The sequence below is a fragment of the Lissotriton helveticus genome, chromosome 5_1 (genome assembly GCF_964261635.1).
Source record: "Lissotriton helveticus chromosome 5_1, aLisHel1.1, whole genome shotgun sequence".
Classification (NCBI taxonomy): domain Eukaryota; kingdom Metazoa; phylum Chordata; class Amphibia; order Caudata; family Salamandridae; genus Lissotriton; species Lissotriton helveticus.
Window position 1 is genome coordinate 1,947,169,485 of NC_136065.1, and position 121,896 is coordinate 1,947,291,380.

Below are 121,896 nucleotides of genomic sequence, written 5' to 3' on the forward strand. Positions count from 1 at the left end.
CCTCCTCCCCCCAGGATGGGCTGAGTCCACGAAGAAGAAGCTTCAAAGGCCTGCGGCCTTTATTGACTGTCCATGCCTTTTGCTGTCCCAGCAACTGGCTCCCACCAGTTCAGGCCCCCACTTTGGGCAGGGGAATCAGCAGGGAAACCGAGCTAGGAGGAGAGATGTGCCCACCTTTGCCAGCCCCACCATTCAGGTGGGGGAGACGAGGTCCCCTCCATCTTAAAGATGATGAGACCCAGCCAATTTGGAAGAGGCTCATGCCCCCTCCCACTGGAGGGTGGCATATTAGGGGGTGTACTCACCCCAAGGAAGGGACCCATTGGTCCTGACCTGCAACCCCTTTAAATGCCCCTAAGTTGTACTATTTAGGGGTGACCCTGAACCTTGCCTCCTCTGATTTGAGGAAGAAAAAAGAAAGACTGAAGAGCAGTGCTGACCCAGGAAGCAGAGGACACCAACTGCTTTGGCCCCCAGCCCTATCAGCCTGTTCCGACTCTGACCTGACTACAGCTAAACCCCCGGCTGTCCAGCAGCCAACAGCCCCCACAGCCTGGAAGATCTGCCCTGAATCCCTCCTTAAGACTTTGTTCCCTGCGAGCACTGGATTTGCTCAATCAAGACTCACTTACAGAATCTGGATCCAGGTGCCTCTGTCATTTTGCATTGTTCTGCACCTGACGCCCACGGCCCAAGTTTGAGTGGCCCAACACTACAAGGTGCTCTCCCTAGCGATCCTGACTTTGGATATGGTGATCTCTGACATCCCTTAAGCTTCCAGCCGATGCCTGCAGCCTCAACCTAAGGAGTCCCCTGACCTTGACCGGAGCTGCTAAGAAGAACCCGATGCCAAAAGACACCCCTGCTCCTGACGCCCTTGGGTGGACGTACTGACGGTTTCCAGACATGCCCCAAGATCCCAACTTACTCCCCTCACTGCTGGTTGCCTACAGAAAGCCTCCCTACCCGCCTACCCGAGCCTGCAGCATCTTTACTGAACCAGAGATCCTCATTGAAATCCATAGGGCCCCCGACGTTGCCTTGGCACACTGCACCCGGCCTCCCTGGGCCACTGGTGGCGCAGCTCCTGTGCTGATTGTTGGCCCCTAAAGTGCTGAGCTCTACCCCAGGAGGTTTGCTTACCCAGCAAAGTGTCCTACTCATAAGCAGTGCCTGTTAGCCCCATTGGCTAACTTTGGGCCCCTGCACTCTGCGTCCAGCCTCCCCAGTGCCGCTGGTGGTGCAACTTGAGTGCCTACCTAGGCCTTGGGGAACCTTGGTCCTAACCCCCAAAACTCCCACTCGTAAGATGTTTACTTACCTGTGAAACCGATAACCATTTTTCTCCCATAGGAACCAATGTTATGGGTTTTTGTTCCAAAAATGTTCTGTGTTGAACTGACTTTGTATGAAAGAAAAAGTAACTAAACTGCTAAGCCTAAAACGTCTTGTATTGTGAGATCCCCGGTGTGGTATCTAGGCATACCACTGCGAGTAGTTGATGTAATCCAAAAGAAATCTAAAGTATTGCAAAAGTACTTACTGTGTAATTTAAACTGCTTTTTCAACCAATAAAAACCTGCAACTATTGCAAATCCATTCCCAATTGCACTTCTTGAAATATTCTATGATTTAAAGTATATTTTACTTAGTCGTATCAAGTCCTGCTTGGTTCTGGAAATAAAGCACAAGTATACCTTTTTTGTATGTACCCAATTGTTCTGGATTCAGTCTCTGAGTGTGTGCGTTCAGTCTTGATTGAATGAATAAAACAAATCCTTAACACGCCCGCTGGATAAGCCTAACTGCTCACCCACACTACCACAGTGAGAGCTGTTAGTACTTACCTAATTTAGCCTCTGCTATACTTTTGGGGACTCCCTAGACTCTGTGCTACTATAACTTCCTTTGGTATTATATATACAGAGCCAGCTTCCTACACTTACCGGTAATCTTCATTAGTCCTTGTCCCATTCCTTACTTATGGAAAAGACCATCTCCCTGACAGAAAAAAAGAACAGGGGAATGCTGGGACCCATACCATCCCAACCCACCCCTCCACTGGGAGTACATAACCAGTACCTACTCAGCATTCTGCCAAAGCTACCAAGTCGCCAACAGGAAGGTCGGGCATCGCGGAGGCAGAGAGGGGCGTTAGGAATGGAACAAGGGCAACAGGACCAGAAGTAATAAAGATTACCACTAAGTAATAGGATATTGTCCCCAGGTCCCTCCAGTCCTATTCCCATTCCTTACTTATGGAGCATACCAAATCCAGATGCCCGGCCTTCCAAACTCCCAAGGACACCCAGGACCCCACACCGAAAAGCAGCATCCCGAGCAAAGCAAATGGGAGAACCACAGGAAAACACAAAGCAGGAGCACACAGCCTGCAACGCTCCCAACCCAACAACAACCGCCCAGAACATGCAGGAGACGACTAAGGTGAACAAAGAAAGTTGCCAACCCAGAGGGAAGCCAACCCACCCTGGAACACCCCCGAACCAATAACAGAGGAGGAGGTCCCGCCAAGGAAGCACCAGAGGACAGCAAAGAGGCCACACACTGGAGAAGACCCATGGCAACCAAACACATCAGCAAACCAGGGCCAGGCTAACAAGGACACAACCAAGGACCAGACGAACCAGTACCCCTGTAGCAGAAGTCACCAACGGCACCAAAGAGGCAGCCAACCACAGAAAAAAAGGACAAGCAGGGCACCCATGCACTACCCTACCAACACCAACACCAAAACTGCCAAGTGGAAGGGAGCCAGCCCCGAAGGCGACAAGGCACAGGCAAACAAGCCATATCTGGAAAAGAGGCAAACCACAGAGACCCCAAGACCAAAGGCGAAGCCCCAGAGGGTCTGAAGCAACCAATCCACCAGAAACAATCAGCACACGGAGGACCAGAGCAGCAGAAGCAGCCCACAGGCATGAAAAGCTCGGTCGGGCTCCCGCTGGGCCAAAGGCCGCCAAGTCCAGTAACACCAAGCAGCCCCATGGACCCAGCAGAAGAACTGGCAGAGAGGGATTCCAAGCAGACATAAGAAAAGACCCACAACGAACCCCACAAGAGAGCCGAGGGGAAGCAAGGAATGACCCAACAGGCCCAGCCCTAACCACGAGACAATGGGTGACACAGCCTACTACAGGACCAACCCCAACACCACCGGGGAATCCCACAGCAGACCAGTCCAGAAAAAAGAGAACATGGCCAGCCAACAGGGCCAAGGCACAGACCCAGAAGACCAACCAAGAGCAGGCACACACAAAACAAACCAAGAAGGGAGAAGGCAGCGACCATGACCCCCTAACCCAAGACCCCACCTGCAGAGAGCCCAGAGGACACAGCCTCTGAAAACCCCCAGAGAAGGACCAGGACCCAGGGCAGGAACATCCAGCACAAACCACCAGCACCAACATAGGATGACTGCCAAGCACCCAAACCAGGAGAAGGAGCCTGGGCACAGGGACAGGCCAAGACCGAGGCACTCACAAAGAACGCAGGGGACACAACCCCAGAACCCCTCCCAAGAAAGGCCCGCCATTACTAGAAGGCAGTAGGTCAACAAGCACCCTAACACCAGCAGCCGGAAGACCAACCAGAAGGACTAGGTAGCCAGAAACACACCCCTAACCGAACAGGAAAAGGCAGGGGGAGAGCCAGAAGCTAGATCCCAGCGAGCCGCCACACCCCAACAGGAACGAGTCCAACAATAGGGCCCCCCCCAAGAAAATCCAAGCACAGAGAACCAAAAGCAGGGCGAGGCAAAACTCCAAGGCCACAGAGACCTGGGGAACCCAAAGACCATATATACAGACAAAATCTTGGGGTTATCCATGGGAGGGAACTAGAGGCCATGAGGTTTTCAGGGTGAGCTGGCCTCCAAACCTATCGAATGCATACACAGTAGAAGCTAGTCTGAAAAATTGGCCACTTAGATTATTAGAGCTGCCTCCCTCTCTTCAGGTGTAGGCCCGCTCTCTATCAAATGTGGTTTTTGGAGAGCGAGGATTGCCATTGCTGAAGAATGACACCTGGTGATGTGTGAGGACAGTCCTTTACATTTTTTTAGATGTCCAGCACTTTACTGTCTTAGTGCTTTATAAGGATATGGTAAAATTATGTCAATGACCAATTTTTCAGGGTAGCTTCTATTAAGTGTGCATTCGAACCCAAAGACTAACCAGGCACAACAGGGAAAACCATGCCCCAAACAACACACACCAAAGACGACCCCCAATCACAAACCCGGGGGGCCAACAAAAAGCAGGGGAAAAAAAGACAACACCTTCGGAGAAGACCAACTACTGGTCACCGGAGATGAGCCAGACTCCAAGAACACAAGCCAGGGAACAGGCCACTGTGGACCCCAGAACACAAGCCAGAAACCCTCTAACAAGCAAAGGCAGAGAGAAAGCTGCCGGAACCCGCCACAACCAGGCCAAAGAGGCGACAAAAAGCATCCAGCAAGCCACAGTGGAAGCCAAGCCGCCCACACAGGCACACCAACGCCACAGCCGGGCTCACACTCGGGGAAGGCAGGCGCAGAGTAGAGGCCAAGGACAGGGCAGGAAGGCCAACCTGGACCCTAGGCCATGCCAGGCACAGGACAGCCGGACCACCAGGGGGCCCGGAAGATCCACACACAAGCAAGGCACCAGGAAGAGAAGCCAGAAAGGGCCACAGACACCCAAAAGGTGACCTCGAAGGCCCTAACAGCCAGAACTGGACCCCATCCAGAGGCAAGCGGCCACGAACCAGGAAGCACCCAACCAGGAGAAACGGGCACAGAACACATCACCAACCCAACCGGCATAGAACAAGGTCATACCAGAAGAGGTACAGCGAGGCCACAATAAACAGAGGCAGAAGCCAAGGCGCACAACAGACTGGAAGAACCGCTGCAACAGCAGAAACACATCAAATGGAAACCCGGCAATGAAAAAGAGAGGTCCGTGCAATGGAAACCAGGGACACCAAGTCCGACCAAACCCCACAGGACTGGACCCAAAGCAGCACAACGCAGAAAAGAAGAGTGAAAAAACATCAAGCGGGACACACCCCGGGACCGGCAGACTCCCAACAGCACCGCCTGCCAAATAAACAGCCCCACCTGCCAATCCCGGGGCACCCCCCAAACCGGAGCACCAGGGCAAAAGCAAAAACCCGGCCACCGGTAACCGGGCATCCTAGGGCATCCCAAGCACAGCCCCCTGAGCCGCCAGCCACCTTAGGCCATCCGCAATTCAAGGCCAGAGTAGAGGCACAGCATGGTGAAAGGGAATAAATACAGCCCACAAGCGTGAACCAAATCCCTACAAAATCAACCAAAAAACGGAGGCAACCACCACGCTGCACTCACCTCCAGCGCTGGCAGATTCCAGACAGCCCCGTCTGCCATAAAAAATGGCCCCAACAGCCAGCCCAACAAGTCAACAGTCAAAACTGGACCACCGGCAACCAGACCCACGAGGGGTATCCCCCATTCAGCCCTCGATACGCCAGCCACCCAAGGGCCGCTGCAAGCAAGCAAGGCCAGGGATGAGGTACCGCACAGGGGAATTAGAACACACTGAGGGCCCACATGCGCACAAGAAAACCAAGAACGCAGAAGAAAATCACCACGTGGAACTCCTCCCAGGGCTGGCAGACAGGAGACCACCCCTGCTGCGACATCAGAACCCCCAACAGCCAGTCCAGGCATGCACCACTAGCCATAGTGCCGGGCAACTGGCAACGACCCAACCGGCCACCAGTACCACGGAAGAACATATAGGAGGCACAACACTGGGGAAAAAACAGGCCCCAAATGCATGGGAAACAAATAGCGCAACATGGTCCAGTCAGCAACAGTGGAGAAATATAGGTGCCGGAGAGGCAGATGCGAAAGGATGACCCACAACACATAGCCCCATTGGCACCAAACGGCCCCGCAGTAGGGAAGCTGGGGACTCCAAAATGGCCCAGGTACCCAGAAAAGCAACGAAAAGAGGAGAGAAAAAACGCTACATGGTACTCTCCCCCGGGTCAGGCATACTCCATATGACATAGTCTAACCCCACCAGCCATCCCAGGCGCACTCCACAACCTCAGCGCAGGGCAAGAGGCAATCCGCTACTCCAGCCACCAGGCACACCAGGGCAGCCACGGCCCATGCAGGTAAGAGCGGTGGGGCAGTGAGGCCGGGTGGAGGGGGGATTTCAGCAGACGTTGATGAGGGAAAATGAATTATTTATTTAATTCTCCCTCGTCATCGTCTGTCGAAACCCCCCCACCCGCCCCCACTGCTCTTACCTGCATGGGCCGCGGCTGCTCCTGGGGCACATCCAGCTCAACCCACGAGCTGTCAGCCACCCAAGCACAGCTGCCATGCCAGGCCATTTAGAAAGCCACGCAGGACGAAAAGGGAAAACCAATGGCCCAAGGCGTGGGAGACAACCTCGTGCATCACGTGCCAGAAACCGATCAAGGGGAAAAATAAGGCGCTGGAGATACAGAAGTGAAAGGACGACCACATAACACAAAGCCCCCTCTGGCGGTAATGGAACTCAATGTAGCAGGAAGACCGGGGACTCCAAATTGCCCAGACCCTGCTTGGATGAAATGTGCCTGACACCTAGAAAGGCAATGAAAAGAGTTGAGGGAAACCGCTATGCAGTACTCACCCCCGGGGCAAGAAGACCCCATACCCCACCATCTGCCCCCACCAGCCAGCCCAGGTGCACTCCATTACCCCAGTGCTGGGCCACAGCCAATCCGCCACAACTGCCCTCACAATACGAAATTCAAGCATATACCTAGGCACACATAGATTAGGTGTAACAGCGTGTTAGTGTAAACACATATAGTACAATATGCCAGCCAACAAATACGGAAATGATCTCTTGTAGAGTTAGAAAATGTTCAGTCTTTAATTGTCAAGCAAACCAGCCGACACGTGTTTCGTTGCATGTGGAACAATCTTTCCGCGACTTCCTCAGGGCTGGGAAAAGGATACAAGGGAAATGGATGGTACATATACCATGATGTAGACAATTGTTGTTAAAAAATTATGATGTGACTCTTATCATATTTTAAGTGACTGAACATATGATAAGAGTCACATCATATTTTTTAACAACAATCGTCTACATCATTGGTTTATGGTCCTGAGTAGGCATAGGTTGGAGGAAGCACAGGTCAGAAATCTGCTGGGATGGACTTTTGTTTCTATCATCCCATATCTGATTGTCATTGTGAGATGCAGAACCCAGTCACAGTATGTAGGTAGGTGGGACCCGCAATGGTGGACTGAATGAAAGTCCTCCATTTGAACAGCAGCACATGGCAGATTGTTTAGTTATTCCATCCCTATTCAGTTGGTGATGGGTGGTTTATTGCTATGAACTGGTACACTTCTGGGTGATGGACATGACCTGGAGCAGTTCATCATGGTGCCTCCCCCCTTTTAAGTCAGACGCCACCGAAGTCATCTGCGGAGTCCCGCAAGGATCATCACTCAGCCCCACCCTCTTCAACGTCTACATGAGCCCCCTCGCAACCATCGTACGTCAACACAACCTCAACATCATCTCCTACGCTGATGACACTCAGCTGATCCTCTCACTCACCAAAGACCCAACCACCGCCAAAACCAACCTACACGAAGGGATGAAAGAAGTAGCCGAGTGGATGAAGCACAGCCGTCTGAAACTGAACTCGGACAAAACGGAAGTCCTCATCTTAGGCTCATCCCCTTCCGCCTGGGACGACTCTTGGTGGCCAACGGCCCTTGGAAATGCCCCCATACCGACGGACCACGCACGGAACCTGGGCATCATCCTGGACTCCTCACTCTCGATGACCAGACAAGTCAACGCCGTCTCATCTTCATGCTTCAACATCCTACGCATGCTCAAAAAAACATTTCACTGGATCCCCACCGAAACAAGAAAAACGGTCACCCACGCACTGTTCACAAGCCGTCTGGACTACGGAAACACCCTTTACGCCGGTTCCACCGCGAAACTACAGAAAAAACTCCAACGCATCCAAAATGCTTCAGCCAGACTCATACTAGATATCCCCCGCACAGACCATATTTCCGCTCACCTGAAAGATCTTCACTGGCTCCCCGTCAACAAGAGAATAACGTTCCGTCTCCTCACCCACGCACACAAAGCCCTATACGAACTTGAACCCGATTGTCTCAACACACGCCTTTCCTTTTACACCCCCACCCGCCAGCTGCGTTCGTCCAACCAAGCCCTCGCCGCTGTTCCGCGCATCCACAAAGCCACCATGGGAGGAAGATCCTTCTCCTACTTAGCGGCCAAGACCTGGAATTCCCTTCCCACCCACCTCCGCCTTACTCAAAATCACCTAGCCTTCAGAAAACAACTTAAAACATGGATATTCGATAAGTAATGCTCCCCCCCCTTCCTCAAGCGCCTTGAGACCCTATGGGTATGTAGTGCGCTATATAAATTCTGACTTGACTTGACCTTCTGACTTCTGGTTTGTATTTCATCCGTCGCACACAGAGAGGACTGTTCAGTTGGAGATGGGTGGTTTATTGCTATGAACTGGTACGCAACTGGGTGAGGGACATGAACCGGAGCAGTTTTGTCTTGTGAGAATGTGACAGTGTCAAGTAATATATGGACATTTTTATGCTGTTTGTATAATCAACTACACAACCACAGAGTGTTATGGTATTAGTGTGGGTTATCTATTGTATTGTATTGCAATTGCATTTATATAGCACTTACTACCCCTGAAGAGTTATTGTTGCAATTTATGCCAGGCAGCACACTGCTCCAGAAAACCAGAGTTATTTGTTTTTTTTGTGGGGGTGGGGTTTGTCTAGCACTCTTGAGGAAACTGTGCCATGCATTTTGTCCAGTTTGTAAATGGTAGATTAAATTAATGATAGTTAGCTGTGATCTCTAGTGAGAGAGAGGATAGGTGAATTCAGATATTGGTAGGCTGTATTAATAGATAAGTTACAAAGTAGATATTGTTAGTTTGCAGGAGTATGACTTTTAAAGGAGATGTTGTGATCTTTGATATAAGATGTGGGCAGTTTGCAGAGATGCAATAATAGGGATTAAGGCAGATATGCATGTGACTTAGAGTAGGCTGTTCCCAGGGTGAGGGGGCATGCAGAGGATGTGAAGGAAAGACAGAGAAGCATTTGAAAGAAAAAGGATAGTTGAAAATCAGAAGTATTTAGCTAAAGTCATTTTTCATACACGTGTTTTTAGGAATTTTGTGGAGGCTTTTTGAGATAGCAAGTAAACCTGTAGAAGAAATAACATTATTTGCATGTGTTGCAATATCTTTGTAGGGCATGAGATCACCACTGTGCACACACACCACCATCATCCCTGGGTAAACAGAATTAAGATAAAAAGGTTTCATCATCCCATAAAATCAGTCGGAAGCTAATGCAAAACATGAATGGCATACTGTAAATGTTTGCGCTCGAGATGCTATTCCCCTTTCCCTCTGGTGATCATCAAGCGGGATGAAGGAGAACAGAGTAAATTTGCAGCATGGTAATAATCCTTTTATGTATCTGGTTGTTCTTCAGTTGGAGCGGAAGGACACACTAAAACCTACAGAGGATGCTTGATAGTCGTAGGGGAACAAAATTGCGAAATCACAAAATGAGCTAAATGTGCCCTTTTTTAAATCCACTTTTCTTTCAATCCATTTAACGAGCAAAACTGGGTTGCAAAATGCTCAAATCTGCGAGCCAGGAGAACCAGGGAAATGAGATGCTCTCTTGCGTTTCGTGCGGTGATGGAGTTTGTCTCATTCTCCCTGGCAGAACACAGCCCGGCGTGATCTATACACACCATCCACGATTCGCGAACTATCTACAGTCAGTATCAGCGTAAGGATTTTTTGGGGGCCTGGGAAAGACATATTTTGGGGAACTCTGTTCTGAGCAATTATGAATTTTATTTTCTATCCATTTTCTATTAATTCAAGCCCCCATGATGTCAAATGAACTTTCAAAAATGGAGTCACTGAAAAACAGTTGACATGTGCCTAGTTTGGGGTCTCAAAAATCCTTGAGAGGACCCTGTGCAGAGGATGAGATACAGAAATAGACAAGAGTCCACAATGCCTACTCAAGGAGTCCAGTCCTATTTAAAACGTTTTCTTTCTAAAAAGCCTTCCAAGAATAGTGCAATGCAGTCATTTGGTTTAGAAGGAAACTAACTCGAGGACAGGATGAAGATGTCCAGGGTCTGGCGATGGTGCATAGGTCGCTATGAAGGCGGGAAGTGTGTACGGTCAATGCTCTGGAACCCGGTGCAGAGCAATTGACGGGGTGAAAACACCCTGTATATTTGTCTGTGTGTATAGTATTGAAATAGCACCAACCTAGCAATAAAGTAGTGGAACCATTTGCAACAGAAGGTAGCACAAAGACATGGACAACAAGACTTGATTGCAAATAAGAGGTTTTTTTTGTTGACCTTCATGTCCTTCGAAATAGTTTCTTCTTGAAGAGGTGGTTGATTGGAAGGGAGGATCTTCAGCTTCTTCCTGAAGCAGACAAGTGATGGTGGGAGTTGGATATGTGTTGTGATAGAATAATAGATCATTGGTACTTAGTTAGAGGAGGCTTTTAATCTAGTCATATCCTTTATATTTCATTGTTTCAAGTCTGCGATCTCACTGCTGGATGTAGACCCTGCTCTTGTCTGCTAGGTAGGGTGGAGTGTTGGAGGTCCCACTTTTTTTTGTTTTGTTGGAGTTTTATATAGCGCAAACTAGACCAGAAGGTATCAAAGCGCTTTACATGAGCACCAGTTGCATTACATATGGACAAATTCATTTTTATTACGCACTGAAAGGTTAAGTGATTTACCCAGAATCACAGGATGTTGAGCGTCCCTGCTGAGACTTGAACCCGGGTCCCAGCTACGAGGTCGACCAATCTAGCCTTTACTTAAATGATGAGTGCGACTGGGCTAAATTCTGCGCACAACCGTATGGTTTGTGATGACCCAATGACAAAATACGTGTTGGCTACATCTATCATCTGGCTGCGATTGCATTAACCATTGTGCCAACTAAACTGTAACGATGTACTACTGGATTTGATTTTCATGAAATACATAGTGAATACTTGGAATTAAAGAAGACGATTTCCAACAACTCTACGCTTATGAACTCTTGGACATTAATGTTTCTGCTCGGGATAAAGACTGATCGTTCTAGCCATTAGGCCACCACATCCTCTCATGTATGTATCTTGCATGTAGTGCATGTAGTGCAGTCACCACCAAAGCCCATGCTCTTGTCTGCTAGGTAGGTTGGTGTGTTGGCAGTCCCACAGCTGCATGTAATGCAGTCGCCACCGAAGACCTTGTTCTTCTCTGCTAGCTAGGTTGGTGTGTTGGCGGTCCCACGGCTGCATGTAATGCAGTCGCCACCGAAGACCTTGTTCTTCTCTGCTAGGTAGGGTGGTGTGTTGGAGGTCCCACTGCTGTATGTAGGGCAGTTGCCACCACAGACCCTGCTCTTGTCTGCTAGTTAGGGTGGTGTGTTGGAGATCCCACGGCTGAGTGTAGGGCAGCCACCACCACAGAACCTGCTCTTGTCTGCTGTGTAGGGTGGTGTGTTAGAGCTCAAAACCTTGTACATGATGGAGGCAATTTAACTTTTGGAGTGTGGGATGATCAAGAAGGGGGTTCTATCACTGTCGCCCCTGCACTAGACTTTGCTGCTTGGGGGAAGAGGTGCGAAATTGCTATTGTCTGCAGAATTGTTAACTGCCAATGAGCGCTCTTAGAATACCCATCACAGAGTCATTGAGAGGCTGAAAAAATCCAATCAGGCTCTCAAAAAAGACCAAACATTCATTAAAAAAGTGCCTAAAAATGTGTACGTTAGAAGAAAAGAATATGCATTAGTAGTAATTTTGTTTTCCTCAGTGCTTTGGCCATTGATGACAGGTAAACGCTAAACGATCTATGCAAAAGTAGCTGCGAGATCAAGTCACTGGGTTAAACCAGGAGGTAATATCAACCCTGGTTTCAGAATGCATTTGATATGGACATGTACTTAGAGAGGCAAGTACATGCACACACTACTGGCATAAGGGGCTCCGGCCAGGGCTGCTGACCTGGACCCCACTCTAACCAGGGCCCTGCACCTCACCTGTTCATAACAAAGGAGCTGAAGTTTATTGACTCACAATACAAGAAGACCTTGAAGGGAAGTTGAGTTCAGCAGTAAGAAAGGAATGTTTTGCAGCGCCCGAGGAAGCGCCTTTTGGGGCTCTTCCCTCCTGGGAGCGTGCTGCAGAATACGAATTACAGATTTGCAGAATGCAAATTTTCCAAGTAATTTTAATGATGGAAAGCCCTAATTGTAATTAAGACATGAAAGTAAGTAGTTTGTTATCTTTCGTGTCCTTTTATTCAACACCAGCCAAACGAATTAACATGGGCATATATACCTCTGTTTAAAACAAAAACTAAAAACCTCATGAGGCATATGGCTAAGGTCTACCAAATAAGGCTATATTACAGGAGAGAGTTATGAATCTCTTCGGTATAAATCCACTTTGTGATGTTAATTCCTCCTCTTTCTTGATATGAAACCATACATTACAGTCTATGCGGAAATAGGGACTTGTATAAACTTCACAGCGGAAGCAGAAATATTTGTACGGATCTATCCAGACACAAGCCCAAGAAACTATTATAGCTAAGAATAATGGACAGAACAAGACAGGATTGTTAAGTTTTTTATTTTACTTATTATCATTATTTTGGTCACTCACATATGCTCTCTTTGAGGAAATTCTCTGGTAAGGACACCTTGAGCATCTTCCACCACTCATCACCAACCTAAAGTAAAGGAGCAAAGAAGTTTGTTATAATCTGATTACCCTCTAAAGAAAGATTAATTTATAAGTAAACTACTTCAATCACACCAAAAGAGGTAATACAATTCTGAAATTCTCTTTAACACTCTGCGTACTGTTGTGTCATTCCAACTCACTCGACCGAACTAAAACATGGATTTGTAATTATTCAGCACTTGAAGGGCTACATAGCGACTACTTTTTTCAGCTAATCTTCAATGTGTGTTCTACTACTTATGTACAAGGTTAACAAGTTGTTCATGTTCCATAATTTCTGGAGTATATGCATTGCACCACAGGGCTGTTATGCTGAACCACTGGACATATATATTTCTGGAACTGAGAAGTAAAAGTAACTCGAAAGGCTTCAGTGCTGCTACGCAATACTGTTGATGAACAAAACTTGGACAAGAATAACACACAAGGTTTTAGTGCTACTCCCATGCTCTTAGTGAATCCACACACCAAGAATGAAATGAATGCTTGGTACAGAACTCTCAGTAATTTCTCAATAGTTTTAGATGGTGAAAAGTATTACATCAATCAATCAATCAGTATTTGCAGAGCACAACTAATCACCCGTAAGGGTATTCAGGCGCTAGATTCTTCCTGGGCTCAGTCGAGAATCTGGGTTGAGTCCCTCTTTGAATTCCTGGAGTGAGGACGCTGTTTGGAGGTGGAGGGGCAGCTCATTCCAGAACTTGTCAGCAAGGTAGGAGAAGGAGAATCCTCCACTGTAACTTCGGCAGATGCGGGGAGTGCGTGCAAGGGCGTGGGAGTTGGAGCGCAGGTGTCTGGAGGGTTGGTGAAAGTACAGATGTTGGTAGACTAATGCAGGTCAATGGTCATGGAGGGCCTTGTAAGCATGTATCAGTATCTTAAATTGGCATCTTTTCTGAATAAGGAGCCAGTAGAGGTTCCTGATGTGGGTCCATTTGGGGAGGTCAAGGATGAGTCTGGCAGCACAGTTCGGAATCTCTTCAAGAGTTGGGTTGTGATTTCTGCGTAGAACGCTTTGCTGTAGTCCAACCAGCTAGTAACTAGGGCTTAAGTGATGGTTTTCCTGGTGTTGACGGGAGACATCTGAAGACCTTTCAGAGCATGGGGAGGGTATGGAAGCTGGCAGGGGAGACCACGTTGATCTGGTGTTTCAGGGTGAGTTTGCTATCCAGGATGATGCCAAGATTGCGTGGCATGGTCTGTTGGGCGATCAATAAATACATCAGGATTTATAAAGCATGGCAAATCACCTGTGATGGTCTCAAGGCGCTGGAGCCTCTAGCTCGTTTGTGGTGCTCTGTTTATTTGTACAGCCAGGTCTTGATTCCTTTCTTGTATTCCTGAAGCGAAATGGCGGTTCTGAGGTATAGGGGAAGGCCGCTTTAACAACTAGTGAGAGAAGGAGCGTTCTCCGCTGTTACTTTGCCGGATCCGGGGGGGATGTTTGCGAGGAAGAGGAAGGAGAATCATAGGTGTGTGGTAGGTTGGTGAAAGGACACGCGTTTTTTGATGTATGCTAGTCCTTCATTGTGCAGGGCTTTGTAAGCGTGGGTCAGTATCTTGAACTGGCATCTTTTCTAGATTGGTAGCCAGTGTTGCTTCTTGAGCTGCGGTGTAATGTGAGTCCATCTGGGGAGGTTGAGGATGAGTCTTGCCGCAGAGTTTTGTATTGTCTGTAGTCTCTTCTGAAGGTGTGCAGTGATTCCTATGTAGAGTATGTTTCCGTAGTCCGGCCTGCTGGTGACAAGGGCCTGCATGACGGTTCTTCTGGTGTTGACTGGGAGTCACCTGAAGATCTTGCAGAGCATGCATAGGGCATGGAAGCAGGCAGATAAGACTGAGTTTACCTGTTTCTTCATAGATAGCTTACAGTCAAAGATGATGCTGAGGTTGCGGGCGTGGTCTGTTGAGGCGGGGGATGGGCTGAGTTCGGCTGGCCACCATGCGCCGTTCCATATCAACGTGTTGTTCCCAAAGATGAGCACTTCCACCTTTTCTGAGTTGAGCTTGAGACAGCTGTCCTTCAAAAAGTCCTTCATCCAGTCAGTGACGTTCATCATACATCTGTGGAAGTTGGCTCTTGTGGTGGAGGGCGTCCTCTAAAAGCAAGTGGATGAGCTGGGTGCAGTTGGCATAGGTGATGATATTGAGTTTGTGTGACCTGACGGTGTTGGCTCGGGCCGTCATGTACATGTTGAAAAGTGTGGGGCTGAGGGAGGGACCTTGAGGGACACCACATATGATCTTCTTGGGTTCTGAGGTGAATAGTGGGAAATGGATACTTTGGGTTCTTGGTGAGGTATAAGGCGATCCATTTCAAGGCGTCTGCCTGAATTTGGAGGTGGTGGAGTCTGTTTATCAGGATGTGATGGGAGACAGTGTTGAAGGCTACTGACAGGTCCAGGTGGCTGAGGGCTGTCATTTCGCCGGGATCCAGGAGGGCACGGATGTCATCAGTGGCTGCAATCAGGGCAGTCTCGGTGCTGTTGTTGGCTGGGAATCTGTATTGAGATGGGTCCAGGAGGTTGCTGTTTTTCAGGTGTTCAGTGAGTTGCTGGTTGATGGCCTTCGCAAGAAAAGTCACTGGAAAGGGGAGCAGGGAGATGGGCCAGTAGTTCTTCGGTGGATGGTTTCTTCACAAGGGGCCACACTTTGACATGTTTTTCAGTCCTCAAGGAAAGGAGGCTGAGGTGATAGAGGTAGACTTTCTTGAGCTCCTCGTCAATCTTCTTGCTTTTGAGCTTGAAAATGTGGTGGGGCAGATGTCCATGGGTGCTCCAAAGTGCACAGAGTTCATGATGGAGATTGTCGCTTTAGTTGTGAGAGGGTCCCGATGGGTGAGAAGGTGTTCGGGGGTGTGAGCAGGCTGATGCTGTCGGTGGTGGTGGGTTGGGGTTTGAGGTTTTTGTAGATGACTGAGATCTTGTCATGGAAGAAGTCTGCCAGGGTGTCACACAATCCTTGGGAGGGGGAGTTGTTGTTTTTGGGGCTGTGGAGTTGGAGAGCTTCTTCAAAATGACAAAAAGCTCCTTGCTGTAGTTTGTGCTAGCTTCTATGTGGTCTGCTAGGGCGTTCTTCTTTGTTTTTTTCATTAGGCAGTGGTACGTGTTGAGTGCGGTCTTGAGGTTGGTATGGTCTTCTGTTTCTTTGCTGGGGTGCCACTTCCTTTCAAATTGCCAGCAGTAGTATTTGGTGGATCTCAGCTCCATGGTGAACCAGGTGGCTCTTATGGCAAGTCCTTTGGATTTAGCTGGCTTGGCAGGGGCAATAGTGTTGGTACATTCTGTGATCAACTAGGAGAAGTTCTTCGCAGCCTGTTCTAGGTTGGTCATTGTTTCTAGGCAGTGGGGGCTGAGAGCGTTGTTCCACTGGTCTTCTGATATCTTTTTGCAGTTTCTGCACTTGTAGCTGGGGGGCGTGGTTCCAGGGTTGGTAGGTCCTGAGATGGTGAAGTAGATGCTGTGTGGGCGGGCCAGTTGAGCTGTGAGATGTGGTTGTACTTGTCGCTGGATGTGAAAATGGGGTTGCAGGTGTGTCCTGCAATGTGGGTAGGGTCGGTAACAAGTTACTTGAGGCCGATGTTCCTCAAGTTTTCCAGGAGGTCGGTTGTGTTGGTGTTGCTGGGGTCATCAATGTGGAAGTTGAGATACATCTAGGAAGTTGTAGTACTTGAAGTCGATGGCGATCGGGCGATGAAGTCCGGGATGGGGACCGAAGCTGGGGAGCGGGCGTGGCGGTCTGTAGGCGAGGGTGCCTTTGATGGTGCTCCTTCCGTCTAGGTGTGGGTCTGAGTTTGGCTGGCCACCAGGTGTCAATCCATGGTTTGATGGGAACAAGGGTGTGGGTGGTTCAATATCCTGGCCCTTCCCCTCTGCTCACACATCATGAGACATGTTTTTCTTTTCTTTGCAGGCTACCTGGGACACCTGTCCCTTTAATATTGCGGTGACTACGGAACAGCCCTACGACAAGAAGTGGCAAACTCGATTACAGCAGTGAGCGATGGATATACAGAGGGATGCAAGGCGCTCTTTTCCAGAAAATTCCAGCAAGCAGAAAGTCTTTAAAGTAGACAAGAGAATAAAGGGAGCCACCACTACTGTGAGCAGCCCCACCACGTTCCTCGATGAGCGTGACCAGCTGAGGTACGTGGGTGTATATTGGGGAAAGGTAAGGTTTGGGAAATGGCACAGGGCAAGAGTGTGAGGGCTGTAGATATAGAGAAGTCAACTGTAAGAAACCCTCAGTGCTTTCATTTGAAAGAGTAATAATTATCATTATAATATATTATAATTAGGAGTTATTAAAAGTGATTGCATGTGCATGATTTCAATTTAATCTTCTTCTGAAACATGTCGACCACTTTTAACCTCACAAGTTTAGTGCGCTAGAATTCCTAAATAATTCCATAGCGACACGCCTTAACCTTCTACCCGAATCCAGAAATATTAAAGTTGAACCTCTAGCTGTCCGGGTATTTTAGAACACCTTTATAGCACTATTTCACTTATTCACCATCACTACTGTTTTAACCAATGGTACAACCTCCTGGCGGAGGGTGCAAACAAAAACTGACCCAAGGATTACGCACGGACACGTGTTACAAGAAGCGGGGACACATCATATACCGCTACACGACTCTGAAAAAACACGTGTATGAGGGTCTTTTATTTGGGAGACACCTACCGATCCACCTGCAGACCTTGGTTATGCAGGACCAGTGATCCTTTCCACATTGATTTATAATTATTAAAAGGAGATTGAAAGGATCTCTACTCTCTCTCCCTCCACCAATTGATGATACGTGAAAAGCAGCGTGCAGCTGTGGGAGTTTAAGAAATCAAAAACACGAGTCCTCTGAACAACAGCCCCTGTGATAATTGATCATGGCTGGGAGTTTTGGACTCAGTTATACTAGTGAAGAAATAGAAACAATACTTGCCAGACCACCACTACTCATGGAAGGCGACCTTTCTCAAACTCTTTCTTCTACCGAAGAATGGGACGAGTTGAGTGAAATGAAAAAGGAACAAGTCAGAACGGCTGTGCACGGCATTATAATGACCGAGTACCTTCGGGTCAATGCGGCACCAAGAGGACTGTGGGTGACTAATGCCCCCCGGATATTCCTCAAAGATCTAGCCTTCCGGAAAGATTGGTCGTCCATCTCATGGAAGTGCACCAGAGACTACTTGTTACTAATAATAAAAACTGCCACCAGACTAACAGAAGAATTGATGGTAAAAATAGAAATCCTTGAAACCAAACTGAACAATACGGTAAATATAACCATCTACAAGACCAGACTGGAAGAAATCAATAAAGAAATGAAAGATAGTCAAGAATACCTTACACAAACGAAACTGCAAAAACTAGCCAAAGAACTAAAAAGGTTCTCACTAGAACGCATACATCCATATAGCAGTAAGGATTACAAACCTAATGACAATTCATCCAACAATGATTCAAATAGCATATCCTCAAATGACAGTTCAGACCAAAGTGGGGATGATTCCACAAAGCGTGGGAGAGGAAACTACCACAATAGGAGGGGGAATAGGAGAGGACAGAATAACTTCTGGAGACCACCATACTTTCAAAATGGAGGCCCGAATATGCCTTTCCTCCCTTTTAACCCACAATTCCAAGGATGGCCTAATCCTTATTTTGAAGTACCCATGAACCATCAAATGCAGCAAGGGGGCCATTAACTACCAACAAGGACATCCTTTTTTAAGGAATGGCCAGTTCAACCGCCCGTCCCGACAAAAAGGGATAACCTGGTCCGACCACACAAGACAAGTCGAAACCAGGAGTGTAACGAATGCCAAGACGGGATCGGGCGCAACAACCTCGTCGTCAACTTGACTGACAGAATCCTAACTAAGGATCAACTCAGCGTCCTGAATAAAGGACTTGGGTATGTCCCCACTCCAAGAACTGACATCTTCAAAACAAAGTGCGAGCTCGCAGCCTTTTGCCGTACCCTGAAACTGAAAGCTTTTTTTAAAGACAACCAACAATTGACACAAGAAGGAGATACAACACTGAGGAATAAATCGACATTCTGCCCCCTCAACTCACAGGTCCCAATTGAAATATGCACCTTTGAACAGGCAATTATGAAGGAAGTTGACCTATTGCATAATCAACCACAGAAACCTTTTCAAAATATCACCAAGGCGGAACAACTGGCTCTCACTGAACTCAAGAACGATAGAGAAATCGTAATCAAACCGGCGGACAAAGGGGGAGGAGTAGTCTTATTAACAACAGCTGGATATGACAAACAGTGTATGGACCTCCTTGCAGATACAACATTTTATGAGGTTCTAATAATAGACCCAACTGCCCGTCTACAAAGAACAATATCCATGATGGTGGAAGAAGCGGAAGCCAATAATTGGGTGTCCAAAAAGGAGGCAGAATATCTGGAAGTAAAAACACCAGTAACACCATACTTCTACTCCTTACCAAAAACGCATAAAGGCAAAATGCCACCACCAGGGAGACCAATTGTGTCCGGAATCAATTCAATTTTGGAACCACTGTCAGAATTTGCAGACCAATATTTAAGACCACTGGTCCAAAAGACACCCACCTATCTGAAGGACACAAGAGACCTCCTAAACATGTTACAAAACTTTGAGTACTCGGAAGGAACAATGCTCTTAGTGGGCTTAGATGTAGAGAGTCTCTACACTAGTTTGCCACAACAAAAAACACTAGACACTCTTGAAACAATTCTCTTTAACATTGACTGGCCAAATAAAACCCCCAGACATTTTGTTTTGGAGTGCTGTAGATTAGCTCTAATGGAAAATTTCTTCAAGTACAAAGACACCCTCTTCCTTCAACGCCGTGGAGTATCAATGGGCAGTACATTTGCCCCAAGTGTGGCGGGGTTGTACGTTGGCACCTTTGAACGCACCTTCGTTCAGAATGAGAACAATCCCTTTCTTCATCATATTCTCTTTTGGAAGAGATATATAGATGATATCTTTTTAATTTGGAAGGGCGATAAGGAAACCTTGACGGACTTTCATCGCTGGCTTAATACCCAAGATGAATGCTTGAAATTTACATACACTGCTAATGAAAGTACTTTAGATTTTTTAGACATTACCATCTTTTCTAAAGACAATACTTTGCACACCCGTACTTTCTTTAAACCGACGGCCAAGAATAGCCTGCTATCTTTTCAAAGCTTTCATCCAAGACCCTTACGGGAAAATCTCCCGTACAGCCAATTCCTTCGCTTGAGGAGAAATTGCAGCTCAATTACTGACTACAAAAGTCAAGCGAATGACCTATGTGACAAACTACTGGTTCGTCAATATCCAAAGAAGGTGATCAACACATGCAAGAAACGTGCACGCAACCAACCAAGAGAAACACTCCTAGAGACGTGTGCTAAATTGAAGGAAGATAGGATCACATGCGTAACTACTTATAGCCCAGTCACCAACCAAGTGAAGAAAATAATCAACAGAAACTGGAGAATAGTAACATCTCACAATCTGAATTGGCCTAAACCGATGTTTGCCAACAAGAGAAGCCGCAACCTCAAGGACTTGCTGGTGCACACGAGACCCCCACCTAAGAAAAAGAAAGACACACCTGGACTGTGGAATAACAGTCCAGTAACAGGCCATTACCCATGTGGAAACTGCACAGTTTGTGACACTACAAAACCCACAAAGGAATTACAGCTGCTTCCCAACTTCAATTGGAAATTAAAAAGACATACGAACTGCAACACAAGCCATGTCATTTACATGATAACTTGCCCGTGTCAAATGAGATATATTGGCATGACCTGTCGTAAAGCAAAACAAAGACTTTGCGAACACCGCAGCAATGTGAACTGTAAAAAAACAACCACAAAAATGTCAACTCACTACAAAGAATCTGGGCACTCTGTGAATTACCTAAAGTGGTTCATTCCTGAAAACCCTCGAAACTGTGGACAGGAATGCAGCTAAAATTTTATTTGAAAAAGAGCAACGTTGGGTGCACAGACTTAAGACAGACAGTGAGGGCCTGAATGATGCCGTTCCGTGGTTATGTCTTAACAAATAATTGATATTTTGCCTGAATTACGAATTTTCTAACGTTCTTTAACTATGAGAAAATTCAGAATGAGCGCCTAAAGAGTACCTTCTCATAAACTCCATTTGTCATCTATTTCCAAGCTAGCAATGATTACAATTCTCATCTGAAAATTAGGTATAACAATTTAGTACAACTAATAAGTACAAACACTCGAGTAACTCTTCCGTTTCCATCACTATGCAATAAAAGAAGACAGGTTACACACTGGCGATTGATTCCGGGTCACCAAGGGCAGAGACAGCACAAGCTGCTAGACGGGTGTTTGAAGGCTAGAGGTATCGAGGAGCATTGTCCTTTTCGTTATGGAGTAAACCGCAAGTATTAAAACCCCTTTACTAAACTCCTTTTTTCCTCACTCCAAAACAGTGAAGCCTCCCCCTAACTGCCGTGGTTCCCGAGGAGACAAGTCTTACATAATGTAGAGGTACATTCCATAAGGTCCAGTTACGCATAAGCGCATGTGAAGACCCTGCTCTGTACTGAGTTTTGCTTAGTTTTAGACTTTTGTTAGAAGTGCCTACTTTTCGAATAGAATCTCTTTCTGAATAGGCTTTCCTGAGTGCGCATTTAAAGATACTATAGCGGCAGTATGCACATGTTCGATTTTCAGAATACATGTAGAACGAGTGCTTGGTACCGTCTAATAATGAATGCATGTACTTTGAAATAATAGTAAGAGTCTATACTCGAACAGGTATTACATCGTTATACCAATGTCTAAGATAATCGTGATGACACAGTAAAATTGATTAGCGCCTTTGACGTCATGGTAATGTAACAATGAAATTGCGCCTTAAAGTAAATAGCGCTTTTAATATCAGGGCACTGTAAAGAAATGATTTCATGACGCCTAAATACGACTTTGGGATTTATACATCACAATATTCTGCATAGAATTTTGAGAATGAGTAAGTTGACGCTTAATATGAATGTGACTCTGAGTCTAGTATTGCACAACTCGCTTTTAATTATATGTTTTTTTAATAATATGCTTCATAATTCTCAACTGTGTCTCTATGTCATTGTACATTGCTGAAGTGTCTTTTCCCACTTATTCGCTACAAATGTGGTTGCACTATCTCCCTTCTCTCTTATTACAGGTACAATGTGACCTACTACCACAAAACGAATCAGGTTACAAATGTACCTTTTCCTTTTTTTCACTTAATCACTTTATGGTCCTGAGGAAAGCCGACTGACCAACAGGCAGATAAGGCTGAAACATGTCGACCACTTTTAACCTCACAAGTTTAGTGCGCTAGAATTCCTAAATAATTCCATAGCGACACGCCTTAACCTTCTACCCGAATCCAGAAATATTAAAGTTGAACCTCTGGCTGTTCGGGTATTTTAGAACACCTTTATAGCACTATTTCACTTATTCACCATCACTACTGTTTTAACCAATGGTACAACCTCCTGGCGGAGGGTGCAAACAAAAACTGACCCAAGGATTACGCACGGACACGTGTTACAAGAAGCGGGGACACATCATATACCGCTACACGACTCTGAAAAAACACGTGTATGAGGGTCTTTTATTTGGGAGACACCTACCGATCCACCTGCAGACCTTGGTTATGCAGGACCAGTGATCCTTTCCACATTGATTTATAATTCTTTTACCCACTTCAGTTATCTAACTTTACTGAGATATTGTGTGTTTTGTCTGAACCTAGTGAGGCATAACTAGGTTAAGTAAACGGTATTACAAGAAGAATAAAACACACATGGTGGTGGGACAGGACCACTAAATATCAGGTGTTATTTTTCCTCACAAGCCCATTCATCTTATACCGAGACCTAAACTAGAAACAAACACTTACTTGTGGCTTTCCTCTTCCATCCGAGGGGCGTGCTTCATCCATGGTGGGCTTGCTGCCCGGGCCCTGAAAAGAAGACGATAAGAAGTGATATTTCAGGTTTCATTTTTGTAAACATATCCACAAAAAAAAAACAATACATTGGAAGTTTATGATTTCCAGCCGGTTTATTTAAGCAAACCTACAGTCACACATGGTGAGATGTTGTTCCTGAAAACCAGTACTTTCGTCTTGTTCGTGGTGAGTTTCAGACAGTTAGTCTTCACCCAGTCGGCGACACTGATCATGCAGTTGTGGAAGTTTCTCCTAGTGGTGGTGAGGTTTTCTGAGAGTGAGAGAATGAGCTGGGTGTTGTTTGCATAGGATATGATGTTGAGACCATGGGTTCTGACAAAGTTAGCCAGGAGCGTCATGTAAGTATTGAACAGGGTGGGGCTGAGGGATGAACCTTGAGGGACGCCGCAGATGATGCTCTTCGGTTCTGAGGTGAAGGGTGGTAGGTGGATTCTCTGGGTACGTCCTGTGAGGAAGGAAGTGATTCATCTGAGGGCATCTCCCTGGATCCCGATGTGGTGGAGTATCTTGATGAGGGTGTGGTGGGATACGGTATTGAACGCTGCTAAGAACGCTAGGAGGTCGAAGAGGATCAGGGCTGCTGTGTCTGCCCAGTCGAGAAGAGTTCTGATGTCATCGGTGGCAGCGATCAGGATAGTCTCATTGCTGTGGTTGGTGTGGAAGCCATGAGAGGGGTCCATCAGGTTGTTCCTGTCCCGGTGTTCGGTGAGTTGGGTGTTGCCCTTCTTGATAACTTTGGCGGGGAAGGGGAGCAGAGAGATGGGCGGTAGTTTTTGAGTTTGCTGGGGTCAGTGGAGAGTTTCTTGGGGAGGTGGTCTGACCTCTGCATGTTTGCATGCGTTGGGGAGGGCAGCTGTGTTAATGAACATTTTGAGAATGGAGGAGAGTATGCTGCTGATTTCCTTGCTCCTGATGTTGAAGAAATGGTGGGGGCAGGGGTTTGAGGGTACTCCAGAGTGGATGGAGCTCATGATGGCTGCAGTGTTCTGTGGTGAGCTGTTCTCATGTGGTGGTCTGGTGGTTGTGGGTGGCGTCCGTTGATGAGAGGAGATTGAGGAGGTCAGTGGGTTGGAGTTCAAAGTTTCTATAGATTACGAATATCTTGGTGTGGAAATGGGTTGCAGAGTCCCGGGAAGGGGAGAACGTGTTCTTGGAGTCTGACGAGCAGGAGGACTCTCTGACGATGCTGAAGAGTTCCTTACTGTGGTTGGAGTTGGCATTGATGTAGTCTGCCAAGCCGCCTCTTTTTGTGTTCTTAAGGTGTCGGTGGTATTTGTTGAGGGTTGCCTAAAAGGTGGCTCAGTCTGGGATCATGTGCCATCTTATCTTTAGCCATTTGAAGTTGCGCTTCATTGTACTGAATGCTGGTGTATACCAACGAGCTTGTTTGGCAGATCTGTTAGGCTTGCTGGGCTCGATAGCGGCGACTGTGTTGGCACAGTTGGTGATGCAGGTGTAGACATTTTTTATGGACTGTTCAAGGTTGGTTGCCGGGTCGAGATGGGGTCTTCTAAGAGCTTCCACCCATTGAGTCTTTGTCACTTTATTCCAGGTGCAGTGGGAGGAACTGGGAAGCTTGCTGGTGGTGCAAGGGGATCCTGCAGCGGTGAAGTGGTTGATGGTGTGGTCGGACCAGGTGGGTTTGGTGACATGGCTGTACTTGATTTTGTCGCTGGCCATGAAGATCAGGTTGAACGTGTGTCCTGCGGTGTGTGCAGTTGGTGATCAGTTGGGTGAGGCCAATGTTGCTCATGCTTTCTAGGTTGGCAGTGATTGTGTCTTTAAGGGTTGTGGAAGTTGAGATCACCAAGGAATACGTAGTGCTTGAAGTCAAAGGCGAGTTGGGCTGTGAAATCAAGGATGGCATTGCACAGTCAGGGGGTCTGTAGGCGAGGGTGCCTCTGATGGTTGTTCTTCCGTCTGTTTGAGTTGGTAGTTGAGGTTGCTCGAATTCGAGTTTACCTTCAATACATAAACAAATGAAAAGACAAGAGACCTATGCAGGAGTGTGGGGCTACGAATGATGGACATAACTAGCTGGATGGTAGTTACCGGCAAAGACCACATGCTGTTTATAGATCCTTTATATATATATATATCATCGGGCCGTGCCCGGCCGGAAGTAAGTGCATTAAATCCGGGTAAAAGAATTCCTGCCGAGCAAAGTTTCTTATATTACACTTTCATATATTAAGATCTCAAAGTTTATATATTGTCCATAAATCAGTGAGACACTCGAATCCTAATACTAGAGAATCCTTATTTATTCTCAACTTAATTTCACACGATGTAATAGATTCACAATGGTCTTTATATTCAGATCAATCTTGTGAGTAGAACATCCAGCTTAATTTCGCACAATGCAGATTATTTGTCAACCAATTCACAATAGTCTTTATATTCAAACAGCCTTATGAAAAGTTCAGTATAGATCAGCCAACACGTGTTTCGTTGTAACAACAACTTCATCAGGGCTGCAATCCAAAAGAGACAAAGTATAAACTAACGGTATAATTGCAAACATATAACGTTATGTTGAAAATATTAATATTATTCAATCTAGCACCTCCTAAGTGAGAGTAAAGCACAAAGTTCCCAATGCATCAGTGAATATAAAATAAATCTGATGTGGATCCCAGTGTCAAGTAACATTACACATCATAGACATTTGAGTCTGTCGCCTATAACACAAGTCCCTATATTACAATTCTAGAAGGATAATTAAAATCAATTCAATAAACTGTTGAGATATCAGAAATGATATAAGGAGACCTTTCACTCCGTCCTGACAATCACCGCTAATTCAAATTAGTATAAGTACTAGTAAACCTTAATATCCGAATATGCACTAGTTCATTCTATGGTCGTTTTCTGTAAGTTGATTACCTTTATGTAACACACGTTTTCCAAATAATAATCGAATCTTCCTTGGTCTTATTAACCAGTATTTATGCAAATTCTGAAAGAGAAGATGAACGTATCTATGTGACTATATCTTTGGTCACTAATGATAATAATACTAGTCCTCCCGAGAGTGTCGCTTACCAATCAGACGGCTGGGTCTATTAATCATATATTTGAAGTTGACTTATATCTTGATATAAGCGCGAAGTCTTGGTTTTCTGGTTACAATCTATAAAATCAAGATTCAGAAATCCAATATGTAAAACTTAGCTCCCCGTGGCTATTATTGCAGTACAAGCGTATCCTCAATTATAAGTGCGAATATGCTCACCTTAAAAGACGTTCTGTTTTAAGTCTCATTAGTCGATTACCATTCTTTAGTGTCTATATATATTTCGATTTCTAAAAGTAAAAAAGAACCGTATTTAAGGTCTATACTCTATATTTAGTTTGTCCATTTACAGCTAAAGGAGGTTTAAAGCGATGGTTACGCTTACCTCGCCAGAGTTACTATCTCCTCCAACATCTTTCCGTATTCCGTATTACCGGCGTTTGTTCTAAGCGCCATCTTAAGTAAGGGCTAAAAGTTCCATCTGTATCGCGTGTTGATTCAGGTGGCGGCCATATTGTGTAGGTTGGTACCACATATTGATCTTAAGGGCGGCCATCTTATGTGAGTAGTGCCGCCTGCAATGCATCGCAACGGGGACTGTCATAAAACTATTATAAACTCAAATTGTTATTTATTCGCAATTCACTACACTAACTTATTTTATTATTTATATTGCATATTGATATTCCCACTGATTGCAAATATTAATTTCGTATTTTATTATTTTCGAAGTTAGTTCCGAACTAACTTTATTGGCGTTTAAGCATTTGAAATTATATACGTATACCATGTTTTGAAAATAGCGTGTTATCAATACGCTAGGTTAGGTTTTACACTCTCAGTGGCTACAACTAGCTTAGCTAGATACCTTTTGTTATGTCGCCATATTCAAGATACAGATCTCTCCTTATTCATTGATTATCCTATGTGCATAATGATGTATATAAAATTCTGGAATTTAATTTAGTGATGACCGTCAGTGTCAGGGTTGCCGGTGCCTCACATCATTTCATTACAATTTCGAGTTACAGTATAACATTATACATAACAGAAGGAGGGTTTGGAAAGCAAGTACAGAAACATCATCAGAACTCAGCGAAAATCATAATATGTAACTTGAAAATTAATATATAATATAATTACAATTTGATAAGTTAGTTTATTTTCGCTGATACTTTTATCTCTACTACTTAATGTTCACCCAGGTAATATTGAAGCTCAGAATCTATGTTAAGCCCGTCTTCAACTGCTCTAAGGACCATAATCCATCTTGCCTCTTTCCTTCTCAAATTAAGTAACCTGTTTCCTCCACGCCTATCTGGTGCCACTTGTTCTATACCATGGTATAGGAATTTATGCCTTTCTGTGTCATTACCATTTTGTATCAGGTGTGAGGAGATAGGATACCTGGTGTCGCCATTCTTAAGTGCTCTATAATGCTCTATCATACGCTCTTTAAGTTTCCTCACTGTGCTGCCTACATAAATTTTACCACATAGGCAAGCAATAACATAAATAACATATGATGTTTCACAGTTTATGAATGTTTCTATATGAAATGTCCCAGTGTTGTTATATTCAAAAGTTTGTACTTTCTTCTTTGCCCATCTGCATGAGCTACAATTACCACAATGAAAAAATCCTTTCGGGCATGTTCGAAGCCAATCACTTTGGCTCACTGGTACTGGTATTTTAGGATAACTGGGACTCACAATATTGGCAAGAGACGTTCCTTTTCTGTATGTTATACTCGGACGCTCTGTCAAGAAGGGTTTCAGATCTTTATCAGAGGTGAGCATTTGCCAATATTTATTCATGATAGTGAATAGTTTATGACTTCCTATACCAAAGTTAGTTATCATTCGAATTTTCTGATTGGTCTTTGAAGCTTCCGATTTACTCTTGGGTTTCAAAGTATCATTTCTCTGTAAATTGTTCGCTTTGCGAACAGCTTCGGTAATAACAGTATTAGGATATCCTCTATTTTTAAATCTTTTCATCATGTCTTTAACATTAAATTGAAAATCTACATCTTTAGAGCAGTTTCTTCTCGCTCTAATCATTTCCCCATAGGGGATTGAGTTAATTTGGCTTTTGGGGTGACAACTATCTGCTCTAAGTAAAGCATTGCAACTGGTCTCTTTGCGAAACATTCGGCTTCCCAGTTTGTTATTTTCCACAAAGAGCTCTATATCTAAAAAGGTCAATTTGTCTTTACTGTAGTAGGTGGTGAATGACATGTTCATATCATTCACATTCAAATATTGGAAAAATAGGTCTAATTCTTCTGATGTACCTCTCCAAAATAATAAGCAATCATCAATGAATCTACCCCAATAGTATATGTGGTCGATCCATCGGCTGCCCTTTGGGCCCCAAATAAGCTCCGCCTCCAGTCTCCCCATTAAGAGGTTCGCGAAGGACGGAGCAAATTTGGAACCCATCGCAGTCCCGATCTTTTGTTTATACCAGGTAGATTCAAAAAGAAAGTAGTTATTCTCTAACACTATTTTAGTCATCTCAAGTAGCATGGATGTATGATTCAAATATTCCACTGGTCTGTTATTTAAAAAGCTCTCAATTGCTCTTATTCCTTTCTCATGGTCTATGTTGGAATAGAGAGATACTACATCAAGAGTAGCTAAGATCATGTCATTTTCCCACACTATGTCATTCATAATGTTAAGAACATGCTTCGTATCATCAATGTGAGAGGGCAAATTCTGCACATATGGCCGTAGGTATGAGTCTATAAATTGTGAGAGTTTCTCAGTTGGTCCCCCTATCCCTGAGATTATTGGTCTCCCCGGAGGTTTTTCTTTATTCTTGTGTATCTTTGGAAGACAGTACATACATGGGGCTTTGGGGGAATCAATTTTTAAAAATAAATACTCGTCATGGTCAATAAGACAATCCTCATACCATCCCTTAAGTTTCTTATTTATTTGGGTCTTAATCATTTCTAAGGGATTAGATTTAATTTTCTCATAATATCTGCTATCTCTCAGTTGTGATAGAACTTCTTCATTGTAATATTTCCGATTCATAACAACAATGTTGCCTCCTTTATCAGCTCTACGAATCATAAGTTGTGGGTGGTCTGTAAGTTCACGTAATGCTTCCCTTTCATCCATTTTTAAGTTGTCTAAGAAGTACCTTTTGTGTTGATGTTCCCTTCTAATCAGATTATCTATCTCTAGATTAACAGATTTATAAAAGGCATCTACCACATTACCCGTAGATAGTTGGGGTGTCCACTTGGATTTCTCTTTAAAACCACTTTTAGATGATAAACTAGGATTTATTTCAAGATCATGTAAAAGAGAATTCATAGTAATAGGATCTTCTTCTGACTCCGTTAGAGATAACAGGAGTTTCGTATCATGGAGTTCTTGAATGGTGAGTTCACTAAAAACTGGTTTACTCAAAGTTTTAACTGCAATATCATCTCTATTAGAGAAGAATTTTTTAAGTTTCAGCAAGCGAACAAATTTATACAGATCAATCTTAGTAGTATACCAATCTGTATTTTTAGTGGGACAAAATCCAAAACCTTTTCTAAGTATACTATTCATGCTTTCAGACAACTGTATAGATGAAAGGTTGATTACCTCAATTTCATTGGTACCTGTAGTCACTTCCTCCATGATCTCAGTCTCTCTTTCATCCCTGGGGCTACTTCTCCTGCGTTTGCCCCGTCTCCCCCTTCTTGTCTTCCTGTTTGATTGATACCAAATCTCTCTCCTATGTTCCGGTTGCTTTTTCTTATTCTTTGAACTTCCACTAAAAAATTATTATTGGAAGTGAGAGTTTCTCCAGTGGGGACAGTGGGAGTCTCAGTATTATCATCGTTGGTAGACAAGCTACTCGTAGAAGTATTAGCTACCGAACTTAAAGGAGTAGTTGTTCTAGTTTTTCCTTGCCCTTTAGGGAATAGATAATCATATTTACGGGCAAAGGTAAATACCCTACCCGCCAAATAATCTTGTTCGTCTCTTTTAATTTTGCGTGCTTTCCTTCTCTTAATATCTGCCTGTAAATTTGCCAATATCTCGTCCAGTTTATTATAATTTTTAATGGTAGCTTCTGGGAGATTTAGTTGTTTAATTTCATCTTCAACAGTTTGTATTTCTATCAATAATTTCGCAATTTTGCGTTCAGCATTATCTATAAGAATTCTAATCAAATTACTCGAACTAGTCGTTAGTTCGTGCTCCCACTTGTCAAGTAAATCTGGTTCCAAGTCTTCATATGCTGGTAGAATAGATGATCTTAATCCTCTCGGAATTCGGTTAAGGGTAAGGTACTGCTTAAGTGTTACTGCATCCCACCATTTATTAAGTTCCACTATTTTCAGCCTTTCAAGTTTTACAAATTTGGCTCTCAGACCCTCTTGTTTGGTGTGTGAAGTAGAGGCTACTGCTACATTTATAGAGGAGCCTATGCTAAGAGGAAACAGGTTACTTAATTTGAGAAGGAAAGAGGCAAGATGGATTATGGTCCTTAGAGCAGTTGAAGACGGGCTTAACATAGATTCTGAGCTTCAATATTACCTGGGTGAACATTAAGTAGTAGAGATAAAAGTATCAGCGAAAATAAACTAACTTATCAAATTGTAATTATATTATATATTAATTTTCAAGTTACATATTATGATTTTCGCTGAGTTCTGATGATGTTTCTGTACTTGCTTTCCAAACCCTCCTTCTGTTATGTATAATGTTATACTGTAACTCGAAATTGTAATTAAATGATGTGAGGCACCGGCAACCCTGACACTGACGGTCATCACTAAATTAAATTCCAGAATTTTATATACATCATTATGCACATAGGATAATCAATGAATAAGGAGAGATCTGTATCTTGAATATGGCGACATAACAAAAGGTATCTAGCTAAGCTAGTTGTAGCCACTGAGAGTGTAAAACCTAACCTAGCGTATTCATAACACGCTATTTTCAAAACATGGTATACGTATATAATTTCAAATGCTTAAACGCCAATAAAGTTAGTTCGGAACTAACTTCGAAAATAATAAAATACGAAATTAATATTTGCAATCAGTGGGAATATCAATATGCAATATAAATAATAAAATAAGTTAGTGTAGTGAATTGCGAATAAATAACAATTTGAGTTTATAATAGTTTTATGACAGTCCCCGTTGCGATGCATTGCAGGCGGCACTACTCACATAAGATGGCCGCCCTTAAGATCAATATGTGGTACCAACCTACACAATATGGCCGCCACCTGAATCAACACGCGATACAGATGGAACTTTTAGCCCTTACTTAAGATGGCGCTTAGAACAAACGCCGGTAATACGGAATACGGAAAGATGTTGGAGGAGATAGTAACTCTGGCGAGGTAAGCGTAACCATCGCTTTAAACCTCCTTTAGCTGTAAATGGACAAACTAAATATAGAGTATAGACCTTAAATACGGTTCTTTTTTACTTTTAGAAATCGAAATATATATAGACACTAAAGAATGGTAATCGACTAATGAGACTTAAAACAGAACGTCTTTTAAGGTGAGCATATTCGCACTTATAATTGAGGATACGCTTGTACTGCAATAATAGCCACCGGGAGCTAAGTTTTACATATTGGATTTCTGAATCTTGATTTTATAGATTGTAACCAGAAAACCAAGACTTCGCGCTTATATCAAGATATAAGTCAACTTCAAATATATGATTAATAGACCCAGCCGTCTGATTGGTAAGCGACACTCTCGGGAGGACTAGTATTATTATCATTAGTGACCAAAGATATAGTCACATAGATACGTTCATCTTCTCTTTCAGAATTTGCATAAATACTGGTTAATAAGACCAAGGAAGATTCGATTATTATTTGGAAAACGTGTGTTACATAAAGGTAATCAACTTACAGAAAACGACCATAGAATGAACTAGTGCATATTCGGATATTAAGGTTTACTAGTACTTATACTAATTTGAATTAGCGGTGATTGTCAGGACGGAGTGAAAGGTCTCCTTATATCATTTCTGATATCTCAACAGTTTATTGAATTGATTTTAATTATCCTTCTAGAATTGTAATATAGGGACTTGTGTTATAGGCGACAGACCCAAATGTCTATGATGTGTAATGTTACTTGACACTGGGATCCACATCAGATTTATTTTATATTCACTGATGCATTGGGAACTTTGTGCTTTACTCTCACTTAGGAGGTGCTAGATTGAATAATATTAATATTTTCAACATAACGTTATATGTTTGCAATTATACCGTTAGTTTATACTTTGTCTCTTTTGGATTGCAGCCCTGATGAAGTTGTTGTTACAACGAAACACGTGTTGGCTGATCTAGACTGAACTTTTCATAAGGCTGTTTGAATATAAAGACTATTGTGAATTGGTTGACAAATAATCTGCATTGTGCGAAATTAAGCTGGATGTTCTACTCACAAGATTGATCTGAATATAAAGACCATTGTGAATCTATTACATCGTGTGAAATTAAGTTGAGAATAAATAAGGATTCTCTAGTATTAGGATTCGAGTGTCTCACTGATTTATGGACAATATATAAACTTTGAGATCTTAATATATGAAAGTGTAATATAAGAAACTTTGCTCGGCAGGAATTCTTTTGTTTTGGATCTCCTGGAACCAGGAGATTAGTGAGGGAGTGAGGTAACCTCCCTACTCTGCCTAGTAGCAAAAGGAGTAAACTTAGAATCTAACAGAGCCAAAATCATTTGCAGAGCGCCCATCTGCCTGTTACCTACTTCTTGCATAATTAAAAATTTGCAAACATTCGTGACAAGAATTTTCAATTCTATTAAGGACACGGAGGCGAGGATTATGCTATCTCGATTTCTTTACTACAAAACAGCAGCCAATAGGAACAAGTAAAGAAAAACAGGCACTACAACTCCCATGAGCCCTTAGGCAACCATAGAGACTATAAGCTATATAAGGCACCATAGAGGACAACACTTCCTCTTTCTTTGTCCAGGAAATTCAAACAGTCAAAAGTCATTGAAGGAAAATACCGCCGACCATCCGGAAGGAAAAGTCTGAAGGTAAACCGCACAAGAGGCCAACAGGAACAGGCAACCATCCACAGCGAAGAAGATGCAGCTGGAGAAATAACAAATCCAGTGTCCAAGGAACGGAAACATCGCAGAAGACCAAGACGAAGGATTACTTCTGGTCCGAACCTGAAAGAAAAACAGAGCCGTAACACATATCCCCAAACCTGAAAAGGTAACAGCACATAGGGAGGGGAAGAAAGCAATGCAATAAACAATGCAGATCATATGAGAGCAGAGAAGCAATATAACAATGCAGTAAAAGACAAATGGGTGGGATAATCCTCGCCTCCGTGTCCTTAATAGAATTGAAAATTCTTGTCACGAATGTTTGCAAATTTTTAATTCTATGGCAGGACAGGAGGCTCAGATTATGCTTGTTCAAAGCTGGTCCACCACAACAGAGGCAAGAGTCATTACAGGTTTGAAATAAAATGTTTTAAACACAGTGTCAGAAGACCAATCAGCCGTCTTCACAATGTCCTGCAAACTCACACCAACATGAAAAGCCTTAGAGGCCATGGCACCTCTCGCGGAATGAGCTCCAAAAATGGAGACATCAATGCCAGCCTCAGACATAAGCCAGCGCACCCAACGAGCCAAAGTAGCTGGCGCAACAGGCTTGAAAGGCTTTTGCAAAGCAATTAATAACTGTCCAGATAAATCCTGACGAAAAGGAGCAGTACTCACCTCATAAGCCTTTATGCAGCGGACCACACACAATTGCGGATTGTGAGGAAACGCCGGGTAAGTGACAGTGGACAGATTAGTCTTGGTACGTCTGGAAACCGTAAAGGTAACTCCTTCGGGGGAAAAAGAACGACCCGCGAGATCCAAAGCGCGGACATCCGAAACACGCTTACAAGAGACTAAGCATAACAGCATGGTCAATTTCGCAGACAATTGCTTACGAGACAGAGAAGCGTTGGGAGGCCAAGCTTCTAGAAAACGTAACACTACTGAGACGTCCCATAAAGCGACATATTTAGGACATGGCGGTTTAGCCAACCGAACCCCACGCAGTAATGTAGAGATGAGAGGATGTTCTCCAATAGGCTTACCATCGACTAAAGCATGGCCCGCAGAGAGAGCGGAGCGAAAAGAATTAACGGTCCTGTAAGCAGAACCAGAAGAAGCGATGGAAGCAAGAAAATTAACAACTAGAGAGACATCTGCTGAAGCGGGATCCAGATGTCGTTCAGAACACCAATCACACCACCGACGCCAAGCTGACGCATAACGCTTGCGCGTGTTGGGGGCCCAAGCTTCACTGAGAAACTTCTCAGCGTCTCCAGATAAGCCCGGGACTTTCCAGCGTTCCCCGAAAGACGCCACGCCACTAGACGGAGCTGGCCCGACAGAATGAGAGGATGCGGATGGAGCAGAGGATCCAACAGCAAGTTCCATTTCGCAGGAAGCAGGAATGGAGTCGAGCAACTCATTTCCAGAAGATCCGGAAACCACGCTTGAGCTCTCCAAAGAGGAGTGATCAGAATGATCTCCGATAGAAACTGTTTCGTTCTGGCCAAGACTCGCGGAATCATCGCGAACGGCGGAAAAGCATAGCAAAGCTGAGGAGGCCAAGTCTGGAGAAAGGCATCCGTGGCCAGAGCCTCCGGATCCGGACGCCAGCTGTAAAACTTGGGCAGTTGAGCATTGAGGCGAGAGGCGAAGAGATCGAGCCACGGGCGACCCCAAAGGCGAGACAGGGTGCGAAAGACCCGAGGGTGAAGGCGCCAGTCGCTGAAGTCCAGCAGATGGCGAGAGTTCCAGTCGGCCACTTGATTCTGGCGACCTGGGAGATACTCTGCAATAAGCGTGATCTTCCTCTGAAGGCAGAAATGCCAGAAGTCCTTCGCAATCTCTGCTAGCAATTTCGACCGTGTCCCCCCCAGTTTGTTCACATACCTCACCGCTGAAATGTTGTCCATACGGAGCAAAATGCAACAGCTGGTGGCCTGAGGGGCCAGGCTGCGGATCGCAAAGGACCCTGCCAGGAGTTCGAGGCAATTGATGTGCAGTGTCAACTCGTCGGGAGACCAACGGCCGCCCGTCGTCAAGTCCCCGCAACGGGCTCCCCAGCCCCATAGACTCGCATCCGACTCCAAAATCAAGTCCGGAGTTGAGCCAAACAGGGCTTTCCCGTTCCAGGCCTCCATGTGATGGAGCCACCACATCATTTCCGACTTCGCATCCTGGGACAGAGGGACAAGGTCGGAATAACGAAGACCTTTCTGCAAGTGCCTGATCTTGAGACGCTGCAGGGCCCGATAATGCAGGGGACCCGGAAATATCGCCTGAATGGAAGAGGCTAAAAGTCCGACAACTCGAGCGATCGACCGCAACGACACGTTCTGTGCGGACAACAGTGACTTCAACTCCCGCTTGATAGCCCTGACCTTCTGGGCAGGCAAAAGAAGTTGGCAAGAAACCGAATCTATCAGGAAACCCAGAAACTCTATCGACTGAGTGGGTTGCAAATGAGACTTCTGAGGATTCACTAGAAACCCGAGAGACTGAAGCAGATCGATCGTCCAAGATAAATGGGAACGGAGTTGCAGCGGGCACTGAGCCATCAAAAGAATGTCGTCCAGATACACGATCAGCCGCACCCCTCGCGCGCGCAGCGATTCCATCACCGGCCGCAGGAGCTTCGTGAAGCACCATGGGGCGGACGAGAGACCGAACGGGAGAACCGTGTACTCGAACCATTCCCCCGACCATTGGAACTGCAAAAAGCGGCGATGAGGCGGAAAGATGGGGACGGACAGATAAGCGTCCTTCAAATCGAGGCGAACCATCCAGTCGCCCTTGCGAAGAAGATCTCGTAGCAGATGGATGCCCTCCATCTTGAAGTGGCGATAAACCACTCCGTTGTTGAACTCCTTGAGATTGAGCACAAGGCGAGACCCTCCCCCTTTCTTCTCCACCAGAAACACATTGCTGACGAACCCCTGTGGATGCAGGGTTGTGCGCACGATGGCCCCTTTGAGAAGAAGTGAATCTATTTCCGCGGAGATCACTTCCCGATCGCGTTGGGAAAAAACAAGGGGTAAAGGGACGGGACCTTGAAAGGGTGGGTGGTAAAATTCGATCTGATATCCTTGAACTGTCTGCAAAATCCATGCATCGTTGGAGATCGCGCGCCAATTCTGTAGAAAAAATTGCACCCTGCCCCCCAGAACAACACTCTTGTAAGGAATCAGGCTCACCTGTTGAGGAGAAATCTTGTCGACCACCTTGGTTTCCACCGTAGTTTCCACCGTAGCCTCCCTTGTTGCCTTGACCACGACCTTTGCGGGAGGGGTAGAAGGTCGCCTTAGATCCGGAGTAGGAGGACTGCTGCTGATGACGCTGTCCGCCTCCGCCTTGGTGGGACTGCTGGCCACGCTGCTGGCCAGAACCACGGCCGAACGAACGTCCCCCAGAACGTCCGGCCCTGGCAAAAACCGGGCGGAATGCCCTGCGCAAGGATGACTGCGCTCTGTCGAGGCCACTAAAGGTGGCTACAAATTGTGTTAATTCCTTCAGAAATGGTTGTCCAAACCGGAGACCTTGGGCCAAGGGACCAGACTCAGAAGTGGCCAATTCCGACAGCCGGGGGTCCATCTTCAAAAGAATAGACCGACGCCGTTCGGAGGACAGGGCACAGTTTGCGTTTCCTAGGAAACATATAGCCCGTTGGGCCCAACCAATGAGTTCATCCGGATCAATGCCAGACGCCGACCCCTGCGCATGGTAACCCAAATCCAGGATTTTGGTTAGTGGACCAAGAATGTCAAGGAGTTTATCCTGACACAGGCGCCAAGACCTATCAATTCCCTTTTTGGGGTCTTTGGTGAATTTCTTGAGATAAGTTAAGATAGTGGGATCGACATCTGGCGTGTCAGCCAAATTATCTGCCAACTCCGGCCGAGGGCACTCAGAACGCAACCGGGAGCGTACCTCCTGATCAAAGGAATTCTGGATGTGAGATTGAATGTAATCAGCAACCTCCGGCGCAGGGGACCAAACCTTGGAATTGGGATGGATGATATCCGACGGTTCAAATGTCAGGACGGGGGGATGGGAGGAGGCATCAACAAAATGTTCTTTGCGTGGTCGCTTAGCAGGTGGAAGACCAGAGGGACCAGAGGAGGAAGAGGATGAAGTGTCCTCAGCGTCCGGGGAAGGAGCATGGGACCTCTTGGACACAGAAGGAGAAGACAAGGAATGTGCCAATTTCAAAAAATCCGATGCATGAGGGTTTTTAGGAGACTTAGAGGAGTGCTTGGCAGAAGAGGACGGAATCCAGCCCTGCTGCTGAGCGTAATCCGTCAAATGGCGCTTCAGAGGACCAATTGCGTGAACCAACGCAGTATTAACGGAATGTCTGACCCCTTGGTCAAGTGCCTCGACCAAGTCGTACTCAAAAGCCTCCTCGGGCTCCTCATCATAAGAATAGCCCTCAGCATCATCATAATCAGCCATGGTGCAAAGGTATAAGCAAGAAAACACCAATGTGCAAGAAGCCCAATAATCAATAATGCAATTAGGGGTCAAGGCAAGGACCAAGCGACCCAGTCAGGGGGGGGTGACAACCCCAAGCAAGCCAACAGGCAGAGTGCACACTCGACCAAAAAGTACTTGAAAAATTGAAAGTGGAGGGACTGGCTTGCAAAAGTCACCCTAGGCAACGCCTATAATTATTATCCAGCCCAGAACCCTAGCAGAGGGAAAAAGGCGTCCTGTGGGGCTCTCCGGCAGGCAATGGGCGGAGGCGACAAAGCAACGCTGCCTCAGAGCGTGTCAGGGCTCCGCGATACACACGGAGAATAACAAAGCCAACGCGCATGCGCGAAGGCGTGCCTGGCTGTCCGGAAGGGAAGCGACGCGCGACAAGTGTGCGCGAGCTCCCGAGCCCCGTCCCGCTCCACACACACAAGGACACACGGGCACAGAGCGCCCGCAGTACTGGAGAGGCGAACACGCGCTCTCAAAAGACAAGCGGCAACAGAGGAAACCGACAGATTAAAGACGCATGCAACCGGCAAAGTGAATGCGCAATAGCGGGCAAAACGGCACAACAGCGCGTAAGTAACCCATGAAAGACAAAAGTCTAGTAGTAAATGCAAAACAGTAAATACAAGTAAGAAGGAACATTAAATGCACTTAACTGGCTGCGAAGCAGCAAAGAAAGAGGAAGTGTTGTCCTCTATGGTGCCTTATATAGCTTATAGTCTCTATGGTTGCCTAAGGGCTCATGGGAGTTGTAGTGCCTGTTTTTCTTTACTTGTTCCTATTGGCTGCTGTTTTGTAGTAAAGAAATCGAGATAGCATAATCTGAGCCTCCTGTCCTGCCATAGAATTAAATCCGGGTAGACAGGTTATTTGCAGCCGGGTGGCTCACTACAGACCCCAGAAACAATTTTAGGTAGGTTGAAGTGTTTTTCTTTAAATTTACTAAAAGTAAAAATGTTGAGTTCATTTTTTTCTCATTTTGAAACTATTTTCAGACAGAAGGCCTGTAGTAGTCTGTTTTACCTCTACAGTAACTTACAATGTATGCTTGCAGCTTTAAATGTACTAACATTCCTTAAATTGAAAAAGAGTGACGTACAAAACGAAATCCAACATTATCGTCAAAGCATGGAATTAATCTAATATCAACAGTCATACTGACTGCCAGTCATGTACGCACACAATGAAAAATTTCCTAGCTTACGTAACGGAAAGTTTCGATTCTATTAAGGACTAGGAGGCGAGGATTATGCAGTCCTTTCTTCTCTTTATTAAAATCAGCAATTTAAAGAAAAACCAATCAACACAAACTTCTGAAACCACAACTCCCATGAGCACATGGGGCATAGTGTCCATAGTAACTGTCATCCAATCATGGAGCCGTCCGCCGTAATATTAGCCATGACGTCCTATCCTCTTCCTCTTCTTCTCTGTGAGGAAGAACTCCAGGAAAAAACCTTCAATCCTTCTGGTCGTGTCCTAAATCAAACAAGAACAACGTTATCCAGCTCTTCTTACAAGAGGGAAGGCAAGAAGGCAGTATACAGTCTATACAATAATCGGTATAACATGAGCTTTAGCACAGTCCAAGAGGAAAACATGTATACAAGCAATGACCTGGCACAATTCAATTCAGTGCATCCACAAACACATTGTAGAATCGTAAAATCAATACTTACTGAAATACGTAGGTATATGGGTGGGGAGAGACCACCAGTCTCGGGAGGGATAATCCTCGCCTCCTAGTCCTTAATAGAATCGAAACTTTCCGTTACGTAAGCTAGGAAATTTTTCATTCTATGTCAGGACGGAGGCGAGGATTATGCAGTTTCAAAGCTTATCCACCACCAGTTCTGCCGCGCCATAGATAGGCTTGAAGTAAAACTTTTTAAACGTGGACTCCGAGGACCAATCAGCTGCTGCCATGATGTCCTCTAACCTACCGCCCAGCTGAATGGCCTTAGAAGCCATCGCTCCTCTCGTGGAATGAGCACCGAATCTAGTCACATCTATCCCCGCTTCGGTCATGATCCAACGGACCCACCTAGCGATGGACGGAGCAGAAACCGCCTTAAAGGGCTTCAGCAGTGCAATGAGAAGCTGTCGCTCCCCAGGAGGACGACACTCCTCTGTCATATCCTCGTAGGCCTTGAGGCAACGCACCACACACAACTTTGGTTGATCCGGGAATGCCGGGTACGACACTGATCTAATACTGGTCTTGGTCCGTCTAGCGACCGTGAAAGTCACTCCCTCCGGAGTGAACGTACGTGCCGTGACGTCCAAAGCTCTGACATCTGAGACACGCTTGCACGACACTAGACAAAGCAAAATAGCAAGCTTAGCAGACAACTCCTTCCTACTCAGATACTGGTTATCACGCCATGAGCAGAGGAACCGGAGAATGATGTTGACATCCCAGAGGTTGCAATATCTGGGTTCTGGGGGTTTGGATAGCCTGACACCTTTCATGAGCTTGCAAACCCAAGGGTGTTCCCCCGCCGGTTTACCGTCGATGAGGGAATGTCCCGCTGAAATGGCGGATCTGAAAGAGTTGACTGAGCGATATGCTAAACCCGATTGGGCCAGTTCGGCCAGAAAGTTCAAGATGAGGGTAACGTCAGCCCCCACGGGATCGGCGTGTCTTCCCAGACACCAACGACGCCATCGCTGCCAAGCCGATCGGTACCTCTTGACGGTACCTGGGGCCCAGGCGTTGCAAATGAGCTCCTTAGCGCCCGCCGAAAGGCGTCCGTCCTGCCAGCGTCCCCTGAAATCCTCCAAGCCATGAGGTGTAAGGTTTCCTGCAGCACCATCGGATGCCCCTCTCCCAGGGGCCCCGACAGTAGCGACGGGAACAAGGGCAGCCGAATCGGACGATCCCACGAGAGCTCGAGTAGAGGGGGAAACCAGGCCTGAGCCCGCCAGAAGGGGGTCACTAGGACCAGCGAAGCCCGCTGACGGCGAGCTTGCGCCGCTACTCGCGGAATCATGAGAAACGGAGGGAAGGCATAAGCCTGTTCCAGCGACCAATCTTGTAAGAATGCATCGACCGCCAGCGCTTCCGGGTCCGGTCTCCAACTCACAAACCTCGGAAGTTGGCGGTTGAGCCGGGAAGCAAACAGATCCACTGAGAACGGTCCCCAAACATCCGTCAAAGCCTGGAAGACCGCAGGGTGCAGCCGCCAGCCGCTGAAATCCAGGAAGTTCCTGGAATGCCAGTCCGCGATCGAGTTCTGCGTGCCCGGGAGATACTCCGCCGACACCGAAATTCGCTTCTCCAGGCAATAGTGCCAGAAGTCCTTTGCCAAGTTCGCCAGTGCCTTGGACCGAGGCCCGCCCAGGCGATTGATGTATTGCACCGCCGATACGTTGTCCATTCGTAGCAGGATGCAACACGAAACCTGGTTCTGTGTCAAGGACTTCACCGCGAAAGAGCCCGCCAGTAGCTCCAGGCAGTTGATGTGGAGCTGTAGCTCCGTCTCCGACCAACGGCCCCCCATCGTGACATCGCCGCACCGGGCTCCCCAACCCGCTCTGCTGGCATCTGATTCGATAATCAGATCCGGGCTTGAGCCGAAGATCGCTCTCCCGTTCCACGCACTCATGTGCTCTATCCACCATCGCAACTCCGTCCTCGTCTCCTCCGTAAGGGAGATGATTTCGGAGTAAGTTAGACCTTTCCGAAGGTGTTGCGCCTTCAGACGTTGAAGGGCCCTGTAGTGTAACGGACCCGGAAAGATCGCCTGAATCGAGGATGAGAGAAGACCCACGATTCGCGCCAGCTGACGAAGGGAGATTCTGTCTCTCCGCAGTGTGTGGGAGAGTTCCTTGCGAATCTTGTTCACCTTCTGCTGCGGGAGACTGAGGCAGGCCGCCTCCGAATCTATAAGGAATCCCAGAAAGGTCATCTGTCTCCCCGGAAGGAGCTCCGACTTCTGAGCATTCACTACAAACCCCAGATCCTGGAGCAGGGCAATAGTCATGGTCAAGTTGGAACGAAGACGGTCCTGCGACTGATCCATAATCAGGATGTCGTCGAGGTAGATGATCATCCGAACACCCCTCTCGCGTAGCGTTTCCACCACTGGCCGTAGGAGCTTCGTAAAGCACCATGGGGCCGACGAGAGGCCAAAGGGGAGAGCTTGGAACTCGAAGACCTCCCCGTTCCATAGGAACTGCAAGAAGCGCCTGTGAGGGGGAAAGATCGGTACCGTGAGGTACGCATCCTTCAGGTCCAGACGAACCATCCAATCCCCTTGCAGAAGAATATCGCGTAGGAGATGGATTCCCTCCATCTTGAAATGGCGGTACACCAGCCATTCGTTGAACTCCCGTAAGTTGATCACCGGTCGGAATCCCTTGTCCTTCTTCTGGACTAGGAAAATATTGCTCAAGAACCCCGCAGGGTGAAGGTGTGTTCTGCGAATCGCACCTTTCCTGAGGAGGTCTGAAACCTCGCGTTCGATCAGAAGACTGTCTTCTACCGAAAAAACCAATGGACGAGGGCGAACCCTCTGACGAGGGGTGCCGTAAAACTCTATCCGGAAGCCCCTGACCGTCTGTAACACCCAAGGGTCTGATGAGATTTTGCACCAGTTGGGGAGGTGATCCCTTAACCTCCCTCCCAGCACGGATGGGGAAAAAAGGGTAACACTCACCGGATGGACCTCCCGGCGCATTGGCACCGCCGTGGTAGCCTCTGCCGCGCCCTTTGCCGGCGCCTCGGCTAGGGTAGAAGTTCCCCTGACGGCCGTCGTTCCAGCCGTTATTCCGGCGCTGCTGGTTTTTGTTGTTAGGGCCTTGCTGCTGTTGTTGGCGGCCGGAGGAGCGACCCCGTCCTCTTCCGGCCCCTGCAAAAACCCGACCCGGAAAAATTTTCTTGATGGACGATTGTGCTCTGTCCAGGGCAGAGAAGGTTGTGACAAATTTATTTAACTCCTTAATAAAAGGTTCTCCAAAAAGTTTGCCTTGTGCGATAGGCCCCGCCTACGAGGTGGCCAGATCTCCAAGTTTAGGATCAATTTTAATGAGGAGAGACCTCCTCCGCTCTGCCGCCAACGCGCAGTTTGCGTTACCTAGAAAGCATAGGGCCCTCTGCGCCCAACCTGCCACGACCTCCGTGGACATCGCCGTCCCTGACTCCTTCGCCCTCTCGGCTAGCTGGATAATCTGTGTCACAGGACCGACGACGTCCAGGAGTTTGTCCTGACAGCTGCGCCAGGAGCGGTCTATGCCCCTCCTAGGGTCCTTCATAAACTTTGCGAAGAACGCGTAGAGCTTGTCATCAATGTCAGGAGTGGCCGACACTCTGCCTTCCAGCTTTGGGCGTGGGCATTCACCCCGCATGCGGGTTCTAACCTCCTTCTCTAGAGGCTGGCGCACTTTACCAGCCACGTACGCTGCAACTTTGGGATCCGGGGTCCACTCCGAAGATCTTGGGTGGTAGATCTTTGTCGGGTCAAACATATCTGGGATCTTAACATCGCCTTCGCCCGTCCCCGAGGAATGAGGTGCCGGTCGCCAAGGGCGCCCCGAATACCCATCCTCATCGTCCGAGGAGGCATCATCATCATCAGTAACGCCCTCTCCCTCCAAGGGGAAACCATACTCTTGGTCCGAGTCCGGGGCGACGTCGTCGCCATCCTCTCCGGGGTAGAATCCCTCCCGGCAGGGTAAAGTCCTCAGCGTACGCGCACTTTTACGAAAGGAGTCTCTCAAGCGATCAAACTCCTCCAAGTGCCCCGCGTGACGCTTCGCAGACCGCTTACCCCCACCCTGCGCGCCTTTGGGTTCGCGATCCGCAGGCCCCGCGCCACCGAACACCCCGGGGATACTCTGGGTAAGGGCATCCACTCGCTCCCTCAAAGGTGCCAGTACCGTGTCAAGTGCCTGCGAGAAAACGCGACTCACCTCAGGTGGCAAGAGTGAGGTGCCAGTCACTTCCACCGCCTCCTGAGAAAGGGGGTCAATTTGAGCCGAAGACTGCATGCTAGATGCGAGGGCGTGAGCACAAAACACCTTGTAAAAATCCCCAAAGGTAGCCCCCTCGCCAGTGCTCGTTCAGTGCTGCTGACTGAAAATTTAAGGGTGCGGTGACCTGAAACCGCCACTAGATGGCGCTGTGCGCAGTGCACAAATCCACCGATACCGGCGTCGGGCGAGGGTTGGTGAGTCAGTGAAAGCTCTGACTCAGCGCGCCGTCGCAGGGAGCAGAGCACCGCGAGCGCAGCCTGACTCCCAGCGGTGGCGCCCCACGGAGCAAGGGAAAGCGGGGCCGCTTGCCACAAAGCCCGCGTTCAACCGGCAGGGAAGGCGCAAGCAGAGCCTGACGCGCGTCGAGCTGCCGAGCCTGAAAAAATGCCTAATAAGCGAGAAAAGCGCACCACAAGCAAGCGCTATCGCACAGGCAACTATATATGAAGTAAAAGTCACAACAAACACAATGCGTCAGGAAGGATAAAGAAGTTGACTTAACTGACGAGCAGAGAAGAAAGAGGAAGAGGATAGGACGTCATGGCTAATATTACGGCGGACGGCTCCATGATTGGATGACAGTTACTATGGACACTATGCCCCATGTGCTCATGGGAGTTGTGGTTTCAGAAGTTTGTGTTGATTGGTTTTTCTTTAAATTGCTGATTTTAATAAAGAGAAGAAAGGACTGCATAATCCTCGCCTCCGTCCTGACATAGAATCAACCCATCCTATACCCTCCTTCCACGAGTTGTTTGCTGTAACCAACCAACAGATGAAAACTTGCAACTTTCGGTGCAGGGAAACAAGGGAACAAGGAAACAAGGACCAGCCGCAACGTGTGAATCGCGTCCATCTTGAAATGCATCAAAATATAGCAAGGACAATATTGCAGGGGACGAGTGGGCAAGAATAAAAGCCCCACAACTGATTTTAATACATTGCGGCTAATTTAGTAGTGGAACTTCAACGGCGTTTATGTTTACCTTATTATTAGCAATTGTCCTGGGTGAACGTTTTGCCTCTGAACGTACTATTAATTAGTAGGTAATCTACACTTCTAATTAACTGAAATAGCTCTGCTTCAGCTAAATACGGCAAGCACATTTTAGAAACAAATGACTACAAACACTATGCGCTTTTGGTGGTTAGCCTCGTTGTTTCCTGCGTCGGATATTTTAGTCTTTCTTCTCTTTCTATTCTCTCCGCTCTCGGATCTGTGACAGGGTTTGCGGCTGGGGAACAAGATGGCGGCCTCCATGGGTAGCAGGGGTTGCTGGTTCCCCCTTGCCCTGCGACTTTCCAGAGGAATTGAGCAGGTGCGATTTTGGATCGGTCTGGGCAATTATGAACTGCTATAAGGATGTGGAGTAAAGGAGAGTAGATAGAGGTTTCCGGGGAGAGGAGACATTTTGTGAATGTGGAAAGAGAGTGTGTAGGTTTGTGGCAAAAGAGGAGACTGATGGAAAAGATCTGACTTTAAGGGCGTAGGACGTACAGAGAACTAACTTGATAACTTGCGCCGGACTCAGGCAGAGTAAACCTCGAGGAGGGAGGCTGCAAAACAAAATTGTCTGAGGATAGAGCGGGCGTCATGTGGGGTGGGCAGAGAAGGGATGAAGGAGGGTCTGTTACTCCGCCTTTATATTTGGGAAGATGATGAACGTGTGAGGGACGGTGGTCCTTCATAACTTACCAGATATGGCTCATACAAGAGGGAAATAAGACACGGTAGTTTTCCTCGATCATAGCTGGCACGTTTTCAAATTGCTCATGTGTGACAAATCTATTTGATACTTTATCATAGGTACACATGAGCAGTAATGTCCAGGTTATGAAACATATTTCAGTATTTAACCCCTTTTGTGCAGTGTGATGTCCCAGAAATGACTGCAAGCATATATAGTGCTTGTGTGTGTTGCAAGACATGCACCTTATTTGCATCCTGCACTGCATTGTAAGGACAAAATGCATATACCCAATTTGCAGTGTGATACTGTTGTAAATAAACGTAGCGTAGTCCTTGTAGTTACTTTAATTATGTAAGATGGAAATTTAAGAATAAGATCGGGAAAACCCCACCAGGAGCAGCCTCCTGCCACTCAGCCCTCCATCCAATTGACAGTCTTACATACTCAACATTCTACAGGCTCTCAAATCATACATTCTAGACTGAGCAGCAGAAATAAGTACACCACATCTCCTTTCTTTAATAGAAAAGAATAAATAAAAATAAAATTGCGTAGAACAAGTCATATCAAGGAACTTCATAAGTTAACATAAAATCAGGTAAGATCAGCAATTAACATTCACTCAGGTAAGATCAGCAATTAACGGTAAGATCAGCAATTTACATTCACTCAACCAAATCACGCAAACCAGCAAATTACATTCACACCACCTTCTCGCTTCCTCAAACAAAACATTGTTCCCAACGAAATAACCAACACACTACCACGCCAACACAACATACAAAACCCAAGAAACCAAACAAACCGACTGGCCAGGTCCGCACAAGGCAAAAGGGTCCCAACTCACGGCGTGACAGGGAAAGGTACAACCACTATACAAAACGTACATAAGTGACAGCAGTCACGTCACTTAGGTCACGAAGACGCAACCATTATAGACACATTATACAAAACTAGCAAATTTGACAACTGTCACATCACTTATGTCACGCGCTGACGAGCTAAGGTCACAGACTAAAAAAAAAATCATCTCAACAAAATAAATAAATCATCAGGTGACCTGTCCACACACACTGCCATACCCTAGTAGACAATCCAAAACGCAAAACAATATAGTAATGAGTGGCTTACGTTTTACAGCCATCTCAGGCGCAACATAAAACTCTCTTACACCATGCAAGCAATGAGTGACTTAAACAACTTCTCAGTCATCTCATGAACAGTAGGAAGTATGAGTGGTTTTACACATAACAAGCATCTCATGCACAACAATAAAAATAATGAGTGACATAGAAGCTAATGGTGCTACTACATCCTACAGCCATTTCATGCAGAGCAAAACACAACCAGAAAATGGTGACTTAGTAGTCCTGTCATGTCTCATAAACAACAAAGGCTTAATTATTATCAAACATCGAAATAAAAACATGTTAATTGAAAGACTGGCTTCAAGTTCATAAGATCATCTTGTTACGGTATTTTCCAAATTATGAACTGCTTGCTCTTTATACCAGTCATGGCCTCACTAGCCCTTATATTCTCCCATTCGCCGTCCTTTTTATTTAAACACCGGAGCTCGATCTTTGCTCCCGAGCAACATATGCCACAAAGATATTGAGACATACGCATGCATCACTTGCAAGTAAACAGTACCTTGAGTGTAGTGTCCTCCGAGAAACGAGCTGCAATCCCGTGTGGCTCAGCGTAAGTCGTCGGTGCCATGAACGCGTTGTTGAAATACTCCGGGGCAGATTTATGTCAGACTTGCGCCACGTTTATGCCGCCGTTGCGTGATGCAACGGCGCGGAAACGTGGTGCATCCCTGCGACCTATTTACAACGTGACGCATCTAGGCAGATGCGTCACGTTGTAAAGCCCCGCGCCACATGAAACCTGCGTCAGGTTTCATGTGGGTGTTCTGTCGCAGGGTGGGCGTTCCCTCGTAGGAAAGCCCCCTAAAACTGACGCAGTGAAATCTACAAGATTTCACTGAGTCAGTTTTACGACGCTGCTGCGTCAAATCCTTACGCCTGCTTGAAGCAGGCGTAAGGAGTGACGCACCACATTATGTATGGGTGGCCTCTGTACATTGCAGGAGTTGTGTCGCACCGCGACGCTACTCCAGCAATGCGCCACCCGTACACCACAAGATGCGTCACGCATCTGCCCTTCCTTGCACCATGGTGCGCCGCATTGTAAATGCGGCGCATCTGTGGTGCCGCAAGGAGGGAATTGCGTGACGTATCAGTTCTGGCGCATCCCTGCTGATGCAGGTTTCATGTGACGCAGGGCTTTACAGCGTGACGCATCTGCCTAGAAGTGTCACGTTGTAAATAGGTCACAGGGATGCGCCATATTTCCGCGCCATTGCGTCACGCAACGGCGGCGTAAACGTGGCGCAAGTCCGACATAAATCTGCCCCTCCTTTTTTCTAAAAAAAAAAACGTGGTTGGCAAAGTAAACGCGTTGCCGAAGTCCCGTATAATGAAACCAAGGTTGGCAAGGTGTGACAGCTTCACAGCAGCAAACAACGCGAACTTGAACAAAACGGCGCCGCGTTCTGGACGCTATGCCGTCACGTTGGTGCGCCCTTAACCAACTTAGAGGAAAGTGACGTAGGGAGGAATCCTAGAAGGAAAACAGGCTGCGTGAAAAACAAAGCAAAGTAAGTGGCTCGTGCCCAATTTGTATTTGAACTTCAGAGTGAATGATGGTTTTAAAAGTCAGTTTCTGACATTTATATTGGTGCAACACGGATGTTTTCTTCGAAAGGTCACCAAATTGAAATGTAACACACCGAAGCCCCATTTGTATTTTGAACTTGAAAGAGACGCTTTTACAAAACTGTTTGCCATCTGAAAGTCTGTTTGCCCCATTTGAAAATCCAAACTGCTATAATGTTAAACACGGGGCCCGAACCTGTGCCCCCGATGAACTTCGCACCAACACATAACTCCAAGTCTATGTATGTGCCGCTAAGCAACACTAGAAAAAGAATGTGAATCCCAAACGTGGCACGCACAGTCCAAACCAGGATGCAATTCTAGACTTCCTAGAAAGCGGGCTCAAAGTCACATTTCAAACTGAGTGTAGAAAAGTTGCCAACGCTGGGGCTACTGTTCATATTGATGCATCAAAAGTGAAATCTTCCTTCATTAACAAATGACTCGTAGCTGCAGTCAATTGGTGTACAACACCACTTTAAAGGTCATACATCTCTTATCTTACAATGGCAGTAATTAATGAGTCCACTCAGTGGCTTTTGACCTTGAACATGACAGCTTGGTCTGGCGCTCGTAGCCTCACGTAACTGGTGTGAAGCACTAATTTAAAGGTCAAAAATCTCTTATCATATTGCGCCAGTAAAGTTACAGTGGCTTTTGACCTTGAGCTAGTAAGCTTAATCTGGCACTGTTGGGGCTTAGGGCAACCGATTTCGGGGTCACTGGTGGGATTTTGTGGTGCCAGAAAGATTAAGCAAAACTTTAACTTTTAGAGTAATTTACCTTGTTTTTAAAGAGTCCTCTGTTGCTGTCCAGTTTCCTTGAATTTTCCATTAGGTTGAGGTTCTTTTCTCCTTGTATGTACCTTATATTGTCTTGTAGATAGTTTCTTGCTCACTGTAGGTTCTGCAAACTGTCGCCAAAATGTTGTAAATAAACATAGCATAGTCCTTGTAATTCCTTGTAGTTCCTTTATTCATGTAAGATGGTAAGTTAAGAATAAGATAGGGAAAACCCCACCAGGAGCAGCCTCCTGCCACTCAGCCCTCCATCCAACTGACAGTCTTACACACTCAACATTCTAACAGGCTCTCACATCATACATTCTAGACTGAGCAGCAGGAATAAGTACAACAGATACTTCATTCTCATATACTCCCTACAACACACCCAAGATATAGAACTACCCGCCTCAACACATCAGAGCCTCCTCCTCACTTCTTGAGTTCCGCAAGAAGCTGAAGACCTGGCTCTTTGTATAAGCACCTTGGGACTACAAACCTACATACCTTGCCCAAGCGCCTGGAAACCTGCTCAGGTGATTAATGTGTTATACAAATCAACATAATATACTTTCAGCCATTACTGGCTACTGTAAGTTGTATCAAGTGCATAGTGGTATTTGTTGTTGCTCTTTGTATGGGATGTTCGTTACAAAGCCAGAACTACTAGAAATGTGTTGCAGGCCAGTAGCCTCATTACACCTGTTGCTCAATGGCTCAATCAGAATGAGGCGAGGGTAGAGCATGAGACACATTTTTGAGTTTTTGGAGAATTGGAACGATTTTGAAGTAAAACACCTGCTTTCTAATGTGGGGATACGAAGGTTACTGGTTCGTCAATAGATTTTGCAGCTGTTACTGTAGACAGTTCTGTGTGGCCTGTATTGGAGACTTTTAAAACACAGACTTTTCTATATAGGCACACATAACGATCTGCACTAATCCAAACTGTTATCTTATTTCACATACTAAAGCAGCTGGCACAATAAACACTTTAGGTTGTCTGTTTTGTCGCTTATGTCGTACAGATTCATTTCTTCAAGTATGTGTTTCAAAATCAATATCTCTAGTTTGTTCCCGCTGTTAAAAAGTGATACGAACTTTTCATCAATATTAACTCTGATTTAAAGATTTTATAGTTAAAATGTGGTCCGTGGCAAGGTTTTTTGTAATAATCTGCATTTTTGGGAAGGTGCTCTGTAGGTTTGCTTCCTCTGCTTTGCATATTTAGTTTGAGGGAACTCATTCTTAATAACAGTTACTGCATCCTTCAGTATAGCAAGTTCAACGTCTTGGAATGTGTGCCAGTGCACTGCCGCAGCTACGATCTGCTGACGTGGAGGAGCTAGACAATAGACAGAATTCATTCTCTAGTTCTCTTCCAAGGGTGCTCCCATGCACATACTTCTCCCTTGACTGATTCCATGGACTGGTTTCAGTCTGGTGGCTGGATCCCACTGGCAAGATGCAAAGTGTAAATGTGGGCACAGCCTCTCGTTTACCCAAGAGGAAACCAGGAAACTGAGGGGGAAGGTGCAGTGCTTAATTTGAGCCAGTGGTTTCCGGTGCTTGGCACCAGCACTTATTTGGCAGTATCGGCACTTATGACCGTCTGCCACATGGACGCTGGTTGTCTGATTTAGCGTGAGCACAACAACAGTTGTTTACTGAATCAATTTAGGTTAAAAATTACAATTAGCTGTCCCCCATGATAATCTTATAGCTTTGTAGGCTTGGAATAATCTGAATTGTCACACTTGTAGGAGTGTGATGGTTAGTAGCTGGTTTGTTACTATCATTGGCAGCGCTGGCGTCGGTAATGGGTGGTGTAGGCTGCAGTGGCCTCCTGATGAGGGTCCTGATGTTTTACAAATTAAGCCGAATTCTGGCATTTGGGCCAATCACTGTGTCGACCTCTGATAACCTAAATAACACGCTAAAAAGAAACATTTAACTCTGGAAAGGCCTAGTTTGGAAAATCAGTCGTCCTGCACAGCCCAATGCACTGCGAGATTAAGCACGCTGTTAGCTCTATTGCGTGAAAATCTCAGTGAAAATCTCAGTCCCTTGCACTAATTATTTAAAAAAAATAAAAATTAAACAGACTTTATTGAGTTTTAAACAGACCTTCAATAAGGCATCTCAATATTGTATATTTTATACATTCAGGTGTACTCTCCATGAACCTCAGTTACATATCAAGGTGGTCTAGAGTGCCCTTCCAGTGGACCAGGGCCTCTACCCCCGCCACCCACTTAATAAAGATATTACAGTTTGGATTATGCCAAATAATCCAAACCTACCTGCAGTGGTGGGGAAGCCGTGAGGGGAACGGCCAAGCGATTCCTTCACTCGTCCAGCCGTGAGGGAAACGGCAAACGCGACGCTCCTACAGGGACGCTCCTGGACATTTCGGGCACTGGGAACTACATCACCCAGCAGCCCCAGGACCTGGCGCGCTCGTGACGCTCCCGCTGCGCCTGGAGGCGCTTCAAGAACGCGGAGCACCGAGTGTGCTTTGGGGGCATAATCCAAACCTACCTGCAGTTGTGGGGAAGCCGTGAGGGGAACGGCCAGGCGATTCCTTCACTCGTCCAGCCGTGAGGGAAACGGCAAACGCGACGCTCCTACAGGGACGCTCCTGGACATTTCGGGCACTGGGAACTACATCACCCAGCAGCCCCGGGACCTGGCGCGCTCGTGACGCTCCCGCTGCGCCTGGAGGTGCTTCAAGAACGCGGAGCACCGAGCGTGCTTTGGGGGCATAATCCAAACCTACCTGCAGTGGTGGGGAAGCCGTGAGGGGAACGGCCAAGCGATTCCTTCACTCGTCCAGCCGTGAGGGAAACGGCAAACGCGACGCTCCTACAGGGACGCTCCTGGACATTTCGGGCACTGGGAACTACATCACCCAGCAGCCCCGGGACCTGGCGCGCTCGTGACGCTCCCGCTGCGCCTGGAGGCGCTTCAAGAACGCGGAGCACCGAGCGTGCTTTGGGGGCATAATCCAAACCTACCTGCAGTGGTGGGGAAGCCGTGAGGGGAACGGCCAAGCGATTCCTTCACTCGTCCAGCCGTGAGGGAAACGGCAAACGCGACGCTCTTACAGGGACGCTCCTGGACATTTCGGGCACTGGGAACTACATCACCCAGCAGCCCCGGGACCTGGCGCGCTCGTGACGCTCCCGCTGCGCCTGGAGGCGCTTCAAGAACGCAGAGCACCGAGCGTGCTTTGGGGCATAATCCAAACCTACCTGCAGTGGTGGGGAAGCCGTGAGGGGAACGGCCAAGCGATTCCTTCACTCGTCCAGCCGTGAGGGAAACGGCAAATGCGACGCTCCTACAGGGACGCTCCTGGACATTTCGGGCTCTGGGAACTACATCACCCAGCAGCCCCGGGACCTGGCGCGCTCGTGACGCTCCCGCTGCGCCTGGAGGCGCTTCAAGAACGCGGAGCACCGAGCGTGCTTTGGGGGCATAATCCAAACCTACCTGCAGTGGTGGGGAAGCCGTGAGGGGAACGGCCAAGCGATTCCTTCACTCGTCCAGCCGTGAGGGAAACGACAAACGCGACGCTCCTACAGGGACGCTCCTGGACATTTCGGGCACTGGGAACTACATCACCCAGCAGCCCTGGGACCTGGCGCGCTCGTGACGCTCCCGCTGCGCCTGGAGGCGCTTCAAGAACGCGCCCCGCGGGACGCGCTCGGGTGGGCGCCGGGCGAAGCCCGGACATAGGGCTGGCCCTCTGTGGCCCTCAGAGAAAAGAGGAGGTCAGGTTGGGTCATTCCTCTTGGCTGGTCTCTAGGGACCAAAGACTTGAACTAAGGTGTGCCTAACTAGAGACCAACCATTCAGAGTTTACCAGCGAATGTTCCTGTTTATTGTTTCCGTAGCCCTTTAGTCTTCCTTAGTCTTTGTAGATATCCATTGGCCTCACACAAGGTGTGTGTAGTTGGGCCATTAGCTTGTCGCATCATGACCTCTAAAGGATCAGCCAAACAATCTGCCTTGCAAGGAGGGTCACTTAAGGGAACACTTGACCTTTATTTAACTAGGGTAACATCGGCTTTTGAGTCAATAGAACATAGCCTCCCTAAAGACACCATAGGTAGCAAACGATCCCCTCCAATCCTCATTGACTCGCCAAACTCTTTACTACGGAAGGAATTAAACGCTATTTGCAAAACCAGGTATATCCCCATTGAACAGGGAATTGATCAATCCAGTCTCACAACATGCCCCATGGGTATTGGAAGCCCTCAGATTAGGAATTCGCATCAACCTAATAAAAGTCCACCAGAAATCCCAGTTGTAACAACAGACAAAATTACCACTCAGAGGTTAGTACATCCTTATGTTCCCACCCAGAGCATAAAACGTAAAAGCATGAAATATAAGGGGAAACCATCGAAATACCGAAAAACAACCTTAAACCCCTCTTTGGTTACTGCCACCACCACCCCCGAGACACCTAAAGTGGGTCAAATACTGATAACCCCTATATCCCTTTTACCATCTATTTTGTTGGCCCACTTTGAAGATTTGGTAAAAATCCTATTATCCCCGCTTATCGAAAGGTTAGAGAGAATTGGGGAAAAGCTCTCCACAATAGACAACAATACCAAGCCAACTAAGTCAAACAAGCAATCTCAGAGAATTGCTGCCTCAAAAATCTCTGACACGACTGCACACAGCATAATTGCCCAGAATAAGCCTTTTGATCCTGTACTATCAGTGATTAAAAATAAGGAAGTAGCCAATGAACTGACAATGGCACATAGTTCTGTTCCCAGAGCTGGGCGGTCAAAAGTAGGTAAATGTTCTGTTGGGCTAGTCGGGAGTAATAGATCCATACATTTACCACCAGAGGCAGCACCCTACGTATGTGTCCTCTCGGGAGTGCCCGTGCTTGCCACCGGGAAGATTGAAGGTCACCAGGACCTCAAAAACAAAGCCCAGTTTTGGTTGACAAAAAATAGACCACTTCCATCCAACATCAACGGGGCAATCCTAAATGTCAGAAGGGTGGGGTGGATAGGCTCCCGTCCTAAGAACATAGCGGGAGACCTAGTCATTGTCAACTTTCGGGACAACCTGGTTGTCCCTTATCTGCAAAGCTGGGAGCCACAAATAGGAGACGGGCCTATATCAACACTTGAACTGTGCGATTTCTACCCAAGAACTGCATACTCGCCAAGCACTAGGTGGAGCGTAGAGGGATACCACCGGGAGAGTAGGAGGGGTCCTGAACCAACTAGATATCAGCAGTTACCTCCCTATAACTACTAGAACCTACCCCTTGGCTCAGATATGTACTCTGATAGAACTAGGATCTCACTCCTATCAACTTTGTATTGTTTGATTGTAAGGAAATCTGATGTATTTTTATCTAAAATTGTATTGTTTTTTAAATGTAAAGGAATTTTGTACTTGTATGCTTTTATGGTTAATAATCTTAACCGAATAAAGTACTTACTGACTGATATTACAGTTAACATCACATTTAGTCCATCAGGGTCCCTGCTATTAGTTCGTAGTGTGACTGTTCAACATTGTAAACCACCCCCAACGGCCCCCCATCCCTGCCTACCCCCCAGGCATGTCACATGCAACCAGTCACACCCCTCCTGCTGGGTCCTCATCCCTCTCATCTTTCGGGTTTTTTAGCAATTCCACTAACGCTGCCCATGTCCTAGCTGTTTCCAATGACTTTTCGCTCCCTGTTTTTTTGGCTGTTTGCAACCTGACTGCCCCCTCGCATTCTGCCCAATTTACAAATTATTTTTCCCATCTGTGTATTTTAGGGCCTCCCCTCGATTTCCAAAGGCTGGTGATGTCCCTTTCAGCTAAGACCAGTCCCAAATCCTGGAACTTACTCATCACATTATTTTTTTGCCGTGTGGGGGAACCAGTGTAGCAGGCAATACCCAGGCGTACTTGCTATCTCCCTTTCGGTCACATCCGCCAATATTGTGGTTACCTCCTCCCAGAAATCCCCCAGGTTCGGGCAGCTCCAGAACATGTGCAGGAATTCAGTTCCTTCCATGTTGCAACATGGGCAAGTGGCTGTTTGCATGTCAAAATATTTGTTAATCTTGCCCGGAGTGAGGTAAGCTCTCTGCAATACATAGAAATGTACCAATTGGAACCTAGCATTTCTAGTGCTCTTCCATGCCCTTTCCACCAGCTCCCCCTTCTCAGCTGTAGGTCTCCTAGATCAACTTCCCATTTCTGAAGCAACTCACTCAGGGGGGAGTATCTCCTGTGTAAGATGCCTGTAGAGGCATGTGCCCGCTTTAAAGGGTCCAGCCGCTGTTACCACATATTGGCATCCTGATAATGTCTGCGGTTCTGTGAGTCCCTCCCTCTAGTAGTTCCGTATTGCTGCCGCGAGGGCTGTGTGCAACAAGAAATCCCCACCAGGTATGTCATATCTCTCCCAAAGGTTGCTGAATGGGATCCGGGTACCCTCTTCATATAGGTCCCCCATCGTGGATATTTCCAGGTCGTCAGTCTGCGCCAGTCTCCCCCATGAGGCAGCGCCTCACACAACCAATGGGATCTATGGGGTATAGGTGCATTTAATCTTAGATCACCGTAAGCTCCTATTCCAGCATTTGCGTGCTGTTTTCAGTTCAGTCGGGATGTTACGGTCCTGAATAGGAAGCCTCTGTATAACTCGCGATAGCAGCCGCAGGCTTGGGACCGCATCTCCCTGGTCCTCTGTCCCTCTAAGTCTACCTGCCACCCACTTCGTGAGCCACTGCAACTGCGTCGTGAGGTAATAGCACTAGGTCTCATAAGGGTGGTGAGTGCTACTCTCCGTCTGCTGGTTCCCCAAATGAACGCCAACACCCATTTTAATTTTTAATTGGGTAAACAGTTGCGCTGGTATCCAAACTGGCAGTGTTCCGAAGTAATATAAAAACCTTCGTAATGTTACCATCTTCAGGAGGGCAACCTGACCAGCCACCGATAGTGAAAGGGTCCCCCAGAAGTCAAAACTTCTTTTGGTTCCCCTCAAGTCTCTTCCTACATGACCTTCCAATAGATCCCCTTGAGAGTGGTATATCTCGGTGCCCAGGTATGTCAAGCAATGATCGTCCCACTCTCAGTCCCTTGCGCTAATGTGGGAGAATATATTTTAACCTGTGATGCATGGCTCTTGACATGGCTGGTTGATCTACTGACTCTTCTAGGCACCTTGATCTGGTGTCTGTTTCAGTGATTTATGCATTACTAGGTGCATTTGAACATTGTACTAGTGATGTCTTTCTAGTTATCCTCTCTGCGATGAACATTTAACCGCTTCGGTAAAAGAAAATATAGTCTTTTAGTGATGCGCACCCATCAACATAAAAATAAACTACATACATCTTTGTATAGGTCAATTTTATTTTCACATTAGACAACACAATCAAACAACTGTACATAGTTGATTAACAGTAATCCAAGAACTGTACGACAAAGATGCCTGTATCAAGAATGCGCCACGGTGCTAATGGTAGACGACGCAACTATACAAATGTTGATGACCTAAAATGAAATCTTCCCTGTGAGTAAACCTATGTTTTGTAAGTGGATGGTTTTGGGATATGTCTTGTTGTGTGGAACTGAATAAGCGAGCCTTTATTAACACAATGTACTGTTCAGTTTCTCAAAAACATAAGAAAAAGTTCAGTACCCACTCATAATTTCCATTTTGATATAAAGGGTGCTGAACCTATTCAAGCTTATAAACAAAGGTTAAACTTTTAAACAGTCCTTGTTTGTAAAATAAAACTGCATATTTTGTTCTAGTCATGTCACATGTCTAAGAATTCAAATATCTCTCTGTTTGAGTTCTTTCATTAATTTTTTTCCCAGATGAACTGTCTTCAAAATGTTCTTCTTAGCTAGCAAATTTTAGTTATGTTTACAACATCCTTACTCATTAACGATCTTGTGATAACAGAGTCTGTCAGGTACTCACCTGTTAGAGCTCAGTTCATTAAAGGGAATATCCAAAAAATATCAGACTGTGTGCTCTCTTCCCGATTAAGGGTGGAAGAGTTTCTACATTTGGGAGTGTCCAACTCGTGCGGCGCTCGGTTTCTTAATGTTATGATTCTGCTAGAAAAGATACGTTTTTTCTGATAAATATTCAGGTTTGTACGCGTGGAGCACCCTATAAGTGAGTCTTGCAGACTTATATACCAAGCAACGGTCCATGGAAAGGCAACCCTCTATTGAAAAAGAAGGGTGTGATGCGATGAAATCATTCTGTATTAAGACCAGACTGCCTGCAAATACACTACTGCTTTGAGTAGAGTTAGGTGGAATATGGACCGACCAGTAAGCATCAGATTTTTGACTAGAGCTTGGACAACCAGGTCTGGGAAGATAGAATTGGGGCCGCAGGTAGATTTTATTTGGAATCTGGCAGTCTTGGCTTTCTTTTTGATGTAGCGATCGAAGTGTTGTAGAATTTTCGAGTTTGAAGACAAGATTTAATGTAGTGATTGGTTTTAGCATGAGGCCCATGTCCTTCAGTTTATTTGACCACTCAATGAGAAACTTCTGTGATTTATATTGTGAGAGAAGGAGAAATGTAGCCATCCACGGGTTCTACTTTAGTTTCCCGTTTGTAGTCCGTTCCTTAAGGGAGCCATTAAGGGCCCTGATACGGTTGCAGCAATTAATATTAACATATAGCATATTACAATGTAGGCCACACTGTTTTCTTAAACACTTTCCACAATGATAAGCTTTTAGAGCACCTCATTATAGGGGTTTCACTCCTGCAGTTTCTTTACCAATAAATCTCTGCTAATGTAAGGAGTTCTACAGGGCGTAATACTAGCACTTCTTGGATTTTATTTTCTCTAAACACAAATGTCTTCAGCCCCTGTAAACACTAGTAACCCATAAAGATTGTTTCCAAAAAGGTGTATAAGAAAGCTTAACAGAAGCAGCTGGAATTAAAAGTAGCTGTATCTGCTTCATGTGGGAATATAAGCTGCATTGTGCGTTTCACCATAGTGTATGGTGTTTAAAACTAAGAAAATGATAATTATAGGTTCATTACACTGCAAATAATATCAAATATTACTATTGAATTCACTTTCCAAATGCTTTTGAAGAATGGAAAGCTGAGCTGGTCACTTTAGGACTCAAATGATCTGTAGACTAGACACATATCTTAGCTGTAGGTAATCAACTCTACTGAGTTATCCTACCATCTAGCTCATGTTTTTATTAATATTAATGCACAGCAATCTTGTGCTGCATACCGACCACATATAAACCAAGGAAGCATATGTATTTAGGAGTTTTCTACTGGCACTTGCCATTTTCAGCAGAGACTTATTGAATCAATGTAAGATTACCCCTGAGCACTCCACAGAGCTTGGTACCAAGGTTAGAAGAGACTTTTTCTTAGTATTACAGTCCTAAATAGTTGGGCATCTTGAACTTGTTGATATTTATTTCTTCACATAAATCAAACATTTTGTCCTTGATGTACAGGACATTTAGTCCTTTATGTACAGGTTATTTGACATTACTAGCCAACATGTATTCATTCCGTCACTAAACAAATTTTTTCCAACCGATTTCCTCAGGGCTAGAAGAGGTAACATTGTATTTAGAATATCCAGATATAATACAATCATGGACCATCGCCCAAAAGTGCTATAAACTAGAAGATACAAATGTATTTAAACGAGGAACTGTAAACAATTTTATTCTTGTGAAGTAGAGTATCTATATGTTATAATATCATATATAGTCACCCAATAGAACATAGTGCCAATTCTCTAATCTCCTATGTGACACACCAGAGCGAATGACACCCTTAAACTGTGACAGAACAAATGTGTGAGGCCCAGATAAAGAACAAAGCGCACCATGTGTCTCACCTTTTCGAAAAAGCGAAATCCACGTTGCTATAAATTATTATGACCAATTATTTTATGCTGGAAGACAATATCACAAGCAGGTAAAGTAAACAGCAAATATAAATGTCCAGGCAAATACCCTGCACATCAGCCCTATAAACTAAACCAAAGTTCCAAATCCTAAAGTCGCCCTTTATTATAAAGTTAACAAGCATTTGCAATGAAATAGGTCTCACATTTACGCACTTTTGAGCTATTGGCATAGTAAATGACCATGCCTTTTATTTATGTTTTAGTTTTTAAAACATAAATAAAACTCTTTGTTATTTACAATGCCAATAGCTTAAAGTCGCGTAAATGCGAGACCTACTTAATTGCAAATGCTTTTTCCTATTGCATTCATTGGCGACGTGACGATAAAATGCCGATTTGAATTTAGACACCTCAGATATTTCAAAAGATTCAGTTTGCCACATGTTGAATGACACACAGATACAGGCACACGCTTACTTCCTTAAAGTGCAAAGAAGTTCAAGTAACTAAAATAGAAGGCTGTGTTAACAAAGTTAAGGGGTCTGGCGAAAATTAAATGTGTCTCCTTAGAACAAAAAAAAACCCCGTCAAAATTTGTAGTTTCTAAGAAGATGCCGCTGGAGTTCTTGCGAAAGCAGGGCAAGTGCTTGCTCCGCGTGTTGTACGCCGCAACTGACATGCAAACCAAAGTGGAATCCTGGTAAAGACAGCTCGGCCTTCCATCTTTCCTAGGTCAATAAATTGAATACCATCACATTCGATAGTAGTACCGCCTACATGGCACTTTGAAAAATGCCAAAAAGTGCATTTTTCAAAGAAATCGCAATTTACCACCAACCTGAAGCTGGTGGTATTTTGCGATTCCTTAAGCCACAATTCGCACAACTTGGGTGCTTCTTGCATTGCATTTAAAGAATTGCAATGTGCTATTCCTTAAATGCAATCGTAAAATAAGGAATCGCAAATTTTGCGATCCTTACTTTGTGTGTGGCTTTTTGTGTGCTACATAGCACACTGCCCAAATCGCGATCGCAAACGCAGAAATTCTGCAAATTTCTGCATTTGCGATCACAATTGGCTACCTACATATGCCCCTTAATCTCCCCGACGACCACCAGCACCTTGAAACCAATGAGGGGTGATATGTTTGCGCTTTACAAAAATACAAGTAAAACAATAATGCACTTGATCTGTAATCTGGTTTCAAAATATGTGATCCTCGCAAATATTTCTTAATCCAAAGTGCAGTAGTCCAACAGGTCCAATATCTAATATTTATTTGGCTCCTTAGGTCTCACTGGATCTTGTATTCTTAAAGTCGCTGTAAAATATAATTAGTAGGCACAGGTGTCTATAACTTGATGAAATATTTCATTAAGCCATGTATGTGGCTCTGGACTACCTCCGAGACATGTGTTTGACTCCCTGGCCGCAAGTTCAGTGACCTTTTTGTCTTTCCGAGGTTTTTAATATGAACACCATTCTGGTGAGTAACAATAAACATCCTTTTTCCAAGGCATATCTTCTATTCACTATGCACTCTTATTTACTTACTGTTCATTACATGATGCATTAGTGCTAGGGTGGTGTGGTATATGAAGGTTTAATTGATTTGACTGTCTCTGGCCCAGTTCTATTGCCCTTTCTGATGAAAGACGGATAAGGCTGATTCTCCCCTGCGTAGGCAGCCTGTCAATAGTGATCTTCACTTGTCATCGACTATGCCGAGCTTTAATAATTTTTCTGCGACAGGCAACTGAAATCAACCATTTCTACCAGACATTCTCAAACAAATGTATCACATGACTGATCCTGTCCCTACTGCTGACCTGTGATCAGCTGTTGCTCAGTCCTGTTAGAGGTTTTAGACTAATGATAAGCATTTCACCAAATCTACTCACCTTTACGAAATGACCCTGAGGGGTGACTTCAAATGCTGTGAATGGGACGGACTGCTCCCAAGCCGTACCAATATTTCAGACGTGGGTTAGGACTAAGCAGTCTTATAGGTGATAACATAGAAAGTATGTTATAGCAAGACGAATATTGCCTCAGTAAAAGCAACGATTAATAAAATGAGACCTGAGCAGCAGCTCTGAGCACGGCATTTCCATGCTTAGATCTATGGAGTATATTGATTCTGCCTCAGCACGTCAAAAATAAACATACAGTGAAGGGTTAAAAGTTAATTTGCAGACAATCGTTCTAAACGTTCTAAAGGGTACTAGGCCGACAGAATGTCTTCAAAAGTAAAGGAACACTGTAATTGGCAAATCAATTTGTTTACCACTTGGGCTGGTAAAGAGTTCAAAACACTCAAACTTAATACATCCTTGCCAACAGTGAGACTTGTAGACCAAATATTGTGAGGCCTGTTAACCTTGCAGAATGTGCTCTGAAGCTACCAGTTAGGGACAGGTTAAGTTACAGTACAGCTTTCTCTTGCCCTCAATAATTTACAGAGCCTCTGGGTTTCGCCTTTTGGATCTATTGAATTTGGCAATGATGATTGAGGGCTGCGAGTGGTTGCAGGTAAACACACATGGGAGAGAGCAACATGGAGCATGGGGGTGCAGAAAGCACATGAGGGAGAGAGCAACACCGAGCGCATAGATGGGGGAGTTTGTTAGGGGAAAACGCACGAGGAGGAGAGCAACACACAGCACTGAGAGGAGATTTGTAGTGGAGAGATGCACACGACAGATGTTTAGATTCTGTTTTTCTGATTATATACGTAGAAGAGGAATTTCATGTAAACAGTGTTTTTATTCTCACATAATAATCAGCAGCACATGAGGCAACAATGGAGTACGGGAGGGAGAATGCAACAGAGCGCTGGGGTATTTTGCAGGTGGGGAAAGCATACAGGGTGAGTAGTTTTCATGGTAGAAGCACATGGGGAAGAGAACAACATGGAGCCTGGGGTGGGATTGTAGGAGGAAAGCACATGAGGGAAAGAGCAACACAGAGAGCAGTGGTATTGTGCAGGGTGCGAAGAGCTAGAAAACACAAGCACTCTCATGGGGTGCTTAACCAAAAAGTTAAAGATGTGTTTCCTAAAAGTGGAAGGATATAATTCAGCCAAGCAAAAGGATGGTAAAGAAGCAAACAAATAAGAGTGACAATAAACCAACCAATGGAAAGTGACAGGTGGGCTGTAAGCCCACTGCAAATTCTTCAGAAGCCCTCAATAGGTCTTTCGCAACCAGACAGCTTGGTAGGAGGGGCCTAAAAACAAGTGATGCTGAATTATGAATCCGTAGGAAGCAGGCTGGATGGGATCAGGTAAGACCTGGAATGCTGTTCAACTTCTCTGGACACAACATACCTGAGAATAGTATTTTAGACCTTGTTAATCATTCTGGTAGGATTTTATTTCAGCTTTACTCTTTTTTTCTTCATAGGGTGGAGAAACATTGCTCAGTTCTTCCAAACTGGTGCAGCCAATTTTTGTGGTCCCAGTGCGAACAAAGAAGAGATATTTTATCCCTCCAGCGGTGGGCGTTAAGAACAAAACTATGGATGAACTTCAATCCAAAGCGCGGCTAGCCGGCATGGTGATACCACAAGAGATGATAGAGCGTCCAATCAACGTGTCTTGCACAGGTTAGAAGACACTGTGGATTTCCCCTCCTCCTTCTTATACCCCCCCAACACCTACCTAATTCTTCCAACCCTGTGTGTTGTTCTTTCTCCCTCTGCCAAACACCCCTGCGCTCCTTGTTGCTCTCTAATGTGCTTTCCCTGCAAACCCCTGCTCTGTGTTGCTCTTGTGCTGGGCCCTGCAAACCCTCATCACTCTCCCACTGCCCCCCCTCTCCATGTTTTCCTGCCTGTTGTTTCCTTCTCTCTCCCTGCCAAACATCCCCTGTTACAAGGGGCGCACTATTGGCCAGGTTGTATGGCGCCTTTCCCTACCTATGAAAACCTTGGGACATTTCAAGCCGTGCTACGCTGAGGCTTGCCTGAATCGTTTCTCAGAGTGTGAACTTTGCTGTGGGCGCTGCACTCCTCTGGGCAGTGCTGTTTTCTGGCTGGCAGATTATCCCCTTTCTCCAAAGCTGGGTCGCAGGCATGCCTGCCATCCTAACCATTATAACAGGGTTATAGGTTCACATTCAGGAGCTACAGGTCTTCTTTAATATCTAGCAACTACCGTCTCATGAGTCGGCTGCTTTCACTTTGTTCAAAATGAATTTGCCATGCCTTGATTCGCTTTCAACACAAGCTTAAATGGCGTGCCCATTTGTTTCACCACATATGCATTCGGCGTCTAGCTCCGCGCCACCTCTCATCCCCACACTCTAGACCGTGCAGATGGTACTGCAGAGCATCATCATATGATACACACAGCATACCACCTTAGGTGGTGTTCTGTCACTTACGCTGAGATACAAAGTGAGATGTGGAAGCAACTTGGATATGATTTACTGTGACTCTGTAATGTAACTATACTGCTAAACAACTTGAATGCTTTATCTCGTATTTGCAACAAATATAAATGTAAGCTGCTTCTAACTGTTGGAAAAACTAATAAAATATATACAAACAAAAAAATGCATTCGGCGTCTCAACTGTGCGCTCAGAATCACTGTACTTTTCCCCAGCTTCTTGTGCTGCTGCTTCCCTTGTAGATGCGCACTCTTTTTTTTTTTTGTTTTAATTTTTTATTAACAAGAAGAAAAAACAACATACAAGGCAAAATACAATGTACATGGACATGTGTTCACATAGGGGGACACCTAAGCACAATGTTACACAGTAGAGCAATAGCACATGGAGTGTGGAGGGGGGTCAGCGGGGAAACAAATTTGAGATAACATAAAGAACACAATATATGGAATGTCGTATCAGGGGGACAGGGGGACATCGGGGTTCTCCGCGAATGGAGGCGTACATATATTTCCACGGTATGCGTTCCATTGGCACCAGATGTTGTTCCATTTCCTAGGTTTGCCCCGCGCCACATACACAGTTTTCTCTCTGAACATACACCAATCCATATTCTCCTTCCATACCGATACCGTGGGCGGCCGCTGGGAGCCCCACAACTGCGCAATATCTCTCTTAGCGATCATCTTCCCAAGGGTCGCCCACGACGTCTGTGCCACACCATAATCATTCGGCTCCCACACATTCAATAGACAGCGTCTGGCCTCGGGCAACAACACCACTCCAGTGACCCTTCCCATCACGGCATGCACACGATTCCAGAACGCAGCCACCTCCGGGCACTCCCAAATTATATGAAGGAAAGTTCCAAGCATCCCACAACCACGCTTACATAACCCATCTGAAGAATAACCCATACGAATCAAGGGTGGACCAGTAACATATACACAATGTAAGATTTTGAGCTGAACGAGTCGGAGACGGGCAGGAATCCCAACTTCTTTAGGCGAGGATAAATCGACCTGCCAATCCTCGTCATCCAGCTCCAAACCATCGCCGGTCCAAACCTCCCTGAGACGCACTAGCAGATTCACCCGTGTATTAATCAATTTCTTATATATCAAAGAAATGGTACTGTCGGGCACGTGGCCGTCAAGGACCCTATCTCCGAGGGGGGAGGACTCGGGGATGACAGTACCCGCAGGGAGAGCCGAATTTAAAGCATGGTGAATCTGTGCATACCGGAAGAATTCCCTGTCGCTTAAGGCATATTCTGTCTTTAATACGGCAAAGGTCTTGATTTTGCCCTTGACCCAAAGATCGCCCACGGTGCTGATACCAATCATGTCCCATTTTTCAAACCCTTTCGTTTCCCAGAGACATCCCAACCTTTCAGACGCATACAACGGGGTCGCACGAGTCAAGCGATCTCTCCATCCCATAGACGCATTTGCATCATGCCACACTCGTACAGCAATCCTGGTGGGTCCAGATAAATTCTTTCCCGCCACCTAGGAATAGAGCGCCCTTCTGTAGTCCCCGCCCGGTAGCAAATATTTATCCATCTCGAATGCCGGGTTAGGAGCTGGAGTATACGTTGCGTGATTGATCGCACTCAACTGCGAGGCCCAATAATAACGCCTAATATCCGGCAGCGCTATACCCCCGTCATACCAGGGAAGCGTGAGTTTAGCGAGGGCGATACGTGAACGTCCATCCCAAATTAACCGTCTCTGCAGGCTTTCAACCTCTCGAAAGTAGCTCGCCGGAATAATATCGAACGTATTCTGAAGCGCGTACAAAAACCGCGGCAGAGACATCATATTAAAAAGGGCTGCGCGCCCGAGTGGTGATAAAGGCAACCCGCGCCAGCGCACAACATCAAGCTTCAATCTCTGAAGAGGAGGGAGCAGATTACGTTCATATCGAGCCACGGGGTCCAAAGATATAAAATTCCCCAAGTACTTAAAGCCCGTCTGAGAGACCTGAATTGGGCACCTGCGAGGCAAGGGAGGGGGACCGCCCGAGAGCACGTATACACAGGATTTAGCCCAGTTGATCACAAGGCCCGAGTTCCTCCCAAACGAGGTAAGCACGTCGAACAAAACATTCAGAGATTTTCGAGAGGACGTAAGGTACAACAAGATATCATCCGCGTAGAGCGAGACGCGATCCTCTAAGTCCGGGGACAACTGGATCCCTTTATTCGTGGGCTCCCAGCGCAACCAGGCAGCCAGCGGCTCAAGGGCAAGAGCGAAAAGCAGTGTTGACAACGGGCAGCCCTGCCTTGTGCCCCTCCCGAGGACCATAGACGCAGACACTCGACCATTCGCGACCACCTGCGCCAATGGCCCCTCATACAAAAGTTTCACCCAGCCGATGGACCCGGGGCCGAAACCAAATTTCACAAGAGCGGCCCAGAGATAAGGCCACTCTAGCGTGTCGAAGGCCATCGTAGCATCCAAGGAAGCCAAGATCACCAAAAGACGCCGCCCTCGCGAGAACACCGTGCAAGCGCCGCAGGTTGAGCGCCATGTTACGGTGTGAGATGAAACCGGACTGATCCGGATGGATCAAGTCACTGATAACGTTTGTCGGGCGGTTAGCTAATAATTTGGCAACAATTTTCGGTTCGGCATTTAGAAGCGAGATTGGTCTATAAGAAGAACAGCGATCTCGTGGCTTCCCCTCCTTGTGAATCACCACGATAGTAGCGAGACGCTGGTCACGAGGAAGGGAGCCGGTGTCTCTCGACTCTAGAAACATATCGCGAAGATACGGAGCCATTTTGTCAGGACACAATGTGTACAATTCAATTGGCAGACCATTGGGACCCATGGCTTTGCCAGAACGCACTGAACGAATGGCAGTAGCCACCTCATCCGCCGAAAGCGCCGCATCCATTAGGTCTCTGTCAGCCGCAGACAGGCAGGGCAATGTAATATCGCGGAGTAACAAATGAGAGTCTTCCTCAGGCCTATCAGAGACCGGAGAGTACACAGTTCGGAAGTGCTCCGCGAAGCACTCAACAATTTCAGCCGGGTCAGTCACACACGCTCCGTCAAGGTTCTCAATCACAGGCACTACACGACTCGCCCTTTCTTTCTTGTCCAGCCACGCAATCAATTTACCCGCCTTATCCCCAACATCATACAGTCTGCCCTGCTGTTCTCTGCTCTTGACTTTTGGAGCGTCAGTAACCAGGGTCCTGTAATCTACTTGTTTGAGGCTGAGAGAATGAAGCTTGGCACGGAACACTCCGTGCTCCAAGTCACCCTCCAGCTCGGCTATCTCTGTCTCCAAACGGACCACCTCTTCGTGCTTACTTTTCTTGGCGTTAGCGATTAGAGATAAAGCCTGCCCACATATCACAGTTTTAAAAGCTTCCCACAATGATACAGCAGAGGACACAGACCCCACATTTTCAACAAAGTAATGATCAAGGGATTTCATCAACCCAGCACGGGTCGTGGGATTGCGAAGATGCCAGGGGTTTATTGGGGCGACTCCCCCCTCACTGCTCATAGTAGTATCCATGCTAAGCCACAATGGGGAGTGATCGGATATGCCCCGGGCGAGGTGCCGCACCTCCCTGATGGAGGAGGCTAGTGCCGCCGGCATCAGAACATAGTCGAGTCTGGACAGACTGCCATGGGCTCCAGAGTGGAAGGTATATTGGACCTGATCAGGGTGTAGCAACCTCCAACAGTCTACCAGACCCAGGGTCTCCAAGAACCCACTCAGCCAGGATTGAGATCTCTGGGGGGTAGCGATCTAAGTTACCGGAGACAACCGAGTTGAAGTCTCCGCCCACCACCAAGATGCCCTCTGGGAGCCCCAGTACTACACGCCCAAGATCCGCAAAAGTCGAGGTCTGTAGACCCGGCGGGATATATACAGCAACAAATGACGGTCCTCCCCTCCCATCTACCAGTGAGAGCAGCGTAGGGCCCCCCATCGTCAAGAATCACATCATCTATTGCCAAAGGGAGGGAGGACCTGACGAGGATACCCACACCCCATGAAACAGAGGTAAATCCAGAGTGTGCCACAAGGCGATCCCTCGCCGATTCATGGCGTGGCACATGTTCCCAACCAGATGCGTTTCCTGCAATAATACAATGTTTGGGGAGAGGCGCCGCAACAACTGTAACACCACACCCCGTTTTATCCTATCCCCCAACCCATTGACATTCCGACACATTAGTTTCAACCCACTAACCCCCATCCCGGAAAGAAGTGCTGAATCCACCCCACGACGAACACAATGACCAAATCAATTAAAGAAACGATACGTTGCCTTGAAAGAAACTCACAAACACCCAGAATCCCCCCTCCACCCCCAACTAGAGACCATTACAACACCCCCCACCCTGCACCCCTGCGTTAGACTCAAAAGCCACCCCAACTTGCAGTGTGCCTGTCGCCCTATCATTAAACTAGTCTACAAGAAGAAACCCCTGAGGAGGAAAGAGTCCCACTCCCCCCGCCACCCTCGGGTATAATGCAATAGAACACAGTAGTAGAAGAAGTATCAAACCCAGCCGAATGACATGTGAAGTGTTCAGAAATCAGGAATCATAATGTCACTCTTGTTCCGACACACCGCCCTCGGCTCCACCCGGATGCCCGGTCGAGTCATTCTGTTTGGGAAGGGTATCCAGCCAGTCACTAACACCGTCGGGACGATCAAAGAAGAAAGTCCGGTCTTCATACTCAACTCTCAGCCTGGTTGGAAATAGCATTGCATATTTCAGGCCCAAGTCTCTCAGCCGTCGCTTCACTCCCTGAAACCCCATCCTCTGCCTCTGAACAAGCTGGGTGAAGTCCGGGTAGAAACTCACCGCCGTGTTCTCGAATTTTACGGGGCCACTCACTCTTGTGGCCTGCAGGATAATGTCTCTGTCCCTGAAATTGAAGATCCTGGCGATGATAGGTCTCGGAGAGTCACCCGACTTCGGTTTTCCGCCCGGCACTCGATGGGCATGCTCCACGGCGAAGAATTTACTCAGGCCTGTAGGGGCGAGGTGATTCAAGACGAGGTCCTCCACAAGGAGATCCGTTGCCAGAGCACCAGAATTTTCGGGGACCCCAATAAGGCGTATGTTGTTGCGTCGGGCCCTGTTTTCAAAATCCTCCAGTCGATGGGCCATGGGATCGTTGGAGGATCGCAAGTTACCAACTTCCGTCTGCAGATCAGACACATCGGTCGTGAGGCTAGAAGTCTTCAGATCTAGAGACTTGACCCTTACATTGGTCTTCGACAAATCAGCTCTGATCAAAGTAACATCAACGGCTACAGTGTCAATTTTGAGAGTGAGAGCCTCGTATTGCTGACCAATGGAAGCCTTCATGTTGGCAATGGCGCCCATGACATCCTGCAGAGTCAGTTCGGTGGACGGAGTCGGGTCGTCCTTGTGGTCCTCCAAAACTCGACCGGTGCCACCGGGGGACCCCTTGGGTTGGGTATAGCGATCCATGACGTTGGTTTGGATCGGTCCCCCACGTAGAGGAGTTTTGGTCTTCCGCTTCTCGTTGTCGAGCCTGGCAGTCATTGTGAATGGTGAGCCCCGAAGTGGCCCGCGAGACCTGGTGAAAATGGCCGCTTACCACCCGACCACCGAAGATCACGAAAGTGGGCCACAGGGGCGAAAGCAGCAGCTCAGACCATCACCCAAGCACTCACGCCCGTTGGCACACAATAGAGAAGCAGAGTTAGGCTAGACCTCGGTGGGGGCGCCAAGCAATCAGGCAATCAGATGAGGCCAGAGGCACAAAAACGAAACCGAAAGTCCACTCAGGGCAACAGGGACAGCCCCTCAAGCCGTTGTTGTTCAACTACTTCCCGGCGTCTTGGTGTGCCATCCCCCGGTGTCGCCGTAGGGCGGGCCTCAAAAACTCCGATCGGCTTATCTGCGGTTCCCGAAGTCCAAATGAAATTTTGAAAACAGCTAAGATGTCAGCTGAGGTTCATGTCGAAGAACCCGTCGTCAAATTCAGGACATCTTTCAGGATATATGCGGAGGGCGGTGAGGGACTTGGGAGCCCTGTGCTCACGCGGCCATCTCGGATGCGCGCGAAGCTCCTCCTGGATGCGCACTCTCTTGAGTGCTTCTCCTCCACACCATGTGTTCGTCTCTCTCTCTCTGTCCCCACTTCTTTGTGTGCTTCTCCCTCTGTCGTTTCTCTCTCTCCCTCATGTGCAGCTTTTCCTCTCACCTTCACCCTCTTATGAACACCTCTCTTACTCAAACTCCAAGAGTCATTTTTTTTATTTATTTAATATTTTGCACCCAAATAAAATTGTAATTTTTTATTTTCCATTTCCAAGTAGTGTCTACAATCTTCAATTGGCAAATCGAAAACAAAAAATGGAAGCCTGCATCATTCTGCGGGTGCGCATGTGTAGTGATGCATGAGTTCGCTAGAGGAATGATGCGACCTGGTGCGTCCTCACGCCTATTTTCCAATTTTTTTTATTTTTTAACATCAATGTTGTACTGCATCAGGAAAGAGCAGTTTGCTTTACCCCTGACACTGCACAGCATTGCGAAAAATCCTTGGCTAAGTAGATGGGTTCCCAAAGGGAGTACTATTGGCTGTACCAATTCTTATTTATTAGACTTCTCGCATAGCTGATTTTTCATGAGCGTTGGGTTGTTCCCATTTATTATACACATTTACATTTAAATAGTGGAAATTGAAATCTTGCCTGAGAGACTGGGTCAATCTTAAGTGTTATTTAATAGTCTATTTGGACTAGGAACTACTACGTATTTAAAGTTCATTCCTGCTTATTAAAGTCTATTCACAGATCTCCATTTGCCCCCATTTTATAGGGGACCCTTTATGCCAAATATTTGCAGCGTATCATATAGATTCAAAATGTACCCATTACACCCACGCTCAGATCTCTAATTAACTGGGTAACAGACATATTTTCTACACCTTGAACAACAAACTGGCAGAATCTTTTAAGAACCGTACAGTAGTTTGGTTCATAAGTTCCCAAATGCACAATTTTCCTTTTTTGGGAGTTTTGAAAATATTCTGTGCAACAGTTTTCCTTTTTTTAATCTCATGATTATTCCCCTTTCCATTTGGCCAAGCATAAAAATCCCTGTAATGGCATGTTTTGCTTTGCTTATGGGATTATCAATCCACTTTATCCTGATTCCTTTATCTATTTCTAAATGTAGTAATGGTGTAAGACATTTTATTTAGAGGCCATATTTAAAAATAGGCGTATTTAAAAAATAAAAAATGCACGTTTTGCAAAACCGTGGGCCGTAACCACTGAATTATCAGTTATTGGGTTTGAAATAGAACACCTAGGAAAGTCTGCTGGACAATCTTCCTTTCAGGCACCTTTTCAAAGGTGTAAGATGGAACATTTCTTAAAACAGCAGTAGCTTTAGGCCTCCGTTTGAGTTTGTTTTGATAACTGAAACACATTGTTTCTTCAGATTTCATGAATCTCTGCTTCCCTTTCTCTTTAAAGATGGGTAGAACCGTATGTTGCATTGAATGCCACTATCTAGGTTGAAGTAAGTGCCAAAAGGTAAATAAATATTAAATAACACCAATTACACAACCATTTGTTCAGGCGTAAGTCCAGTGTGATTACTTTTCTTTATGAACCAATATGCGGTAAAACCAGATATTATGATTGCAGGCTGCCCCCAAGTTCCATTTTATCACTTTTTGGGGAAATTATAAAAACTATGTAATCCCACTTGCTAAGTAATTTTTGGGTTTTGAACACACAGACACACACACAATGTGAACCTGCTTAAGTAATTAAATCTGTTCATTTTTCTGCTTATACCTGTGTCTATTGACACGACAGCTTGTTAAATTGCACTCCAGACTACTTGAAAATCAATAACCGCATTATCACACACTTCCATATTTGATAAACGTTTGACCCATTGTTTTCTGTTAAGAATGAAAAAAAGTTTGGAAACAGATTAAACCAGAAGTGGCATATAATTCATACAGTTAATTGCTGGACCTTGTTCTCTTGCTTTCCCAAACTAGGCTAATTAGCTCTATCTTTGCCATTGAAAATTCTAATATGGAAGAGCTCATCGCTCAGAACAAAATAAACTTCCTTTTTCAGAGATAGCACAGCTTTCTCCTTAAATACACAGAGAAAGATACAACAAGGATATAACAATAGCATATGTGAGCAAATTAGTTTATATCGGGTCTTACGGGCCAGCACAAGTGAATTCAAGGGCCATTCCACAAAATCAGCTGTTTTCTGGGCTGTTCTGAAGGGTTTAGTCTTCCAAACTTGTGTATTTATACCTTTGCCGCTTTTTGGGGATTCAGATCTTGTTTCTTAAGTTCAGCATTGGGAAAACATTAACTTGTGCCTGTTTTTTTTAAAAAGTGCTTTGGGCGATGAGTCCTTCACTTTGCAGTTGTATTTGCTTGAGCATTGATAATAACACACTCTAAATGTATGATTATCCCACTGATTATAGGAGCCGCCAGGAAATCTAAATTATCCGGGTTAATATAATGTCTTCATATCATTACAATCCGTTGCAAAATCGGGCAGATCGCAAGAGTAGCTATTTGCTCAATGATTTTATTTTTGTTGGGCAGATCATCAATGCAGCTATAATTCTAAAGCGCTCATTAGGTTAACATACTCATACAGTTGTTTTATTTTTTTTACAATTTACCTTTAACCTTTTTTTACTGCTGCAGTCTTCATCTTTTAGAGACCTTAATGACCTTTTCTATTTTTCTTCCTTCTCATGAAGGTTTTCTGACTATTCTAAGTCATATCCTCACTTTCTACTCTGATGGTAACTCATGCCCTGCCAGGTTTTGGTCTTTGTAGACTCGTTTTTTAAAATATAAATACAGTTGGCTACGGGATATATACTAAGCATGGCGTGAACTTGAGTTATGTTGTGTATTGCACGCCATAGCTGGTGAATTTCATGGCTTTTTGGTTTTATGTTCATTGAACCATAACTGAGCTTCAATAGTTTTTTTTTCTTTAGTGATTTTTTTCTGATGTACTTCAGTCACCTGCCCTCTACCCATTTTGTAATGGGCATGGCCTTTGATCAGGCCCTGCACCCAACCGTATTCTCTTGTGTGTAGTAGCATTTATCTGCAGGGCCTGCCTGGCCTTACACAATGGTTAATTTGCTGGTTGCCAAATTCTGTGCAGATTTAGTGAACGGCACCAGAGTTACTAGTACATGAACGTTTATTAACCTAATTTATCTTTGTCCACAAACGATCTGCTCGAAACTTGACATAACCAATAGAAATATAAACCTGCGGATTCATCAAATGGTTCCCCATTTATTAGTAGAAGAAAACCTGTTTAAACCGTTTGAAATCTGCCCCTCTTCACTCTTGAAGAACCTGCAATAAATTAAGAACAGCCAGAGTAGGCTAAAGATAAGTTTCTGACAGATTGTGTGCATATCCATCAAACAGTTTGAAATGCATTAGTAATTCAAATTAGTCCCCCCCCCCCTTCCCCCCCACCCCACCAATTGGACCGGCACGAAACCTAAAATGCCTGCACTGGGTGCAAGTTGCTGTTTTTATTGCCCTTGCTTTAATTAGCTTTGTTCCCCCCCCCCCACCCACGATGGATTTGCACAAACCTTGACAAACCAAAAGAAAAACAGTGTTTTCGTTCTTATGCCACATTTTGTGCACATTCGTCACACAGTGCCAATGCTATTAGTAAATGAATATTTTGTTGCCCTGCCTTAGCTTCAATTTTTGTTATCTTTCCCTTCGCCTTTTGGAGGATATGCACAAATTTAAAAATACTGAAGGAAGGTTAAACATCCCAAGTTCCTGACAAACGTAGTGCAGGTCTATCAAACTATGCAAAAGTTAGTAGTATTTCAAAAATAATTTTGACCATCTCCTTTAAACTTGCTCCTCCGCCCTATTGATCTTGACGATACATGATGTACTTGCACTAAGTGTCACTTACTAATTCCAGCGTTTGATAGAGATTCATCTTAGTTATAAGCAAATTAAATTTTATCCCCTCCATGTTTAACTTTTCCCATCTGTAACTGACGAGGGCTCGCAACTTGCTAGGGCTCCCACTGACCGTGGTTTGATCCATTCCTGTCACGGGCACAAGACCCAGCCACACAAGTGTTGCAGCATGTTTATCGGCACATGTGGTGGGAACACTAGTTGGTAGGAATTTTGTGAATTCTTTTAGAACCCAGAAGTTTTCATAAAAAAAATGTAAGAAAATGCGTGATTTCAGGCAAAGTTAGAGGTTTGCTGAGCGTTGTGGGTTAGAAAACCTCATGGGATCCACATGAGGCACACCACCCTGGAATCCCGTTTGTCTAGTATTCAAAAATATTTGTGGTTCCTAGTTTGGCATGGGTGGCGCTACAGCACGAATACCTCAGCTACCCTATTGTTATTTTCTCTACGTAATGTTTTTGGACCTTTTGTGTTGTTGTCTCTTGGCCCAACCACATAAGGGGGTACTGCCGTCGTTTTCGAGGAGGGGGGAGCATGTGGGAACTCTGAGTGGTAGGAAATTTGTGGCTCCCTGCAGATTCCAGATCCTGCTGTCATAGAAATGGGAGTAAAATGTGTGTGTTTTTTAACCAAAGTTTGACAAGGGATTCTGGGTAAAGTTACCTACTGAGAACATGCAAGTCACACTCCCCTGGACTCCCCTAGTTGTCTAAAATGTGCAGGTATACTAGATTTCCCTTGGTGCAGCTGAGCTAGGGGCCGAATACCACAGCTACCCACTTAGCAAAAAAAGGATCAGTTTTGAGTGAAAAAATGTGGTGGTCTTTTTTTGGGGGAGTTTTATATAGCGAATACGCAACCCGAAGGTATCAGGGCACTTTACTTGAGCACCAGTTGTGTTACAGACAGACACATTAATTTTGTTAGGCACTGGGAGTTTGAGGGCCTTATTATGAGTTTGGCGGTCATGGAGCACCACCACTCCAGCGCCCCCCTCCACAACTGCCAAACCCATAACGGCCTGCTGGATTCCTACTGGAAACCAGGTCGGTGGTCCTGCGGCGGCAGCTGGCCAACGGCGGTGCCATGCTAAGGCTCATATGTGATAATTAGCAAGGCACCGCAATGGGAATGCCATTGCATGTTTCCCTGCACAGCATGGACTGGGGGTGCATGCAGACGGGGGGGGGCACACCATGGGCCCCCCTGCATGCATCCCCTAGCACAGAGGGAACCAGAGGCCACTTTAGTTTTCTCATCACCACACTTTTCATGGTGGGCTCACCACCAGCATACTACGGCCTCTGTCTGCGGTGCCATCGCCGAGGGATTGTGGATCCCCATCGGTGGCAGTGGTCCAGTGACAGTCAACCGCTATAGTCAGAATATGGTGTGTGGACCGCCACCACGACTACAGCAGTCAAATGGTGATTTGCCCAGAATCACAGAATGTTGAGTGTCCCTGCCGAGACTCTGAACTCTGTTCCCAGCTTTGAGGTTGACCGTTATAGCCCTTAGCCCCAATTCACCTTTTTTGGCTGTTTCCTGTCGTGGGCACTAGGCCTACCCTGGGACCATTTTTGTTAGGAGACTTGGGGGAGTGCTAGGTGGAAGGAAGTTTGAAGCTTCCTGCAGATCGCTGAACTTTCCATCAAAGAAATGTGAGGCAAATATGTTTATTTTTAGTTTTGTTTTTTTAGTCGAGGTTTGCATGCAATTCTGGGTTAAAAAAAACCTGGTGAGAGCCACGCAAGTCACCCCATCCTGGAGTCACCCATGTGTCTAGTTTTAAAAAATGTGCCAGTTTGCTAGGTTTTCCTAGGTGTTGACTGAGACAGGGCCCAAAAGCCACAGCTACCCACTTTGCAAAAAAAAGGGCCAGTTTTGAGTAAAAAAATGGAATGTATCTGTAGGAAGCTGGCTCTTTATATAGTGGAACAAAAAGTTACACTGTGCAAAGACTCCATGCAACCCGAAAAGGAATTACAGGGGCACACATTACACCCCAAATGCTCGCTTTCATGGTAGTGTGAGCAAATAAATGAATGTGTCCTTCTGTAACGAAACTGGTGGTATGTAAAGCGCTCTGATGTCTCGGGTCTAGTTTGCGCTATATAAAACTCTTTAAAAAAAAAAAAAAATAGGCTTATCAGAGGGTTGTGCTAAGCATTTATTGCACACATAAAGGCAGGAAATGAGACACACATTCAATAAAGCAATCGGATGCTAAGTTATAAAAAATAACACATACTTTTATATCAGTTTAGATTCCAAGAACCACGAACCAAGTAAGTACTTTTCGAGTTATGAATTTTTAAAATTTTGAAAGTTGACAGTGCAATTTTTGGGTGCGGTAATGTTATCCAATGAAAAGCATGTACTGCATTTGGGCACTTAAAACAATTTATGAGTCTGTTCTTTGGGACTTAAGGTGAGAATGGGTGAGATCCTAGACCACACCAACCGGTCACCTCGGAAGGCTCTGAGGCATCTGGGTGCAGAATTGTGTTAAGGCGTCGGGTGTCCCATTCACTTCAATGGGTAAGGGTCCGGTCAGAAAAAGGCTGCAAGCTGGGACAGTGTGAACAGTTTGGAGGAACCCACATAGGGGTTCGATCTTCGTGATTCTCTGGCATGTAGGGACACCATTGGTCCACTTCTCCATGGGCTGTGGGGCTCGGGTGCAGTGGTGTATTTTGGCGTCAGGTTAAGTGTGGGAGTTACTAGCGGTAGGAGGTGGCCTCCAGAAAGAAGCTGCAGGCGACGACTAGAAGTCAAGTCTGGCCAAACCCAAAGATGGGCTTGGCTGTTGTGGGTCTCTGGACCCCGTGGGCAACATCACCCTCCTTGGACTCTGGCTTTGGAGCGCTGGTGCAGGGGTGCTTTGAGGTGTCGGCAATCGAGGACTCACTCTTTGTCTTAGGTTTGTTCAGAAGGGGATAAACAGGGCAGCTGGGCCACTCTCGTTGTGTGTCTCACTGTCCCTGAAGCCCCTTGACATGCAGGTAGATTTTCCATGATATTGGTGTCCAATCTGCTCACAACAAACCTTGGTTGCTGCAAGGAGTCCAGTACCCCAAGTGTTGGTGTTGTGCGGCTCTGGTTTGCCCAGTTGTCCTCACACTCAGGGGGAGGATAGATCTGACCTTTAGGATCATGGCTACCTCTTCCTGGGTGGCTGCTGTGTCGGTAGTCCCCATAGGCAGCAGATCGGTGTACCCGGCATTGCTTATTTGGCGCCTGCAGCTGCAGGGGAGTAGCTCCTCTACTCCGAGGGAGTTTCTTTGGCAATTGGCAAAGCACTAGCAGTCATCCGGGTTTCTTGGAGTCTGCACAGTGGCAGGACGAGTCAGTTGCTTCACGAGGTTAGGGTGCAGCAGGCAGGCTGGCAGGGTTGGCGTCAAGTCAGTTGTGCTCCTCTGATCTCGGGTCAGCAGTCTTATTGGTCCACTTTTTAATTTTTTTTTATTTATGTCTGTTGAAATCTCAAGTCCTGGTATCAGGGGGTCCCCTAAATACTCAATTTAGGGACATTTAGGAGAGTGATGGGTAGTAGCCAATGGGCTACCTACCACTTGATTCGCTACACCCCCTAGATGACCACTTCCTTTGGGGGGTGGGCATTACCATGTCCCAGAATTTTAATTCCACTACACACAAGATGGTGGAATTCCTAATTTCATATTAACTTCAGGCTGTACACCCTAGAGGTGTGTCCAGCCTGGCTGTGCAACACGCCTCCTGCATAACTAATTTTCCTGCCTGTCCTGGTACCAAATTGGCCCAAGGCAGGGGGTGGCATTTTCCCTGTCTAGGGAAGTCTTTGCTCGCATAACAAAGGCAGCAGAGGCATTTGTAGCCTCCTGCCTTGATATGCTGATTTACTAGCCTTCCTGGGGGAGGAGGTGATAACACCTCACACCAGAACAGGCTTGGTTTCTGTCCTCTGAGAGCAGAGCTCTCACCTCTTGGGGGGTCATAAACGAGTCTGTGGTGTCAGGCTGGACTGGACCAGTCAGCCAGCACACGAGAAGGCTAGTAAGGTTCAGAGGGTACCTCTAAGGTACTCTTTGGGTGCATGTATTAATAAATCAATCACAGGATTCAGTATGGGGTTATTAATATGAGGTGTTTGATATCAAACACCATAGTTTTTAGTGAAGCCATTATATAGCTGGGAAACCCGTTTTGACTAGTGCCCAGTACCTACATTAGGATGGCTTCCTTGCTCACTTGTACTTTCAGTAATTGAATTGGCCAGCACATGGGGCATATTTGCTCATGCAAATATGTCCTCACATGTCATATATGTACCCTGCCTTAGGGCTGTAAGGCCTGCGGTGCGGTGACTTACAAATATTAAATGCATGGTATGGGGACATGGCACCTAGGAGTGTGCCATGATGTGTTTTCACTTTTTAAAGCACCTTGTCACACAACCTGCAGTGGAAGTCTGTATGAGTTTAGGGCTAGGTCTCTTAGAGTGGCACACGATATGCTGCAGCTCTTAGGGATCCTCTTTAGTACCTATGCCCTATGTACCATTTACTAGGGACTCACAGAGGTGCCAAAGGCCTGGTTACTTGGGGATCAAGTGACCAGTTGTCTTGTTTGGGGAAAGAACACTGGCACTGGGGACCTGGTTAGCAGGAATTTAGTGCACTTCATTCATAGTTGCATCAAATACCAAGCAAAAAGCGGGGGGACTTCTGCAACAAAAACTCAGTTTCCTACAGTATCCATGTTGTGTTTTGGGCCATTTCCTGCCACGAGCACTAAACCTACCTTCAAAAGTGAAGTACTATTTTTTAGAACATTTGTTATTACCACTTGGAATTTGCTGCATTTTATGCCTTCTAAATGTGATTCAGTGTATAAGAAAGAAGACATTTTGACAAATACCCTCTAAATCATATGCTAGTATGTGTACCCACAGATTCAGAGGTGTACAAATAACCACTGCTTCTAAACTTTAAAGCTTTTGCACGTTTCAGAAATACATGGGTTTCCTTGATACCAGTTTTCACTCTACATATTTTACAATATGAATTCTTCTGTACTTGATACACAATGAAAAAACATTGTACTGTTCAACTCAGGTGCTGCTTATGGGTACCTTGGGTTCTTGGAGAACCCATAAACCCTATATATATCCGCAACCAGAAGGGTCTAGCGGACATAATGGTATATTGTTTTTGTAAATCAGCCATTGTGGCAAAAAGATACAGTTGAAAACGTTACAAATCACTATTTTTTCAATATTTCTTTATTTCAACAGTTTGTTTCTTTGAGACAACCTTGAGAGATCTACACATATAAGCCCTTGCTGAATTCAGAATGGTATTCACTTTCCAGAAATATGTAGCTTTCCTGCCTCATTCATGGTTTTCACACTGCCACAAACTGGAAGTAGGTTACGAGCACTAAAAATAGGAAAATGGTCTACCTCTTTGAAAAATGCCAAAACTGTGCTAAAATATTTGTTTGGTTTTTATTCAGCTCTACATGTTCTCAAAAGATGAGATGATGGTGACTTTAGCATAGCAAATCGCTTGTCGATGTCCTTTTTTAGGGGAAAAAAACAGGAACAAAATGCTCCAGATAAATGTGTCTATTTTTCCCCTAAAACTCAAATCTTTGCTATATTTTGCCTATTTTCTCGGTCCCTTCCAGGGGAATCCACAAACCGTGGTAAACTTTGGAATCCCTTAGGATGCTGGAAAAAAAGGTCACAAATTTGGCATTGATAATGTATGTGGAAATAAAAAGTTATGGAGTCCTTAGCTAAATTACCTGAACTAGCCAAAAAGGAATTCGCACAGGGGAGGAAAAGGCCCAGCAGTTAAGGGGTTAATCAATTGCCACAATTCTGTCATACTAATGGAAAATGAATCTTTTCCTGATTGCAATTCTTCCGCATATTTATCTCACAGTTGCAAACTTTTGCAAATGCAAAGTTTTTGCCTCTCTTTTTAACAACATCAGTGATGGAGCTACACACATTTGAAAATACCAGTATTAATCATAAGGTATTAAGTGTCATCCAGTTTTCATGACAAGTGTCATCCAGTTTTCAGACAACCCAAGTCTACCTGGGGGACTTCAATCTCCACTGGAACGATCAGAAAGACACAGTGGTGAATAGTCTCAAAACTTTCCTTAATGCGCTTGACCTCACCCAAATATGCGATAGACCAACACACAACAAAGGCTCGATACTCGATCTCATCATTGCCAAAGAGAACTCAACACAACTGGAGGCGATTCAACCCTGCGACTGGTCTGATCACCACATTATCACCTTCTTTATCAATGAAAAAGTTAAACCTATCCCAGTTCAACCAATCAAAACCAAAACATGGAAAAGGGACTTGAAGAACCTTAACCCCTCTACCCTGCCTCCCCACATTGGCAATCTCCTCCTTCCCCCTTCAGGTGCCTCGGATGTTCAATCACTGATGGACCACTACCTTGACTCTATGAACACAGTAGTCAATGAAGTCGCCCCACTGCAACTGAAGAGAGTCTCCACCAAAACTTCTAACCCCTGGTATGATGATAGACTCAATGACGACAGGCGTTCTATGCGAATGGCTGAACGCACCTGGAGATCGGACCCTTCAGCACTACACCTCAAAAGGCTTAAGAACAAGAGAAACGCCTACTTCAGGAAAATAAAGCGCACAAAGGCGGACTTCTTTAGCCGCCAGCTGGACCAAGCAAAAAACAGGCCAAGAAAGCTGTTCGAACTAATCAAGACCCAAACAAAGACTCAACCACTACAATCAAACAGCACAACAAGCGACATCCCACACTGTGAAGCCTTCTCTGCTTTCTTTAAGCTAAAGACTGACAACATAAGAAATGACCTCATCATGGATGTAAGTCGATTCCCCAACGCCACCAGAATGTCTTACACTCAACCTAAAAACAAGGCATCTTGGCTGCACTTCGATACCTACTCGGAAGAAGCAATACGCAAACTGCTCTGCACCTTGAAGCCCTCTAATCACCTCACTGACCCTCTACCTGCTAATGCTGTAAAAGACTTCATCCCCTTGCTCCTCCCTCTCTGGACCAAAATCATCAACAGCTCCCTGCAACATGGCCTCATTCCAGACTCCCTCAAGGTGGGGCAAGTCACGCCTATACTCAAGAAACCTACAGCTGATCCGTCTGACCTAAACAATTACCGGCCCATCACCAATATCCCCACCCTGGCCAAACTGCTGGAAAAATGTGTCCAACTACAACTAACTAAACACATTGACCAATTTGACCTCCTCAACCCTCATCAATCAGGCTTCCGAGCGAAACATAGCACGGAAACAGCTATGACACACATAATTGATGACGCCCTCCAAATTCTTGATCGTAATGAGTCCTGCCTCCTCATCCTTCTTGACCTCTCGTCAGCATTTGACACGGTCAAACATGAGAACTTGCTGGAGCTGCTAAGCACTAGAATGGGACTATCGGGAACTGTTCTCAAATGGTTTTCGTCCTTCCTTCACAACCGGTCACAGAAGTTCAAGATCGACAATGTGCTATCCACACCTGTGCCTGCAGATCTAGGTGTTCCACAAGGATCCTCCCTCTCCCCCACACTGTTTAACCTCGTCATGGAACCGCTCGCCACCTTGCTCCAAGCTTCCAATGTCCAATTCCATATGTACGCCGACGACACACAACTCTACCTAAAGCTACAATCCCCGGAAGATATCAAACATCTGAACTCCACGCTTATTAACACTCAATCTTGGCTGGCAGATAATCACCTCAAACTAAATGCTCTGAAAACCGAGTTCCTACTCATCTCACCCCCGGCGAAAATTTCCATCACCCAAACATGGCTCAATAACCTAACAGCACTCAATGTCCAACCTACCATCGTGGACTCGGCGAAATCCCTAGGCATCACACTCGACGCCAAGCTCAACATGCAGCAGCACGTTAGCAAAGCCACAAAAGCAGCTAATTTCCAAATCAACACATTGAGGAAAATTAAACCTTTCCTCCCTGCCGAAGACTTCCAAACTGCTGTACAATCTCTAGTCATCCCTCGAATAGACTACGGAATTGTGGCCCTCAGCGGACTCCCGCTATCCACAACTGCACCCTTAAGAGCCTCCCTGAACGCTGCAGCAAGACTCATTACTGGCTCAAGAAAACATTCGCATATATCCCCAGACTTAAAGTCTCTAAAATGGCTGCCTTTTGAAGCCAGAATACAGCTAAAAATTGCAGTTATGACACACGCGGCCGTGCATCACAATGCACCCAACTACCTCGCTCAAAAGTTGTCTATCTCAGGAGGTTCGAGGTCCAATAGAAGTACAAAAAACCTACTCCTGAAACCGCGTAGATTCCGGAAAGAGAAAACATACAAGCGCTCCTTCTCTGGAATGGCACCCAGGATTTGGAACGCGCTCCCGCCTGAAACTAGGCTGATCTCCTCCACTGCACTCTTCAAGAAAGAGGTGAAAACCATCCTTCTTGCCAAGATCTCCTGAACATGAGTGGTACTGTATCAGAGACTCTGCATTGCTTTGTATCACTGTTCACCTTGTCCTCTGGCACTTTACCTCTAACTTGATGTTGTCACTACCAATATATGACACACGCCGATTCACTCTCCAGATGCCCCCACTCAGTGTTCTCGCTTCACTAAGACTTTGTTATAAGCCATCCACACACCCAAGGTGCACCTCTATAGTGGGATCAATGACTTGTACCGTCTTATATTACTTGTTTACCTGATTGTATATTGATATGTTTTATGTATGTTACTATTATCCCACCATGTTATTGACTACCATACTACTCCCATTATCTCTGTTCACTCCTACTGCCCCTACCCTGTCTTTGTGAAGCGCTCTGATATCTGTAAGGATCTTGTTCGCGCTATATAAAACTTTGAATGAATAAATAAATAAATAAATAAATAAATGCATATTCGTCCAACAATGCCAACGTTGTAAGCAAATCAACAAAAGTGTTCACTCTTTCAAGCCCACCAACACATTTTTAAAGCCCAAATATTTCCCAAGCTACTGAACATATTTTCACATAACCAACAAAATAGGTTCTGACTAAAGATCCACTTTCATGCCAAGTTTGGCATAACTGTGGGCAGTGGTTTTGGATGTTGGTGCAACCAAAATTTCCTGTGGGGTCTTAAATGAGAAAATACATTTTTCTTTTTTTAACCCTTTTCACCTCCTTTTTACCTTTTTTTCTCCTGGATAGAACTGCAAAAAATGTGGTCAGCATGACCTTGATTGACTACGCTAAACAAGAGCCACATTTGGTGCAGATTTAGCCACGAAGGCCAAACATACAGACAAATAGAAAATACTTTTAATTGGACAATGTGACTGAATCATAAGAGCACAGTTACTACTGTGTAGTTATAGTAAGGTCAGACTTTCCATAAGAAGATTGTTTTTCTTCTTTGCTAATAAGGTTGGCTCTATTTGACAAATTTCCATGACACTCCCAAATCCCCACAAAAAGTTCATCCAGCTCAGCTCCTTCCTGGAACGTTTTGGGGTAATATACCAAGGGGGTTTGGGAAAAGGAAAAAGTCAGCCTTGGTCCAAAAACTTCATTTTCCCATGTTATTTCCCATATTCAATTTTAGGGAGTGATACAGAAAGAATAGCATTCTGGAATTACACCAGAAGTTAGAACTTTAGTCTGAAAGAATGCTTCTCGTTATTTGGTGTACATCCATTCAGATGTTTTTGAGAAATTCGTGGTGCTCTGGGTGGCCTTGGAGGGGTTAAAATGTTTGTGATGCCTGGGTGGTTGGCCCCAGAGGAGTTCTGCAGTACCAGTAAATTCGTAAAATAAAGGCCTCTGATGGTCAGAGAGAGCTTTTCCACATCTGTCTTTTTGGGTCCTGCAGGAACAAACAATCTAAGTGGCTGGGCACAACTTGAAGAAAGTTCTCTGATACATCAATACACCGTGCTATATATATTTGACACTCAAACTTTTTAAAAGCATTCAGTCACTGGATGATGTCATCAGTGATGTTACTGACCAAGTCATGAGTGATGTAATATGTGAGGTCATAAGCAGTGCATTGTGGGGGGTGAAAGTTATAGTTAGCTCAGCTAACTATAACTGCTGAATTTCTCTGGTTTTGTTCGAGTGAATGGTCAGCCTAACTATATATATATATATATATATATATATATATATATATATATATATATATATATATATATATATATATATATATATATATATATATATTGTATTCCAAATTCTCTGCAATGAGAGCGCACTCGACAGCAGGTAGGAAAACCTTTTCGTTATTGCATCTCTGAAAGTGGCTTTACATCCGTCATTGAAACCTCTCCACCAACGCGTTTCAATGCCTCTCTTGCTTAGTAGCATCAATGCATTTTGGGACATGTAGTTATTTCTTACCCCCAGTGGGTTCCGCAGTATTCATCTTGATTTAAACGTCACAGTGATTTATTATACATGCCATTAAGGAAATAAAGCGGCAGTTGCATAGAATTATGGGAGTTGTGGTCCTTCAACATAGAAGAAAACGATAAACTAATGTTCTAGCAAAGGGAAACAGATTAAATGAACATTGTTGTTCTAAGGATTTTAACCTGATGAAAAACGAAAACTTGTACTCACCTTTGCTACACAAAAACGAACTTGGAGATAAAGAACTAACTGCCTCTTTAAAAATTGGAAAGGAATGGACTTTATCCTTTTTCAATGTTGTTAGTTACGTTTTTAAAAATGCTAACAAGCCCACCAGGACACAGTGGCATATGATGAAGACTCAGCCGAGTCGAAACGCGTAATGCCTGCATGCCTATCTTTGCCTCAAATAAAGAAATTTCTGAGCACGTTTGGAGTGGCCTGTTTTCATGCTGCAAGGGCAATGTGGTTTTGTTTGGTATATGTGAGGTGTATGACACACATGAGACAAGCCCGACTTGCAAGGTTGTGGCGCTCCTGATGTCAGATTGTCTTTTGAGATATATATATATATATATATATATATATATATGTATATATGTATATATGTATATGTATATGTTACCGCTCCAATATCCATAAGTGGATTTCCATCCACAGGAAACAAGCATTAGAAATGCAATAGGTCTCGGATTTATTTGAATTAGAGCTAATGGAATTGTAAATGGCAATGTCTTTTAGCCATGTGTTATGGAGTGTATGCATGTGGTGTGTACTGAAATGATGTGGGTTGGATTGGAATTGTAGCAATGGTGGCATGCTGTGCTTTAGATGAATATGTTTAAAAATAAAGTGCACCATACTGCGATTGCTACAATAGTTAATTGTGGATGCGTTAACAATTGATGTGTGCACTGATGGCTGGTGGTGTGTGTGCCTGTACAAAATTGTGCACTGATGGCTGGTGGTGTGTGTGCTTGGTGGAAGCTTGCACTGACAGCTGATGGTGTTTGTGCCCGGTGAAAGCGTGCACTGATGGCTGGTGGTATTTGTGCCCAGTGAAAGTGTGCAGTGACGGCTGGTGGTGTGTGTGTGTGTGGTTGTGTGTGTGGTTGCGTATGTGGTGGTGAGTGTGTGGTAGTGAGCGTGTGGTGGTGAGTGTGTGGTGGTATGTGTGGTGGTGAGAGTGGTGTGTGGTCTTATGTGTGTGGTCTTATTCTGCGCACTCACTCTTACTCTGCAGTCATTCTTCACTCAGTCTGCACTCACTCTGCAGTTATTCTGCACTCACTCTCACTCTGCACTTATTCTGCACTCATTCTGCACTCACTCACACTCTGCATTCTCTCTCACTCTGCACTCACTATGCACTTACTCTCACTCCTCTCACTCTGCAGCACTCACTCTCACTCTGCAGCACTCACTCTCACTCTGCAGCACTCACTCTCACTCTCACTCTGCAGCACTCACTTTCACTCTGCAGCACTCCCTTTTACTCTGTAGAACACACTCTCACTCTGCAGCACTCACTTTCACTCTGCACACACTCTGCACTCACTCAAACTGCAGCACTCACTCACACTCTGTACTCACTCACACTCCGCACTCACTCTGCACTCACTCTCACTCTGCACTCTCACACTCTGCAGCACTCACTCTCACTCTGCAGCACTCACTCTCACTCTACAGCACTCACTCTCATTCTGCAGCACTCACTTTCACTCTGCACACACACTGCACTCACTCAAACTCTGCAACACTCACTCACACTCTGCAGCACTCACTCTCACTCTGCACTCATTCTGCACTCTGCACTCACTCACACCAGGGCATTTGAGGACAAAAATAAATGTACTCAGAGGTCAGCAGGGAGTTTTCAAAACTGAAATCTCAGTAGAGAATGAAAGTTGCAGACAGATATTCCAATGAGGATGCAGGCAAGTAATGGATCCAGTAAATACCTGCTGTAAATGCCATAAGGGAGCCCCACTGGCGATGATCTGTTCATCTCTAGGCGCAGCTCTAATCTACTGACCTTGCACACTCACACACTGCTGGCCCTGGACACCCACATATTGAACACCCTGCACACTCACACACTGCTCATTCTGCACACTTGCACACTGCTCTCCCTGCATACTCACACACTGCTCACCCTGCACACTCACACACTGCTCACCCTACACAGTCACACACTGCTCACCCTACACAGTCACACACTGCTCACCCTACACAGTCACACACTGCTCACCCTACACAGTCACACACTGCTCACCCTACACAGTCACACTGCTCACCCTGCACACTCACACACTGCTCACCCTGGTCACACACACACATTGCTCACTGTGCACATTCCCACACTACACACCATATACATTCACACTGCTAGCCCTGTACACTCTCACACTGTTAGCCCTGCACATTGACACACTGCTAACCCTGCACACTCACACACTACTAACCCTATACACCCACACAATGCTAATCATACACATTTACACACTGCTCACCCTACACACTCACACACACTGCTCACCCAACACACTCACGCAATGTTCACCCTGAGAAGTTGCCAAGTCGGACGTGACTATTCCTAGTTTAACAACTCCTAGAAGCAGAATGACCCTGCCCCAGCCCCCCTCTGTGATGCATGAACCATGCTCTGCAAGCACACTGACACTGCCCCAGCCCAGCGCCCCTCTGTACCATGCCTTGCGAGCACACTGACACTGCCCCCTCTGTTTCCGCACTAACAACAAACATTAAGAAAAGAAGCGTTTTTAATACCGAAAATGTGGTTAGGAGCAGACTGACCCTTCCCCAGCCCAGCGCCCCTCTGTGACGCAGGAACTATGCTCTGCAAGCACACTGACCCTTCTCCAGCCCAGCGACCCTCTGTGTGAACACAAATGCCGAAAAGCGCAATTGACGCTGACAGGGACCTACAAAATAAAGAAACTGGAGAGTGGTGCACGAGCGAACAGCATATGTCTGTGACGCCAGAACCATGCTCTGCAAGCACACTGACACTGCCCCAGCCCAGCGCCCCTCTGTACCAAGCCTTGCAAGCACACTGACCGTGCCCCAGCCCTCCGCCCCTCTGTACCATGCAACGCGAATAGGTTTAACAGCTCCTACAAGCAGACTGACCCTGCCCCAGCCCAGCGCCCCTCTGTGTCAACCCAGATGACAAAAAGGGAAATGCAGACTTATACCACGTTGTTTTGAAAATTTCATAAGAAGCGATCGCTTTCACAATTCACTTAAAAAAAAAACAGCTCTTCAAAGGCCAACACTTACACATAAAAGGATGCAGACGAACGCGCGCCCACCAAACTCACTGCAGACTGGTGAACGCGCCTGGAACATCTGGGTTCAATTACCGCGGCACCCTGACAGCTCGTAATTGACAATTTATTGCACTCCCCTGCGCATAACCGCACAGAATATGCAGGAAGCGCACAAACTAAAATCCATATGGCCTATTGCGTGAAGGCCACTAAAAACACAGCACTGCGAGGACCAATTAGCATGCAGATGCCAAAATAAACTACGGAAAAATCACGCGCAGTGAGGAATTTTTACTTCACTATTCTGAGCCCCGTAACAATACGGCTCGGAGCTCCGCCCCACTTCTGACGAAGTGGTGACGTAGGCCGAGCCCTAAAAAGCACTCACGGGGGCCGTTTGTGTCAGTTTATTGAGAAACAAACACTGCAACAACATACAAACAGACGCGTTTCGGTCGTAACCTTCTTCTATGTTTACCGAAGCGTCCCAAAGACCACCATTTAAAACAGGGTACGTCAAAACGAACAAGGGACCATAACTCTTGCAAGTTGTTCGAGGAACATGGGCGTCATCTTAAAGAGCCCAAAAACAATGTATATACTGTTATTATTGTTGTTTATAGATTCATAATATGCTCAATTTCATTCAAATCACGTGCATTGATCATTTCAACAGTCAATTCCTGGCAAATGATTAAACTAATACAGCCCTCGGATGGGCAAATTGGAGAAATCAATCTCTTTCCTCGACTTCCATTTAAAGTGATGCCCTGAATGGGCAAAATTATAAACCCTGGCAAAACGGCAGTCTCAAAAGCGGTACACGAACAATAAATCCTCAATTCTTTTCAGCCAAAATATCTATAAATTGTCATCAAATAGGGAAGGAAAAAAGGAGTCGAAATCTAAAAGGAAGAAGACAGAACTGACAATCGGGCAAGTTCAGAGTCCATAAAAAAGTAATCAATCAGAAAGGATAATTCTACATCCAAGTAAATATATCAAAATACCTAAACGTAGAAATACACAGTATCTAGAAATACATACTGACAGACCTCATTCCCCCAGATGGACTGCTAATTCTTCATGCATATTAAGTCACATCGGCACCTTGGTTTGCAGATCAATAATGTACCTCGACTCCAATATACGGAGTCGTGTCAATCTGTCCCCCCCCCCTCTAGGATTGTTCGGGACATGATCCAAGCCAAAATAACTTAGAAGATCCCTATTACGGTGATGAACTTTGTCAAAGTGGCGTGCCACAGAGTACGCCTCATCAACCTTTGCAATAGCTCTCATATGTTCTAATATCCTTACTTTCATGGTGTGAACCGTGCTGCCTACATTACGTAGGCCGCAGGGACAGGTAAGACAATAGACACTGTAGGGTGTGGTGCAAGTAAGGAACTTCTTGATCTTCCTACGGATCCCTACCTTCGGAATATCATACGTAAGGACCCTTTTGCTGAACTTGCAGGCCTTACATTTCCCACATGGGAAAAATCCCTGCATGGAACCAAAGGGGGATTTGGGAATGTCTGTCAAATGACTGTGGACTAGCTCATTTTTTATGGATCTAGCCTTCCTGAACGTTATTAGAGGATTAGACGGACGATCATCGCCCATCATCTCATCTGTGCGAAGAATGTGCAAACTTTTCTTCAAAATCTTTTTAAGTAGTGGGGCATTCCTGGAATAGGTGGTGATAAGGCGAAACCTCCCACCTGAGTTGGTGTAGGTTTTCTTGTCCTTTTTCTTGAATAAATTCTCACGCTTGATGGTATTAGCCCTGTCATAAGCCTTTCTAAGAATCTCAGGGCTGTAGCCTCTAACCTTAAAACGTTCAATGCTTTGTTCAGCTGCATTCTGGAATTCATCGTCATCGGTGCAATTACGTTTAATCCTAAGGAGTTCCCCATAGGGGATATTTCTTATAAGATTTTTTTTTTTTTTTTGAAAACCTTTATTGACATCAAAAGGAAAGACAAGTCGAGGCCTACAACCAAGCCGGCCGGCCGCCATGTGCAAAATAATCAGGAGTCACCAGGCAAATATCACATAATCAATCAGTACAAAGCAGAGGCCGTACAATCGTAGAAGGGGAGAGGAGATAAGAAACCAAATGGCTAAAACACAGGAGTAAATAAGGCTTAATTTTATAATATGGGGAGAAGGCATATGACAGGCACACTTGCAATACGGAGGTATCCGGTATCCCAAACCAACCTCAACATTAATAAGGGGGCATGGGACAAATTATCGGGGGAACGATACAATGCATTCAAGAAATCAGGATGTGCGAGACACAATCAGCCCCTGAGCATTATCATCGTAACATGCCCGCCACCCAAGACACTACCAAGCCAGAACAGAGGGAACGGAAAAACAATGCATCAAAACCAGCCCGTCATAGTAACCTCTGGGACACAGGAAGGGAAAAAGGGGGGGGGGGGAGGGGGACGAAGTGGGGAAGGGGAAGAGGAAGGGAAAGGAAAACGGAGAGAAGACTAAATAAAACAAAAAAAAAGAATAAAAAAATGTGAAAAACGAAAGGAAGAGGACACGCCAACACAGGCCCCCCGTGGCGGGAAGACAGGAGACAAAAGGAGTAGCGGCCCAAGTGGGGTTATGGCGATCGGGGAGAAAGACAGCCGAAACATAACAGGAGGAATAACGACGCCACACCCCCCACCCGAAACACACCATAGGAGGTCGGGACAGACGCGGCCTCATGAAAAAGAGATACAAAAGGGCCATAGAACCAGAAAACAAACAAAAATAGAGCCCAACCCACCCATCCCACCCTGCACCCCTGTAGAAGGCTATGGCCCACCCTTCAAACAGCGTGCCTGTCGCCCTAAACCAGAACCCGAAATATAGCGAGAAGTAAGAAAGAAGAAAGAGACAAAAAGGCAACAAAAGCGGAAAAAAGAAGACAGGAGGGAGGAGCAGAAGAACTATAATCCGAACGGGCGGCCGCAGCCCTCCGCCCAACCAGAGAAGCACAGTCAAAAACAGATCAGGACGACACCCCATCACGTGCCACAAAACATGAGGAAAAGGGGACCTCCCACCTTTCTACGAGTAGAAACAATTATGCTACCAAGTCATATACCGGGAATCAAACAGAAGTCGTACACTTCACCCCCAACCTTTTCGAACGATAAACCCCACCCACCACATGGCAATGTAAAACCACATACTAAATACGAAATCAGCATATAATCGAGTGGAATGGTGACTAGCATAGTTACGTGGGGGGTAGATAAATCCACAAGGGAGCAATAGTCTAAACAGAAATCGCAGCACGAACAATGAAAAACAGGAGTTCAGTTGCGCCACTGGAGCGGGCGATGTGGCCCCAATTATAGACACAGGCAAAGTCATCGAAGCAGGCACAGGAAGCAGTCCACCAATAGTTTCAGGCAACAATGTCAAACAGGGTCGCAGTACAGCATCCAGGGCCCCGGGGTCCGAACCTTGAGAAGCAGGGCGCCCCAAAGTCACCGACACACTACACGATCTTCGATCAGTGGCGGAGACACTCAAGTCAATCGAGGGGGGCGAGGCAATGAAGTCTTCGAAACAAGAGGACGACGAGAAGAAACGGCCGCCCAAAATGGCGGCAGATCGTGGCGGACCCACTGAGACGCCCAGGGCCAGGGAAGCGTGTAGGGATCTCAGGGCTTCCAGGATATCTCTGACCGTCGGCTCACGTCCATCAGATCCGCTCCCCACACCAATAGGCAACACGGGCCCGCCGCCACAGGGTGATTCTCGTTGCAGAGGGTCGGCCGCCATTTCGTGAATCAGCCCAATCGCCACTCACCAAGACCCCCGGAAATAACAGTTCGCAAATGTAGGACTTTACAAGCTCCGGGGGTCCCCGCAAGGGCGGCCTCGATGCCAAAAGGATATCCGCCCCAAACGGGTCTCCGCCAGCACCAGCGCCCCAAACATGCGGAGTCCGGGCCCCGAGGACCAGGGCCGACGGACAAAGCAGCGGCGGGGAGAGACCCCTTCACAGAATCAGGTCCCCAGGCCTCTCATCCACGTCGGCCGCGCGGCCACCAGGGCAGGCCCGGGTCAGGATCGCCGGGATCTTCGCACATCGGTTCCCAACACTGGTTCTCGCTCTCGGCCGGGGCCGAGAGCCGTCGGATCCCACCGGCCAGGTCCCGGTCCAAGTCTCGCAGAGGCCCCGATCTCTCAGAGGCCAAAACTCCGGAGCCACTGCACACCGAGACCCCGGGGTCGGATGGTAAGTACAAACAAGCCGTTATGTTACCAATGCCCCAAAAATGTGTCGTCCTCGCACAGGAGAAAAGACAGGATAAGCAATCAGGACGGAGGGCTGCGGGAGCCGAGCTAAAGGGCGACCATTACGGCCGCGAGCTAGGCTCCTCCCCAAGAGTCTTATAAGATTTAAAGGATGACTACTGGTCGCTACAAGAACTGAATTCCCAGCTGTGGCCTTACGAAATAATTTGCTTTGCAATTCTCCTGACTCAATATAGATATTCACATCAAGGTAATTTACGGATGTCTCGCTGACCTCCCCTGAAAATTCAAGATTAACCTTATTGTTATTGAGTACCTCTATGCACTCTCTAGCGGTTTCAGGGGTACCGTTCCATACGATAAATATATCGTCAATGAAACGATGCCACTCTTTCAGTCCAGATCGCATTGGATGCCCCCCAGGCCACCTGCTCCTCCCACCAGCCAACGAACAGGTTCGCATAGCTGGGGGCGAAGCAGGTGCCCATCGCTGTACCCGACAATTGCCTATACAGCTGCGACTGAAAGAGAAAGATGTTATTAGATAAGCAAAACAGTGTAAATTCCAGCACCATGCCACTATGCAGTGCATATTTCAATGGGCGTTGGTCCAAAAAATATTTCATAGCTTCCAATCCATCTGTATGTTTTATAGATGTGTAGAGGCTTGTGATGTCAAGTACCATCATAGTGTAGCCCTCCATCCATTTGAGGGATGTCAATTTGTCCAAAAAGTCTGTGGTGTCCTGAATATAAGATTTCAATGTTTGTACAAATGGCAAAAGAAAGAAATCAACATAAACTGACAAATGCTCTGTCAGACTTCCTTGCGATGCCACGATAGGTCTCCCCGGTGGTGCTTCCTTGTTTTTTTGCACCTTCGGCAGGTGATAGAACGTGGGAATGGTCGGATTCAGACACCAAAGAAATAGAAACTCATCCATCTCCAATAGACCTTTGGTGTGCCATTTAGTTATTATCGAGTGATATTCCTCAATGCTCGATTGGTATTCATTACTTGTGATGGGCAAATAGGTATCTGTATTTGTCAGTTGCCGAAGAGCCTCCCGATTATAATTCTGTCTGCTATGTAGAACGATATTACCGCCTTTGTCAGCAGGCTTGTAGATGATCCCTATGCATATGTGTATATATATGTATATGTGTGTATATATATATATATATATATATATATGTATATGTGTCGCTCCTCTGCACCATATAAGCGCGGCACACTTCGGGTGGGTGCTATCAATGCGGCGGTGCCCCGCAGTAACTATGAACGCTCCAAGACTCCTTTCATCATTCAAAAAGGAAGCAAAAGCACTCGCGGGGGTGATATCGGCAGTAAGTTTTAATCCAGCAGGTAAAACAGACGCGTTTCAGATCTAGTCCTTCTTCAATGTTAATTACACAGAGAATAGTGAGGCGCCATATTACATACACACATGCAGTTACATCACAATACAAGCAGTGGAAACAAAGGAGGGGATGGAAGCCGGCAAGATCGCGGGCGCCATCTTTAAATGGCAATTTATCACCATTTTCTTTATTGTTTTGAATAACTACAGTTCTTGTAGGTGATGGAAGGCACCTCAATATAAACACATTTCTTTGCCTACTTTGTGATCCTATCACCCGAACTGTTATAAGATAATTCAGCCGTGGATCGGCGAATAGCAACCTCTCAAGGTTGCTGACTCCCTTCCGCATTTGTCAGTTAGCGAGTAAGCCGATACACGGCCACACAATGGTTTTTAAGAACAATGAGGGAGGGATTAAAACTTACTGCCGATATCACCCCCGCGAGTGCTTTTGCTTCCTTTTTAAATGATGAAAGGAGTCTTGGAGCGTTCATATATGTATATATATACGTATGTGTACATATATATACATACATACATACATACATATATACATTACCCTGGCCCTTTAGCACTCATGGGGGGGACACACCCTGGTCCTTTGACACTCATGGGGGACACACACAGAGGGATTCACTCAGTGCAGCTTGCTCGTGCCATGCAGATATAACACTTGGTCAGTAGTACTGTAGTGTAGAAAAATATATAAATAAAATAATTAATAGACTTATGGGTTGGGTGTCTGCAGGGGTTGGGCACAGGCCCTGGCAAGAGGCTATGACTGCATCACAACCCCTCCCTGCACACGGCCAAAGGGGTTGTGCTCAGGCCCTGGCTGGAGACCAGACTCTGCACTGCATTGCCAAAGACGTCCCACTGGAGATTGGGTACCGTGCCCGGCCTCTGTCACCCTTTGTACATCATCTATTCTTAATATAACTTAGGCAGGCTTCTGCGTCTTTGTCAACCTAACACTAAGGGCCTGATTACGATGTCGGACGGACCAGAGTCCATCCGACATCGTTCTGGAAGTGGGACCGACCTCCCTCCTGTCGGCGGTCCTAAACCAGCAATTAGGATAGGACCGAACTTTGTTCGGTGGCAATTATATTCTTTACTACGGGAGTATGCATTCCGAACGGAATGCATGCTCTCATTGCAAAGAGCAGAGGTGTAGTTCATCCCTGCAGCCCGTGGTTGTATGTACCTCAAGGTGCCTGCCACCAGGTGCATGGATCATCAGGGGAGCGCCATAGGTGCCCCCCAGGCCACCATTCAGAGGCCTTTACCCATTGGGGCCCTGCTGGGGGCCCCAAAGTGAGATTCCTCAGCCTTACTGTGTTAGAGAGGATGGCACAAAAAGGCTGTGGGAATCAGCTATCGTAATCCCTCAGGCGGAAAGAGCCGCCCTTGGGATTACAGAAAGCATTCCTACAGGCGGACGGGCTCCCCAAGCCCATCGGAGCCCAGTCGGTATGTCCGGTTTCATTCATTTCCAACTGACTCCATCCTAATGGGTCGGTTGAAAAGGAATCCAACCGCCTGATTAGGATGCGGTCTGAACCGGTTCCGTCCGGATCCCAATCAGGCCCTAAGTTTTTACTTAGAGCTGAACAGCCCACCATGCCGATGCAGGATATTTCATGACATGGTCAGGTACTGAATGTATATTCCTTGGTTACCTGCAGAGCAATTAGCAAAAGTAACATCAGCACTTCCCCAGATAGCAAAGTTAATGGTGCCTTCACACATTTTAGGTCTGCCATTAATGATCTTTTTGTGAACTTTTACAAGTTGAATTTTTATGTATTTACCTCTCCTCCTTTTTATCCATTTTCTATTTTCTCCCCTCTCACTTTCTGTCTTTAAAATGCAGCTGGAATCTTCGACCCCTACATCCCTCCGGAGGGTGATGCCCGTATGTCTTCACTTACTAAAGAAGGTCTAAAGCAGAGGACTGAACAGCTGAAACAGAGTGCAGCTTCCCAGCTCGCGTATGTACTGCACTGCCTTATTAGCCTTTCTTTCACATTGTAACTAGTGTTTAGTATCACTGTTAAAAAATCAGTTTGACATACTAAGCGTTCAATTGTCAGTTACCTCGCATAGTCAAAATCATCCTATCCAGTGTCCTTACACCATATTTATGTTAAAATACTTATTTGTGGAGGGTGGGGTCCTGGTTAGCGTGCGACCAAGATGGCCACCTGAATGTTCTTACTGGCTAAACGAAAGCGATTCTGCTTCTTCTGTGTTGTATTGTATTGTATTGATTATTTGTAAAGCGCAGCTGTCACTCCAAGGGAGTATCATGACGCTATGGGGATAATACATACTGATCAGAAGGTACAGCAGCCTAATGCAGAAGATCAGATAAGTGAGAGGCACATGGGGCCTGGGCTCCAAAAATCCAGGTTTTTAAGGATTTCCTGAAGCAAAGTTCTGCACGAGTCTGAGATGGCCAGGGAGTAGATTCCAGGCTTTGGCCCCGATGGTGGCAACTGATTTCCCAACATTTATGTTGCACCTGAAAGTTGGAGATTTTATAAGATTCGCTGATGAGGATCTAAGGAGGTGTGTATTAACATAAGGCTTACACCTGGCTGTTAAATATTTAGGTCCTGAAACTCTAATAGCTCTAAAGGTGATTACCAGTATCTTAAATAGCACTCTTTTCTGAATGGATAACCAGTGCAAAGACTTAAGGCCTGCTGAGGCTGAAGAACGGTGAGGTAGTTTGAGCACTAGGCGTGCTGCCGTGTGTTGAACAGTCTGAAGCTTTTTTTAAATTGACTTCTTCGTGCCTGCATAAGGCTATTGAGATAATCCAGGCTAGATGTAATTAGATCAACAGCCACTGTCTTTTTTTACAGTATACGGGAGCAAGTCAAAGAACCTTTTTAGAGCGTTCTAGAACTTTTGGGTGAAGGGATAATGCAGTATCAAATTTTACTCCTAGATTCTTGACTACATCTACCGTGTCAGGTGGGGACGACTATCTTTAGGCCACCATAAGCTAGGCGTGAAAGTGTTGGACTTTCTTAGTAACGTGATCTCAGTTTTTTTGGTATTATATTTCAGGTGATTGCATTCCATCCAGCGAATGACTTCTGTAAGACATAGTCGGAAATTCTCTGCCGCCTTGGTAGAGTACTTGTCTTGCACTAGGATTAACTGAGTACCATCAGCATAAGAGGTAGTTTCAATATTAAAAGAAGATATCAATAAGGGGTCCGGATGGCGGTGTGAGTGACTGCTCTTGACGTTGCTCACTTGGTATAACATCATAGCAGTTATGAAGACCTCTGTCCCCCATCGAATTTGCTCCAGAAACACCTGAACTTCGATTCAGACGCACTGAAGTTCAGGCATCAAAATGCCCGCCAGAATGCATTTTTTGCTATTTCAGCTGTATAAAGGTGATTACCCCAATTTTTGGACATTGGGTTTTCCCACTTACACCTATACCTTTTTATATGACTATACTAGGGAGGATTGTTTTGTTTACACTTCATTGGCTGAACCTTTTGGTCTGAGGGTCAGGCATCATCTCTTGAATGCCTGTGAATTATTCTGTCAACATCTCTGGGCGATTCTGATCTTTTAAAACGTGTGTCTGCCTACATAATCATCCTGCTTGTTATTTGTGCAAACATTGTCCATACTTTCAAGGTGTGCACACCAACGAGTAGAATTATTAGTAACAGGAATATGGGCCTCGAGCGTTTCATCAAGTTGAGCACATACAGGAAAACTCCCCCCACTCCGTTCACCCTTCTAAAGAAAGTCTCCTTTGAGTTAGTTCGATTTCCTTGGAAAGCACCCCTGCTACACGCACCAAAAAAGGAGTCAATAGTAGCAATTGTGTTATCATCAGCAGAATTATTCAAGATTTTATTTTTGCCTTTGATGAAGGGAAGCAAATGTTCAAGTGGTACAAATTAACAGGACTAAGAGAGGTGGTCCGGCCTCTTCTGGACACTGATGGGCACAGACTGGCCTGCTGTTGGCCCGGGCACATGCCCGGATATGTCCCACACCGTGGGGTTTCAAGCGTGCTTTAGTAGCACTGGCGTAGCATGCCAGCCAGTTAAGGTGAGGTGTGACCTGGGGGACAAGCCCCATCCCAGCACTGGCCCAGAAACAAAGTTTCTTGCTTCTGTAGCCTTTTTGTCTCGCTTCCTCTCTCAACTCTCCATTATATCTATCATGAAGAGATTACCATACTGTATCTCGAGATTCCATTAAGCTGGCCCCCCTGTTGTTGCTATGAATTTAGAATAACCTGGGAGCTTCTTTTACTCATATCATCATAAACGCCTGTGTGCCCTGTGCACGGGGCCTAGATATCCCTTGGCTTTCTTATGTTAAACAACATTTTATTATTTTGGGTTAACCCATTCTATTTCATGACCCTTTATCCGTATACAAGGCTGATAAGAACAGTGTGAAATGTTTGTTTATGGAAAAATACTGTGCTGAAAGGCATTGTCTAGAATAGGCAAATAACTTGTTCGGAATTGCTCCGTTTTGAGAACCCTATTTAATGAATCCTATTTAATGTACGTGACTAATAAATGAGAGAGAACATTAATGTTAAAATTCAGAGCTGGTTCTATACGTCATATGCTGTGTTTTCCACTGGGTTACTTTGAGGATTTGGCAAATAAGAAATGTGCTTGTGATAATGTTTCCTCCCAATCTTTGATCCACTTTGATGTTTTGCACATTATATAAATCGTTATTTATTACCCCTAACAGTGCAGGGTTGCCCTCAGATTTTTACAATTGTTACCAAGTACTGATGTATGTTTTAGAGTGACTAGTTTTCTCAAGGCAGCTGTGTTTTAGTAAAAATATTGATTTTCAAGTTGTAATATCTCTTTATTGCCAATATTAATTGTTATGTATGATTTTATATTCTATATGTTTATCTTTTATGATAGACATTCGAATAAAGAGATTGCTTGATTTTGGTTGTGGAAGATATGAAACTCCACGTAGTTACTCGTCTTTTGTGCATGAATGTGGAGATCCACGTGCACATCGTCCTTTTACTTCCTCTGAATCCTTATGTTCGAGGCATATGAGCTGCAGATCGTACACTTTTGCATTAGATCGCCACCTGGTGTTGGGCTCGGATGATTGCAGGTTGTTGTCTTCTTGGAAGAAGTCTTTGTAGTCACCAGATAGGTGACTCCTCCCTTGGATAATACTGCGCATGGTCATCAACTCCATCTTCAGATTGTTTTTTCCGCCACTGGGTTCGGATGAAAGTTTTCCGCTCCGGCTAGAGAAGACTTTTCAGCAACTTCGAAGCGTAAAAACTTTATACAAACATCATCAACATCGAATAGACTACTTTCGACAAACAGCTACATTCCGGTGCGTCGATGCGGGCCGTTGGGCCTATCGGCGCCGTACGGCCTACGCCTCATGGACAGAACTCCATTCAAGAGATGCCCGGTATGTCGAGCAAAATTCCCTCATAGCGACCATCACGAGGTCTGCAACCTCTGTCTATCGCCGGAACACGATGAGTCGACCTGCACAGCTTGTGCATCCTTCCGATCGAAGAAGACCATTCGGGATCGGAGGGCACGTCGACACGAGATGAGGAGATCAGCGCCAGCACCGGAGGCCATCTTCGAGGAGGTGATCGTCGAAGAAGACTTCTCCGAGGACGAGGATCCACTCAAAGACATCTCCGAGGACGAGGCTTCACTCGTCGCCGAGGAAGACTCGCCTGATCTCCAGATCATATCGGGGGCAGAGGACTCAGACGACTCGATTCCATCTCGGCAACCCGTGAGTATTCTTGCCCCTGCACAACAGACACTACCTAAGCCAAAGGCAACGGTCAGCACTCCGCCCATGGGGCCCAGTCGAGACCGAAATATCCCCTCAGACGCCCCGCCCTCGGGCTCGGCTCCGAGGAAAACAACTATGCCTTCCGGTGCCTCGGCACCGACAAAACCACATGTGCCAATTCCACCTCCTCCATTGGCACTGAAGCACACACATCCTTCGACACCGAAGGATTCTTCGACACCGAAGCCAAAACGCCCTTCGGCGCCCATAGACAAAGATCCTTCGGCACCCAAACTTAAAGATGCATCGGTGCCGAAGCCGAAGACCGTACCGGATCCGAAAGCTTCGACTCCAAAACCTTCCGGTTCCAAAAATAAAGATGGAAATCCAGAGTCCGGCGCCGCATGGCCAACGAGACCTGTCTCCACTCCAAAATCTCCAACCTCGGTACCAAAGACTCCAAGGCCTGATACAGAGACACCTAAACCCTCTAACAAGCCTACCAAGCCGAAACCACCTTCGGCACCGAAAACTTTGCCACGGGACTCAATAACGCCTCCTACAGCAAAAAACACCAAACAACCCCTATCGGCACCGAAAAAATCGACGCCGAAGAAGGTCGTAGAGGAGGAAGAACTGTTTAGACCAGATCCTAAACAAAGAAAAGTCCATATCAATCCAAAAACTGGACATGTGGAAGCTATTCCTTACAAGAAGAGACCAGCAGACACACCACTTCTACCTGTGGTTCCTGCCAAAAAAGGAGGACTGTGCAACTTCTACAATGCACCCTTCCTCTCCTTCACCTTCTTCCTCTCCTATTCCTCCTTACATTGAACCTACAGTTTCTCCCGTTCAATCTCCTGCATCATCACACCACACTGACGAAGAGTATGATCTAGGTGGGGGGAATGACATACCAGAGCCACATGCATACCCTTTAGATGAAGATGTCAATCCAGAATATCCTAAAGATGACGACATATATGGCTTCCCACCACACAATGTGCCTGACATTCCTGATTCTCAGTCCTACCCAACAAAACCTTCCCCTCCAGAAGATAGTATTGGGTTTAATCATCTCTTAAATAGAGCAGCCCTTTACCATGGGGTTTCAATGCACTCTGAGGCCATTGATGAGGATTTTTTACTGGATACATTTGAGCAGTCACAAAGGTCTACGTAAATACTGCCCATGATCAAAGGAGTCATTAAACATGCTCCAGAAATATTTAAAGACCCAGTAAGATGTAGGGTGTTAAATCCAAGGATAGAAAAGAAATCTAGATCAGCACCATCTGATCCAGTCTATATTAAGGGACATCTGCCACTAGACTCTTTAGTAGTGTCTAATGCACGGAAAAGATCCAATTCCCAGACTTCGGGTGACACGCCCCCGCCTGAAAAGGAATCTAAAGTTATTGATGTGTCAGGGAAACTGATTGCTGCGCAGGCGACAAACATATGGTGCATAGCAAATACACAAGCCCTGCTCTCACGCTATGACAGGGCTCACTATGACCAATTAGAAAAACTTATGGAGCACCTCCCAGATCAATACAAAGATCAGGCAACAGAGCTCATACAAGAAGGCAAATTAATATCCAATGCCTCAATTACATGTGCACTAGATGTAGCTGACACAGCATCCAGAGCAGTCAATACTAGTGTAATACTCAGAAGACATGCGTGGTTACGCATTTCAGGGTTTAAAACAGAGGTACAGACTACCATCGTAAACCAGCCGTTCAATCAGAACCAATTGTTTGGGCCGGAAGTAGACAACACACTAGAAAAGATGAAAAAAGACACAGACACAGCTAAGTCTATGGGTGCATTACAATCCACACAGACTAGAAGTTCTTTTCCACGCTTTATTTTTAGAGGAGGCTCTAAGCAAACCGGCACAAACACAACATCATCTTTTAAAACACACACAGAACTCCTCTAACAAAGGCTACTCTAGAGGAGGATACAGAGGCAACAATAACAAAGGAAGAGGTAGAGGTAATAACAACAACCGCTCCTCTTCCACTCCCAAACAGTGACTTCCCTCTGCTTCCCCTACAGCATTCCACTCCTGTGGGGGGCAGATTATCACAGTTCCTACCTGTCTGGAATTTCATCACAACAGACAGGTGGGTGAGACAGATTATCCAACATGGATACTGCCTAGAACTCACAGCAACCCCCCGAAACATACCACCCAGGCAGCCTCCAATGTCCACAGACCATATGACTCTGCTTCAACAGGAAGTACTAGCACTTCTACAAAAGGATGTTATTCAAGTAGTTCCTTTAGAGGAACAAGGAACAGGAGTTTACTCCCTGTACTTCCTAATTCCCAAAAAGGACGGGACACTATGACCAATTCTCGACCTCAGGCCCCTCAACCATTACATACAATCAGATCATTTTCACATGATCACTCTGCAACAAGTACTCCCACTACTACAACAAGGCGATTTTCTTTAAATACTAGACCCAAAGGACGCCTACTTTCACGTTCCTATACATCCTGCTCACAGGAAGTATCTAAGGTTTGTCATACAAGGACAGCACTATCAATTCAAAGTCCTTCCATTCGGGGTCACGACAGCACCACGAGTGTTCACAAAGTGCTTAGCAGTAGTAGCGGCACATCTCAGAAGACAACAGATACATGTCTTCCCTTACCTCGACGATTGGCTCATAAAAGCAAAATCGTTCAGCCAATGTGTCCAACACACAAAGTAAACATTTCAGACATTGCACGACTTAGGGTTTACCATAAACTACACCAAGTCGCACCTAGAGCCTTCGCACGTTCATCAGTATCTAGGAGCTACCATAAACACATCTACAGCTCTAGCGTATCCCAGTCCAGCCAGGATACAGAGCATTCAGACCTTAGTCTCCATTTTTCAACACCAGCAGTCTCTCCAAGCCAAAGTGTTCATGAGACTAATAGGCATGATGGCGTCTTGCATCTTCATAGTTCCACATGCAAGACTGCAAATGCGCCCATTACAAGAATGTTTAGCACAACAGTGGAATCAGGCTCAAGGTCAGCTCACAGACCTTGTGTTGGTAGACAGCCGTACATATCGCTCTCTGCAAGGGTGGAACACCAAAAACTTGACAAAGGGACGACCGTTCCTAGAACCTGTTTCCCAGATAGTGCTCACGACAGACGCATCCCTCACAGGATGGGGAGCCCATCTCTTACACTATACCATACAAGGCCAATGGACAACCAACAAAAACTGTTCCATATCAACCATCTAGAGCTGTTAGCAATTTTCTTAGCACTCAAAACGTTTTAAGCGCAAGTACAAAACAAAGCTGTCTTAATCCGGATGGTCAATATGACAGCCATTTATTATGTACAAAAACAGGAGGGGACACACTCTCTGCAACTGTCCCAGCTCGCGCAGAACATTTGGAGATGGGCCATTCCTCAAAACATACACCTGACAGTAGAACACCTTCCAGGAATTCACAGTCAGATAGCAGATCTGTTGAGTCGACAGTCACAACCGATTCACGAATGGGAAATACATCCACAAGTTCTCCAGCCATTCTTCCAAATGTGGGGGCATCCACAGATAGATCTGTTTGCCACCCACGAAAATGCAAAATGCCCAACCTTCGCCGCCAGGTTTCCACACCCACGGTCGGAAGGGAATGCGATATGGATGAACTGGTCAGGCAGATTTGCGTACGCTTTTCCGCCTCTCCCACTCATTCCACTAGTAGTGCGCAAACTCAGACAACAGTCTCTCAAACTAATACTAGTAGCTCCCACGTGGGCACGTCAGCCGTGGTTCACCACACTACTAGATCTCTCACTGGTTCCACATCAAAAATTACGGCTCACGCCCTCCCTGTTAACACAGAACCATGGAGAAATAAGACACCCAGAACCAAGCCAACTGAATTTGGCGATCTGGCTCCTGAAGTCTTAGAGTTTGGTTACTTAAACCTACCACCAGACTGTATGAACATAATTAAGGAAGCTAGAAAACCCACTACCAGAGCGTGTTATGCCGCTAAGTGGAAAAGATTTGCAATATATTGTAACAATAATCACATTGATCCACTGGATGTTTCCATCCAAAATATCATTTGCTACCTTCTACACCTACAAAGGTCCAATTTAGCGTATTCTTCCATATGCCTGCATCTGGCAGCAATTGCAGCCTATTTACAAAATAGACAACATCTATCTCTCTTCAGAGTACCTGCAATCAAAGCATTTATGGAAGGATTAAAACTAATAATCCCACCTAGGTTACCACCTGCCCCGGTATGGAACCTAAACGTGGTCCTTACAATACTTATGGGACCCCCTTTCAAGCCTTTACACAAATGTGAATTGCAATTCCTAACATGGAAAACTGCTTTCCTTGTTGCCATCACCTCTCTCAGAAGAGTTAGTGAAATACAAGCATTCACAATACAAGAACCATTTTTTTAAATACATCCTAACAAAGTGGTTCTTAGGCCTAATCCAAAATTCCTACCAAAAGTTATCACTCCTTTTCACCTTAACCAATCAGTAGAGCTACCTGTGTTTTTCCAAAACCCGGACTCTGTTGCGGAAAGGGCTTTACACACCTTAGATGTTAGAAGAGCCCTGTTATACTACACAGACAGGACTAAAACCTTAAGAAAGACAAAACAATTATTTGTATCTTTCTCTCCCCCACACAAAGGCAACCCCATCTCTAAGGGGGGAATTGCCAGGTGGATTGTAAAGTGTATACAGATATGCTATCAAAAAGCTAAACGTACACTGACAGTTCCTCCTAGAGCGCACTCCACTCGTAAACTAGGAGCCTCTATGGCTTTCTTAGGAAATATACCACTAAAGGACATATGCAAGGCAGCAACATGGTCTACGATACACACCTTCACTAAACACTATTGTGTTGATATGCAAGCCAAGCAGCAAGCTGCAGTAGGCCAAGCTGTCCTCAGAACACTGTTTCAGAATACTGCAACGGATACAAGCGACCACCGCTAGGGGAGACACTGCTGCACAATCGATGCAAAAGTGTACGATCTGCAGCTCATATGCCTCGAACGGAAAATGCTACTTACCAGTATGCATCTGTTCTTGGCATGTAGAGCTGCAGAGTCGTACACGCCCTCCCGCCTCCCCGGGACTTGTATCCGTTCCAGTTCTCATCTTACTTAGATGCACACGCATGGGCATCCTTTCTCTTTACTTCTACTAACTCCATCATTTCCCAATATGGCGAAAAACAATCTGAGGATGGAGTCGATCACCATGCGCAGTATTGTCCATGGGAGGAGTCACCTATCTCGTGACTACAAAGACTTCTTCCAAGAAGACAACAACCTGCAATCATCCGAGCCCAACACCAGGTGGCGCTCTAATGCAAAAGTGTACGACTCTGCAGCTCTACATGCCAAGAACAGATGCATACTGGTAAGTAGCATTTTCCTTATTTAACATTTATACAGCATAGTAGACACTTTTTTCTATCCTCTACTTTACACTGCATTCTTTCAGTGGGATCTAAATGGAGGTGCACGTTTGTTTCTCCACCTACAAACATGGCTGAAGGTAGAGACAAAGAAATGAAACACTCTAAGGAACTCAAAACAGGCCAAAAGAGACCTAAATCCAGACCACCACTACCTGACTCAACGTTAACACCCAAGTCAGACCAATCTACAAACATGGAACTCATTCTTCAACAACTCACTACCCTGCATGATCTAGCGCAGAGTACGAAAACAAACACAAATATGATGCAGACAGACTTCCAGGGTTAAAAGAATTATTTAAAAGATTTTGCCAACAGGATTATGAAGCTGTCTGGAACATGATAGAAAGAGCTCCTTCCGTCCTCCAAATTAGCATCCCTCTCACTGGAAGTTGCTGACTTAAACAATTGCAGTCGTAGAGGGAACCTATGTTTCTTTGGCTTGCTGGAAAGGTGTTGACGATGCTGCAAATTCCTGTATGGAATTTCATGTGACATAGATCCCCGGTACTTTGAAAATAAAATCACGTTCTCTAAAGACATTGAGATCGAAAGAGCTCATAGAATCCTACCTGACAGACAATCTGCAGACTCTTCCAGGAGTAAAAGTCAACGAGGACCCCTAAGATACCAGCGCAATGAGGAGATGTCGAAATATATGAAAAAAACATCAGTATATATCTTGGGAAGGAGCAAAAATTGGTATTGACCATGTGAAAGACCACCATCAAGGACAGGAAAGGTTCCTTAGCCCTTTCACACCAACTCAGGTCTCCAGGGTATCAAACACTCTGACATGGATCATTCAGCAATAGATACTGACACTCTGTTTCCTGTATTATTTCCTCTGCCTCTGTAGCTTAAACTGTCTTCTAACTAAATGAGGATTTATATACCTAATTTTGCTTGCTTTTCTCGATAAGTGAACTGATCAGGGCCATTTCATAGTTAAGCTTAATGAACCATATTGCTTTATAAGAATGTTTTGCTATTGTGTTTTCTCCCATGTTATATAAGGGAGCTTGATGTTGTAACCACATATTATCGGCAGAAGTTCAACACTGTCTGGCTTCTGCTTTTTTTGCTTTGTCATGCAAGTTCTGCTTTACTATTAGGATGAAAATCACTATTTTCCTATAGCTGCTTTTAGAGGTTTATAAGTACAAATGTCCTCTATTTCTCCAAACGGATATTGTCATGTTAGGAGGCCTCCTCGTGGTTCTTCTGTTTTTCCCAATGTTTCCAGTAATTGTGGGTGGGTTATTGAGCTCTATTGATCTTGTGGGTCCGGGTAGGTGGGTTTTTATATTTTCTTGATTGTCATTTTTTTTCTATTATTCCTTTTTGCTCTCTTCTCATCTATCCCCCATTAGCCTGATACCTGGTTATCTATCTTGACAGCCCATATATATGTGAAATCCTCCGCTGGTTATTGCTGGATTACATTTCTTGACACTTCAATGCGTGGATATCATTTTTACACCATATTAGTCAGTTCCACAAAGGTCTTAATCACCCTGTGAAAGGAAGAAATATAGCTAATTGTTGCAGCTAACTTAAGGGCAACATTATACTCATGCAGGGGTCAAAATGAGGTCCTACTGAATCCTTGAAACTTAAGTATCATTGAATAAATTGGTTTGATTCACCTGCACATCATAGGAAAAATGGAGTTGTAATCCTTACCTTGAAAAAGGCAAATGGGTAAAATGGGTAAATATTTCAGCCAAAAAGGTGATTCTGAATTTTACATCATCAAAATGTATGCCCACAATATGGATGATCCTGAGTTTCTGGTCCTCTCTCAATAAATGTATAACGGAACTCAGCTAACGGAATGGTGTAATGTTAGGCAGTGACTTCAGCCTTACTCTAGATGGTACACTCAACTGTTTATCTCAAGTAATATTTAGACCCAATGGATCACACGCTCAACTCATGAATCTATGTACCATACATAATTGTACTGATGTGTAGAGGATTCACAACCCTAACAACCCTTTTGGCAGTGAATATACTTTTTAAACACACCCCCTGACTTCTTCCATAAGATTGATTATCTTCTGTTAGAGGACCAACTCCTCCAACAGTCAGCCTCCTCACAGATAGAGTCAATTGTGGTCTCAGATCATGCATGCATCTCTTTTGAACTTCAAATGAATGCCCTTGTCCCAGTCTCTAAACCATGGCGAATGAATGACTTCATCACAGATAAAGTTAAGAATCCCTCCATTCAAAAAGTCATGATCAAAAAGAATAAGGCTGGCCAGTTTCTCACGAACCATTTAAAATTGAACAAAATACATCTACAATTCCTGCCATCAAATTGCTAGTGGCATAAATGTCACATCACTGACAGACATTTTGGACTCTTTTCGAGATTCAATGAATCCTTAAACACCCCTAATAATACAATTGAGGCTAATCTCCCTGATGAAGTTTTAAATAAGTTATCACTGCCTACTCTATATCCAGCCTCGATAGAAAATGCAAATGAACCAATAGAACAGGCCAAAATCCTCAATGTCATATCAAGTTTAAAATTCAGTAAAGCTCCTGGTCCAGAGGCTTTCAAAAAGTATTTTTTTACAAGAGAAATGCACAACTACTACTCACACCCCTCAATAATTTGTTTCTTTATTTCACAGACACTGAAAAAGTCCCAGGCCCTGCTGCTTTGGCAACAATTGGCATCATACCCAAGGATGGGAAAGATCCAGTGGAAATGAAAAACTAGCGACCAATATAGTAAATAAATATTGACTGTAAGATCTAGGCCCAAGTATTAGCTACGAGATAAGAAAAAGTGCTGGGTAAGCGGATTCTTCTGACTCAAACAGGGTTCCTTAAAGGTAAATTGGCAAGTGATAATATTAGAACATTGTGCCATGCCCTAGAAAAGGCTAAGTCCTTAAACACCTCCTCAACTGCAGTAGCCTTGGACGCAGAAAAGACCTTTAGTAAAGTTTCATTGACCTTTCTGAAGGCCACTCTACAGAAATTTGGCCTTGGTAAGAATTTAATGTGCCCTTTATTACAATACACAAACAACCGTTTACACCAATGGCTGTTCTACAAATAAATTCCCCTTAAAACAAGGCACATGTCTGGTTTGTCCTCTCTCCCCGCTTCTTTTTATACTGTCTGTCGAACATCTCCTTGAACTGATCAGGACTGGAAGCGGTATCAAGGGTATTCCTTTTCTTTCTGGCCCACAGAAACTAGCAACTGCTGATGTCCTACTCTTCACAGGGAAAGCTGACAGTGCTACCCTCTGTATCCTAGAAGTAATTTAGAAATATTCAGAGATATCCAGATATACCCTCAATAGGGAGAAACCTATTGTCTTCCCAATCAAGATCCATTGTTTTTCCTCACACATTAAAAATTCTGGCCTCAAATGACAAAGTAGCTCACTGAAATAATTAGGAATATGGTTTTGGAAGGACTCTCGAACTCTGTCAATTAACGAAGAGGAATGTATTTCTAAAATAAAAGAAACTTATCACACAATGGTCTCAAATTCATTACTTGGTGGGGGAGATTCGAAACAATTAAAATGATCCTCACACCTATAATCAACTTTCCAATCATTATGCTTCCCTTTAAATTCACACACAACTTCTACAAATCATTAGGCAATATGTTAATGGACCTTTTTGTGGAAAAGCAAAAAAGCAAGAATTTACCTCAGAAAGCTGAGAATAAACAAGGAAGAAGGTGGATATCGCCAGGCCTTCCTGGGCAGTCAGGGTGCATGGTGGTTCTCTACAGTTTCTCATAATGTTCCTACATGGCATCCTATAGAAAGGATGTAACTGCTCCTCTCCCGCTAAGTGCCCTTTTGATGATACCCAATATCAGCCGTCTCAATTTATTCCACTCTCTACCCCATTATTCATGATACAGTTGATTCCTTATGCTCTATGAATAAGAAACTCTTTCAAAAACTCCCTAAAGACTTTGCTTCTCTGTAGTTTAATTAGCAGATCAAAATAGAGTGGCTGGGTGACTTATGGTATGAGTGGGCGTGAGGAGGCATCACTCTGCTTAAAAATCTTGGCACTGAAAAGGACCCTGTTTTTTTTGTGGACTTGCAATTCAAACACAAACTATCTAACTTAAACTGTTATACCCTTTTAAAAGTTAAAATCTGCTATCAGGAATTTATGACACACCCATCACTCCACTCTTCCACACACCTTAGGCAATTTTACTAAGCAGGGACATTCAGCCTCAAATATTTACAATCTTCTTCAGAACCCCAATTCCAGAGACACAAAATCCAACTCCAACGCCTGGAAATCTAAACTCAGCTCAGGCCCTGAGGCTGATATCTCTTCCCCAGTATGGATGAAAATCTGGAGTTCCCCCTTCATAGGAAAGATCACTCCAGCAGTTTCACAAATGAGGCTCTTAATTATTCATAATGTCTACGGAACGCTTTTAAACTCCGCCCAATTAGGATATCGGACTCCAACCTCAATAGGAATTGTAGACTGGCTCCTGGTGACACCACTCACATGTTTTATTAAAGCAAGTGCTTATGAGCCAAAACCAGATGCTTTAGAAGGCTCACGTCGGAAAAAAATACCATTACGCATTTTTTTTTAAAGAATGAAAGTTTTCAAGTGAAGAGGGCATTCAAATAAAGTGGATTTGTACCACTTAGCGATTTATGTACCAGGCAATCTCAGGCAGTGGGGAAACTGCACAATATCTCAGTTAGTGCATGTACTTACAAGTGTTATGTTCTAGTATCTCCAGTGAAACGTGCACGTTTGTGCATGGATTTCACAGCCTTCTATTTGCTGTAAACTCTGCTGCGCATTCAGGTTAGCACGCGTGCAAAACAGAATCGCTTTTAGCCAGTGCAGCCAATCACGTCCTTTTTATCCGTTTGGGCAGTGGCCCAGTTAATCTATGTACCACGCTGGAATGGGAATCTGGGTTATAGCTTGGCTGATAGGGCGGGGCATGAAATCTGGATTTAAGGAATGTAATTGGGGTCCTAGAGGAATCTGGACAAGAGGTACTTGTGGTGGGTTGGAGCTTAGATTATAGGTTGGTCCACAGAGTGGGTTGGCAATCGGAATTAGTCTGAATCCGGATTCTAGTTTGGTGCAAAGTGTGAGATGGGAATCTGATTTATAGCCTGCTAACGATGATGACCAAGACAATGATAAAATCCTTTCCTACAACTGGTTCAACATATCGAGTGCTGTCCAGACATCTCACAATCATCTGTCTCAGTACACCATTTTCATCAAAGATATGCGGAGGCTAAACCTTTGCCATCAATATTAACAAAACGCATATATTTGAATTCAGTCAGTCACTCAGTCAGTTCTTGTAATTGTCACCATCTCTGCTCTAACATGTGCAATCTTCAGGTCTTGAAGTCACTTGGGCGTAGCTCAGTTTGAATGGAAGAAAGGGAAACTGTGGTATTAAGAACTGCATAATAGCTACTTAGTTTTATTAAAACAGCAGGGACGGTTTTTAATCTGCTCAGGTGTGCGTATGTATAAACTGCAGGTGGGAGGTTCAAATCATGGTACAAAGATGTCGGATTTATATCTATTTCAGGAAGGTAAACTTAGATTATTAGTTGAGATTTTAAAAGACAATTGAGCATGTGTAGTTCTCCTCATTAGTTGTGAATACTAATACAGCTACTGATAATCTGGTGGTTTAACTGTGCAAAGCTTTAGTGGCCGAAGTAAAAATAGCAACTCTCCACTCTTTACACCCTAAAGTAAGGGACCTAGGCCAGGTCACATTAGACTTTCCCACAGCTAAACCTTTGGGATGTTTGAAGAATGTAGTGAAGAGGACTGAAGTGACAGTCACTGGCTGAGTGCAGCTTTTCACGTGGTCCGCCATTTGTGCTGTGGCAGGATGCATGGTCATTGGTCACCTGAGTATCATCTGACGTGCTTTTTTTTTTTTTTTTCCCAAAACCTTTATTGCACTTTGCATAGTACACAGCGGAATGCCTACAACCCTGAGGGCCGGCCGCCATCCGAGGATCGTTGCATACACAGACTTTCAGCAAAAAGGATAGCAATACCACAGTGACAAGGAATTTGTGACGGAGCGTACTGAAACAATAAAAGTGCCATTTAAGCAATTATTCAATGCAGGAATTGAGGTTTTGATGGAGTTTTTTTTTTCTTTCGTTTCTTTTTGTGAAAAATAACAAACTCGTAACAACAACAGTTAGGAATGACAGTGTGGTCTGACTTGAATCAATGCATTTCAAGTTTTTCGTGCCTCTCTGATGTACGGGAACCTGACAGCCCTATACAGCGCTCGTATGCCTCCACCCACCCCACCCGTCCCCACCTCCTTGGCCCACCAGTCTACGCTTTATGAGGCCACCCTCTGCCGCAGCCCAGGCCTACACTTCACTCCCCCCTCCTACCCAGGTTTAGCCCCCTTCCCCTTCATCGTCGGATTCATCCAGACCCTCCTCTCGCAAGGGTTCGCAGATGTCCCCCCTGTACTCATTCCATTTCAGCCATATCTTATTCCATTTCCCGGGGCAGGCTCGGTTGATGTATACTGCCCGCTCGGTCAACATCGCCCGATCCATGTTCAAGCACCACTGGGACTTAGTTGGTAGTTCTGCTGACCCCCAGCGCTGTGCTATGTCACGTTTCGCTACCATTAGCCCCGCCGTGACCCAAAGTTGCTCGTATCGGGTCAGGTCAGTAGATTCCCATATATTTAGCAAACATCTCCTCGGGTCAGGTAGTATGGAGTGTTCTAATGCCTGTGAAATTGTGCGGAGTACTTGTGCCCAGTATGCCTGAATCCTGGGGCAGTCCCATACAGTATGGAAGAATGTGCCTTCCTCCCCACACCCACGCAGACAATAGGGATGGGGCGCCCTGTGTATGCGATGTAGCATTGTCCGTGTATAATAAACCCTGTGCAGGATCTTGAATTGCACTAATCGCATGCGTGCCGAGATGCCTACTTCTTTAGGGGACCCAAGTGCTGCGTTCCATTCGTGTTCATCCATGTCGTTAACCTCCCCCTCCCATTTCACTTTCAAGTGTGCTGTGGGTTCGGGGCTGTTGTTGAGTAGTTTGCGGTAGGTGAGGGATGTCGCCCGTTCTAACTGACGTGCTTTTTTGTAATCTTGCATGACTACAGTGTTGATTGCAAGTGCAATTATACTTGAACAAGTCTGTTGTGAATGTTTACACCCATTGTTCCCAAAAGGAAACGTCTACTGAGATGGTGAGTTTCAGATACCTTTAGTTGGTTCTCCTAATATGTGTAATGCTGAGGTGACCCTTGATTCAAATTCTTGGTCTTGAGCACTAGATCACACTGTTGGTACCAAAATAAGGCGTGCATTTCCTCCTTAATTAAGGCATTTCCATTTTGTTTTGCAGAATCCGTAAAGTGAAGGATTTCGATGAGAATTTTAGCAGTAAGAGTTTCCCGCAGAAGGCACATGAAATATATGTGGAGGCACATAACCTCCTTACCAGGTGAGGGGCTGGCGAGGAGGAGGGCGGAGTGTAACTGTCGGAGTTCTTATGGTAGACTCCCTTCAAATTTTGGCAATCTGATACGCTGTATGAGGCCAGGTTTCCTTTGGTATACATTGCTGGTGTTATGCCTCACCCCAGATCTCTTATCACATTCTCCAGCCGCTCTGAGATGCTTCCTGTAAAGAGGGCCCTGGTTGGGCACGTCATCACAGTGGTACTCTGTGGGAAGCTGGGAAGAGAAATAGTCCTACCAAGTGATGCATGAGACTGTAGTAACATCATGGTGCTATCCATGGGGGTTGAGTTTAGAATATGAGGCACACATATAATAAATCGCTAGCTTCTTGATACTTATAAAGTATATAGAGAGTGCCACATTTATTTCCGATTTTATGGGTGTTTCTTTGTGCATAACCATACAACTAAAATAAGAGTGGCTTTCCTTGCTGTAAGAGGCTCTGCGGGCCGGGAGTGAGTTTTGAATGCAGCTCCAGCCAGGATATCCTTCTATGGCATGGTATATGAGCCTTGGAGAAATTGAATCTGCAATGGGACTAAGTGAGGAAAATGGGTGGGTGTCCCTAGCCATGTTGTAAGTCTGGGAAATACTTCCATCTCCACAATGATTAGTTTAGCCAGGATACGACAAAGGCCTAAGGGTTCAGTACGGGAATCAGAGCTAGCTAAGGTGTGAGTCAGAGGGACGATCCCCTGTTTCAGATGAAAACCTTGTTGTATACTAGTGAAGCTTAGTAACATGTTTAAGGTTTTAGGTTAGTAACTTTTTTTTTTTTTTTAAATATATCATCCGCAGAGCCCTCTCAGATTCATATTTTTACATAGTAAAATTCTTTGTACAGCATGAATTGATATTGTTTTTCTCATTGCAGTTTTAACCGCCACAGGTTGCATGCCTTGGTGACCGAGCGATGCTATCCGGTTAGTGTTCATTCTCTGCACACTTTGTTGCATGTTTGACGTAATATGGGTTGCTCGTACCTGCGTTGTACTCTAAAATCCCAGACAAACTTGGCTCAGAAAGCTACATGCTTGCTCCTTAACTCGTGTGCAGGGAGCAGTAATATGCAATAAGCAGCATTCTATGTTAGGGAGAGGAAAATACTTCATTTTCTTCTCACCTTTGTTTTTTAAATACTTTGGAGTTTCTGCAGTTAAATTACTGTCTAATCACTAGTGTGGAAAGTTTTTCTTAAAATGAGCATGTCAACAAAGACGAGGAATAGCTATGCTCTCTGTGGCCTTCTTCCTCTTATGAAAGATTGTACTTTATTTAACTTCATGTTGCAGTGCTGATCAAGAGCATTTTGGTGCAGTTTCAGAAAGTGGGTCTGAACAAGGAGTGTTATTGGCTAAACCATGTAAAAGCTTCATCACTCTTCCAGTTTAGGAAAGGAGCTGATAGGTGAGGTCTCCTGTGGCATATTTATTTATTTATTTTATTCAAAGTTTTATATAGCGCGAACAGGATCCTTACAGATATCAGAGCGCTTCACAAAGACAGGGTAGGGGCAGTAGGAATGAACAGAGATAATGGGAGCAGTATAATAGTCACTAACATGGTAGGATAATAATAACATACATAAAACATATCAATATACGATCAGGTAAACAAGTAATATAAGACGGCAAGTCGTTGATCCCACTACAGAGGTGTTCAGGTACACCTTGGGTGTGTGGATGGCTTATACCAATGTTTTAGTATAGAGAGAACACTGAGAGGGGGCATCGGGAGAGTGGATCAGTAAACCAACGTGTATCATAAATTGGTCAGTAGTAAGACAGTAGCGTAGTAGTGTCCCCAACAAGTAGAAGTATAGTGCCAAAGGACAAGGTGAACAGTGATACAAAGCAATGCAGAGTCTCTGATCCAGCACCTATAAGGTTCAGGAGATCTTGGCCAGAAGGATGGTTTTCACCTCTTTCTTGAAGAGTGCAGTGGAGGAGATAAGCCTGGTTTCAGGAGGGAGCGCATTCCAGATCCTGGGTGCCATTCCTGAGAAGGAGCGCTTGTATGTTTTCTCTTTCCGGAATCTGCGAGGTTTCAGGAGTAGATTTTTAGTACTTCTATTGGATCTCGAACCTCCTGATATGGACAACTTTTGAGCGAGGTAGTTGGGTGCATTGTGGTGCACGGCCGCGTGTGTCATAACTGCAATTTTTAGCTGTATTCTGGCTTCAAAAGGCAGCCATTTTAGAGACTTTAAGTCTGGGGATATATGCGAATGCTTTCTTGAGCCAGTAATGAGTCTCGCGGCAGCGTTCAGGGAGGCTCTTAAGGGTGCTGTTGTGGATAGCGGTAGTCCGCTGAGGGCCACAATTCCGTAGTCTATTCGAGGGATGACTAAAGCTTGTACAGCAGTTTGGAAGTCTTCGGCAGGGAGGAAGGGTTTAATTTTCCTCAGTGTGTTGATTTGGAAATTAGCTGCTTTTGTGGCTTTGCTAACGTGCTGCTGCATGTTGAGCTTGGCGTCGAGTGTGATGCCTAGGGATTTCGCCGAATCCACGATGGTAGGTAGGACATTGAGTGCTGTTAGGTTATTGAGCCAGGTTTGGGTGGTGGAAATTTTCGCCGGGGGTGAGATGAGTAGGAACTCAGTTTTCAGAGCATTTAGTTTGAGGTGATTATCGGCCAGCCAAGATTGAGTGTTAATAAGCGTGGAATTCAGATGTTTGATATCTTCAGGGGATTGTAGCTTTAGGTAAAGTTGTGTGTCGTCGGCGTACATATGGAATTGGACATTGGAGGCTTGGAGCAAGGTGGCGAGCGGTTCCATGACGAGGTTGAACAGTGTGGGGGAGAGGGAGGATCCTTGTGGAACACCTAGATCTGCAGGCACAGGTGTAGATAGCACATTGTCGATCTTGAACTTCTGAGACCGGTTGTGAAGGAAGGATGAAAACCATTTGAGAACAGTTCCCGATAGACCCATTCTAGTGCTTAGCAGCTCCAGCAAGTTCTCATGTTTGACCGTGTCAAATGCTGACGAGAGGTCAAGAAGGATGAGGAGGCAGGACTCATTGCGATCAAGAATTTGGAGGGCGTCATCAATTATGTGTGTCATAGCTGTTTCCGTGCTATGTTTCGCTCGGAAGCCTGATTGATGAGGGTTGAGGAGGTCAAATTGGTCAATGTGTTTTGTTAGTTGGAGTTGGAGTTGGACACATTTCTCCAACAGTTTGGCCAGGGTGGGGATATTGGTGATGGGCCGGTAATTGTTTAGGTCAGACGGATCAGCTGTAGGTTTCTTGAGTATAGGCGTGACTTGCCCCACCTTGAGGGAGTCTGGAATGAGGCCTTGTTGCAGGGAGCTGTTGATGATTTTGGTCCAGAGAGGGAGGAGCAAGGGGATGAAGTCTTTTACAGCATTAGCAGTTAGAGGGTATGTGATGTGATTAGAGGGTTTCAAGGTGCAGAGCAATTTGCGTATTGCTTCTTCCGAATAGGTATCGAAGTAAAGCCAAGATGCCTTGTTTTTAGGTTGAGTGTTAGCCATTCTGGTGTGGTTGGGGAATCGGCTTACATCCATGATGAGGTCATTTCTTATGTTGTCAGTCTTTAGCTTAAAGAAAGCAGAGAAGGCTTCACAGTGTGGGGTGTCGCTTGTTGTGCTGTTTGATTGTAAGGGTTGTGTCTTTGTTTGGGTCTTGATTAGTTCGAACAGCTTTCTTGGCCTGTTTTTTGCTTGGTCCAACTGGCGGCTAAAGAAGTCCGACTTTGTGCGCTTTATTTTCCTGAAGTAGGCGTTTCTCTTGTTCTTAAGCCTTTTGAGGTGCAGTGCTGAAGGGTCCGATCTCCAGGTGCGCTCTGCCATTCGCATAGTACGCCTGTCGTCATTGAGTCTATCATCATACCAGGGGTTAGAAATTTTGGTGGAGACTCTCTTCAGTTGCAGTGGGGCGACTTCATTGACTATTGTATTCATAGAGTCAAGGTAGTGGTCGATCAGTGATTGAACATCCGAGGCACCTGAAGGGGGAAGGAGGAGATTGCCGATGTGGGGAGGCAGGGTAGAGGGGTTAAGATTCTTCATGTCCCTTGTAAATGTAAATGTAGGTGTACTTATATAGCGCAAACCTGTCACCCAAAGGGCATCCTGGCGCTTGCTTAGGGAACCCGTCCTGGTATTCCCCTGTGAGAAACCCCGGCAGGGTGTCCACAAGGTGAAAGCCAGGCATCCCGCCGCGAGGGGCCGTAGTGGAGATTAAGCAAGCTATTGCCCAGAGTTGCAGAGTGTGACCCCGTGATTCGAGTAGGCACCGGAGCGAGAATTGTCGAGTCCGTGGAATTTTGAGCCCGAGACCCGCCGAGGCGGGGAATCGAACCCTGGTCCACAGTCGATCTCAGCTTCCGGGTCTGCCGCCTCTAACCACTGAGCCACGCTTCTCCACATGTTTTGGATTTGATTGGTTGAGCCGGGTTATGTTTAACTTTTTCATTGATAAAGAAGGTGATAATGTGGTGATCTGACCAGTCGCAGGGTAGAATCGCCTCCAGTTGTGTAGAGTTCTCTTTGGCAATGATGAGATCGCGTATCGAGCCCTTGTCGTGGGTTGGTCTATCGCATATTTGGGTGAGGTCAAGCGCATTAAGGAAAGTTTTGAGACTATTCACCACTGTGTCTTTCTGATCGTTCCAGTGGAGATTGAAGTCACCCAGGTAGACTTGGGTGGTCTGCCGACCGGCGTTGGAGGTGATCATGTCCATGAGTTGTTGGGTGAATATGAGATTGTCACCAGGCGGGTGATAGATGAGATGTAAAGCACAAACTTGTTTGCCCTCGCTGGTGATGTCGAGGCAATGGAGTTCACAGGAGGAAAGGGAGGGGGAGGTGACTTTAGTAACGGAGAGGTTGCTCCTAAAAATGCATGCAATTCCCCCGCCCGTCTTGTCAGGAGACCTGTCCAGCCTAATGATGTGATAATTGGGGGGGACTAGTATGTCCATAATCGGGGTAGAGGCTTCAGTAAGCCACGTTTCAGTCAGAATGGCTAGGTCCAGATCCATAGCTTTGATGGCATTGATGGACATGGCGTAGGGCTCACTGCTATCTGTATACGATGCATAGTCATTGTTCAGAGGACATGGTACAGTCTGAACTGGAGCAAGGTAAATAATTGATGTAGCTGCAATTCTGCTCTCCTGTTGCAGTGCATTGGTAATGTCAGAACTCACTATGTTGATACTGGCCTTTTTTAAAGCATTAAAAGTTAAGGAATACTGCACACTGTTTTCAGAACCCCTCAGACGTGGGCATCTGGGGAGTCTCTCTTTCTGAGGCTTCATCACAGTCCCCGGACTTTTGTATTCACTTAAAACATATTAGGCAGATATCATATGTACCATTGTGCTCAATAAGGCCGCGTTAGGCCATGTGCAATATGCTACGGGAGCTCGTTAATTAATCCTGTGTCAGAGGCGATACTGTTAACCATAGTCCCTGTGGCGATCTTCCAGCTAGCGGAGTACCCAGGATGATCCTACCAGCCCACACAGTCCCGGAGAGATCATTTTAGTAGATACACTGATTGTGGAGATCCTTTTCGCTGCTACAGGTAGGTCCTGTCTGTCCAGAGGTCCTGTTAGTTGCTGCATTCCTTATGCCCTTTCTGTCAGGTTTTCAATGCAAAGGGAGGATATGCGCACTGGGCAATGCCTTAAATCTTCTCAGCTGGCACAAATCCTGGGATGAACCTGTTGTGTGCGTAGGTTTCTGTGAATATGCTTTCACATAGGTTTACTGGTGTAGTGTCTCCGTAATCATGTCAGTTGGCATTATGCATGTGGAACCTTTAATCTTAGTATCGTTGCAGGCCAGAGCCTGTTGGCTTGTGTGCTGCCTCGGAATTCTGTAAGATGGTGTTTTGTTTGCATAGATTTTGTGTGGAGACTCAATGGCCTACTCATGTGAATGAACAGTTTCCTCATTGGACGCTGCATCGTATGATATTGTCATTCGTTTTAATTTTCATTGCTTGCTGCATTATTTAATTAATTTTTTACAATAACTGGCTTTTCTGGTCGGAACAGTTCATCCTACCTGCATTCCACAAATGTTTCAAATATATATTTTGTGTATTCATAGGTGTTTTTAAATTCCCAGTATTAAATTGTTTATTCCTATTAGCTATTTATCCTGATTTCTCGTAGATGTGGCTATTATGAAATATTTGTCTCATCTTCCTTTCACTCCAGGAAATGGTTCGTGGAAATCGATACCGGACGATCCGGTGGAAGTTTGTGGAGTCGCTTGAGCCTTCCCGAGTGGTGCAAGTACGCTGTCCTGAGATGGTGAACAAGGGTAACCTGTACGGTCAGGTGACTGTGCGCATGCACACACGACAGGTATGCTAAGCTCTTGGTGGTGCCTGCATTCTCATTCTTTAGAGGCAGCAATGTCTCAGTCTGTGTTCTGGTATGTATTTACTTTGGTGTAGCCTTTCGCTTTGCAATCTGCCGTGCTTCCTATCTGGAGACAGCTGGGATTCACGTTTGCCTTCCTCTGTTCCTTATATATGTTCTGTGGACGTTGCCTCCCCCAAATGCTGTAAAGGTGAAAGTATATGCACACACACACTGTAGATGTGCTGGTTTTGTTAGTGTTCTAATTCTAGGGAGGCAGCTGTGTCTTGCAATGTGTTTGCTTGCGTGCTAGTTCTTTAAAAGTAGTGTGGTCTCACCCTTCGCGTCCTAGTTTTTGTTTTCAGGAGATGACTAGGTATCATATTTGCCCTCCTGCGTCAATGTACATGTTTTTGTAGGTAGATAGCTTCAACACTTTACATCTGTTTACACCCTATCTGGTGGTCACTGAGGTCCCTCTTTTTGGGTTCACTGTATGTAAGCATGCATGCATGTTATGGTATTTGTGAAGTGCACTATCACCCGGGAGGGTATCCTGGCACTGAAAAGGTATATGTACCTAGCCCTGCCTGTGGTAGGTTGGCTAACTGAAAAGCCAGGTCTTCAGCTTCCTGCAGAATTCAAGGAGAGGGGAGAAGGCTCTGATGTGGAGTGGTAGGGTATTTCTCGCTTTAGGAGCGATGTAAGAGAATGGCAGTCCTCCTGATGTGGTCTGTGTATGATTGGGATGTGTGCGAGTAGCAGTCGAGCTGAGGTGTCTGGGTGGTTGGTGGAAGGAGATGCGACTGTTCAGGGAGGTGGGCCATAAATTGTCTAGTGGCTTTGTGTGTTTTCTCGAGTTGGTGGGTCTTACTCTCTGGATCTGTGTGCACATACTTGGGTAATAACTTTGTGTAATTTTTTTGTATCAGAGTCCTACAGAATTCATGGTTGTAGAGGGTTGGTACTCTAGTGCCAGAATATCAGTGTGTACATTCCATTTAAGTCGCAGATGTCACTTCAGTCCCTGTTTCTTTCCACAGTCGTTGGCCATCTACGATCGCTTTGGGCGCCTCATGTATGGCTCAGAAAATGTGCCTAAAGACGTCCTGGAGTATGTGGTGTTTGAACGTCACATGGCCAACCCATATGGAGCCTGGAGAATGCATGGCAAGATTGTACCAGCTTGGGCCCCACCTAAGCAGCCAATAATCAAGGTAACTGTCGAGGCTCTGTCTTAGAGAGTAAAGCAAACTTGGTTGTGTACTACTAGAGGCATACTAGGAGATATCGAGCTTTGCTGGGATTAGAGAGACCTTCATAATGAGTGTGTAAAGTAAATGGGATTGATTCCCTCAGAGGAGGGGTTTGTGCGAGGAGGACCCCATTTGTCACCACAGTGGGATGTAGGCAAAAGGCTCAGCACCTATGGGATCTTAGAATTGCTCTACAGAAGAAGTGTTTTGTTTGTTTTCCTATACTGGCTGGATAGTGGTCTTATCTTCCGATTTATTTGAACATGCTTTTGATCAGATGCAAAGGTCCTATGCTGCATTTTTTCAGGCCTGTATAATTCCATTTCCTTTGCTACCAGTGTGTTAATAGAAATAATTCCTACCTACTGATCCTCATTCCTCACCACCTACAGAACTGAAGTCCTAAAGTACAAAAATGTAATGAAATAAAAGGAGACAATTCTTCATGCTGTGCAGTCCTAACTTCCTGTGTTTATTTCAGACTCTGCTTCTCCCTGGTCCTAACCTGAAACCTTGGGAAGAACTGGAGGATGTGATGGTCCAAGATTCCCTGTCCCAGCAAACCCAGTGGTACAAATGATCCTCATCATGGCCAAACATGCAGTCAACTGCTACAGAACCGTGAAGTGATGTCAGCTGGCACTGAACAGATTGTGTCCATTTGTTCAGTGGATCCTGCTTGCACAGTAATGGATTGCATGCAGGGGGTGATATTTTGGTCCTGTACTTTGGACAGATACTGCTCCAGTTATGAACAGACTGTGACCAGTTTGCCCTTTGTTCGCGGCACACCCAGTCATTGCCACAATAATCCACACTATAAATATTACTGGCCAGAATGCAATCTTGTGAGAAAGCCAGTGTGTTCACTCTCTCTCCCCTGGAGTTCAGCAGAAGCCCTAGTTTCCCTCTGCACTATAACATGGACAGTCTTCATTGCACAATAAAACCTGTTATGCTCTCATTGGTGTGTGTTTTGCTCCTATAACTAACAGCTTGTGAGATGTCCTGTGATAATGTACCTTCCTTTCCTTGAATTATTAACTATACACGGACTCATGACCGTCTTTAAAAGCAGTCCAACCATCTCGGGTGCAGGAAAAATGTACGTATAAAGTGAAGCTGTTTTGTTAGTGGGGCGTGGGGGCTCTGAGTGATGAGGGCTATGTTGATTTTGTGCCCAAGATAAACATTCCTGCTGTAAGGATAAAATAAATGTATTATTCTTACTTTTGCTTTCTTCTCACCAATATTTTTATTTTGTGACTGCTGCTCCGACTGTTCTCTGTTGCTAACTTTCAGGCTTTCCTACATTATTCCTTGCCCCCAAATTCCCTGCATCTTGGGACACTGAAGGTAGAGATATTCTAAGCCTGGGCGGCTTTCCAATTTTAACATTTAGATTACCACTCAAAATGCACCCATCTTCCAACATTTATAATATCTTCTCTGCTCATCACCTCTCTTAGCCTCCTCACCACTGTGGTCCTCTTCTCAATATCATCTTCATGAGGAATGTTACCCTTGATCTTGTGAACACTGTATCTTTCCCAATGGGCTTACTCACTACTACAGGCTACTCTTCACAATTCAGGTCACACCCATGGACATATTTTCCAACCTTCCACAATCTGTTTAGAGACTCAAAACTAAGCAGTTCTCTCAGTTCTTTCTAACTTAAAGAATACCCTCTTTCCTTCTCAGTAGTGCCTCATTCTTCTTTCTCCCCCATCCCATTACTCTCCCTAATGAATCTGGTGAATTCTCTTCCATGCACACCCCTGCGCCTCTAGCTGCCGGTTGGTGCAAATAAAACTAATGGCACCTGGAAAACCATTTCAGGCATTAGAACTATTTTCACCATCTGTTGAATGTGTTTCCAGACTAAACTGTTACTTCCTAGATTACGTTCTAAATATTTAGTAGGACATTGCCATTCAACATCCCTGCCCTGGCCGTTTTCCTTTTCCATTAAGGCTTATTTCCAGGCCAACCCAACTTTTTATTTTTATACTCTGCGCTGATTTCTGACGGTGACCCTAATTCAGAGCATGAGTCCTTTCCAAGTTTGAAAACATGCAGTTCTTCTCTGACCAAGATTTTTTATTTACATTTCAATCAAACCTTTTCATCACAAAGCTGACTCTTCTACTTCTTTGCTTGTACTCTCATCTCGTAAAATATTGTTTTATTCCCCCTCTTGAAAATACATAACCACAATATTTCTTTGTCCACTTATTACTAGTTAATGCTGCGCCACTGTTTTTATTCAAGATTCCATAGATACTGATGGTCTCCCAATCTCCAAATTTCAGCAATTTAAATAATTATAGTCCATGCCAATTGGCTTTTTGTCTTGCCCATGGCTTCAAAAATGTCAAGAAACTGTCATGCATAACATTCTGTAGTGATTACAAGTTGGGTGCTTTCACCCATTTCTTGAGTGGTTCCAATCCTCTTTGCTAGAGTTCGTTTGTGTGGGATTTCTCAGAGAAAATTCTTCACTGACCCTTGTGACTTTTCGTGGTGTTCATGTCTCATCACCTTATTTCTGTTCTCTCCTTAATGGATTAGCTGAGAAATTATGGTCTTGACTCCTGCTGTTATGCAACCTTACATAGCTCTAGTAATGTGTTAGTGACCCCATGAATAATTTAACAGACTCCAAGAGCCTTATAGGAGTGTGTTGGTGCTAAATGGCTTTAAAGCTTAAGTCAGTATTCAACTCCTGTTCTCTTTTATGTTGGCACACCATGAAGGGACCAGGCCAATAGAAAAGGTTCCAAAGATGGCTCCATAATGGTGGTGTTCCTGGTCAGGATTTCAAAGTCCAGACTCTGTCGGTAAAACACTCATATACACAGAGGCCCAGGGTTTCTGACTATCTGAAAGAAACACATAGTGATAGATTCCTTACCTTAGAATTACCGCAAGGCGTCAGACTGGATCCAGAAAGTTATTGTCAGCAGTACCCCTGCGCGTCGGTAGGCGTTGTCGTGCAGCTCCGCGTGCGTCATTGACGCTGAGATGACGTCACTAGAGCTACTTAGACGCACCCACGCGCGCTGACGTCAGTTCTTTTTTTTTTTGCGCCAACAAGCGC

At 45.4% G+C, this 121,896-nt stretch overlaps 1 protein-coding gene and 1 long non-coding RNA gene across 2 annotated transcripts in view; one reads left to right on the plus strand and one right to left on the minus strand.

The window, feature by feature from the left end:
• LOC144753905 (uncharacterized) overlaps window positions 1-22,887 on the minus strand; it is a 26,286-nt gene extending 3,399 nt beyond the window's left edge. Inside the window, exons 1-2 of the long non-coding RNA XR_013594593.1 lie at window positions 22,825-22,887; window positions 12,800-12,866 (exon numbers count right to left, since the gene is read on the minus strand). This is a non-coding gene — a long non-coding RNA (uncharacterized LOC144753905). The remainder of the gene's footprint in view (window positions 1-12,799; window positions 12,867-22,824) is intronic.
• Window positions 22,888-44,643: 21,756 nt separating this feature from the next.
• MRPL45 (mitochondrial ribosomal protein L45) lies at window positions 44,644-120,027 on the plus strand. The gene is made up of 8 exons (XM_078645601.1): window positions 44,644-44,781; window positions 61,977-62,178; window positions 94,233-94,350; window positions 111,075-111,173; window positions 112,067-112,115; window positions 117,391-117,540; window positions 118,581-118,754; window positions 119,275-120,027. The coding sequence occupies exons 1-8, from the start codon at window positions 44,710-44,712 to the stop codon at window positions 119,371-119,373; spliced, it is 963 nt and encodes a 320-aa protein (XP_078501727.1). The 5' UTR covers window positions 44,644-44,709; the 3' UTR covers window positions 119,374-120,027.
• The last annotated feature ends 1,869 nt before the right edge of the window (window positions 120,028-121,896 follow it).

Excerpts from the sequence above, each read along its gene's own strand:
- MRPL45 (XM_078645601.1), top strand. The coding sequence starts at position 44,710 with ATGGCGGCCTCCATGGGTAGCAGGGGTTGCTGGTTCCCCCTTGCCCTG. Across the intron at positions 94,351-111,074 it reads AGTGCAGCTTCCCAGCTCGC|AATCCGTAAAGTGAAGGATT; the intron begins GTATGTACTGCA and ends TTTGTTTTGCAG. Across the intron at positions 118,755-119,274 it reads CTAAGCAGCCAATAATCAAG|ACTCTGCTTCTCCCTGGTCC; the intron begins GTAACTGTCGAG and ends TGTTTATTTCAG.